This window comes from Chanos chanos, chromosome 6, assembly GCF_902362185.1.
Source record: "Chanos chanos chromosome 6, fChaCha1.1, whole genome shotgun sequence".
In the NCBI taxonomy this organism is placed as follows: domain Eukaryota; kingdom Metazoa; phylum Chordata; class Actinopteri; order Gonorynchiformes; family Chanidae; genus Chanos; species Chanos chanos.
The window spans coordinates 39,179,475-39,320,359 of record NC_044500.1 but is presented as its reverse complement, the minus strand read 5'-3'; the positions used below and the strand labels follow the sequence as shown (position 1 = coordinate 39,320,359).

Here is a 140,885-nt window from a genome sequence, read left to right as displayed (position 1 = left end):
GAGGAAATTGGTTACACATTTGTTTGACTTCAACTTAAAACATTCTCCTACTGAATGTCTGTGCTTCACCAGATGACTGAGATGACTGTTGTTCAGAATCCATCAAACAAAAGGGACCCAACTTTGAACCAGAAATGATTCAGAAACGATCATCATCACAAATTAGGGCTCTCACTTCCCTGTCAAATCACTTGAGAAGTATGTGACAAACAATGAATTGAGAGAAATGTTCATAGTTATGCTGCATTAGCCCATATATGTCCTCAGATTTGTATGACCTCAGCTACAATTAGTCTCTTAATATTTAGATTACATTAGTTCAATTACCATTATGTTCATATGTGCACTGCATATAGGATTGATCTGAAGGTATTTATAGATCGGTATCACTTGTAAAGGCATCATCATTAAACTCTAGAGCCATATTCTTCAGTTAAATCCGATTTAGGTCATATTCACATCGCTTCTGCGTTCTGTAGTCTCCGATTTTTCTTATGTAGCTATTTTTTCTTTCTGTTTTTGGGCAGCTACGGGGGGGTGGGTTGGGGGGTCGGCTGTGCTAGTGTAAATGCACCTTTACTCCTTGAAAGTGTGTGTCGGGACATAGCCACCAGAAGGCCAACATAAATTTAATGTTCGGTGCTCAAGGGGGTGTCTGCTCTAACACATATGGCCACGGTCAGGTCCTCCTTGACTCCCCCCTCAACTATGCACACGCTTCCCAAAGCGCTGCTTCCATCTCTTCTGATGAGAGATGACATCTCCCTCAAGCATCGTGTGTGACTGCCTCCCACGCCATTGCCTTTCCTGTGTTTCTTTATAACCGACTAAACCTTTTTGCTGAACGCTGTATGGAGATTCTAATAAGATTCTCCTTTGATTTCTGAAAATGATTAAGTTGTCACAGTCATCGCGACACAAATCGAAGCATGTTTTCCATTCTGATAAAAAACAAACCAAAAAAACCCCCCAAAAAACAAACAAACGTTATTTGGTTTGAGCCTCGTTTATGTATGCAGTTTAGTGGTCCGAATTTCAGCTGTGTGCAGCTGTGTCCATTCCGTTGTCCAAGTGGCCTACATTGTTGAGAAACGGAAGGCTAGAACGTTTGTTTACCAAGCGCGATTTTTTGCTTGGACCATCAGTGATTCAAATAGCCGCTTCAATCCATTTGCCGGTGATAGGGCGTTCAGTTTAACGCGATTTGACATCTAAAAGGCGACTAGAAGCAGGCAGCGAAAAAGCGAGACGTGCTCTCAAAGCAGTCATACCAACGAATTGGTATAGCATACGGGGCTTCAGGCAGAGCTTCGAGGAAAGTACAAATTCTTGATACTTAGAACTTTTTGAAAATAGCAACAATATGAGTAAACCAATCATAGTTTGGCCTTCTTCAAGAGCAACGCCTGAGTGTGGTCATCGAAATAGGGTAAGGTATGTTCACATGCATCAAGAATTCTTATAGGTAATAAACACTCTGGTTACGTTGGTACAGTTATTGTGACTGGTTGTATGTTGACTTAAATCAGCACGATTAACTTAAATCAGCTGATTTAAATCAACATGGTTTTACCAGCCTGTCCTTTTGAGACATGATCCGCCAATCAGCAGCGGTTTCAGTCACCAGAATGATTGCAGTCAATTCGATGAGGTGAAACTCATTTTCATGAGATTGCAGTAACGTTAAATCCACAAGTCTGGGTGAGGTGATATGCACATTCGCCCTTTGGGGGCAGTGACTGCTATTCTGTTCAAAGCCTGTCTCACACCTAACCAAGAGGAGTAGGCTGACACCACTTTGTCACATAAGCCCTCTTTTATCATCTTTCCTCAGCTCACTGATATTATCTAATCTCCTTTGTCCCATTCTCTCAACAATAGTTCACATGTAGATTCCAAACTCATATCTCTACACATGACTTGATGCAGGGAGGTACATGGCAATAGTAGAACATTATGTAATGGCACCACAACAGAGAAAATAAATGCCAAATTTAGGTTTTGTGGAGGTTGCGCAAATGAGTGGTTTGGCAGATTGTGCAATAGAGATCACTCATATGGTCAGATACCGCATTCTAATAGAGACCAGCAGTGAGTCTGACAACAGGTTTCAGTGTTAACTGTGAGAAAATAAGGAGAAATACAGGAATGCAGTGGTGTCTCAGTGCAGGAGGGACGGAGCTTGTGTCATGGTCTTGTCAAAGCACATTCAAGAACTCGGCTCCCTCTCGCTCTCGCTCTGGCTCTCTCTCTCTCTCTCTCTCTCTGTTTCTTTAGTGCTATGGCACTGTTATTCATAGTAACTGTATGTAAATTATGCATGTTGTGTATAGATGTGATCTGAGTAAATGTTGTGTTTTCTTGCGCTGTCATAGTATTTTTGGAATCTTGTAAAATGTTTATGGTGTGAGTATAACGGTAGCGGATGTATGTGAGAGAGGCAGAGCGTGTGTATGTGTATATATATGTGCCCTGCTTTATGTGCGTCTGTCAGTCGTCTAAGGCACGTGACTCTTTGTTTTTTTTTATGCTTTCTCTCCCTCTTTTTTTTTTCTTCTGCCCACCCCCACACATCCACACATTTTCCACTAGTGTGTAACACATGTACAAAGCTTTCTCAGCCAGCAGACTGGCACATCTCTCTCTCTCTCTCACTCTCCTTCTACACACACACACACACACACCTTCAGTGTCCACTTACAGTGAATTCATTAGAATATTTATTTAGATTCAAAATGCAAATGCATACAGATCAGCACTTCTGTCCATGCATATTATACACACGCATATACACTCTCCTGGACCGACACATCTTTTCTATATTGTTCATTACACAGTTAAACTTAGATTTGCGTGAGAGATGCGTCAGTTCTGTCAGTGTTTGTTACAGTCAGCCTCATTAAAATGGACTGTCACATAACCAGCGCAAATTGATTACAGTTTGTGAAATACCGTTAGAAAAGAGTAATATAATGCCTTTTTCCAGAAAACGAACAAACAGTAAATACAAGAAGAATAACATTGTTGAACACTGTTATACAGAGAAAAAGAGAGAGAGAGAGAGAGAGAGAGCACCATTCCGAATAGTGTCAGACAATTTTAGACCATGTCCTGATCTTACCCAGCTTTCCTTTGGGACAATGAACAAGGACTCAAGATTCAAACACTGTGCGGCAACTGACACATGCAATGTAATTGCGTTTCTGTTGCCTGTTATTGTGCACAGATTTGCGAGAAAGAATGTATTATACAGTATTATCTGATATTTTGAGAATTGTTGGAAATTTTTACAGTATTGTTGGGGGTCTGCGTCCGTGCATTTTGTGTCTGGTTGATTTTTTTAAATTCAGGTTTTTAGTGCCATTGTTTTGGAAGTACATACATTTATAAAAAGGCATCTATTTATATAATACCCACAGTATCTTTTATTCACAGTTTCAGAAAAGGTTCTGCAGTTATTGGACTGAATGTGCGCAGCTACACACAAAAATGCGTGAGTGCATTTCTGTGTAACGTCAAAAGGATTATGAATGTTTTTTGAATTCTGTTAATTAGATATAACACCATCAGTGACATTACACACAGTGTGATTACTCTAGGTAGCATTTAAGGAAATAAGTCAATATTTTCCTGTGAAGCATGAAATATTGGGGGAGAGAGGGAGGTTTCAAAAGAAATATAGAATATGAGAAAGATATTGAGAAAAGATGGATACCCAGCAGAGTTTTTTATGTTTTACAGAAGGAGAGAGGCAGAGGAGTATGTAAAAGCCTGTTCTAAGACAGATAGGGATCTCCTCTCCATATCTGGAAATCCCTACCGTGGTCGGTCTGAAGAGAGAGGCGGTCCTCTGCCTGCCATTATGCTCCACACCACAGGTTGACGGACAGCAGCAAATGACCAATCGGAACATGTGAGAGGGTTTCAGAGGACTGTGTAGGGGAGGGCATTTGTGCTCCAGCGGGCTTACTACATGCTTGAGCTGGGAGAGGGGCTGAAGTGAGGGGTGGAGCCGAAGTGTAAGATTGGCACAGAGGCTGAGAGAGAGATGCAGAAGGTGGAAAGAGAAGGAAGGAGAGAGGGAGGCTAAGCTCTCCAGCGTCCCTCTTGCTGACAGGGTTACCCGTCTTGCAGTGCATTGCCACAGCTAATGGACACTCTTTGTGGAACTGTCTCCATGTACGTCCACCGACTCAGATCAGCCCACCGCTCCCTATACTGCTCTTCCTCCTCCTCATCTTCTCTCCCCCTGGACTCATCGGTTTGAGCGAATTTGTGGTTACGCTAAAAAAAAAACAAAAAAAAACAACGCTGCTCATCTGTTGCCGTGGCAATGGGCTGTAGGCTCTCGGGGCCGTGGTTTGGGGATGGAATGGGGGTGAGTACATTATGTCTTTATGTGTGTGCATATGTGTGGGCGTGTTGGCATTTTGAGTGGCAATCCAACATGTGGGCACCATTTAAACTGAAGGTGCTAGAGCCGGCTCGCTATCTGTCAACACACTGATGTGGCACTCAATTAATCATAAGCCATAGTGAGCATATTACTCCCAAATGTCTTCCCTATGCATGTATGTGTGCGTGTGAGTGTGTGTGTGTGTGTGTGTGTACTTGTGCAAGGAAGAGGACACATATGTATGTGTGTGTGTTGGCACTCTTGTGTGACTGGAGTTGATGTTGACTGGGAGTGACAGCGCTGTCGATCCTACACAACCGAGCTTCTCTCAGGAGAGCCGTGGCTTCTCCTTTCCTTACAGAGGTTTTTATACATTCCTGGGGTTTCCGTCTCATTCCTATACAGTGGTCCCACGTCAAAGTGCATTTTCTATGGTCTTAAACAGGCACAGTGAAAAGTGAAAGCTGTCACGCTCGTGTCAGTCATTCATTCCGTGTGCTGCGTGCTGTGCTTGTGGTACGCAGCAGTGGAAAAATACTGTATTTGACAAAAGCTTGCAGTCTAACTGTAACGGAGGTGACTCATGCTGTTCACATGTTAACATGTATATGTGTGTTTGAGATAGCGCTTAATCAAAGAGCGAACGGTTGCAAAACAGCTGTAGCAGCAGGCTCCTGAGAGTGGGTTGTGTGTGCTTGGCTGAGCATTTCCTGCTTGTGGGGTTTACATGCCACAAAAATCAGATCAGAGAGTGAGGGCCAGGGCTTGTGCAGACACACACACACACACACACACAGACACGCACGCATGCACACACACACGCACACAAAACACACATTTCTGAGCAGCACAAAATGGTGATACGCTCCTCCAACTCAATTTAACGCACATACACAACTGCACAATCTCACACCCTCCTCTCCTCTGTTCTCTGAGTGAGTTTTTTGGTGTCTGTGGCATGAGTCATGACTATGATGTGCATTAGTTATGAAAATACTGTGTGCTTGTGTCATTATAAAAAGGCAGAGCAGCGGAAGAGCTCCTTCCATTAGCCTGAGGTTGCGTTCTGTTAAGGACACATTCTATTGGCCTTTCCCTTAGGAGGAGCATGAAGGGCAGTTGTGTGAACCGCCCCCTTTTGCTTTGGGAAATAGGTTGGTGACCGAAAGGTTTCTGGTTCAAGTCCCAGGTGGCATGTGCAGCTGCTATACCCCAGGGCAAAGAACATAAGTTACAGAGCTTTAGGATGTATCCATTTGTATATGAATTGTGTATGAAAGGATTTTGATTTAAAAAATATGTCCTCGAAAGATTGGCCACGACATGAAAAGATTGAGTAAGAAAAGAAAGAGTCGCCTGTTTGGTGGTAAATTGGGTCGTGGACCCAATCAAGATTTATTTAGTTTTAACTAAAGAAAGAGTACTATATACGTAGATCCCTAAAATGAACCAGTGTAATACTGTGTATCATCAAAAAGTTAAGTGTGAATTGGTTGGTAGTTAGCAAAAAGAAATGCAATAGATTCATAACGGATCAAGTTCATCAAAATGGTTACCCATCCAAGAAAGGACATATGGCTTAGGTTGCTGTCACTACTTCAAGTGTGAAATAATTAGCATTAATTTAATGTTCACTGTTCAATTAAAGGTCAATGGACGGGATCTGAGTCATATCCGAAAACGGGAAGCACTGCGCATCTTGGCAAGTTATGAGCAACCAATCACACTCCAAATTGAAGGGAGCAGGGGGCGGAGCTTTCACTTTCAGAGAACCACTGACTGCAGCACACAGACTGAACGTCCCTGGGACCCCCTCCGAAGTTTGGGCTGTTCAGTTGGGGCTGTACCTAGGATTCCTTATGGAGACAGGTAGACAAACACTATTTTAGGACCTTGTGCTGTTGTTTTTTTTCTGTAATGTGTACTTAAGGATGATTATATCTACAGTTTCCCTATCTGAAGCATTTAGGATTTATTTAATTAAAGTGTCATTTTCTCTGGAAACTAAAAGTATGTTCATGAGTCATACTATTTTCTTTGAGCATTACCATATCAAAACATGATTATAAACGTCAAGCTGAGACGCGATCTAAAAATAAATGGCAGGTATAAAGTGTAGTCAGGTAACCCTGATAAAATCTATGGAACAGCTATGACTCAACAGTTTCACAGTCATCAACTTTTCTCCTGCCAGACATTATTATAATCACATGACCATGCCTGGAGATCATCGAAATGGAGCAAGATACGAATATCTGCCCAATGCACCAAGAGACCTAGAGGGACTGGACAGGGTCCACTATCAGGTGAATACACATTTTGTTTTGTGTGGATATATCCTCTTATGCTTAAGCTGGCCTACTAACAGAATTGTTTAAGATTTTGAAGAAATTTGTACGAAATGTCACCTAATGTTTAAGTGTTGCTAATATTTCTTCTGGAAATAGCACGATAGGAAAGTTACTGTGTAATTGCAATGAATCCAGTCTCAGTTGAGGAAAATTTCAAGCTGCCTTAATGTATCTAATAAATTAGCTGTTGATAGTTTCATCTCATTCATTTGTGACGGACAAAGTTGAAATCCAAATGCCTATTGAATCTCATTAATTCGAGAAGTACCGGGTTACTAGAAACACCTGGAACCAACAAGGTCCATAATTACGCTTCAGCAGTCCCAATCAGCGTTTACTGTTGTTTTAGAGGGAAACAGTTCCCGCGTTTTTTTTGTTTTATTTTTCCAGACTTAAGTCATGTCTCCAAACAAATACACATTACAAAATGGAGCCAGTCTTTGCAGTCTGCAGAGTCTGGAATTATTCATGCTTGCTCCGAAGCACAGGGGAGAAGCGATGGAATTTCTCCATGCACACAGACGCACAGATGCATACACACATAAACACAGCTCACGTGTGCGGTGGGCGGAAGCGGAGCAGCTTCTAATAAAACCCCCGTTTGGAAAACACGAGAGTGCGCAACACAACGTGGAGAATGAAGAGAAACACATTTACAAATGCATCTTTTGGCTTTTGTTTACTGTTCATTAGCTGAAATAATTACTGTTTGACTAAACCTAATGAAAACTGTAATGGAATGGTAATCACCCTCTCCACTGCCAAGGTAACAATCATAAAAAAATGTAATACAGTTACATGAGGATGAGGACAACAATGTTAAGAGGAGGAGCAGCAGAGGGGAAAGAAGCACGACAGCTCCTAGTTTGTACCATATCATGCCCAATCTCAGGAGACAGTCATTCCTAAAAGTTGAGATATGCGAGGATACTTACAGTAAGACATGTTACATAGAGCACTCCATACTCTGAGTACTGCGCCGTCTAACTGTATAATTCTAGTAGATTATTGATGTTTCTCATTTAAAGTATATCTAAAGCCTCATACTTGGTTTATTTTTCAATGTTCTGCCTCAGGACCCCGAACTGTCTGGTGGTGCACCCCAAGGACAGAACTGTTTAATAGGCTGCTGCAATGCCAATCTGGAGGAACCTCCCAGTTTCCAAAGTCAGGTGAGGACCTGTATAAAATCAGTTTTAAGGCTTTACTGAGTGATAAGTATGGCGAAGGGAACAATAAACTTGGTATTGTATTTTGGAGGCTTGCATAGTAAACACTTGTCTTTGTGCCCTTGAGCAAGGTAAGCCCTTCTTTAGATGCTTCTGTGTGAGGGGGCTATTAAATGGAATATTATGTAAATAAGTTATGTGTTGCTTAGCAACGGCACTAAACTGATCATTTTGATACTGTACAAATCACCAAGCTATAAAATAGAGCATGGTTACAGAATCTAATCATTACCATCTAGATGTTGCATTTTCCTGAATAACATCTGAATTTTGACAACTTTAAAAGAAGATTTTTGGTTGTGATTTATGTTGGGTCTCTGTTGCAGTATTGGCAAACACTCCTAAATTTAAAAATGACCATGATTTAGATATACTAATCATGAATAGGAATCCTACATGGCTAGTTAAGCTCAAAGGGCATCAGTTCATGGACAATATAATTAATGTACTCATAAGTGCTAGGATAATTTCTTTGGGGAGTTATGGTGAACCCACAAAACATGTAATGATTGATGTTTGGATTAAATTTATGTATGTTTGTGATCCAGACAGAAGATGAGGAATTCATGTTGGAAAAGCCAGTGGGCTATCTACCCTTACATCATGAATTGGACAGTGGCTTAGGCTGGACTGATGGGAGCTTCCACCAGGGGGAGCTCTCAGGTCTTGAGACAGAAGAAGGGTTGGAAGAGTGTCACATTCAAGGTGGTGGAGGAGGCTCACCATCCTCAGAGTCTTTCATTTCATCAGAGCTCAGCGACTCGGGTTTTTACAGCGTCAGCACAGGCGAGTTCCTTCGCTTCCAACGTCTGCTGGAGAAACGTATGCGACTGTACAATGCCCGGATGCACCACCAAGGGGAACTGGGGCCACGAGATCGCAGGGACAGCCAGAAGGCCCATAGAGAGCTGGAGGCAATCCCTGAGGCTCTGACTGTCCAGCCTCAAAACCCCTGTGTCTCTGGACTCCCTGCATCTGCCATGGGTCCCAGGGGGCTGTTTAGGGTTTCCTCGGTCCAGTTCCGGAAGGCAGACAGGCCGTGTCTGAACAGGCACAGCTCCAGCAGTGGCTCCCTATTTAATCCTCACGCGGGCCATTCCACCTGCAGCACTCCCTCAGGCCAGAGACGGCCACTGCCACACCAAAATTCCTCCGCAGGGCTCCTGAGAAGAAGCAGGACCTTGCACCATCGTGCCCCGGCCATGGAGTACCGGAGGAGAGCCAGTCACCCTGCCTCTCCAAATTACTGTAGTGCCACTCTACACCACTGTGGCAGAAGGCACACCACTGACCTCCACGAGGAGCCTGAACTGGTCCGGCATCACCCTGCCACCTATGCCATCAACCAGCCCTGTCAAGTGACTCCCACTGAAGATCACCACTGTGCCCTGTCTAGGGAACACTGCTGCGACAACAATGGCAACAAATTACCCAGTGAACACAGACTGGACAGGAGCTACATCGCTGCGCTGCCAGAGGCGAGAGAGAGGGAAGTACACTTCCACACGCTCAGTCACACACCTTCACAGAGTCAGGACATCCATGAGACCTGGCCCAAGTCTGCTAATCGGGCAAGCATGGGAGGAGGCGGTGGCTTGTACAGCACTCTTGAGGGCCACATGCCTACTGCTGGGTCCAGAAAACCTACGTCAGGGAACCCACGAGCCATTCGGAATCAGTTGCTGAGGGACCGGGCGTCCCGGCTAGCGGACGAGCGCAGTGGGATGAGCACAGATGAGGAGACCCACAGCGAAGTGCGAACGGGCCGCTACTGGAGCCGCACAGAAAGGAAAGAGCACATGCTTCTGGCGCGGGAACAGCGGCAGCAGCAAAGCCGCGGAGGCGGGGTCATAGCAGCAAGAGGGGGCGGAGCCACCGGAGGGGCTAATGGAGACGGCAGCTATAACGCTGTTCTGGAGCTAAGCCAGAAGAAGCTGAGTCGTCTTCGTAACCGCAAGCTGCTTGATGACTGGACCACGGTGGAGGAGTTGCTAACTCACGGCACCAGGCTGGGGAGTGGGGAGGAGATCCTGGGTCCCAGCTCTCTTCTGACTGTCACCACTGTATAGCCTCTTAGACTTTGTGTGTGTGTGTGTGTGTGTGTGTGAATGAGTGTTTTTGCTTGCACCACAGATGGCTACCTCCTGTTCTTGGGGTTTACTGTAGATAGTTCTGATTCAAAACACAGTAGTTATGTTTTTTTAATGTTACCTTTGCTATATCTCGTCTCAGATATCAATGATGGCGTTGGAAAGAGCCACGGTTCGAATTTTGGTTTGTTACAAATGAGTAATACTGCAATTTGATTTGATAACTTAAAGCAATACTTAACCAAATGTAAGTTTGATCATACCCAATGTACACAGTATGTTATCCTACTAAAGTACAAACAAAAGTTAAGACTTTTTTTTTTTTGGTTGAATAAAACCTAGAACACCTTGTGCAATGACATGTTTATGGTGCTGCTAATGGGAGAAATATGATGTTCTTACATCACGTATTAATCAGAAAAACAGGCGTTTACACGTTAATATTTAAAATTTGCACAAAATCAAGATCATGTTCCTCTAACTCTGATTGTCTTCCAATCGCAAGATAGTTGTTGAGTGAATAATGGAGGGGCATGACATTTACAGCGTGTGACTTGTGCCCATCTCATCATTCCTCTGAATCATCATAAATGAATTCTCTGGGAAAAAAAAAAAATAACATCCAGCACCAGGATGACAGCTGGGTAGTTAGTGAACAAAACATATGCAGTAATTAGAGAATAACAGTAGTTGACTTTGATGATTATCCTTACAGTAGAGCTTTAAGCTATCATGCAGTGAAGTGGGCCAGTAAAAATGAGAGTGACGAAATGACGCGTGATTGATGTGGGGATTCTGGATTTGAACGATTTCTTGTAGTTGTGTAGAATAACGTTACTTCTACGACAGTTTGCTCGTGCTCTTCACAAGTGATGTCACAACGTAAACGACTTTTTTTTTTTTTTTTTAATAGAACAATTTCTGAAAATCTATTGTTAGTTATTTGTTGTATTAAATGGCAGAAGATCTGGATTCTGTTCACTTGAGTTTGTGGGCTCAGTGGAGCCATCTCACTACTGTATTCTCGTTTTAATATGTGCAGTTTTTTTTTTCCGGACATTTACAAGGTAATGAGACGTGCATGTCTTACTGGTGACAAAGTAACCACCGAGAGGTCAACTTTTTGAAACAACTACCATAAACTAGAGCACATCTTATGGTAAATTTTCAGATCATCAGACCTTTTTTTTGTCAGAAGATTATGTGCCAAATGTAAGACACTTGAAAAAACTTCCTTGACTTACGTGATACTACAACACTGTATGAATAGAAGTGAATTAAGTAAGCTAAGACGAGTCATAGGTGGAGACTCACAGGTGTGGATTCTTACACTTATCACGTGCACTACTATTTATGGTGCGTGAGCACAGAGAGCACTTGTAAGTGGGTAACAACTCTCTCACAGCTGGCACTTAGCGGGCTACTTGCCGGAATTTTCTCTCCTCCTTAGGTGTGCCACGTCATTTTCACCATGAGTCAAACACATTGAATAATGGATGAGAAAGTCAGGATTTAGCATCTTTCTCTCTCTTTCTCTCTCTCTGCACACTACATGTGGATTAACAGCACTGGAAATAGCCCCCCTTCCTCTTTCTCCTCAGCGAAAGCAAAGCTACAGTGGCTACAGGGCACTTTTTACTCCTTCAGGCCCTGCCCTAACCCCACGCAATTTACCTCCTACATAAGAAGTCTGTACTGAACAGTCTAAGTTGTTTTGCTTGTTTCCACTTTTCACGATATAAGTTTCTTTGAATATGATGTACATGTGGTTGTAATAAAGATGAGATTTTAATTAGCTATTGAACAGATGTGTTCCGATTTTTTTTTTGCTTGAACAAAGACAAATGTATTCTGGTGTGCCAATCAGGCTGTAAGGTCAAATCTGTTGATCTGGTCTGTTGAATTGGTAACTACAGTCTCTGATACTGGACTCTGAGAAATCAGTTGGTCTCAATCAATCCAACCTCATCTCTGTTAAGAAAGCAGATAAATACAACCCTCGGCACAAAGGAAACAGGGACATAAGCCATTGTATTTTAGAGGTGGCCAAGTTTATGCTGACCCTCTAACGCAAAAAGGCAGAAAACCAAGTCAGCTTTTTATGTGCCTGACTCTAGCAATACAAAAATAATTCTTTAGATGTAACTACTCTGTATATTGTCATGTCATATTGCATAACTGTTTTTTTTTTAACATCATGCTGATTGAAGTTCTAGCCACACATAGAGAAGTGTTAAAGAGAGTGGGTGGGTGGATGGCAAGTGTTGGCCAATGATGTGTCTTAATAACTCAATTTCATTTCACACACTGAGACCATCAGGGACTGTAGGCAAATACTGAAATTCTAAGTGATTACAGTGGTCCTTTGCAACAATGATTCACCATACACTATATAGCTCCTAACCTAGATTGGATTTTTTTTTTTTTTCCTCTTTGAGCCAAACCTACCGGCGAAACCAATTCTGTTGTGGATTTATGTTCATGAAGAGATTAGATTTCCTCATGGAATCTTAGTAGGGGGGGAAGGGGAAAAAAATAAATAAAAATACACACACAAAATGGAATCCAACAGTGAAGATGCTCAAAATGGAAACCGAATGATAAAAAAAGGCTCTTCATCGACACCATCCAGCTCTGCTGTAACTATGGCTATTGTCAGTCTGTTTCAACTTCCCAGTTGCTCTGATGCCATCTTGTGGCAAAACTGGATTCTAACAATACCTCCAGCACAAAATGGATGTCAAAGCCACTTCGGTCTTTCATTCAAGTCATACATGCCACACTCAAGCAATTTATGGACAGCACTAAAGATGGAAACAAAACAAAAACAGTAAACAAAACAAAACAGTATTTATCACAAGACCTATTAAAATGTCAGAAAAGTGAGTTTTCCACAATTATTTTATTCCAAAGTTTTCTTCATGGATCAAAAAGCTTAAACAGTCGGCCTGCTGAAATAGGACCAAAAATCATTACAGGTAGATGACTCAAAAGCAACTCAATACCCTTATCTGTGTAATACAAATGGGTTTAATATGTATAAAAAAACATAACACAACAATAGGACATATCCAGAGAGACTGTTATAACCCAAATCTGCTACTGAAGACATTGCTCACCATACAATTCATCCTTCAGTCAACAAATTAGTACTGAGGATAGACAGTCCCTACTCTACAGCGAGAGAGAAAGAGTGAGAGACAAGAGAGAGAGAAAAGAGAGACAGAGATATGGCTGCTCCACACACACTACAGGGAATGAACACATTTCAGCCTCTCCGTCAGATTCCAGGCCAGCAAGAAGCCGCTGTTTTTCCTGCTTTAAAATCCTTTGGAGGGCAGGAATCAGGCTACCCAAAGGCCCGGAGGAGAGGATTAGATGTGAGTCTTTCTGGGGGAAGGCGTGTTAAAACACATTTTTTTTTAAACATGCACCACAAGGAGGGCGCTGTTGACTGGACTTCAATCCAAACCCTGGCCTTCGTGTTGTTTGTAGGATGATGTAACAAGATTCCCTGAAAACAACACAAAACATTGTTAATGCAGAAACTCAGTTAAGTTCAGTCAGAACAACACACAGCATTTATAGCATTTATTAGAAGAAAACTAAAAGCAATACAAGCCACCAAACTTTGTACTTCATTCTTTGTACTATGCGGGTAAAGTCCCTTTCAATTCCCAGATCCAGATTACATCTAAGAATCAATCCAAGGTTGGTTAAGAATCACTATTAGTGGAGGTACTCAACTCAACCTTGTTTTGAGTCTAGCAGTAGGCTTAATCTTGGTGTGAGTAACCAATCTTTTAACAAATTATGTATTCAAACATGTTGTGAAAGAGTTTTGTAAAAAGTTCAGAGCAGAGTAAGACTGTTAGCTATTGAGGTAAAAACAGTGAAAACTCTAATATCCCAGATATTAAAATGCTTTGAAGTCAAACCTGAGATTATAACAATATTTCTAACTTCTGGCACATGTACTTCAGATAGAACCACAAGTGCATTTATTTTAATTAAAACAAACTAAAAAAAAAAATATCAACAATCTGGAGAAAACTGTGTGCATGCAAAAACGAAACAGACTAAAAGATTTGTAGTAATGGCAATTGTAAATACATAAAATACTAATAATGTACCAATCTCCAGGGACATTTACACCGCAAACACTTAACCTCAATGTCTCACACACACACACACAAACACAAACCATCTCCCCTGGTCTTCCAGCACTTGCAGGACACTCACACACAGACCTAGGGGAGAGAGAGGCAGGAGCGGAGCGGAGCAGGAAGGACAAGGAGCAAGCAGGAAGTAGACGAAATCAGCCACAGGAAATGACACGGAAGAAGGAGTTTCCCCTCCATACCTGAAGTGTCATCACCATGATGAAGGAGACCTGAAAGGCCTGGACAATTTTTTTTTTTCTCCCCACCCCCCACCGAACATTTAGCGTGAGAGAGGACAATTATCGTGTTTTCACATCACCCCGATTGCACGCCGTTAAAGCAGAGCCATTGAGTCTCAGCTGTTATTTAATGGGAGTTTAAGTCAGCGCTGTAGCAGCGGGCGCTTGGGTGAAGGCAGACAGAGGGGTCATTGGCTGTTTTGGGAGCGGCAGAGGGCAAGCGTCTAGTGGGCGGAGAGAGTCACTCCTGTGGTCCTTACCTGTCGCTGCCAGGCCCGCCTCCGCTCTGCCTTTCATTCCTGCACCCACTCCTGCTCCGTCATGAGAGTAACCTCTGTCCCCTTTGTAGAGTTTGGGCCTAAAGGGAGAATCTTTCTCTTTACCTTTCGATCCCTTTGGCCGACCTGCTGTCTTCTTCTTTGACTTGCTGTCACCCTTCACGCCCAGCAACGGATGAACCTCTGAGAGACGGACGAGAACACAACACGCGGACGAGACCTTTTTAAAGACATACGCGACTCTGCACATGAAAAATGTTGCTTGAACAAAAACGGCACAGAAATAACGGGGCTGGGAGTGGCCCTCTTGGCGTCTCACCATCGCTTGGGACCCCCTGCAGTTCAATGGTGGTGGTGCGAGCTTTCTTTTTAGCTGGGCCTCCGTCTGCTGACGGCTGACGCTTCTTGTCCCCGGCCCCTGCGTGGGTGGAGCTGTCTTCCGCTACAGCAGTCTGCCCTGCTGCGTCGGGCGGGGGTCCGAATGGGTTCTCCTCCGGGTCCTCCACTTCAGGAGCGATGGGGAGGTAGAGCAAGGCCTTACAGTCCTCCAGCTCCTCATCACTGATCACACAGCAAGCACAGGATTATCAGCTACTCTGTCCACATCATTCACTTATTATAAACGCACAACAAGAATGCCCGAATACCATTTAATAACAAGAACAAAAACGAGAACAGCAACAAAAAACAACAATAATAATGATAAAATAATACTAATCAAATATTGTTACTGTTGAAAAAATATTAGCTCAACATAAATGTCTCTTGAGCAGCTGATGAAAAAGAAAGACCCTGAGTTTGGCGTGTTTTAACTCACCTGCTGCAGAAGGCCATAATGGGGTCAACAGTGGTCACATCCACCTCCTCATCTTCTGCAGCATCCGCACCTGATTCACAGACGCAATCACAACAACAATCAGTAGAATGTATTTTATGAGCATCAAACACAATCACAGCCTGTAGACTGTATTTCACAAACCTCACAGAGAGCACAGCCCTTGAACACAAAATGACGACCGCACAATAACATCTTAAAAACGTACATCAATCACCTCTTATTCTGTGGCCTTTTTTGATATGACTGTCAATGGACTATTATGATCTGTGGATTACTGTACCCGTCTGCTCTGGTTCACTCTTGTCCTCATCCTCAATGTCAAACTCAGACTCTCTCTCCTCATACTCCACGTTCTCATCCAGCTCTTTGAAGTCTGGAGCAAAAGCACTCCAATTTTCCTAAGGTCAGGGAACAGATATGGTTTTGATTTGTCAGCCTGAGACTTTGGCCAACGCAGGGAAACAAAGCACCATGTGCAGTGCTCATTGTTGACTGATGTTTATGTGGAACTTCATGACTATAAAAGCTACATCTCTGAAGTTTTCAAGCAAAATAATTGATTATTATTCAAACGTGCAGACTATTGCTTCACATTACATTCTGTTGTTAACCCACCACTTGGTTCTGGGCCCAGATAGACACCACACCACTGGATATGGAGGCAATTATGGGTCGCACAGGGTGCCACTGCAGAGAAAATAATCAACAAAGTAAAATATACAATCTACAAAGTAGTAGTAAACATATCATAGAGCTCCTTCTAACAGCTTCCCAATTCCTCAAATATTGTTCTGTATGTATATCTGCATGCATGGGGCAAAGAAAAGCACTGGGTCTTACTGCAACGTCCAATAACAGCTCTCCACGCGTCCCATGGAGGATCTTCACCAGGTTGCCGATACTCTTCTCCCAGATGTACAGAGCATGCTGTCTGGCTGAACCTGCTACAATATACTCACCATCGCCAGAGAAACAGCATCGTTTCCATGGAGTCCTGAGAAGACGGGAGAGAGAGCATGTAACTCTGCACATATACGGCGTGTCATTAAACCATTATAAAAATGAAGAGGTCACAGAGGTACAAGGCAATCTTAAAAGCAATGTGTACCTGGTAATAACAGCGTTATAGCACAGTTCTTTTAACATGGGCATAAAGGACTGAAATGGGTACACACTCACCGGTGACTTCATTACAAAAATCGACCTTTTTGGCTTCACTTTGTTGGTGTACAGTGAGAGACTACAGCTCATCTGTTGTCATGCATGATTTGTGTTAACCATCCTCTAGCCCTTTACTCACGATCAATTTCTGACCAAAGGACCGCTGTAGGTTGAACAGGCGACACTGACGCATGTTAAAAAAAACAGCAGCGTTGCTATGCCTGATACACATCAGTGTCACTGCCATGATGAGAATGGCCTGTCAGCCAAACAATATCGGGTCAACGGTGGTCCTATGGTCAGAAACTGACCATTGATGAACGAGGTAGAGGGTGGCTGACAAATCGTGCATGGCAACAGAAGGGCCACAGCCTGTCATTACACAGCCATATAGTGTAGCTATATAGTGTAGGTTTATTTCATAGAGTGGTCAGTGAATGTAGGCCCCAATAAAGTGGACAGTGAGTATACGACAATCAGAACAAATGAAATAACCTCATAACTACAGCAATCAAACAATCAAACATTGCAGTCAATGTGAGGAATAACTAAGAGGTCATTTTTAATTTAAGTCTAAAGGCTGTTTCTATACCATCTGAGGAATAGAAACATTATACATAAAATATGACACACTTACCTGTTGACAAGGTCCTGAAGCTTCTGCATAGGCTCTGGCTCTCCATCTCTCCCACATGTCAGTATCTCTCTCCCATCATACACCCTGATGATTCGGTCCGCAGTGTTTATGAGGAAACAGCTGAGGAGAAGTGACACAGTTGTGATGACACCTTCATCATAATCTCTACTGTACTCAGGTCTTTGGATGAAAGTGTCCTTTAGCAAAAGCTCAAAAGTCAATGGACTAAGTTCTGCAATGTTACAGTTATTATATTGCAATGTGAATACTGAACATTTAATACCTGGTGCTAAATGGACCTGATGAGGAAAATAAAGATTCTTAATAACTTCTTACCTGCCCTTGCGGGCAAACTCTATGGATTTAATGGCAGTTGTGTTGCTGGTTCCAGTAGTTACTCTAAAGGATGCCACAAGATCTTGTGTATTTGTATTCAGCACTAGGATCTGTGGGGTAAAACACATTGAGAATGAATCTTTAGTAAGCTGTCAAAAATTGTTTAAGTGAAAGAAACTTTTAAGTGTTGTGATCATTAACTGATTCTGTACATCAACATTCACAAATACAACACATTTCAAGCTGGTCTACAAATGACCTCCAGAAAAGAACTCTGACCTTTCCCTTGGCATTCCCAGTGTATATGTACTCCCCTCGCCGATCAAAAGCTGCTACCACATTGAGATCTGAGTCATCGTCCACTGGTAGAACTACGTGCTTTGAGTCCGACAGCGTGAGCAAAACAGGTGCTGACTTCATAGGACACACAAGGACTTTGTCCCTAAAGATTATGAGGTAAGAAATCAAGTTCCAAATTTAAGGCCTCATTTCAAAAAGGGATTGTATTACAGTCTGGTCACACATAGCAGTTAACATCTCATTATCAGATATAAAGTATCATAGACAGCATGGTCAGATAAGGGAATGTTATCCAATCTTCAGTCAGGGAGGTAAATGATACTCACAGGTCTCTGGGATGGTACTGCAGTTTAAGGATGGGTGAAGGAAACCGGAACCTCTGGTCGCAGTCACCGGTGAGAACGTCCCATAGAGACACAATGTTATCTGTTGATGCACTAACTAGCTTGTGGCCATCTCTACTCCAGCTGTTAAAATATGGAAAATACAGGCATCAGATATTATGTTAAGGACCATGGAACGACAAATTCTCTGAACGACAAAAAGTCCTTACCTCAACGAGCAGACCGGATGGATGTGTGCGCTGATGATTTTGGCAATACCTCGTGTGAGAAAGTCCCAGATAACTATGCGACCATCGTTGCAACCCACCGCCAAGAGAGTACCCCATCGATTAAAGGTACAAGTAAGAGCCATGCTGATACAGTCCAGGGTGCCATCTGCCTCCTACCACAAGAAAATACACATACATACCCATCTGACTGAAGGCCTTCGGTGATACTATTGATGGCCATCAGCGCTAATGTTATTCCAGATGGCTTAGTGAGTAAGTACTAATTTGAATCAGTCTTAATTAACTTCATTATCAATAAGCATACTAGGTTCCCTACACATGGGCTATGCTCATATCAACTTACAAGGGGAATCAAGGTCTGGTAACTATGATTTACGTATGGTAACATGGCATAACACAAAATAATGCAAGACATTAAGTCACAGGGAAATTAAAGATACTGTGAGCACAGAGAGCTACGTTAAATTAGAGTTACAAAGCTACACAGCTCGCACTGAGAGACACCGTTGTAGTTGTATGTGTCAAAGATACATGCGAATGTTAGAGAAACTTAAATCCATGACGGATGAGGCGACAAAACAAAATAGCAAGTTCACTTACCTCCGGATAGTTCTGCCCGAAAGACTCTGTAATGACGTAAACAACGACATATTAACTAGCTATTTAATATAAGTGAAAGCAATAAGGAACAGATACGGCTAATAGTAATTTAGGGCCAGAGTACTAAACATCCACAGGGTAGGCTGAGATCGGTAACAGACTATCCTTTTTAGAACTTATGAAACTTCACGTTGTACAGTGAAATTTAAATAGAGAGAAGGTTCATTTAATTCAGGCATCGTATAGACCTGTCAGTTCTCCAGAGACAGTCTGTCAATACACACAACCATATAGACCTACAAATTAAGCTATAACAATGCTACAACCAATAAAAACGCATGCATTAATCATCACACACTTGCTACCTCCTTGTGTCTGCGAAGATACGGTAAGATAATGTATACAGTATAACTCGATAACTGTTTGGCTACATTGCCTGGATAGCTAGTTACAGAGCAAACACTGTTAGCTATGTCCAGTTTAGCTAATGTTAAAAAGATTGAATTGAATCAAAATTACCGAGCAGTTCTAGGTTCATTGCTTAATGAGTCAGGGTCGAAAAAATGCTGAATACTCCTGAGAAAAACGGCCTTTCTTTTATTATTTAAACTGGAAAGGAAATCTCGAAATCCAAAAACGCGACGCGCGCCTAGCTCCACATAGGACCTCAAAACAAAGCAAAGTTGTACGTTGCCCACATTAAAAACTTATTGTTTGTCTCGAATCTTGTCATTCAATCCCTGCAAGTTGTAAATGTAATACATATAATTTATAACTGTCATTGCCTTATTTTGATCCATTTAAACTGGCATAAAACTATCCAATTTATTTTATACGCAGGCGCTTATTGGCCACCTCTTTTTCATTAAGCAAAGGTGCTGGTAGCTACAGTTTGCCGAATCGTTTAGTATCATGTATTTTATTTAGTCAGACCTAAATTAACCTACTTTAACTTGAACGTACAGAGGAGAGCTGGACACAAACACCAATGCTACACTACTGCTCAACAAGAACAGTAAACAATTTTAATGGACGTTAAAGTATAAGATTTTACAGTTAGTTCTGGGGTCCCATATAAATGCTCTAATACATAACATACTCTCGTTGTTAATTTGTTGTCCGTAAACACATGCGCACTGCATTTGAACAACAACCGTGAAACGCCATGGTATTATAATTTTAGAAACTGTAAAATAACTAACTCTTGCCATAAGCATTACCGATTCGAATATCATATGAGTTTTTCTAATATTTTTTTTTATCAAGTTTTTCTTTTATTATTACTTAATTTTATTTTATTATTTCCATCATTTTTAGTAAAGGAGCTCAAGCAAAGTGCTGAGGTTCCGTTCTCATACTGGGGATTCGAACTTCGCATTCGTGCAGTTGCATAAAACTACTCTATATTCTCTGCAGATTGACTGCCCGGAGCCAAAATGGCGCCCTACACAGTAATAAAGGTAGCTACCCGTGATCATCCGGGGCTGTGCTGAAACGACCTATCAACGATAAGACATTAAAGAGGGGCGGTGCTTTTGTGTGTCTAAATGAGGCTATAACTTGCTTAACTTTGCCCCTAAATCAAAAGTAAGAGCATGAATATAGTCAGAAAGACAACGCAAACAATGTCTGATATCAAAACTCCACTTAAATACCCTTAAAACTTCTCTTCACCCACGCCGCATAAACGTGAGGGTATTTTCTAGACGTCACATCGATATTAACCAATAAGACGGCAGCTTTTCTAGGGCATGTGTTTCGTGAGTTAGAGCAGGAAAGCTTAAATGACATAGATTTATAATAGTAGACAGGTACTTTGTTGAAAGCAAGACCCGATTAACAATTAAAGATGCTTTCTTACTTAAATTGTCCTTGATAATTACTACGCTAAGGTATAGTATGATGTTTACATTTATTTAAGGGTAAACCCTATCTTTCAACAACAAGATATAACATCAGCATGTTAAGATTCCCTCTCTTTGGTATTTTATATCTATACCCACTGCTAGCCTCTTCATGACAGAGCATGCGCAGTCATTCAAACTGTTATGAAACCACTCCGTTTTGGCCCGGTTAAGTTGAGTGGTGTAAAAACTGTTAATAACATCAAACAGCGTGCTGTAACTGAAGAAGAATCGTCTGAGTTTGAGATGATCTTGTCACTAGGATTGACATAGGACATTTCCCCCATGTAAATATCACTGAGGTAAGGTATCCAGATTAATTGCCATATTTATACATGTTATCAGATACCAATCATTCCAGTTGCATAACGACTAAGCAACTGGGCTGTTTTTCTATAACGTAATAAATAACAGCATGTTTGCTGGTACCATAATGAGTTAATTTTGTTATTGTTTCACTTATTGTCATAGAGGATTAATTTAAATGGCTTTTCACATAACGTCATGTCATATGAGAACACACCTAACTTTGACTGACCTAATTTCAGGACTTGGAGATGCACTTGCATATGTATTTTACAAAGATGTCACCTAAATATTGCGACTTTGACAAGCATAATTACGTCAAAACCTTGACTTTGTATCTGCAATACTGTGTACTGTGTTTTTTTTAAACAAAGATTATTTTTTCCACCGTCTATAGTCCTTCTAATGAGTTAATTAATTATTTTGAAAGTATAGAGTTTGTGTAAGATTAAAATTAGTGGTAGGAGAAGTACATAGATTCAAAGTAATGATAATGTTTTCGTCAACGCTAGACAATGGTCACACTTTTAAACGATATTGTTTGACAGTAGTGTAAAGCAGTTTTTTTTTTTTTTACTTTTTGGCTTCCTAGTTGTTTTGTGTTTTGTTGTTGTTGCTGTTTTGTGTTTCTCGTTTTTTTGTTTTTGTTGTTTTTTGTTTGTTTGTTTGTTTTCTGTTTTTGTCTCACGTAAACTTGAGTGCACTTTGGCATGATAAGATCATGATTATTGTCACAGTTTGTCACAGATCCTACTTGCAAACATTTCCCATTACATATGTGGCCAAAGCAGAGTTTTCGTTTGTGTTTGATTGCACAAGTGCAGTAGTATTTCTCGGCTAACTACACACACACACACACACACACACACCAGTTACCTGAACATATTTGTAGATGTATTAGTAGATTAACTGTATGTTTAGTATATAGTAAGTATTAATTTACATCATTACATTTGATTTTGTAGTTACAATATTCAGATTAGTTTATAAGTGTAATGTCAGTGACTACATGCACTTGGGATTTATGCTGCTGATGCAAGTATGTCTTATTGACTCCAAAGATGACTCTAAAATAGCTTCATACTTTATAAATGAATTCTTTTAAAGGCTCCTTTCAGACCATGGCCATAAATTCCATCCACTGGTTCCGTAAAGGACTGCGTCTCCATGATAACCCTGCCCTGCTGGACGCTATTCGCGGGGCAGACACTCTGCGCTGCGTTTACTTTTTGGATCCATGGTTTGCTGGCTCTTCCAACCTTGGAGTCAACAGGTGGAGGTAAGTAAATAAAAATAAAGAAATTAGAAGTCACCAGTGGAACATGTACTTCAATTGTGTGTCCTTCGCAATTATTACGGCCACATCAGACATGGTCATTTTAAGGGCCCTTCAGATTTTTGGCGGCAGGTTTGGACAGACATGTATATGCCATGTATATGGACCTTTATACTCCTAAAGGGTGTATTTCTGGTTAATTTCATCCTTGCTCGTGGTGAGGATGAGTACATGCAGAAGAGCAGAGAATGCAGAATGTGAACCATTTCTCTTGTGTTGACTCATGCACTGCTGACTAAATGATTATGCAATTTTTTACACTCCAACGTTGCCTTACCCATAACTCAACCACGTCATATGTGGTGGTCTGTTCTGTGGGTGCCACTTTGTCACCCTGTCTACTCATGGATGCACCCAGCCGACACTCTCACCCTCCAAATGCATGTATCCCTACTGGCTGTTAATCTGACAACAAAATGAACAAGACCCTAACTGTAATAAACTGGATTTAAGTTTTATAGACTGGAAAAAATGCTGATTTTCGGGTCATTTTTGCAATATACTTTACTTTTACATTATGTCCTGTCATTGCGTCTTTCATTTATACATTACATTACATCCTGTCAAAGTCATGAGATCTGAATGACAGAGTATATTGAGCTTGTTTTATATACTCATTATGCTAAAACTGTGGAGGTCTCAGAACTATTCACAGGGTGAGGTTTTTCGCAGCTTGGAGAGGCTTATTGAAGGACATGGGCCAGACAGGTAGTACTAGTTAACAGCAGACTTGCCCCAGGAAGATTGTCTGCAAGGTGGGTTACAGTTGTCTGTGGATATCTCATTACAGATGGTTAAGAAGATAAAGGTGGGGAACTGGCTGTTTCGTTGACCCTCATAGATTAAACTCCAGAACTGTAAACATTTTCTCAGTTGATGTCAGAGAACACTCTCAAGAGGTCATTAACAATGATGATGCTCTCTTGAGTTTGTCCTTATCTAGATAAACTTCTGATTTGAGTGTAGTGCCAATAGTATTGGTATATAATTAGTTCTCTAATTAAAAATCATTCTGTTTGGGTATATCTGGATGTGTGGTGTATGACTCAGATCTGCATCTGTCTTTGGAAAAAAAACAAAACATTAACAGTGAGATAAGTAAAGTGGTACATTATATTTTATACCTCGTGGAAAAAAAATATATCCTGAAATGATTTCATGATATGCAACATCTTAAAAAAAAATACAAATCTTTAATATTTTTACTAAAAGTCTTAAAATTTTCTTGTGAGAGTGGAATGGTGGGTCAGTATGCCAACCAAGACTCATATTTCCCTGCGTCATTGGTTGCCATGGAAATGACCTACTTATTCACAGACTTGCTGGAGAGGCCATGACTACTCTGCAGCAGCTGCAGTTTCCCAGTCACTTCTTCTCTGTACCAGAGCTGTTTCTGACGAAAGAGGAAGGTCAAACTTAAAAGAATTACCTCTGTCTACCTCTGTCATTTGGTGTTTCATCAAACACGTTCTAACTGCAACACATTTCTAAACCATTGCTTTTTGTTGTTTTTTTTATGCAGGCGTGTTTTTCTTCTCTTTCTTTCTCTTCTTTTTAATTCATTTTCCTGTCAGAATCATGCTCGGTATAGTACTGGCACCTGTAATCTGATCAGTATCACGGGGAGCAGGTGCTGCCTGTAGCTTCAGCCCCCTTTCATTACGCCTACATTCAGTTTTCACTCCTGATTAGACACCACTTCCCTTTGGAACAAACCATTTATTTCAATTACTTGGATAAATACAGACATTTCGTGCGCTGAGGTTCATTGACTCTCCTTGGAATCGTGACAGTAGATCAACTTCACTATTTCTCTTGGGTCTTTATTTTTCATCCAATCAGGCTTATGGTTTCTGTGACATGTGTTTCCCCGATCAAGTAGATGATCCCTTTTAAAAACCCTCTGCTCAGAATGAAAAAAATAGTGCTTTAAATAGACAGTGAGTTTCTTGGGGTTTTTTTTACTTTCTTCACAGTTGCTCTTTTAGGGTTACACACCTACTGCATCTTTAAGGTTCTCTTGTTAATGATTCGTTGTTCAGTATCACTATAGTCTGTGACCTTCTAAAATATTGCAGTCTTTTGTACGCTGCTGGTTAACAAGTTATTGTATCTGATTGAATGATCACTCCTCAGGAAATGTCAATGTGGAGTGTAAATCACAGGAAAATCTCTTAGTAGGTCACTGGGGTAATTTCGCTGCGTGCAACTGCACTACCTCTATAAGCTTACACTCAGAACGAGACAGGGGAAAAAAAACCACACTGAACTAGGCCATGGCTGTGCTTTCGTAACACCTTGCATGTGACTGAGCAACATATATTTGCAGATGACCTGCACTGTGCTGCTTTGCTGACCTCATATCCACTGTATAATACATTAATAACAGTATTATGTCTCTGTGGTGAATTCATACTGTGAGTGGGCTGTATATAAGATTGAAAATGGCATCTCAGAACAATAGAGCAAGACCTCGCACCAGCCACTGTTCTGACTTACTAACCAGCACAGAAAAATCTCAGCTTTCTTTAATCAGCAAGAGCGATTTGCAGTCTCTAAATCAGTCCTAAGTGAAGTCACCAGATCTGGACAGGTTTAACTGAATCACACAGTAAGGTTTACAGCACTCAGTGGCACAGAACCGTAATGTCTGGGACTAGATCAGACCCAGAGTGCTGTCCCTCTGGCTGTGAATCAGAGCTCTCCTGGCAGGAGGATGAATTTGATGATGTCACAACCATTGAAAAGAATGTCATGCACACACAGATGGAGTTTGAGTGGTCCTCAAATCTGTGAATGGGGGATTATCCACACATGGCTGACTCAAAGCTCTCTAAAAGATTGTGCCAGGAGGGGGGGGGGTGGGGGGGGGGGGTCATTGTAGGCTAACAATATCAGAGATAGGTAGGAGTCCCAGATGGAGGAGTGTAGGATGGACATATTTATGTATAGGTTTCTGAACAATGAGAGTTTGACGCGTAGAGCTTCCTCAGAAATGTTCTTTGCCGGTATTTTAAGCCCTTCAAAGCAATAGCTGGCTAATGTCACGTAAACCTGGTCAAATATTTCCAAAATACAAAACCAGTAGCAAAGGAGAGACCAAAAATATTTCTTCACATTGCCTGTTACTCTTAATGCATCTTTCTCAAATTACACATCTTGATTTTGTTCTCAGGGAAGAAAAGTTTCTGGTGGGACTCTTGACTTTGTCTGCCCATGTTTTTGTTATACAGACATGACCTACATTATTTTTAAACATAGATGTCGTTTACAATTTACAGTTTTGTTGTCAGTGGTCAGAATGTGTTGGTGTCGGGGGGCGGGGGGGTTCATTTGTTTTAACCATTGCGTTTTTGTTCTAAAGCTAGTATGTCTTTGTGGATTTACTGCATCAGACCAGCTACAGTAGCTGAATTTCAGGATTCTTATGTCCTTTTGCCTATGAAGAATGAAAAAAAAAATGAGGCCAATATTTGAACCAGTCAAAATGTGCCCTCAGAAGCTCTCATGCTTTCCAGTACATGTTGTAAACTGTTAGACTGTCTACGTCATTTCCCCATCAGCAGAATGGATTTTAGGTGAGAATGCAGTGGCGAAGAAGTAAAAATAAAAAGTTAACTCTTTCTTTAGTGTCCAACTTGTATGCGTAAGAGTGCCCTCTACTGTCACAATTAGTGTTATGCACTCTGTACCCATGACGTGTTATTGTGTGTGATATAACCCACATCTATTTTTTGACCTTGTGTATAAAAGACTGCTGACCTGTTCCTCGGAAAGGAACTGCATGTGGGTCAACTGTTAGTATGTTATTTAAGTTAACAGTATGCTGGGAGGAGGATGTTTGTCTAATTTTGTGAGAAATTGATGAGATACAGTGCGGTTATCTTTAAATGTCAAATCAACCATGTATCTCCTGTTTAAACAGAGTTCCATTTTGTTTTTGTTACACAGTAGGGCCTCTGTGTGTTTGACAGTATTTGTATTTGAAAATATTTGTTTTCCAGTTGGTACAGTGACTGCTTGTGCAGGGTGTTTATATAAAAGATAATTCAGTGTCTTTCAGTTATAACTCGGAGTATTTCCCGGAATTGCCAAGTAATAATTCCATATGCATTTCTGTATATGAACTGCTTTTCCTGATGGTTTATTACTTTTACAACCCCCTGTTGTTTTAGGTTCCTTCTGCAGTGTTTAGAGGACTTGGACAACAGCCTTCGGAAACTCAATTCCCGCCTTTTTGTCATCCGGGGCCAACCTGCGAACATCTTCCCTCGGCTCTTCAAGGTAATACACATTAACGTCATTTCTCCGACCTCTCTTTTCTACCTTTGTCTTGCCCTTTAGCTCAGGCTAATGTAACCCTGTGCTCTTTGACACTTTTTTCAAACTTAGTCATTTCTCCATACCAGCAGTAATAGCCTGCCATAATTAACTTGCATATGTCACACTTTAGGAGTGGAAGATAACACGCTTAACCTTCGAGTGCGACTCAGAGCCGTTTGGGAAGGAGAGGGATGCGGCCATCAGAAAGCTAGCGTCAGAGGCTGGAGTGGACGTCAACGTTAAAATCTCACACACGCTCTATGACCTTGACAAGTGAGACAGTTCTTCATCGTCTGCCACACAGAATGATGTCATGACTTTTGTTAATGACACAGAAAAGAGAGCTATCATTTAAACTGTTATACATTGTTTAGGTTAAAAACAGTTTAATATGTTGTCATGACTCCCAACTTGTAAGCTGCAAAACTGTACTGACTTCATGTTTTTTCAGGAGATAGTACCATATTGAAATTATTACAGAGTGTAAGTCAGGCTTGTCTTATACTACGTTCCCACTTCCATAGGATCATTGAGTTAAATGGAGGTCAGCCCCCTCTAACTTACAAGCGCTTCCAGACCCTGGTCAGCAGTATGGACCCTCCTGAAGCTCCCCTGGATCCTCCATCTAAGGAGTTCATGGGCAAGTGCACCACACCAGTGTCTGATAACCACCAGGAAAAGTACGGGGTTCCCTTACTGGAAGAGTTAGGTGAGTGTCATGCACCCCAGTCCACCATGAAAGTCAAGATGTAACCTTGTAATAAAACCTTTGATGTATTATCCTGAAGATTTCTTTGTTCTTTCTGTAACCTGTCACTTTTTATATTGTAGGATTCAATTAAACAGGCTAAAACTGTCACTTGATCTGTATTCTTATTGTTTTTATGCAGTACTTAATGAGTATTATGTATTGTTATGTACAAACTTATTGTTATGTTATGTATTCTCTGTTTCTCTCTCTCTCTCTCTCTCTCTCTTTCTCTCTCTGTTTCTGGGCTCAGGATTTGACACTGAAGACCTGGCTCCTGTAGTCTGGCCTGGAGGGGAATCAGAGGCTCTGGGCAGAATTGAGAGGCACCTTGGGCCAGATTCTTCCACCGTATGTGCAAATCTCTATCTGACAATAGCGTCAGAAATGATCCCTGGATCCATAATGATATTGACCCACAAAATACCATGTTTCACAAGCATGTATAATTTATAAAGACTAGGAAAAAAATGGTTTTGTAGCTCTGTAAATGCACTTTTGTATTACTGACCCTCGCATAACTGACAAATAAAAAGTCAACATGAGACGCAATATTAACTGACTGTTAAGATGCTTGACAAGTTACTGTTACTTTCTGTAGGCCTGGCAAGAAAACTTTGAAAGGCCAAAGATGAATTCTAGTCCTTTACTGGCCAGCCCACTGGGCCTGAGTCCATACCTGCGCTTCGGCTGCCTCTCCTGTCGTCTGTTTTACTCCAAACTCACAGAACTCTACAAGAAGGTCAGTTTGAGACGCCGATGCACTCAGCCCTCACGTCTTACCCTCGCACGTCTGACAACCACTGCTCCTTAAAAAGAACCATTAAAACCATTAAAAAGACTCATTTTTTTTGTTTCACAGGTCAAGAAGAACGGTAATCCTTCCATCTCCCTCTATGACAAACTGCTGTGGAGGGAGTTCTTCTACACGGCTGCCACGAACAACCCACGCTTTGATAAAATGGAGGGCAACCCCATCTGCATACGGATTCCGTGGGACAAGAACGCGGAGGCCCTGGCCAAGTGGGCCGAAGCCAAGACGGGCTTCCCCTGGATAGACGCCATCATGACCCAGCTCAGGCAGGAGGGCTGGATCCACCACTTGGCCAGACACGCCGTGGCTTGTTTCCTCACCCGCGGGGACCTGTGGATCAGCTGGGAGGAGGGCATGAAGGTACTTAAGCTACGCCGCTCAGTGAAAGTATGGTTTTTTTTTTTTCTCAGAGATAGAAATCAGGATGTTGGGAAATGTTGTTGTTATGATGTTTTTTTTGTGGTCTGGTCCTGCAGGTGTTTGAGGAGCTTTTGCTGGATGCTGACTGGAGCGTGAACGCCGGCAGCTGGATGTGCCACTCCTGCAGCTCCTTCTTTCAGCAGTTCTTTCACTGCTACTGCCCGGTGGGCTTTGGCCGTCGCATCGACCCCAACGGGGACTTCATCAGGTGGGTGTCCCCTGTGCCACCGTTCATAAAGTCACAGGGACAGTGAACGCAGAGAATAAGACAAATCACTCAGCCGATATAATGATTATCTTAAAACCGATAAAGCAATTTTAACAATGTCACCATGACGAATGAATTGTGTCTGCCGTTTATTTCTGAATTGGCCTCTTGTTAAAATTAGGATCATAATGTTTGCACAAGGTCTGACTGTTTATAATTTGCAGACGCAAGACAAAGTAAGAGTTTACATGTTTCAGTTTAACGTCAGCCCGGAGTAAATGAATCAGCAGCGTCAGGCATTGCTAAAGCTTGTCTGTGCTTCTGAGTAAGCTCTTGGAACCGAGTACATGCAAGGCACTGATCATAAGCCAAAAAAAAAAAAAAGCTTGGTCTGCCACTAGGTGGCAGTGTTCACTCATGCTTATCAGAGAGTGTAGTCGGGCTGCTCAGAGTGGCCAGTGGTAGCTGAGGCAGGTGAAGCTGAGCAGACAGGTAGTCGGTTTGCACTGATGGGCAGGTGTGTCCAGCCTCTGGCTGTTGTGATGAGGCGCTGCGGTTTAATCTCTCCCTGTGCTTCCAGACGCTATTTACCTGTCCTCCAAGATTTCCCAGCCAAATATATCTATGACCCGTGGAACGCCCCAGAATCCGTGCAGGTTGCGGCCAAGTGCATCGTGGGAGTTGACTATCCCAAGCCCATGGTGAACCACGCCGAAGCCAGTCGCCTCAACATCGAGAGGATGAGACAAATCTATCAGCAGCTCTCTCGTTACCGAGGGCTGAGTGAGTGTGTCTCTCTTATCAGTCATCACCTCTGTCTAGCTCCATAAATGGGTATCCAGTGTACTAATTTACAGTTTAATTTGTTTTAGGTCTTCTTGCCACTGTACCGTCCAATCATGTTGAGGATCTGAATGTGAATGGAAATCAGGGTGCAATAGTTCCCTCTCCTGGCAGGAGAAACCGTGGGATCTCTGTACCCTATGGTAAGTATGCTAAAACCTTAATGCAAATATAGCAGCAAGCTTAACACAGTGGTGTTGACAGTATTGTCAACATTAAAAGTTATAGATGAGATGAATACATTACATGTTAAATCCTGTACCAGGAAAACTACATTTATACAGAGTTTTATCACATCCCTTAGTGTCACACCCCAACACTAATCTTGATTGTAAGTCGCTTTGGCTAAGAGCGTCTGCCAAATAACAAAATTGTAAATTGTTTGAGAATCTACATATACTTTGTTCTGCTGTTCCCTGCCATTTTCTCTGCCGTGTTCAATATCAAGAACTTAATATCAGTTGTTTTGTAGGTCTTGAGAAATGTCAAAATTGATACCTCAGCTGTGCTCTAATGGTCATTGAGTTGTTTGTTCGTGTTCTGTGGTAACAGGTAGCCGGAGGGAGGCCAGGGCCACTGCAGGGACAAGTGGAGAGCAGCCTGGACCAAGTCGAATGAAGCATCGCAGCACAGGGCAAGGTGACGCTCTGACTCAGACAAGTGGCTCAGCTAAAAAAGCAATTCATCTGCGTGTTCACATTTGTTTAATCGTTGCATGTATCAAAAGGGAAAAGACATCATCAGAGGTTTATATCAGTCCAAATGATACATAAATGGAGTCTGAGTAAAAAAAAAAAAAAGTGTCTGTTTTATTTAGACCCAAATTCCTCAGTAATGCTCTTGAGAGACCACAAACAAGCAGTTAATACTAGAAAACTCTCACATATTGCACAGTTAAGGTCATCACGAAGAACTGGGCTAAAAGACAGTCTTATAAAAGACTTATCATATCGTTACTGGATAACTTTCTTCATCTGAAGACTGATACAAACACTCAACTCTGGTGTTAGCTCTTCACTCAGATTCCCTTATGTATCACCAGGAACCACTTGAAATTTTGATAAAGTCCAGAGGTAAAAATAGGCTGTCAATCAGGGGATGGATTACTTTCTCACAGAACTGGATAAACATATTCTCTTAACTATGGATGCGTAGGCAGCTGTTGAACTCCTTCAAAGGATTGGACACCTGAACTACCTAAGACAGTGGTTAAGTGGCGAGTAGCATTATAGTCATTTTCAATACGCTTGTCATTATTCAATATGGTTGTCATTCTCTTGTTCTCTCTTAGGGAAACGAACGGCGTCACACCCTGCTCACGGATCTGCTAGTCAAAATCTCCATCCTAAAGACAGCTCTCATACATTTGCTGTGCCCCAGCATCCAGGTACACAACATTACTCTTCTAGTGCTACTTATACTCATTATTGTAGCACAGCTGGACATGTACAGAAATTGTAGGATTTTTTTTCTTCACAAAACATACTTTTTTTTAAACTGTTTCTTTTTTTTTTTTTCAATATTTACAAAATATCTTGTCCAAAATGACCTGATCATCTACGATCCACGTTCATATGTCCCATTTCATTTTGTTTAGACGTTTCATGATCTACAAAGGTAATGGGGGTGCAAACTTTGAAGCCATTTGGTTTTCTGAAGTCTTGCGTGTCACAATAGACCAAGTCAGTGTCAGACAGGGCTGACAGAAAGAGTCTGGTCAGACAAGAGCTCTTTAACCGTTGGGTTCATTCGCTGCCCCGGTGTTTGTCGTTTGTTTGTCCAGGTCAGCAGGGTTGTTTGGTAGCGGGCGGCGGCTCAGGGAAAAGAGAGCGGGAGGCGGAGCAGGACCCGGGCGGGGACGAGGCGTCCTCATCCTCAGCTCACAAGGTACAGCGACAAAGTAAAGAGGTCAGTTTATTATCAAGATGAGACAAACTGCCGAGTATTCTGCAATTTTCTCAAAATATATCTAAAAAAACAAAAAACGACACCACACATTTTCACCTGCCGGGGCATTCCATGCCTTATTTTGAAAGTTGACAATATTGTGTCTCACAATAGTAAATAATGTTTTCAACTGACGACTAGCAAACTGATAAGTGAGCACTAAGAATATGCCTGATTCAGTTTAGGCTGCAGTCAAAAATACAGAACTGCACAGAGACTTTCTTTGCTGTTTTACAGAAGAGCACTGACCAACCACAGGAGAACATGGCTTTCTCATCCTGAGCGGCACCTCACACAGAGCTCGGTGTACTGTATTATAACCATACATTCATCTATACCCCTAGGTTTTTTATTATTATTATTATTAAATACAAAGTACCAAACCTCTACAAAAAAACTGAAATGGAAACTTTTCTTATGAATTCATACCAGTTCCTATTGACGTTTTAGACAGAAATTTTCAATACAGCTCGATTTTGTATTCAATGAGCAAACTGAAGATTGGAGTCTAATCATATGATTATTACCTTTATGTGATATAAGACTAAACATTTAGTCTTTAAACTGTAAAATCTCACGCCAAAGGTAAAATCAGTATAGATTTACCACATGATAAAGAGCAAAAAAAATAAATAAATAAAAACCACACAAAGAAAAATTCAAACATTTTGTACTCACAAACTGAGAACTTTGAATAGACCTGCATTGCAAAATCTAATGTGGTGTCTTACAAAAACAGACAGCTAAACTTACAAAGAGATCAGGGCATTGAAACGTACCGTAAAAGACAAGCAGCTGTTAAAACCCACCAGTCTGTCTGATAATGCTGACCTGCAAAAATGTGATGGAAGTATAACTACAGTGTCTTCATTTTGTTAAAAAAAAAAAAAAAAAAAAATCCACGCCGGCCTTTAATTACAGTTCCGTCTGTCAGTGAGGTCAGAAAAATTTGAGCAGGTTTATTGTTGATCCCATGCCCTTGGCCTGTGGTATGAAGTTCAGTTTGGTTCGATGAAACATTTGAGATGGACTAGTCAATCTCTCGTTATCGTTTGAATGTTGTCTGGGTTACAGGGTTAATGACATCTTAATAAACATACCTGCAAGACAGTGTATATACAGCGAGGTTTTACTGCGTCTGTCTTACGGCGATTAGCAAACAAGGGTCTTTCAGTATTTACAGATGTCCGTCTTCACCCCTCGGAGCACTTACATCAGTGTTAACATTTATGATTGTCAAGTTGCCTGTTCTTTTGAAAGTTTGTGATCTGATAATTTGTTGTCCAGTGTATGATTTCATGTTAGTATTATATCATCTTAAGTCTGGGTACGCAGCCAAACAGAGAAGTCTTTTAGGACTTTGATCATCAACTTTAGCAGGTTTTATGAGTCATCTCATCCAGTCTTCCATCCTCTCATACAGAAAAGTATTTTTTTTTTTTTTTTCCATTGACAGTACCCTGCACTAAGCACAGGATCCACGTGAACCAAATTTTATGTTAATGCCTTTGTGTGTTTTTTTTTCCCCCTTCCATTTATGTCCTACTTTTTCTACATAATAGTTCATTTTCTTTAAGCTGTACATTAAAGCTATTGTTGGCTTTCATTTTTTTCTACAGAAACTTTGTAACTCTGTTATGGTTTTAAAGTTTATAATGAAAACAGAGGTCAGATGTGTATGCACATTTATCTCAGCCGTTGTCTGTGTATATTGTACCTTGTCGCCCAATAAATACAATGGTTCCAAAACAAACAAATGAGGTCCTTATCTCAAACTGCACAATAATGTTTCTTCTCCCTACATGTTCTAACAACTCTGCTGAGGAATTTCTGAAGTGACTGTAGTATACCAGGGTTAGTAGGCTTGCTCAGTCTCCCATTTCTAATTACAGCACATGTAGGTAGATATAATATTACTTTAGGGCTGTAACTTGGTGTTCTCTGATCCTTAGTAGTTAGGAAAGCGTTTATATTAATGAGCTACTTGGTTACATTTAAACAGAAGCATGGAAGTTCTGCTTAAATTGTTTGTGTCTATTTGGGGAAGAGTAAGTAATTACTGGGTATATAGCAACAAACACTGAGCAGCCAGTTTAAGGAAGAACATTTCCTGATGACTCGTAACATTTTTCTTGTGTCAAAGGCATAACAAAATATGATCAAGAAGATGTCATAAGCTGGGTAAGTTAGAAATGTTTTCACAACTTCTCAGTTCTAAAAATGACATGAATTCAGTCCTCTCAAGAGCTGGAATTCTTAGTGGAGCCCCTACTCTGTTTCTTGAATTGTTCACTTTAGAGGCCAAAAAAAACAAAAAAAAAACGAGGCAAATTCAATTTCCCATATGGCTTTATTAATCTGGAAGGAAGTCTTAAAGTTGGGATGCACGCTGCAAGATTTTCAGAACAGCTACATCTCTAATAAAGATTAAAAAGGTCAAAAAAGGTCAAAAACCTACATTTTTGCATTGAAGTGCAGTAATCCAATAGAGATGCTTATGTACAAAAGCTAAAAAGAGATCATCTGGGGCAGATCCAAGAAACTAGCCCTCAAAAATAAATATTTTTGGGTGCAGCAACAGTCACCTCCAAGTTCATGTGTATGTTAGCCAAGTAAATGACTGGAAACAAATATTGTGACAATAACTAACCTCAGTCAATACATTAACATTTTAATCTGACACAAGGGCCAAGTTATTGGAGTGGATGAAATGCTTTGACACACAATCGGCAAGTAAACAGTCTTTACCAAATGCTTTCTGCAGTTCTATATGATGGAGCAATGTAAAAGTTAAGGGGTTTAATTCAAGGCAATGATTTTGTCAGGGTTCACTCAAATTCTACCCACGAATTGTCTTCACATGCTGTGGTTTAAAAAACAAATAAACAAACAAAAAAACAGCACAAAACCACTCAGCTTATGAGAACACATCACACTGAATGACCCAGCTTGTGTGCCCTGACTCAGACTTCCCTCTTTCTCAAGCCCTGAAGGACAGGAAAATATAACCACACAAAACACACACACACACAGAGAAAGGGGTAACACCAAAAGGAGCCTCTAAGGAATCCAAAAAAACCCAAAACAACCCCCCCCCCCAAAAAAAACAAAAGACAAACGAAAAAAACTGCCAAGATGCAAGTAGAAGTACCATACTGTAACTTCATGTCAGTATAGTTAATGATCATCCTCACTAGTTTTATGGCTCAGGGGCAACTCATGTATGTGTGTCCTCTTCCATGGTTATTACTGTTACGGTCAACATCCTCCTCTTCGTCATCATCATCATCAAGATCGCTGCCATCCTCCTTCACTCTGCCTTGTCCTTTCTCTTTGCTGTAAACGGGACTTTGCTGGCGACTGTTGACCCCACTGTGGACACGCCACCAGCCACAGCGGACACGCCACCTTTCACGAGACCCACGCCAACCGAGGGCACGGAGCTCACGGCAGATTTGGTTACCTCCAGGCTTTTCCCTCCCAGCCAGGCTACACCTCCCACAGTGGCACCTACTACTCCCTTGGTGACATTAAAGAGGCCCCCAGTGACACGCCAGATGACACCTGGTTGGGCTACAGGGTGTTCTTTCCCATCATCTGAAAAACACATACACAGTGATTAACATACACTGGTGATTGACAACCACTTATTCCCCTTTGAATACCCCCACACGCAACACCTGCATTAATATTCAGACCTGTTCACAAGCCCAAATACACATACTTCATTCTCGGTGGACAGACATATAAACAGGCAAATCCCCCGACTCCTACAGTGCTTCTAAAATAGCGACTGGCAACATTTCACTTCGGATTGCACTATTCCTTCTGGGTTTAAGGTCTCAACAGACCAGCTTCTTATTCTTTCAAAATGTCTGCAATACCCCCAGAGTGCGTTATGAAAACGATATGTCGAAGTAGGTGCCTCGTTACCTCCAACAGGCTCGGTCTCTTCGTGCTCAGAGTCTTTGTGCTCAAAACTGCCGCCTCCTAGTTGCACTTCAGAGTTCACGTTCTAAACAAATAAATAAATAAGAACAATTTATTTGTATCGCAAATTTAAGGACGTTCGCAAATATAATCAAAACTGACGTGTAATCAGAAGGTAATGATTTTTTGCCATGTCCTGCTCTAAAAAGGTCTGAGCATTGAGTTCAGATAATTTGTTGCCACGTTGCCTAAGGGACTTTCAAGGATTTAAATGGTGCGAACACAAAAATAAAAACTATTGTCTCAGCGACACAAATACTGCGGGATGTGGTATCTTAAATGTTACCCCATGAAATTAAATTATATACTAGACCTTTCGTTTGGACCATCATCTGACTCCAAGCTTACAAGGCTATAGACACAGTGTGTTTTTCCAGATGTGCTCCAAAAACAATATGCCAAGCTATCGCGAAATTGTTTACTTAGGTATTCTTTAAGACACTTCTTAAGATCATCAATTCACAATTAAAGTTCGTTCAAAATCGCTCTGCTTCTAGCTTTCAAAAGCTTTAAGACATGTATAATCATTTCACAACCATTTCATTAAAAATCGTTCTTTGTCTGGCTTTCAATATGTTCAACAGTTGTGCTCATTGGGCTTCCAAGCAACTTTAGTGATGAAACTATTTTTAAAACTCTCACGACCCAAAAGGGACCCCAAAACATACTTTCTACTACCTTCGTAAGTCATTAAACGAAAACCCTGATTGTAAATAAAGTAATGTCGTTATTATCCGTCGTTATGATGCAGGAACATTCTCGTTTGTTCAACTGTATGCTTTTGAGTGAAAGGACGCACTTTGCACACGGTCACAAATTATCGTCATTGCATATACCGCATCAAAAACAGAGAGAGTCCGCAACTAATGCGTTAAAGTCGCAAATGTTTTACCTTAACCATTGTTTCCAGTATTTTCTGGTGCCCGAACGGTTTAGTAGCCTAGTCCTGCTCCGAACGCTTGTTTGGGGAAAAGCGCACCTGAAACAAATGATTGGTGCGCGTTTCACCTTGGGAAATCTCCTCCGTATCAGAGTTTGTTTCAGCACATTACAAAAAAGAAACTGACAGTTACCGAGTGAATGTAATCTTAACAACTTCTTAACAGCGTTGAGGTACCAACTCCTCACGAAAGTCTCCGAAACTTTTTTTTTTTTGGTTCTTTCAGTATATGCTTCGCGCTGCCTACGTGGCGTTGCCTTTGCAGCGTTTTCTCTCCCAACCCGGATCTTGCGTCACCTGCGAGAGGATCGGATCTATTCGTTATAAACCATCCTTAGTCGCCTGAAATAAACTACAAAACAAAATCACGTGTTAATCTTGTTTCTGTCTTCTGTACTGTCATCTGCACAAAACCTTTGGGATTATAGTTACAGTTTGTGTTAACTATGAGTTTTACAGTTAACAGTTTTACACGATAACTACAGGGTTTGATAACCTTCGACGGCAGTTTATCGTCTGTGGTTGAACTCGCGATAGGAATGCCCTTGCGCTATACCGTTATAAACGAGAGAAATTAATCAGTTCGAACAGAATACCAGAAATGAGGAATGTTTGTCTAGATCCACACTATTATGGAGGCAGAAAAGATAAAGGTGGAGTGAATTTTTGGATCTACTCAAGGACAACAAAATTCAATAAATAGTCTGACCACTATTAAGGTTACAGCATTTGCACGAATTTTATTCAGTAATACATCTTAAAATGACTAGCATTTACCACAGAAGTGTTGTTCATTTAGAACAATGTAACATGCTTGATGTTTCACTCAATGGGACATCCGAATTTCTACCCTCGTAGAGACATTAGCTTATCAGCCAGGTTCTCAGTTACCACAATAAGCTCTGGTGTGTCACGGGCACTTGACAGCTCACTGTCACTCTGATACCAAGATGAGAAACAGAGGGGATACAGAGGAGGTCTATTAAAGCCGACTCATGCAGACCCACTGGTTACAGAAGCCTTTTCATGGTAAGTGCTTACCTAATGCGTTTAAAATTGTTTACACAGTGTAATGGATACCCATAAATCATTGTCATAAGATAAATAGTCTAATTCGCACAACCATGCAGCTTTATTTCACACCATTATATAATTGGCTCATTAATGAAGTCCTGACAGCCAGGTGGGAAGAAGTGTTTTCTATCCCCTAAGATCTGAGAATGAATTTTTGTTATTTATTTTTCAAGCATTTTGTTTTGAACACATTCAGATTTCTGCCAGTGGATTCCTACTTTCCAACTGAAGACAGAAAAGTATATTTCTTAGATTTTGCTGTTTTACACTCCTTCTCCATGTGAGCTACTCACATAAAACTGTCATTTGATCCTTTATGGTATAATATTAACGTTACTTCATGAGTCAAACATATGTCTTGCTTTTACAAATGACAAGCAGAGGTAGACTGTTTTTGGGCTTTCAAGAAACAATAAAGCACCGTACTATTAAAAAAAAATAACTTTTTGTTTGGATTAACCTGGACAAACCCACTGATTGAAGCCTCATTGGATAGGAACTCTTACCTTATTAAACAGTACAACTGTTGTTTTGTTGTTCTTAGGTTTTCATCATTATCGAAACAAACACAAAACGAAACAACAATTGTAAGTCAGGTAAACTGGGAAAAAACAAAATGCAAAAAAGTCATACACTAACATATATGTACAATATCCAATTTTCACGGTGAAAACCCTGTGTAAATGGTAAGTTAGAATTAGGAAGCACTGTATTACTTGTAACATTGTGAGAACTGTCAGTGTGCTTTAAAAAAAACACTGTCACAGCAATATCTAGAGAGAAAGACTGTAAACATGGTTGAAAACTTCACTGAGGTTTAGAAATGCTTTGTCCTGCTACATGCTAAACACAATCCTGAAATTAGGGGCCACTAAAGTCAGTCCTGGTGTATACAGTGGCCTTTGTTGCAACTTGAAATCATTTATAATAATCCCCTGTTTTAGGGGTGCTTTCATCTGGTTTTCCAAATCTCAATCTGTAGATGACTGAAAGACGAACTCGACTACCTGCATACTGAGTAGGGTCCAGAATGACATTGGACAGCTTTCCTTGGGAAGACTCTTGAAGAAAAGTGACTTTGCAGAATGACACACTTGTCTAGAACTGGGAGTTGACTTATATAAATTTATCTTTTTATGAAAACTTCACATTTGTCAAATCCTGGTTCTAGACAAGTATGTCATTCTGCAAAGTCAATATTGACAATTCGAAAACAAAACTTGCGCTCTAAACATAAAGTTGCATCTACAATTTCAAGCTGTATTCCACTGTATGTCTTTAGTCCTTGTCTGTTTAACAGTAAAAAGGAATGGGGAAAAAAAAGAGAACCTGCGATGAGCTTATAAGGTTGTAGACCATGAACTGTTTCCTTAAATGAGGTTTGTTGAGCTGACTGCTTTCTGTTCTTTGGGTGATACCACTGGGTAAGCACCGGAGGTGGGTTTACATGACCTCCCCGCTGATTTCAGTCAGGCGAGGTGTTTCAGTGGTCCAGCTGCAGGGCTGGGCCTGGTGGTCCTTCTCAGAGCTGAAGCGTTTGGTTGTACCATTCACTCTGTGCTCACCAGTTCCATCTGCCAGGCCATCGTCCTGGAAATCTCGTTTTAGTCCAATTTCCATTGGATCATCTGCTACATCTGAGAAGAAGGTACATGGAACACCATATGTTTGAGTGTGTTTATAGGGACAAAGAGTGGTAGTGTCCCAGAAGAATAATCTTATGTATATTTCTTATGTCATGGAAAAACCTTACAAGGCTTTCCCCATGGCAGATCCTTCAACGTTTTCATTACATTTTAAAATAATTGTCCCTTTTCTTCTGACAGGCAGCTACATGTTATTGGCAAATACTTCTCTGCAAAACTTTGTGGAATGTTACTCTCTGCATAACTCTACATGGTCTGTATGAATGTTTGTGTCTGACCTCTAGTGAGCTCAGCTGTGCTTTCCTGCTCACAGCGCACTTGTTTCATCAGGGTAAGGTTCCTCTGGCTAACCTCCACGTGATCCACCATGGGCAAAGGATAGTCCTTACCTGGACCAAAACCACAGACATACACGCCGTGTCACAGACAAATAAAAATGTCGTATGGCAATACAGTTAAAACTGTTATCTAATCATCCATAATATCTATTTATTTTAAAACATTAAATAGTATATTTATTAATTAATCTGTCTAGCCCTTTGATTTACAAGGTATGAAATGAGTAGAAATTATTTGGGATTAGACTGAAGAGTTATGCCATACCAATTATGCAGCCTGCTTTAAGCTGGACTTCTTCTGGGGCTGTCCAGGGCTCATAAATGTATTTGGAAGGTAGGTTTTTCAGCACTGGCAAATATTTCCTGTCAAGACAACAAAGACTTCAGCTTTACCAGAAAACACACAGATTCATCGTCTAAATATGGAACTTCTACATCATAATGTTTAGAGCACATGCAAAAACCCACAAAAAACTTATCAGCAAAATGTCTTGCATTACTGTTACGAAATCACTACCTGATATACTGGCCATCGGGGTCTGTGCGACGGCCAAACCGCACAGGGCAGAATATTCTTGTGTACTGGTGGAAGAAAGCACTTGCAGAAAGCCACATCCAGTTTCCTGCGTTTACACTGTAATCGGCATCCAGCAGGTACTCCTCAAACACCTGCACACATAGCACCTGACACTCACCACACCGTCGTCCACTACACAGCAAGTACTGTAACCAGGCCATAGCACCTTCAGGCATATAAGCCAAGAAAATGTCAGGGTTTTTTGTTTGCTTTTTATGAAAAAAACAATTAATGATATATTATTTCCCTTGTACAGTTTACAGGCTACCGTGAACAGTTTAACAGGCAGAGGAGTATGACTGAGATCTCCATTTAATCTAATCACAATTACTGGCTCCATCCGTTTTCACATCCTGCTTATTCATTAAACAGAACCTCTTTTGAAGTACCTTCATGCCCTCCTCCCAGCTGATCCACAGGTCTCCACGGGTCAGGAAACAGGCCACAGCATGTCTGGCCAAGTGATGGATCCAGCCCTCTTTCCTCAGCTGGGTCATAATGGCGTCGATCCAGGGGAAGCCTGTTTGCGCCTAGGGGAACAACAGACATAGGGTGTTTTTAAAGAGGGTTTTTACCAGCACACCACATTCATGTTATTACATTGCGGCTGGGAATCTGGCCGGAGACTGAGATACTTACTGTTGGATATACCAGAGGCACTTACCATCCTCCACTTCTGAAGAGACTCCGGGTCCTCATACCAACCAATCTGCAGACAGATGGGATTCCCCTCCATCTTTGTGAAGTTTGGTGTGGCAGAAGCCACAGTGTAGAAAAATTCTCTCCATAGCACCTGGCCCTGCAAGGACACTGGAGGCAGGGAGTGGTTCTTTGACTTCTCGGGGAGAGAAGAAGAAGGAGAGGATTTCCCTTTGGTTAGTCGAACGAGCGAGTCGCTTCAAACCAGAGTGTAGAACAATGTCTGTTATAAGAGTCTCACTGACCTGTGCATAGATTTTGCTTAGTCGATGGTAGAACGTTCGGACAGACAGGCATCCAAGACTGAGATACGGACTGAGCCCGGTGGTGCTGGGCAACAGGGAGTTTGGAATGGTGCGCGGTTTGGAGAAGTTGGCCACCCAGCCCTCAATCACATTAAATGGAAATAATTATGCAGTATAACAAAACATCAGGGGAAAAAAAAATCAACATCAATACAGAGAAAATAGTCCATTCCTAAACAGGCCGATTTTAACATTGAATGCTAATACATCATATTCCTTGGAATCATCTGCATTCAACATTCATCGGCTATCACTCACACGGTAAGAAAACAGATGAAGGAATGAAAACATAACGCATGGATTACATTATTTTGCTCTGTACCTGACTCTCAAAATGTTTCTCCAGTCTCTTTAGAGCATGACTCTCTCCCCCAGGCCAAAGCACCTCATACTCCACTTCAATCCCCAACTCAGAGAGACTGGGCACTCTGTATTCTGCCTCATGTTCTTCATCTAAGGGAGTACGGCACTTCCTAGGGAACACATGGTTAATAACTGTCGTCAACAGTGTCCATATAAGATTGATGTGAAATGTTGTGTAAAACGCACTTTGGAAAAAAAGACGTGTGTTCACAATATGGCAAACAACAGTTAAGCCTCTGATCTGATAAAAAGCATGCGCAGTCGGAAAACAAGTCTTTCATTTTTGCTGAGCTAGAAACTGTGAGATCCTATCACTAGTCTATCTAACAGCTGTCCTGGCAAAAAGTACACCTGCACACAGTAAGCAGGCAAAGTAGTAATCACAAATATAAATTCAGACAAATAAACACACTCTCACAATCACACTCTCAGAGGGTAAAGGCACGCTCCTGACGCGGAGCTAACACAGCAGATGCAGTAATGTTTCAGATACGTACAGCAGAACTTAATCTGCTTGGTACGTTCAAGGTGAAGACTTGCTCCACACAAAGGAAAATATCCAAGCCTACTTCTGAGCTGGCAAATCAGTCACGCAAAATTTTAATTAGGAACAGTTTGATTTCTCGTGACAGAGGAACAACATGGCAAAGAATAAGAATGTGTCAAAGAAAAGTCTCTTAAGTATGTCAACTCTGTTTTATTTTGGGCCTCTTCTCAAAAGTGAAGAATTTTCATTTACAGTTTCCAATCTCAAAAAACAATGCAGAAATCCCATCACGATATCATAGTATTATTGTAGGTGTGGGTCTCTGTTCTTTTAAAAAGGACATGCTAACTCCTCCAAACAGACAGATTTATTTAGTAGCATGGCCCCTTTAAAACCATCAGACATGAAATAGAATGACTAGAACCAACCAACTCACCATCTTCCCATCTATGAAAAACATCACATACAATGTTTTCTTGTTTTCCTGTGTATTTAGCCTAGCTCCCACTAGCTGCCCTGCCCCCTGCTTGTCTCTGAGTCGCACAAACACACCATTTAGCCAACACAAGCAGCTTGCCAATTGAGAGGAGCATCCGCTCACTCACAGACACAAATACACGCAATGCAGCCATTTGAAAGCAACACTTTCTTCTGGCCAAATCCTGGGTGTTAATATGATGACATTTTAGCTGAACAGATACATGTGAAACGACAGAACTGAAAACGGCCTTAATTATTACTAATTTATCACAGCTCATGAAATCCAACGTAGGGGGAATCTAAAAATGTTCTTACTCAAAGTCCTGAGCAGTAATCTCTCTGGCAGGTTTGTCAGGCTCTCCCAGGAGTGAAAGGATGTGGAGAAATTTCTTGTAAGTGAGAGGTGGTTCACCGCCATTTGCTTTGACAACCCTGAAGGAGGAGATTTATTGACATAAGATGAAAGCGATGGCCTATGCTTGTACAACCCCAATAATACGGGTATGGCTTTACCATACAGACTCATAAACACATTTTTACATTGTCATAACATATAGTCTAAATAATGCGTCTAAATAATGGTAGAGCATGATTCACTAATCTAGGGTATCAACAGTAACATACCTTTTAATGTCATACAGTGTGTGGGCCACACAGGAGTGTATGGTGAGCCCCAGCTCCTGGGCCAAAATGTGTAACTCTCCATCCAGTTGGACGTAGTGTGGCTCGACCTCTGTATCAAAGCTTAGCTGGGTGATGGCCCAACGTTTCACCAGTTTCCTCAGCACGTCCTGGTAGGATCCCTGTAGCACGTGAAGACGGGAGCCTCTAGCCTTCAGACTTCTGTGCAGGTCCTCCAGACTCTGCAGCATAAATCGCCAGCGGAGAGACCCAGTAGCCATGGCTCCTTCCACGAAGGCTCGGTCCAACACAAACACAGGATACACGGCCACCGAGGACTCCAGCGCCGCCACTAGAGACGGGTTGTCATGGAGGCGCAGGCCCTTGCGGAACAGGTGGATGGTGCGGTGTGTCATGATGATACACCTCTCTCCTGCTCTCACCTCAGAGTTGACTAAGAGAACCAGAAAAAGGCGAAAAATAATTACAATATCAGTTTGAAAATACGCATGATCTTTTCTGGGTTAAACAATGAGGGACAAACTGAGTAGAGACCAAACAATGAATAAACAGACAGTGGTCTGTTGGAACACGACACGAGTAATTCTGTTTCAAATGACCACGACCTAAAACTCAAAAGACGTTATGCGACACTCTTTGATATAAGCCGCTAAGAACTTGAACTTGATGCGAGGCATTTGCAAATCTTGATTGAAATACAGGTGCATCTGACCTCATTTTCAGCCTCTAGGTTGAATAACCATAATAACATACACACAGACTATCAATTCGCCGGGGCACTTATACATGTGCTAACGAACGGCAAGGAACGACATCGAGGAGGTGGTTTCTGAATACGGAATGCTGTCTCCTAAAGGATTATACCGAGTTTAATCTAAAAAGCACGCGCTCGGTGCCACATAGCAATGGTCAGTTCTGCATTAGACAAGAACACCGCAACTAACTTTCCATTTGTTACGGTGTCGAATGGTCGTTTATCGTCAAATATCTTTTTAAAAACTATAATGTTGTCTGCTCACCTCCTGCGGGAACGAGGCCGCTCTTAACCTCCCGGGTAACGTCGATTCTGTTAGATATTCTTGGAGTGCAGCTATCGCCGCAATGGAGCCTAGTTGCTACACTTAAAACGCTATCCCACCATATAGTTTCATAAAAGGCCAAACATTATGCAGTCGCCATACCAAAATAATTCGAGTTCACGGCCGTTCCTAAATAACGCCCCTCGCGAGTGCCTCATTGGATACCTATAGCTAGACTACTAAAACACTATTGGACAGAATAATCAGAGAGCGCGTCAATTATACATAAAGTCGCTTTTTCATTGGAGTAAATAGAAACACAGGAATATAAACAATTTAGGGTCACGTCTACAGTCAGTAATTTTAGTATGTTCCTCATAATTATGAGTGACAAGAAATATAATGTTGAATAACTGATTTACCCGCCCTGTTTTGAAGTTCACCAAACCGTAAAATGTACACAACATACACATAGTGATTTAAACAAAAACGTTTTGTCTTGTGCTACTTTTCGCACGTACGAAATAGTGGTAAATAACATAAGAGCTGAGAGAAGTGTGGAAGAGAGGGCATTTTAATAAACGACAGAAGCCTCTGTTGGGAAACGTGACAGTGGAAGTAGGTCAGATGCAGAGCGGAGAATGTAGGTCAAATCGCGCCACCTAGAGTTGGAGTTGATCTTCACTGTATAGAATGCCATCTAATCCAGTCAACCTACGAATCACGTTGTTGGGTTGATTCCTGAGCCGCCTTTGTGTTCTGAGCTGCAGGCAAGAATGGTAAAGTTACAGAGATTACCTAGATTTGCAGTTGCAGGTCACATGGAAAAAAAATATCAGGTGTTCTCCAAACAGGAACAGCAGTACAAGAATCAACACACATCCTTCAATCCCGTTACATTACTATACAATTACATCTACCACCCCCCGCCTAAATAAATGAATAAATAGCCTAAATAAATGAAAAATAAAACGCGAAAAGGAAAACACACCTGGCATGCTCTCGTGAATTTTAAAAAAGTTGAATTTTTTTTACTATTTAATGAGGAGCTGAAACAAAAGGAAAAGAAAAGGCAAAGCTTTTTAAGAGCTAAGTAATATCAATTACTCTAATGCTAGTGTGCCTCTGCAACATGAAATGCATTACTCTTATTTGATGGACTAGTATGGCCAGCACCTCTGGTGCACAATTCTATTATTCGGTACACCTGTATATTTAATATCTAGTCAGAGGACACCCACCCACATAAATGTAATATATTAGATCATAGCTATAGTCGATCAGTATATAAACGTACAAAGTACCTCAGCCTTATGTTTTGATTTTGCTGTGGTCATATACTTTAATAACTTGAGATGGTTCCTTCCTCTGTGCCACAGAAGAAGAATCATACCGTATAATTTAAAAGGGAGGAGCTGTGTAAGATAACCTTTGTTTCTTTGTATTACTACTTCTGCTACTAATAATGATATAAGTTTGTTTCTTTATATTCTTCACAGAATCATGATTACTAAATGCCATTGTAATTTCAGAGCAGAAATGTCTATACAGTGTGTTTTGGGTAGGGCGCAGAGGCAAGAGAGTTTCCAGCGTGATGGGTAAATGTCAGTAGGGTAAAGTACGGGGTAACTGCCTATTGTGACTTCAGTGAACATTTTTTTTTGGTTCATTAGCTAACTTTCAGTTCTCGTCTCGTGAGTGATTGCTATCAATGATTGCACTACATCTACTTATATAGTTATACTATGAGCTCAGGCAACATATCCACGCCCCCCCCCCCCCCCAACTTTCTACCCAGAAAAGCGGGAAATTTTTATAATACACTGAGAATGACTTACAGACTGAAAACAGTCCAACTACAGTCCTGTTGTTAACTCTGTAGAACATGGCTCCTGTAGACAAACAACTTAGTTTTCAGTCCCCATCCCTCGAGAGTGACACACAAAAACTCTGTTCTCTGCTCTAACCCCTTTTCAGGACAAGTGCATCCAAAAAAAGAGGAGAGTGATGTGATGTACCTCACGGTCCAAGTGTTCACTGGATGGTGGTGTTTGTACAGTTTGTAAACTGTGTTTCCCAATCTCACAGCATTTATTGTGCAGCTACAAAAGTTCACACGTGGCCCTCAACATTGGATTTCCCGCTCAGCCCTTACTGAGGACCAGTTCAAGAGAACTGGGACAAGAAAATATACTCCTCTTTGGCCTCTAAAATCTGCTCCTACGCCTTTCCCTGGCACATCCAACAGTTTGGCTAAGCATGTATAGCTCTGAATGCAAAAAAATCCACTAATTAAGAGCCAGTCCTCTATAACACAGCTAGAGGGCGCCATTTCCCACTAGCGAGTGTGGATCACTAGAGCACTGATGTTGTTACAACAAAGATATGGAGAGCATGCTCAGTTCATATTTGAGTGTTGTCAACAGTCACAAAACTATATAGGCTTCAAAACCACGGTTCCACCTGGATATGGTTTCAGCTGCCGAAGGCGAGTCAGCTTGAATTTTGGAGGAGTAAATGCCCTTCTTATTGAATAAAGGAGCGTAAAGAATAGATGGAAGAAAGAGAAAGCCAGCAGGGCTTTTATTCCCATGACTTTTGTTGTCCTAAAGAAAGGGCAAAGATTCTATTCTATACTAGGCTTGTATGTCCTCAGCCGATACCTCAGACAAAACAATAAGGTCACAGACAAAATAATGTCTCACTCACCAGTGAAGTGAATGGTCCACTTTAGTCATTCTCCATTTTTCCTGAGCACAGAAGGTCTCTCAGGTCTGTGTATCAGTGTATAACCAATGAATATTTCACAGTCAGACAGTGCCTGACATGTTTTCATTTACAAACAGTTCTGACCCCATTAAGAAATATGGGGTTGAGATTTTTTTTTTTGCCTATTGTAGATGATCATCTCTGTTCTCTCTCCTGAGAGCAAGCAGTGCAAGACAAAGCAGTGGTAACAGCACACCTGGGTCTCAAAATAAATCTGGTAAAGAACTTCCTCGTACTCACTCAAGAAATAGATTTTCTGGGTCTCATGATAAATCCTGTTTCAATTTGTGCTACATTATCAGAAGGGCAAGTCAAGTCACCTTGCCAATGCTTTTCTTTGTTCTAAAGAGGACATTTGCTTTCTTTTAGAACTTCAACTGAACTGGCTTCAACTCTAGCAGTTAATCAGGACTGTAAGGTTTTTTAGTGTTCGGTCACAGCCCTGAAACGCTTTCTGTGTCTTCTCCACAGTTATCAGGGAATAGAGAGTCCTAACCTAGACTATCTGTCAGATTTGGGAGAGATACACGAAAGCTACTGTAGAGCTGTCCGTATTGCAAAAAAAAAAAATCCTCACTGCCCTCTGTTCTTCTCTCTGACACATGAGAATGCACTTTTCGGTGTCGATACGCTAACCCAATGACTTATCTCTGATCTTAAATCTGACACAAACCATATATATTTTATCCATTGATTCTATAACTGTCTGCTGCTGCTACTGGAGAACTTTGTTTCAAGTGCCACTTTAGATTCTCCCATAAGTCCTCAACTGCATTCAATTTCAATTTTTTTATATCTCCGTGATTGCACACACACACTATGAACAGTGAATTTGTCTCTGCATTTAACCCATCCAACACACCAGTAGTGAACACACAACAGACGCAGGAGCAGTGGGCAGCATTCCACTGCGCCCGGGGAGCATTAGGGTTAAGTGCCTTGCTCATGGGAATCGAACCAGCAACCCTCCAGTCACGAGCCCGGTTCTCTAACCTTTACACCCTGATTCACAACTCATAAACATTACTGTCAAGGAATATTTACTTTCCACTACTGTTGATCCCAGTTGATGATGACATCCATGCAAGCATCACACATGTCACTGTTCCTCATGAAAGAAAATTCATCAGCAAGATAAGCTATCTTTACACAAGCTCCTATCAAATATGTCAAAACAGGAACCCCTCTTTCAGTGTTACAAAGATCTCCTCTAATGGGTGACTGGGCTTGTCGAGTATTTTTATATATGACCTTAAACATGATGAGATCTAAATCAGGAACTACACCTGTCTGCAACCCCACGTGTTTGGAGGCACCTGCATTCACTTTATTTTGTGACAATTACTTAAATATTCCCGTTATCTGAGTTGTGTTGGCTTTGTGCCAAGTATTTTAAGTCTACAGTTCTTGTCAATATATGAGAGGACCGTGACAGCACAACTTGTTAGACGTAGGCCTATGATTAAAAGCAACCGTAACATTCATTCGAAGGTTCTTTACAGGGGAAAAGATATTAAGCAAATACAGTTGTTGTAAAAAGCTTTGAACAGACCTTAATAAATTGTTGTTACAAGTGTCATAAACACTTTCACTTTCTCTTCGACTGTAGTTTAGAAATGGCACGTTTTAAGGGTAGGCCATTAACACAGAAGTGGTGTGGTCAGCTATAAAGCAGAAGAAAAAATCCTATTTCGAACTTTCCCTTTGTTCCAGAAATTCCCAAATTACCCTATAATTAAGGCTATTTAGTGAACGGGAACCGTTTACACCGTATGAAGATCTGCGGTGAGTAGTAAGAGGGTTTCCCCCATCTCACTCCAAATGTTTTTTTTTTCTCTCTCTATCTTCACTGTGCCGAATCAGAGAGCACTTCGTCTAGCTGACGGCTGAGTGGTACACGCCTTCACTTGAAGTCTCGTGAAGTTTTGAATATGTTGTCAGAACTCGGTGTGTATGAAGAAGACAACAAGTAAGAAGGCAACAGTGGCCGCTGAGAGTGTCCACACGTGTCTGTTGTTAAAATATGAGTGGGGAAAAGGCGAAAAATATTGGCGAACGATTTACTTCTCGCTTGACTGACCTTGTGAAGAATTCAACGACCGGTGAGTATGAAGGCTCCGCAAACGCGAATGGACAAACTTAAGCTCATCTTAAATTGATTGGTCAATCAATTTAAATACCGCTAGTAAACACGTTTAGGCAGTAACTTATTTTTATTCGCACAGACGTAGTAAGTTGAAATTTTTTTAATACAGTTATGTTTCTGTTCCAATTTTAGTTTTGTCTGATGGTATATATGAGTTTGTATGTTTCATGTCCTGTTAGGGCAAACATAAATAATGTCTTTAAGTCAAACAGAGCGCTCTTGACTCACTGTGAGATGTCAAAGTAAAAATAAATTACTGATGAAATGGGAGAGGATTCTGATAATGAAGTTGGTGTGTTTTTTTAAAACAAATTTTGTGGGTATGTTATGTCACATGACACATGGATTAACCCATTAAGTCACAAAATTAGAGGCAACTCTTGTTGAAGCTGTAGTTTGATTTTCATTATTCAGTGATCAATGTATTTAACAAAGAATCAACAGATTTCTGGAAAAACAATGTTTAATAACTAAAATTTAGTATGATGGCATCAAGGCCACATGAAGTGGAGGTTTTTGGAAGATATCAGAAATTGCAACTTTATGTCTAGGCACAAGTTGTGGCTGTGGTCTGCAAATGCACTTTCTTTACACACAAACTCCTTGAATAAGCTGACATAAGAATAAAAAATACCCCCATGTTGTTAGTTTCTAGCTGTGACATAAGCCATGAGACAGCTGCTTTAAAAAAAGAAAGAAAAAAAAAACCAACCAATCCGGTGATACAGGCTTTGTCTCATAGAGCTGTGATCACGTGGAATAATGAGGGATCGAACTTAGTGTTGCCTGTGTGTAACCAAGTCCAAGACAGGATGGGAAACCTCACACCTATAATTATAAAAAAAAAAAACCTGGCATTATAAACAGTGGTGGGGAAACGCACACACTGTCTGTGCAATTTAAGGAGATTAACACTGCCATTTTTCTCTCTGGTCAATTGTTTGTCTTTCACTTCATGCATTCCATCTTAAAATGTTTGCTGTGTCAGAGAGAGAGAGACAGAGGCAGAGAGACAGACAGAGACACAGCGAGAGAGAGACAGAGAGAGAGAGAACAACCCATAGAGAGCCTTTCAGAATGTAAAAGTTAAACATATACATTACATTAACCTTGTTTGTACATACAGAATTGGTGAGCAGGCTTTCTGTGTCGAGTTTGCTACAGAACAAGGCTGGTCACAGCCTGAGCCGTGCATTTTCAGCCACTTAAAAATAAGTTTTCCCTTTATCATCATTCCCTCCTTAAAAATCAATTGCTCAATCCCCTGTTGCTTCGCTTTTTCATTTTTTTCCCTTTAGTATTCCCAGAGTAGAGTGGAATTAGGAATGATAGTGAAAGCATGTGTTGCCTTTCCTCTTTACCAGCACCATCAAGCTATGACTCAGCTCTAAAAAGCAGGATAACACACACACTTCACCTCTCATTTCCTTAGAAATACCAGACACACTAATAGTTTCTACAGAATGCTGATAGCATCACTCTTAAAGAAACATTTAACTTCAGGTCATATGACATTAACAATATATTGGTCATACTCTTCAAAATGTGTGACTCGCAGAGAATGACCGTAAGGACGTCTGCCCTGTAGATTTTTTTGTTTTGTTTTGTTTTGTTAATGGCCTTGTTATGATTTGAATAGGGGCCCATCTCTCACTGCCTTCCCCTCTTTTCTCCACAGGTGCTATCATGTCGGGCCAGACGGATGATGCCGACCCCAGCCCGATGAAAAAACTCAGCACCATGTTCTCCTCCCTGCAGGACAAAAGAATGCACAGAGACAGTGAGTGTCCTTCTCAACCTTTGTGCAGCTGTAATGTAAAAATAGTGAGCTCATGCATAACCAGCCACCTTGGATGAGGTATCTTCTCATACGTTCCATTTATTTATTCATTCATGTGTATATATGTGGATATCTATACATACACACACACATATATATGACACAGAAATACATTTGAATGTGTTTCCATTATTTTACTTGAATTGCGGGGAACTGAAATTTCCTTTGAAGAGATGATTGGTCTAAATTCTTCAGCACTTGATTCTAGTCCCATTTTAACATGCTCCAAACAGACCTAAAATGTTTTGCTGATCTGATTGTAGAAAGTTTCTTTCCCAAATGGGAGGATAAGAATGGCATTGTTAAGCTTTGTGGGATGGGATCTATGCAGTTGAACCACAAGAGTGGTTAACCTCAATCTTTGGAGCAAGTTATATTCTCTAAATCCAACCCTAGCTTATTCTTTCTGTCCTCTCAGGACAGTGAGACGCTTCACTGTATCTGTTTAAAATCTGGCTGTTTGCCAACCTCTTGACACAATGGAACATATCCATTATTATTGCCCAACCACTGACTGCATGACGTACTGTTTAGTAACATGATGCATCTGCACACACTGGGAGAGTCCTTCTGTTTGTGTTTTCTTAGGCGTCTCCGTCAAACTAAAAAAAAAAAAAAAATGCTTTCGTGATTACTTTTAGAGAAATAACCAGTGGATTTACATGCCCTTCATGTGAATGTGCAGTCGACATCCCTCCGTCGAATGGAACATTCAAAAGGCAGATTTAATCCAGGCAAATCACATGAATCGACTGATTGTTGATTGTCTCCACGCGTGTACCTGTACGAGCTTGGGGGCATGTTTCACTTCTGTGTTGAACTGACTTCCTGGCCCTTGGTGACCTTAAAGACAAGTTTTTATTGTATCCTTGTTGGCACTTCCTGTTGTGGTTTCCTACTGAATCCAACCCGTGTCAGTGGTTTTTACTGAGCCGAATAACCTTATCATTATCAGAAGATAAAGCAGACATTGTTTAATACCCATTACCACCTTTTTCCTTCTTTTTTTTTTTAACGTTACTGTTGTACTTGTGCCATGTTTGTTTATTCCATTGTTCACTTGTTCGTAGTCAATTAACTTAACCCGAATTTTGTTTTTAATGGTACACTTATTCTGTACTATCTTGAATCTATGCCAAAAGGTCACAACGTCATGTCACTTGTAACCTATCACTACTTAACTCCTGCAGAGAGTGAGAAGGAGCCAAGCGTACCCCAGCCAGTGGCCACGGCCCCAGAGCGCCCCTCTACCCAGGAAGGATGCAGTCAGTTCTTTTTTGAATACCTTGTGGTTGTCAGTCTCAAGAGGAAAAGGAATGAGGAGGGTTATGAGCCCCAAATTACCTACCAGTTTCCCAAGGTTAGTCACTGTCACAGCATCACTTTTAAATGGGTGTGTATGTACATATGTATTTGTTTGTGTGTGTGTGTGTGTGTGTGTGTGTGTACAGCTACAGGCAGAATCATAGTTAAATGGAAAAAACCCAGAGTGTACCATTATTCTTAGTGGAGTCAAATGATAGGAGAGTGTGTTAGCCTTCTGGATGATCATGTATCACACTGCACTATTGTACGTTTAGCGTGACACTATGGGAAAGTCACAGAAGGAGGACGAGGAGAAGTCTATGAAGGCCATAACCCTTTTCTGCTTCCCAGAGGGAGTTAACTGGGCCCCTCTGACAGAGTACCGCAGGTAATACATGTGTGTACACACACACACACACACACACACTCTCCTCTCTCTCCCTCTCCTTCGTGCTGACTACTAAGTATTGCAGTTTGATCTCTCCATCATGTTTGTCCTGTTTCTTATCCTCGCATTTCACTTTCATTTTTTTTTTTTTGTGAACTTTTTTTTTCTTTGCTCACACAAAGCGTTATTCTTTCTCTCCTTATGCAATCAGATATGTCTTTTCTCACTGATGCGTTTGTGATCATCTGCAAAGTGTACCTTTTCTGCATACTGCAAGGACATAACAGGATGTGGTTATGTACTTCACTCCATCCTCTGTGAAGTGTTCCAGTTGCAGGCTGAACAAATGTTTACTTCATGTCATATATTTCCTCATATGCCACATACCCTAAATTTTGTGAAGTTTCTTAGTTTTGACATTTCTGTTTATTTATGGATTTATTTTGTCACATTGCAATCCACTGATTTAGTCTGTTTTGGGATTAAAAGGCCAAGCCAGAGGGTAATAAATGCTACTGAACACTATGGAAAACTGAACACTATTTTTTTTTTTTTTTGCTGTCAGTATATTTTAGAGCCTCCTTTGTTTTCTCTCTCCTGACGTTTCATGTCTTTTTTTTTAAGATTTACATCTCATGATGACCGCTGCTGAGTTAACTATATACACCAAATTGTCTTATATGTGCTGTGTGTTATCTTGTACTGCGGTGGATTATGATCCATTTCATTTAGTGATAAACTGGTTCTCTTTGTTTGTTCTTACTTTACATGGTCTATGTTGTTCACATTGGTAAAGTCTATATCTCTTTGAATCAGGTTTAAGAGTGAAGAGTTGTTTTTTTTTTTTTTTTTTTGCAGTGAAACATTCTCCTTTGTTTTGACTGAGATTGACGGGAGCAGAAGGAATGGCTACTGTAGGAGGTTACTGGTAAATGCAGCAATTAAACTGATTTTGCGTTCGTGGTAACCGCGTTTATTTATTTTGGTAATACTTTTCTATTTATTAATTAGTTATAACTTTGAAATGTGACCAAATAATATGACAGATGTTATATACATAATGGTTTCACAAAACTTGTTCATGCTGAGGTGAAGATTTGTTCGATCTTTTCTGTTAGCCCCATGGTAAAGGAGCTCGCCCACCGGAGGCCTACTGCATCATCAGCCGCGTGGCCTGTTTCGGATTGTTTTCTAAGGTAATGAATGTCCATGTCAGGTTCCTTCCATGTTTGACATCCCTTTTTTCATAGTATTGGTACCTCCTTTTTAAGTACGCTATTGTTTTCTGGTGTTTGTATCTTTTTTTGGTGCTGCTATCTCTGGGAAAATCTTTTTGTGTGATTTAGATCAGAGAAGGTTTGGGTTAGACCAATATGCCGCAAGTTCTCGGGTCATACATCTCGTCTTTGCTGCTGCAGATGTTTACATGCACTGTCTAGATCATAATTCTCTGGGGGGTGTTGACTTGCTGAGTGTACACACACACTGTGGAGAATCAGTGTCACAACCTGCATTGTTTTGTCGGTATGCTGAGTCATGCAAAATGGAGCCGTAAGTGAAGCAATAAACAAATTCCTCCCATCACAAGAGAATTATGGAGGGGATTCCTTTTGGCTTTGCATTGTTTATGAGAAGGGGAGTTCAGTTCACGTCCATAATGGCTACATTAAATGAAATCCAAGCTTCAGTAATAGCTTGCTCTGTCAGTAGTTTTGTTTCAGTGGCTAGTCCTTCCTCTCTATTTGATGTTTACGATGTGCTCCAGTTTTTGCTGTGGTGACTTAGGGCTAACAAGCTCCAATTTGTTGTCTTAATCGAATAAAGATTACCCAGTTTTGACTCTTAAAATGTTTGACTTCAAAAGCAGCGCTTGAAGTCTGTGCACAGTTTGAAAAGCTTATCCCAGTAACTCTGCATGCTTACCTAGCAATAGGCTGCATGTAGGTCTCATTTTAAATATTTGTGTTCTAGATCTTTGATGAGGTGGAGAAGAGGAGACAAATCTCCATGGCAATGATCTACCCTTTCATGCTGAGCCTGAGAGAGTCACCATTTCCTGCCCCAGGGAACACTGTGACGATCAAGAGCTTTATCCCAGAGTCTGGTACTGAGGTAACCCACAGCACCACGGGCACCTAAACAAACAAAACCTCAACAGTATTAAAAAAAAAAAAATAAATAAATAAATAAATCTCTGGTATTGATTAGACTATTGTTGTTGTCTCTGGTTCAGATCATCACTCTGACTCGACCCCTTGACTCATGGCTAGAGCATGTGGACTTCCGCACGCTGTTCCGCTGCATGACCGATGGGGAGGTCCTGCAGGTTTTCGCTGCCACTGTTTTAGAACGACGGATCATTTTCATTGCTGACGAGCTCAGGTACGAGTGCTGGTCTTATTGAGTGCGTTCCATCTGTCTCATCTACGTTTTTCTTCATGCCGTGACCTGGTTTTACACAGCTGACTGGAAACTTGGGTTTCTTGTCAGGAAGTGGTGGGTTAGTCTGTGGTTACTGCTTGTGTTAACTGTGTGCAAGATTAAACGTACATGGAAACAGAAGTACCCGGCCTGCTTCAAACTGGTGCCACCTGAAACCCTGTTGTCTGGGGATGGCCGTGGAATATGGTTTACATTGTTTTTGTGCATATTGACTCACTCAGTGACACTTTGAACCTTCTGTGATGGGGATTTTTTCAAGAAGTAAGAAATCACTTCCGACAGAAAGTGAAAATGATGAAGGCGGTGAGGTTTGAGATTTACATAACTGCATGAGTTTACACCAGACACTATAGTTACAGTTGCTAGAACCTCTCTCTGAAGGAAACAAACACGTTTCACATATGTACTCATCCATTCATGGAGACAGCAAAAGATGACTTATGTCACCATATGACATATCGACTGTTCAGTAGACCACTTCCTGTGTTCTCTGCACCAGTATTCTGAGTTGGAGCTTGACAATAGTATGATTCTCTGTAAAGTTCCTGATGAATCTCCCTGCTTATGCTTTCGATAATTACAGGTAATGGATACACAGTTGCTCATCTCTTTGCTGTGTGTTTCAAATCAGTGACCTTTGTTGACCCTAGTTAATGAAGTTTTTCAATCAGACTTCCATGCCATGACATTCCTGCGAAACGTCACTGAACAATTATCCCTTTTTCAATGTCCATTTTCAACGACCCTGGTTTTGAGTGTAGTGTTGAACCTTTGTATGTTCTCCTATTTGGGCAGTTACCAGTCTGTTAACTTCATGAACTGTTTTTCCAGACTGCAAAGACACAGTTATTTAATTCTAGTCTTAAATTTGTTTAGACCCAAATTGCTCTTCTGTGTTTTGATGATGACTCTAAATATTGCCCTAGCACCCTGTCCCAGGTGGTCCATGCTGTGGCAGCTTTGCTCTATCCATTCACCTGGCAACACACCTTCATCTCCATAGTGCCCAAGGTGCTCATTGATGTTGTCATGGCACCCACCCCCTACCTACTTGGAGTTCAGAGAAATATGTTAGAATTTGTCACTGACCAGAGTGATGTGAGTATCAAAGCTACAACACTAGCCCAAGGGCTAACAAACTACTGTATCTCTTTTATGGCTCAGCCCAGAGTTATACAAGTTATACAATTTGTTTATTCTTTGTCAGTGTTTTCCTTTCCTTTTTGGTTTTCCTTTACTTTTTGATGTAATCATTTACTGATATTGATATGGGTAGAAAGGTGTTCTTTTTGTGAGGATTGGTAACAGTAACCGGGTATTTACATTGTGTTCTTACCAAGGGTTAAATTAGGCATTCTTTTTTTGAACAGAAACACTCAGGTATATCGTTAATCTCAGGCTAACAGACTTTCAGTGTTTCAGTTGTCCAGTGATGCCCATTAAGCAAATAAAATCATGAGAATGATGTACTAATTTAATACTTACTTGTATCCCAGCTGCTTATAGTGGATCTGTCAGACGGAGCTGAGAAGAAATTCATTACCCAAGTGAGTGTCATGAATCATGTACCCAAGCCTTCAACACAAATACACACACACACACACACACACAAACACACACACACACACACACACACACACACAAAAGCACTGAAAGAATCCTAACCCCAGCATTCTTACAGCAGTCTTTTTTTCCGTCCTTTGAAACACACCAGTCAATGCTCAGTCAATTAGATTAGCTACCTCACGTCACATTTCACATGATTCTAATTCAGAGGCAACTGTGGAATCCACACTTAAGTTAGTCGTTTGGGCCCTTTCATTTTCTCCTCTTTATTTTAGGTTACTTTTTAAATCCAATTCCGTTAAAGCATGCCTTATCCATTTTTTTTTTTTCTTTGTCATAAATACTTCTTTACCAGATTGGAGATGAGGACAGCATTCTTCCCCCAAAACTGAAAGAAGAACTCTTGCAAGCACTGCGTGTCAGAAAAGAGAACTCAAGTGAGTTTACTCAGCCTGCTGCTTTGCTTCATTTTCAAACACACAGTGTTGTAATCACAACTGAGGACAAACCGTAACATGATTAATGCAAAGAGTTAATCAGAGATTTTACATCAGAGATTTTAATCTGGTCTCATCAAGCCAAGTGAACCTATCTTTAAAAAAAAAAACAAAAGAAAACCAAACACCCTAGCTGTCTTAGATACACGTTTTCATTCTGCTCCTTCCTTTGTTCACGTGTCCATGCGTCAGTGTGGTTGACACCATTAACTTTCTTTTTTTTTTTTTTTTTTCAGCCACAGAGGAATTGAATGCTGTAATTTCTGAAGCGTTCATATCTTTCTTTGTGAAGACTGTGGGCCATTTTGCTGACCATATCAAACGCAGCAGTAACAAACAACAACAGGGCACTTTTCAGAAGAAGAACTTTTGTAAGGCAGTGGAAACGAAAGCAAACCGAAATTTTGTCAAGCACTTTGTCCAAACACAGATGTTTGATCTCTTTATCCAGGAGGTGGAGAAGCAGCCCAATCAGGAAGGTCTGTTTTTTGACATTTAATTCCCAGAAATTGCTGAAATAACTGGAATGTTCACAAGCATTTGTTTCTCTAGAAATGGCAAATTGAAAACGCTTCTTCCCAGTTAAATAGTAATACCTGAAACAGTTTAGAATGAGCTTTGCATCATTCAAATGTGTACTCATTCAATGCCTTTCGTTTTCAGGATTCTTTCATAAAAAGGTAGCAGAATACCGCATCAGCAAGAACAAAGAGGGCACCAAATTTGGATGGTTGAAGAGTGCAGTTGTTTGAAATCATCTTATCCTGACAGAGAGGACCAGATAATGTAACAATGTGACCAGAGGAGTGTTAGCAGAACTGTTCTTTTAGAAACCAAATGTCGTGTGAATCTTGTTCAGAGAGATGTGTTTTTTTTGAACAGTGTTTTTATGGTTCTTTTTTTATGTTTCTCTTTACACTGGACATTTTTGCAACAAAGAAAAAAAAATGGAGTCGTTAAGAAAAATATACTTTTAATTTATACTGCTTGTAAAATGTCCTGCGGGTTAGTGCATTTATTTACAGTAATGACGTGGAAATTGGCAAACAGTTCATTTGGTGTACATTACTGAAAATAGTACAAAATCTATATCAATAGTTACAAAATGTTTTCACAATACCTCTGTAGATATTTCAATTAGTCTGTTACTTTGTTGGTTTTGTCTATATTTGTGTCAATGTGGGTTTTTTTTTAGAAAAAACTTTGTAGTCACTGGTTCAAGAAGGATACCTGAATGCACTTTAGTTCTGTTAATAACTATGAATAAAGGCTGATGACAAACTGATACTTTTTCATTTGTCCTTACCCTCCAATACAGTACAACAGGAGTCTGTCATATACATACTGATGGGCGTGAGAGAAGAGAAAGCTATACTGTCATTAAAGCAAAAGCTGGGATTTAGAGACAAACTCTGTAGATACATAAATACAGCAAATGCAAACACATCTGGCATTTGATACATTCGAATGCGACCCATGCCTACCTGACCTAAAGACTGGAATACTTATAAGAGATAACATAGTGGTTATTGAATAGAATGGGATGTTTCAAGAACAAGCTTGCTATGAAAAAAAATACACTCAATACAGCATTTTCAACTAAACAGCATTTCATAAAAATAAGCTATACTATAATGCCAACCACAAGTTTATCCAGCTGTATTAAGAATACATTTTTCCCCCCACAACTTCAACATAACATTCAGTGGAAACAAGAAATACTAGAAGGTTAGTGCACAGTTTATGTTTAAGCAATAAATGATATCTTCATGAAAATAAACACAAAAGGTATGTTAAATAACCAATAACAAGTCCACTTGTGACAGTCAAGTAATATATCTGAAACAGCACTCTTAGCAGATGAAGAATTTATGTCATGGATGTATAATTTTGCTATTTTAAGATCTACTCATGATTCCTGCTGAACGTTTTATACAAAGTTTTTAAACTCTTCATTTATCTGCCTTTCAAATATCATTCTACCCGACAGTGCAATTCACAAATCTCATTTTTAGTGCAACGTTTGTTAACAACAATAGAGTACCATCGAGTGCTCTTTTCCATAATTCACTCTCTATTCCATAATTCACTCTCTTTTCCATAATTCACTCTCTTTTCCATAATTCACTCGTTCTATTCCATAAACCTGACAGGAAAAAAGCACCACAATGCTGAGCCAACAGACAGAGTCAACCATCATGAGAGCATTAAACATTAGGCAGCACTGTGTACCCCTTAGTCATTAGCGCCATCTAATGGCCAATATGAGGTGAGAGCACCAGAGTCTGTGTGTTATCCTGTCGGTCTAACTTAGGAACGGAAAACAGAACGCGAAACGTTTCTTTTTTTTGGTGACAGTCACTAACATTCCCCAACACCCCTTGCCAAAAACCGGTCCAATACATAATATATTTCTAGACGTTTCCTCTAAGCAAGTCTGAACACGTAACACAGGTATCAGCAATACTGTATATCCATTACTGACAAGCCCTGGCTGTCCACTATATTACCCTGTCTGCAGTTTGTCCGAAGGCCCTAGAAGCAATGTTGTAGTGGGCACTTTTAATCAAGTTTTCAAACTGATCTGATCTGATCTGTTGAAACCAAACGATGTTACTGATTGGCTGATGAGTAAACAAACCTGTTCACCAAGAAGTAATCAGAGGAGAGGTAAATAGTTAAGAGTTAGATTTTACACATTTTCTGAAGCCTTTTTAGACCTTAAAGAACTCCAAGGACAGACTATTATGGGATTAACGGACATTCAATTTACAGTGATGAGTTTACAATTTTACCAAGTATCGTTTCATTATTAAATAAATTTGCTACAAAAAAAAATCTAAGTTTTTTAACATCATCTTTCAGTAAAGCGGATAACCCCAGGCAGATTATTATGTTTACTTAATTAATCAGAAATGCTTCTCAGCTTCTATTCATTGCTCACTTATTTTTCATAGCATAGTTAAAGCACTAAGTTCCACTGGTGAGATAATATCTAAACATCTAATCATCTGAAAACACAATCTCGTCTTATCTCTCGCATATAGTATAACAATGCTGAAGGTATCGGCGCTCCAGCTTTCGTCTGGGGAAACATCTGTGCCACCATATGGTGGCATACTTAAATACTGCCAGCCAACAGTGGAGAGGCCTCCCCTGGGTTCAGACCAGCAAAGGTATTGTAGTAAGGCGAATCATGCAGGTGGCTGCTTTGCAAGTCCACCTCCGCTCTCAGGTTGATTTTCTGTGGATAAACAGAAACGGGCAGAGCTTCAGTTGTGGAATGAATAACAAACAATCTGCACGACGCTCATTCTGTCCACACATGAAAACACAGTGGAGAGAGAGGCGTATGTACAGATAAGACTACATAAGTACACCGGGTCGTTGGGTCACAGTCAAAAGGAACAGGGGGGAGTAATCGGCGGCTGAATCTTACTTTGAAGTCTCTGACGTAGGTGAGGAAGAAACTGATGAAGGAAAGGGCGAGGGACCATTCGGAGATCGTGCTCACGATGTGCGCGGTGTAGCCCTGCAACAGGCCTCGAAATGAGTCTCGTAATACAGACGGGTGCTGTATGTGTGTGTGTGTGTACGCACGCTCTCGTGATACTCACTGTTTCTCCGGGGTTCCAATGCAGCTTCTTAGACACATCTATACCGGGCAAACTGCTGTACATGATCACAGAGGATACAAACACTGAGAGAGAGGGAGCTAATTAAGGCAAAAAGCTGTAATTGTGTTTACAAAAAAAAAAAAAAAACCTTTCACATTTAGGTCAGAGAGACAGCGTTAGAGTTCAATCAGCGTTGCAGTCTTGGGTAAGCTGCTGGATTTCTGCCTTGAGGAAAGGATACTGCTGATAATGCTTGCTGAGGTCCATAGGCCAATCGATAGCCGTGCCCAGAAGATGCTTTTCCCATGGATCAGAGGCTGCATACGGTACGACAGCACTGTCTGAACCAGAATATAAAGTGCTCCCACACCAAAAGTCAGCACTGCTCCTACCAGGTGCATGGAGAATAGTGTCGTTTTCTGCAACGTAGACAGATTATGAGTTAGAGGTATAAAAAAAAAAACCTGGTTAAAAACAGCTGATTCTGTGAAGTTCCTTTTTTTTATGAGCATTAAAGATAATGTTATAATATGCGAATCCCTCTGATATTATTACATTTCTGCTCTACCTGAAAATTTGCCACAATGCACATGCCAAAGGAGCTGGTCCAGCCCAAAATCAAGCCAGCAGTGTTGAGTCGATGAAGCACAGTATCGCCCTGGTCAGTCAGAGCTTGGACCTGTTTGTAGCGCACATACATTGTGGCAACGCCTGCCAGAACATGGAACAGGAAATCAGAACAGAGATCATCGTCACATGTCATGTCACTACATGCAAACCTCTTACGTAGTGAAAAGGATGTGGATGAATTGGACTTTCCCTATTCCTGGACAATACTGGCTTGCTGTAAACACTCTGTGCTAGCATTCCCCTTGTTCTAGTAAATCATTACATGAGAAACAAGCTTCAGACATAATTAGGCAGCCTTGCAAGGTGATTTGATATAAGGAAGAAAGGAAAGATGTAAAAAAAAAAAGAAAAAAACAAACAAACAAAAAAAAAAACAGTTCTACTATACCAAGGAATGCGGACACATCAAGCATGATCCCAAAGACGCATCGCTCTGGAGGAACAGTTCCAGTATCACTGTGAGCACAACACACATCAGTAAGACATCACATTAATGAGCCACTATCTGTTTTAACTCAAAGTCAATAGCTATGTGTGGAGATTGTGGTTTCGAAAATAAGCAGAATTTCACAGGGTTTTTCTCCTTCCTTTGAATCAGCTGAGAAGGATCACACTGCATTTTAAAACGTGTTGTGTAACAGAGGAAACCAGACTAAAAGCACTGTTTGTAAATGCCTTTCCCTAATCGAACACAAACACACACACACACACACACACACACACACACACAGACAGTACCTGATGTAGGGGACCAGAGGATCCACATGTCTCAGGACCACAGCTGTAATGTATGCAAAAATAAAAGTAGCAGCTGTCCACACCACAAGTGCCACGGGCAGGGCACACATACCCTCCTGGAACCACCACATATCGTTCTGACCGTGGATATGGCTGTTATCCTACAAACAAACAAACAAACAAAAATGCATTTCTGACTCACTGTTTACTAAATGCATACACTGTTCATTCATCTGAAACCCTGAAAAAACTTGTCTTCAGTTCCCCTTTCTTGGTGAACCGAAAGGGCAAAGATGCTATTATGAATACTCCCTTACGTCTCTCAGTTCCTCTCTATACTTTTACAGTTCTCAAAAGAAACTTAAATTTTCTTTACATATCGCACAGATATAAGACTATCGTTATTCGCTGAGACGCAACACATCTTATATGGGTAGACAGCCTAATCGTCTCTCAAATAGCTAAAACCTTAAAAGAATGAAATGCCCTTCGTTGACACAGCCTAGAAACGCTAACATCAAAGGCCGAAAACTTCACAATATTCATCTTAAATGGCTAATCACTTCTCTGCCAATACGTTGTTACTCTGAAATGGTGTTTCAAACCCGCGAGACAAGAACGAAATTTACAAACACCAGTGTCGGCTCATCTACACAATCAACTTGTAGCTACTAAGCTAGCGAAGTTAGGTTAAAAAAAGATAACGTTACCTATCACCTCATAGTACAATCGTCCAAGTCTTTTCGTTGGAAACTAGCTTAATGGCTAGTTAAAACAATTAAAAACCAAAAACCTAGCCAAAACAATAAACCAGTATATCGATGTTTTCTTACACGTACGTAAAACTATCCCCCTGATCACACAAATTCAAATCACCCCTGTCTTTACACCACTCTCTACTGTATCATCCTCTTCACCACAAAGTAGGCGGGCTTTTCGCGGAAAATTTCCCGGATTGGGCCTTGGTTGCCAGATATTCGGAAAGTGGTTTGTAACTCTTTGGTAAATTACATTTGTATAGTGGACCCAGGAAACCTGGAGGTCGTTGATAATCCATTCTAGTGCATGGACGGAGACGACTCAAGTTATTTGTATTGAGTTTGCATGTTGACAGTTCGAAGCATACTGGATATAGAGCCATGTAGAGGCATAAAAAGCGATGCACTGTAATTTGTTGAACGTTTCACGTTTCTGTGGGTTTACGCTTTCCCTCTAGTCAACAGAGCGCACGAAAACATTGAGGTGTTTAGACCCCGTGGACTTTAAAATGTTTGTTTCCATATACACATTTTAAAAATTCAACACACAACTTGTTCAGCACTGGTCCAAGTTTTCAAAAACCCCGAAAGCGGGACACGGCAAAACTCACTCATTCACTCATCTAAGCTGCTTATCGTAATCAGGGTAGCGGGGGTGCTGGAGCCTATCCCAGCGCTCATAGGGCGAAAAGGAAGGGAAACACCCTGGACAGGTCGCCAGTCCATGGCAGGACACACCGCAAAACATCACCAGAAAAATGTGTCTCGAGGCCATGTCCATTTCTCGACCCGTAAGGCCCCAACCGTGGTGTAACTGATTTCTGTGCACGTAGCATGATATTACTACATTGCGTCATTGTAAAAACTGTTTATGAGGATTAGAAACAGGGCTGTATTTTACGGTGCTAACTTTATTTCAGGACTTTACCTTCAGCCGAAATGAACACAATATAAGCTTCCTTAGAAATGTCCGCATGTAAACCATTCTAGCGCAAAAATTTAAAAAATTTTATTCTGAATACGTTTAAGCTCATGACCAACAAATGGAGACCTGTGGAAAACGATCGATAAAGTTATAAAGGTGAGTTTAACATAACGCCCGCGACAACTTTCGCGGGGAAAGTAGCCGGCGGTAAACTGTAAATAGTCACCTGATTCTGACAATTTCCTGGTAACGTTTGCTCTCTGACAAAGCACACAGAGCGGCACTCAAGCGTTGGTTGGAAAACCATATATATTACTTACCCATCTGAAATTGCCCGATTCTCAAATCGAAATACAGATAGTCTTTTTTATAAAAAAAAAAAGTAACCTAGGACGTTGGAACTAGTAGAAAGATTCCTTTGTAATGTCTCCGTGATTCTAGCGTCACCCTCAGATAGGCTATTTTGACAGCAATGGCATTTATATTATTTGATGCTATCAGTGTTAGAGAAAGTAAACACAGACAAGTAGTCAGTTTAGCGTTAATTATTCATGAATTAAACATTTAAAACAGGAATCTTGACGTCTTTCGTGCTAATGTGAGAGAATTCGCAGCAGACTGTAGGCGCTTACGTGGGTATAGGCCTATTAAAATGGCAGAATTTTGAATTTCTCCGACCAACAGTGTTATTCTGAAGTGTAGCCTACCTTACCATGGGCTTTGTTGTCCTCTGAGTCCTGGATTCTAGGCGCTAACTAGACCACTGCCTGGGGATGCTATGTACAGTTTGAAACCCGTTTCCCAATCCATTGCTACAGGCATCCACACTAAACATTTTCAGGTTAGTTCAGCTCTGCCTCACCTGTTTGAACCCTGGGCTTGATGCCGAGTTGTTGAAATGATGACCCATGAGTTGACTTTAGTACAGAGCATGTGCCCAAGCCAGGAAAACCTAAAGAAATTATTGGAGGAACACTGATCTCCACATTAACACAAACTATGTTTACCATATGGTGGAAAGATTATCTAGACAGCTGATTATCTTTTTAGCCATTTGAGCAAAGCAATAATACTTTTTTCCCCCTAAATGTTTAAACACAAGTTATAAATAAAGAAAATAAATTGAAGGGAATAAGAGAAGGACTTTTCTGTTTAAGTATACTGCTTACAATTTGATCCCACTATTCATGCATGCGGTATGACTAAGCCTCTATTGTGTGGTTAGTTTTAAAGGCTAAGGAATAAATGATATTACATATTTATGAAATCTGTGATTTGGTGTCCTTAGAAGATCAATTTTGGTTAACACTTTTCTCTGACCTTTATCCTTTTTAGGTACTCCTGTCTTAAGTAGAAGTAGAAAACATTAACTAACATCAACTAGAAGCAGAAAACATGAATTTCACCAGTAGGAGAACAGGAGTTCTGACTTCCTTTATTTGTGTTTTGGAAAAGTTTAGTTCATTAAAGAATCAGTGCTGTGTTTTACATGTTTTTCTCTTTTGACCGATCTGGAGTGAGGATGTCATGAACATGCTGGACAGTTTTGGAGGTATTATGTGTTCTATCAAGATGTACAGACTTTGTTGGTTGTCTGTTATGTTTCTGTCCTGTTAATGAAATATGTGAATGACTTTTCAGCTAGATGATCTACTCTAGTAATGACACTTTCTTGACACTGGAGAAAATCTGGTTGGTGTATGAGTCATTGTGTTATTCACTGGCTTTTAATATGTTGTGTTGCACCATCATTCATCATTCATTCTCTTCCCGGCAGCTGATATAAATAAAACATTTTGTACTGAGAGGAAATGCTTTGAGTCATTTATAAGCTCATCTGTCAAAACCAGTCAAGAGGGTTACATCTTTATGGAATTATCAACATATGGACAGTTAACTAATCTTTAACCATGTCAGGAAGTCTTGCTATTCCTCGTTTCATCCACAAAAAAATGACATCATAGCTGACCTTGACAAATGTAACGAGTGTGCGTCTGGGCAAATGTTTCGGTGTATTATTTTTTTTTAAATGTCATTTGTAATTGAATGAAAATTTAGGAGAGGAATAACAGAAGATTATTGTGCCTAGTTTGATGCAGGGTTTCACCAGTGATAGTTAGATTTGCAGAGATCCAAAGTTCAAGACAAGAAAATAATGAGACAGCTATACATGACTGAATGTCATAGGCTTCTTAGGTATTGTCTACATGTACCAATGCAAAATCATATTAAAATGCTTAAAATGCTGTTCCTCTACATGGTCTAGAAAACACTGGCCACATGTTTCTGTTAGAAACAACATAAAATACTTCAGCAAATGAAGGCGTCTCAAGGTCAGAGACTAAGGGCGGTCAGACAACAGTTTTTGCTTCACTTAAAATGTAGCTCCACTATTACATTCTTAGAAAATAACATTGTGTATAATATCAGTCCCTCACTACTGGCCTCACAATCAGTTCCTCATATGATTCAGCAGAAGCTGAACCATGTGCATGAGAAGAAACAAGTATCAGTTCTGAATGAGTTACATCAGAAGATGAGACTGTTAAAGAAAAAAAATCCTAATGAATACATTATGCGTTGTCTGCTGTTGTGCTCATAATGAACAGCTCTGAATGTGAATATTCTAAGCCTGCGATTTAGTAGGAAAAGAGGATTTGAAAGTAAATTGTCTTACAATGTTCAAATACTATGCTAGGTACATTGCAGCAACAGCAAGAAGTAGCTTAATTTCATGACTCCCTGCTGCCAAAACGAGGCGGTGTGGAGAGCTGGTACAGCAGGACCATTATTCACTCTCGACAGTTTCTTACCTGTGGCGGCACTGCTGACCCCGAGGTTTGAAGGAAATGTGTTGTTTTTAAACATGAGGTTTACCATGGATTCCCATGCCAGACCACTGAGGTTCATGTATTGGTCACTTTTAAGATTTTGCCAAGCTGCTGAGCTTTACAAAAGCTGTTTTCAGATGTCCGAGTGTCCGCATTTTTTATACCATTTATTTCCAAGTTGTCAGGAACAGGATATATTTTGTATTAATAGACTGAAAATAAAACAACCTATTATCATAAATATAACAATCTTTATTTTACAGGTGCTTTTATTCAAAAACAAGATAAGAGCAATGTTACAATCAAACCAACAGAGACCAATGTCAATGTCATACTATCAGTCAGAAAGAGTTAGCTTACAATAATATAAATAACTGTTGAAAACATTAAAGTACAATTATGTTTTTTTTTTTTGTTTTCTTTTGTCAGAACAAAAATGACTTTTAGCAGTGTCAGGTTATACAAGGATGATGCTTTGACATTCTCTTTTTTTGTCTGAACAGTGGGAGTGCGGCTTTTTACCACTTTCTCTTTGAGATGGTAGAATGATTGAATAGTAAGTTTATGAATGGTCAGTTCGTTGTGTACTTGGCAATCACTGTTTAATAAATATTTTCTCTCTCCCCTGAAAAATACTGATACCGCACTTCAGATATCACACTTAAACAACATCTTTCCAAACTCACTGCTTAAAATCAAAAATGAGATGCGTTAGTACAAAATTTCAAATTAGTTGTAGTACAGTTTTAAATACATAAACCAGTGAAACTTTAGACCAAGGCTTGGATTCAAAAGCCTGTTTCCTGCAGGGACATTGAAATTTTAAAAAATTCTGTGGTCCATTTGCTAGAGAAAGTATGTAAATCCGTGGATAATCTTGTCTCAAAGTGCCTTTGAGGCAAATTAAACATCATCAAAACGAAAATGTCTCTGTGAATCTCTTTCAACCAATGCAAAAAAAAAAAAATTAAAAATTAAATTAAATGCTGCATGCAGACAGATACTTTCTTTCCTGTTTTTTTTTTTTTTTTTACATAAATAAATGAAGTTTTGTTCCTATGAGTGCACACAAATACATGCTGTTTTGTCTCTTAACTTGGTTAAACTAAAATATGAACTTCAGGAGCATTGTTAAAATAAAACCCTTTTGTCTTAAGACATTCCAGCAGAATACTATCACTCATTAACACAGGTGTCACATACATGTTGAAAAAAAGAGAGAAAAAAGAAAGAACAAACACTGGTGTCTCATTTCACAATGATTCTGATGTCAAAATATGCTGCGTTTTGTAAAGAAATATTTGTTTAGCAATATTAAGAAACTAAAGCCTATCAGTCTATTCTAAATCTGTGCCACCTGGATATAATTAAACTCTTATTAATTAATAGGTAACTAATATGATACAGTTTGCTGGCTTTGAGACCAATTTAAGCCATGATCACACTGACGTAAAGCACTGGAAAACAATCAGGAGCTCAATTTTTTTTTTTATCATGTTACATACACAAAACATAGCAGCATCAGTGCATGAAAACAATATTTGCATTGATAGATGAGGGACAGATTGTCAAATTTGTTTCAAACAAATGATGTATTGTTATGCATACAATAATATACCTGAGCTTGACAGTGTAACCAAATGGAGCTCGTGCCAGTCCAAACAAATGGTCAGTATGAGTTGTTTGAGAGATTTCAACTTAACAACATAAATCAAGAATATTTAATTCTATATTTAAGGCAGTTGTTGACTTAACCATGACTTCTGTAAAAGAGAAAACAAGAGGTCAGTAACCCACCTTATGTAAACAATAATTAGTTCTAGATAAATGACTACACTGGCATTAATCTTGTACATTTAATGTGAAACAAGTCTATTTTAAACGGAACTGAAAAATATTGCCATTTAAGGGCATTTGGGGCCTATGTAAGAGAACATAGTGGACAAAATGGGTTGAAAGGATGAAAACCAAAGCAATGAAATGATCTCCAAACACAGTAATTAGTTTTGTTATGTTACTGTCAAGAGTGACAGATTTTATACACGTATAATCAGAGATTTGGCTGAAAGGCTATGTGGCGATTGTTTGTAGAGGGTTTACAAAATAACCCTAAGGAAAATGATGTAACACATGAAATCCAAAATGAAAATTATTGATGCACCGACTCCTTTCTTACTCCTAAAATGACTTTCATCCATACACATTTTGCAGTATTCATAAGAAACCACTGAATGATGAATACATTCTCTGTGAAGACAATAATGAGGTCACTGGAGATATAGCTGAGATCTATGGCAGTAAAGTAGAGTATTACAACAGAACCTTTAGTTTTTCTATGGGTACAGAGGAGCACTCCAAGTTCACAGTATTACCAAACAGTTTCCACAAAGCAGAGAAATGAAATTTGAAGCACTGAGTAAACGTAACGACATAAATTAATTTTCAAAATAATAAAAATCCTCTCAGTACGCATTGATTCTTGGCATTTTAATTTTATATTTCAATTAGAATATTAGGCAGAATGCAATACTGCAACATAAATAAAGAGTCAGGCACAGAATGCAAAGCAGATAAGGGACAAAACAGAAACAAAACAAAACAAAACAAAACAAACAAAAAAACATAAAACATTTTTTTTTTTTTACATAGTTTGTGCTTAAAAAGCATAGCTGCTAACATCTGAGCAGAGAATGCAGTCGTACTATGAAAAATTGCATCATACAGAAAACTACACCACGGACAATCTGATCAATCCTGCATATAATCGGCTGCACAATAACAAAAAAAAAAAAATACCCTGTGTGCTATCCGTTGTCTTATATGTATGCATTAGGCTGTATTTTGAGAGATGCATGTTGAATATTGTAGCATTGGTGTAATTCTTCAGAAGGCCTCCTGAATCAGGAGGGAGTTCTGCAAAATGGGTACATCACGTAAAAGCGTTTTATTACGGTGATTACGTCAAGTGCATACTTCAACTGTAGGAGACAATGTGAATAATATTTTTTTTTGCCAATAACAGGAAAATGAAACATGTCAACAGTCGCTTGCTTATAAGGAACAGCTTGAAACTGAATTATCTTACATAGTTATTTTTATATTTTGGTAGAAATATAAACCAGCTTCCCCATATTACAGTTAGCGCTGAAATTCTCTAATACATACCAGAGTGGCTAGAAGCTATTGTTACAGACCAAAAGAACAAACTATTCCTTCATGTAACATAAATGAACATAAGGGTAGCAGCAACCATTGCCCATGCTTACTTGGAATTTCAGCATTAGCTGATTATTTTTTTTTTTGAATAAACAAAATTGAAAAGACAAGCCGTTAAGCAAAAGGTGAATGCCGCAAAATAAAAACAGTAACATGAAATTGATAAGCAAGACATCAGGAAATGCAAATATTGCAAATCATTCATAGTAATATTCCCCAGAAAAAAAAAAAAAAAGCAGATTACCAGCTCTACCGCATTTCCTTTTTTTATTTTTTTTGTTTTTTGTGAGTTGATGTTTATGAGGGAAATATGGATGGTCTTGATCATTAACTAATGATAAAGGCTAGAAATTAGCACCTATTTTTATTCATCAACTCATGAGTCGCACTCATACTTTATTACTTAGAGCCTTCAGTCTTTTGGGATTCTGACCGATTTCATGAACTTCCCCCGAATAGCTACCACAACAGGATGACATTGCACACAAATAGTGACAGAAAAAAAATGTGATCATATCAATCCTTTTTCATTTGATTAACTTTATCCTTGTGGTACTGATGAAGCATCAGTGGTGCATCTCTTCTAAACCGTCTTAGAGAAAATAAGGAACATAGAAAACAACACTGTAACAATCCATAAGAAAGGTATTAACGGTGATAGCCCTCACTGAATTGGTGCTGTGGTGAGTGGCTTGATTTTGAAGACGAAGATGTGAAGGTGAGAGGCGATTTGATTGCAAACACTGACACAGTAGCGCACCAAATCAACGAAGGACAGGATCTGTCAACGAGTGCAAAAATGATTTGTGTTTTAGCTCATCCCAGTAATGATGCTGTGTGCTAAGAGCTAGACGCTATATTCTGGCTATTAGTGCAGGGTCATAAAACACTACAAAAAAAATATTTGCTTCTGTCAGTTTCAGCCATATAGACCAAAAAAGCAGAGGTCTGTAAATGGTCGTTTTTTTTGCATCATAAAATTATCTTGTCGCAAAATCGTTCTAATAACTCATTTTTAAATGTAATATAAATGTAAGTTAAAGTTCACTGATCAGTAAAGTTCATTACTGATCAGCGTCTGTGAGTTTTGTAGTTATCTTACCAGTGCAATCCAGAGCACCAGGTATTCATCAATAAAACTGTTGAAATACTGGTCGAGAAACAAAAGGCCGGGACCAAGAAAAGCTACGTCATGAAGATGCATTTCACTTTTTGTCATATGTGCAACCTGTTGAAACACAAATAACATGACTTTATTTGTACAACAAATACCTACGTATTACGTGACTCTTCTTCCCCTCCCCAACCAATCAGTTACTAGCGAGGCTTCACAGTTAGTTCTCATGACATCACGTTACAAACCGACACCGACTAGCTTTAGTTACAGTGTGCTGGAAGACAAGAGGAGAACAGAATCAATGAAGTACACTTACAACTAATTTGTTGGTTATTTTGGCTGAAACAAAGCCAAATGCCAAAATATAAAGACAGGGGTGTTTTTCGAAGAGTTGGACAGCTGATTTCTTATAGATCATCATGGCAAGAATAATGACAGAGCCTATATGCAAGACGGGAGATAGGACACTTGTTCCCTGAAACAGAGGAAAACAGAGAAACCGGTCTTGGTGGAATTCTTCAGTAGTATTTTTACTGCTGTGCAGATTACAGTGTAGGGGTAATTGTATGTTACACCAAAGTCCAAATTTACTGACACTTTCTTTCTTTTTTTTTTTTTTTTTACCAGAAAACACCTAAAATGAACTTACTGCTATTGTGGATCCATTTTTACCCACACCTCCAGTAAAAATAACCCGGAAGTAATTTGTACATGAGAAAATGGCCCCTATGAAAGTGCAAATTGCAGGAACTATTTTCATTTGGATGTTTATTACTGGAATCTGTTGAAGAAAAAAAAGGGCAAAGAAAGTATATAGAGAGTTAAAAAAAGCTATTTAAACAGTCATTTTAACATTAACAGTAGCAACAGAACACTCCAAAGCAAAATTACATCTGATTAAAAACACAGTTGCATTGCGTTAAAAAAACATTATATCTGTGAGCTGCTCTACAAAAGCACATTATTTTAAGCTGTGTTTAAGTTTTCATTCCTTAATTATTTACTACTTATTAGCAAAGAAAGCACTGGAAAATCTAGGAATTACCGGAGACTGCCAAAAAGCGGATCCTCCAATTGCAGCCAGCAAATACATGATAATAATGAAGATTTGCACTTCAGTCACATCAATGCTGAGCAGGTAGAAAGAGCGACAGGGATTAAAGAGGCAGAGTTAGATGAGAACAGTAATTAAGTCTGTCCATAAGCACATCTGCCCACTGGGCTTGTCCAGCAGCACAGACTGAAGGTCTGAGGGTTTTTTTTTTTTTTTTTTTAGGGTGGTCAGAAGCACTGTGTGAGTTCTTCTAGGATCTTCAATTATCAGTTTTTAATTTCTGTACCATGCAACGATTAGCATTTTATTTCGGTACTATTCAATGACCTGTTAAGTGAGCATAACACATTAACAGTAATCATTTTTTTTAATGTCACCTTTGGATTCAAATCAGATTGCATGGTTCACAGGGTGTTAAAAGGCCATTCCAGTTTGATGCTGATTTGACACGAGATGATTGAAAGGGATCAAATGTTTATGTTTGTTCTAAATACATGTTTGGGGTTCAGTCTGTACGGGGAAAGCAGAGGCTGATTGCTTCACTGGTCAGGTTAGGCAGCCTGGGCAGACACAGTGGAGCAAAAGCACAGGATTTACCATTACGTTCCAAAACTTGGGACCAACAGTGGCCGTGAACATCTGCAACAAGGCTAGACAGATCTGTAACTCTGTAATATCAAATCTTCACAGCATGGAGAGACACATACAAACACACATATATGTACAAACACACACACACACACACACACACATACAGAGTCAATGCAGCATCCCTAACAGACTATAATCATTAGGTGGGAGTGGATCCACTCTGTATTAATACAATAACTGTAAGCTTGAGTACACAAGACCTATGTGGAACAGTTATCAAACTTACGGAAACAAATGTAAAGACATTTCTAATTAGCCATCTGTAAGATGAAGAAGGTAAAGGTTGAAATTTTTTGAAGCCGTGGACTGCCAAAATGAATAGTAAGCTGTTGGTGTATTAATAAGCACACCCGAATTCTCACACACGTCTGTTATTAAGTAGCACAGCATAGTGGTTGTGAGGAGAAATCAACCAGGTCTTCATCCCAAAACCAAATTACGACTTCACAGTCACGACTTCAGAGAGGGCAAAGTAACCTGGACCGACATTTACAAAATGACATAAAATTGAATAGCCAAAACTGGGCACTGATAAACACTCACATGCCAAAGCGCAGGGTACCAGACACATAGGTCTGCCAGTGGGCGCAGTAAAACATGAACATGCCTGCAAAGCAGCAGAAGAACATCCAGTCTGGATTGGTGCCTAGCTGTACAGCAATACTGGTGCCCAGGACTACAAACACTAAGGAGAAAAAGAAAGAAAAAAAAAACAAAAAAACAAAAAACAGGCAGTCATCATGAAGAACAACATGAATATGTAATATGAACTTATAGATGAAATGGTGACTGTCTATAAGAAGGTGAGAGGGGTCTGAGGGTGTACCTGTGGAAAGAGAGTCACAGCCATGGTCGAAAAGTTCCCCCAGCGGAGAGCTGCTGTTGGTACGTCTGGCCTGTTTCCCGTCTATGGCATCCAAGGACTGGTAAATAAACAGGCCCACTGCGCACAAAAGATACGCCCACAGAGGTGCCTGGAGAAAGGGGGGGGGGGGGGGGGGGGGGAGAGAGAGAGAGAGAGAGAGAGAGAGAGAGAGAGAGGCATTGCACATCCTCAAAACGAAAACACAAGTTTACATAAAAGCAATATGCTTCTGGAGGTGCTTGGCCAGTGAAAAGCGAGCGCAGGCTAATACGACGAAAACAGATTTGAGATGTTTCTGGAATAAAGACGTGATGAGGGGGGGTCATCGTCAATTTACCATCCCCAGAGAAATGAGAGCAGTGTTTACCCTGAAACACTGCCTTCCCCATTTCGCTCCATTCTACTCATTAAACTCGATGATACATTTCAATTACAGTGAGTGAGTTAAGTTTTGAATAATATCATTCTGTGTAAACATGTAAGCTTGACAGCTTTCTAAAAGCCTGGTGTGAGAGAATCACAAAAACGGTTAGGGAAGGCAGCTGCCCGTTAGCCAAATTCTAGAGCCAAAAAGAAGGATTTAGGATGTCACAAACACCCTGTTGTATTTTGTAGCTCGTAGGAGGGACCGCTCCGCTGAGAGATGGAACAACTGGCCCTTCTACTCATTTCAATTGTTGGAACAACTGGCATCTTGTCTCGCCCTTTTTTCAAACTAATCTCAGAGTGAATACAGCGTGAAAAGAGCCATCCTAAGATGCTCCGGCTAACAAGTTCACTTTCAAATAACCGTAAAATTAAATCCTAAAAGAACACAAAAAAAATAAAACAGGTGGCCAAGATTTCAACAAAAGGAAGAACAACAGTGACTCCTAGACTAAGCATAAAGTGATTAAGTCATTACTAACCCTCTGGAGAGCCACATCACTTTCAGGAGCATTGTAATTATTATCTGCACAACCTGTTGTCGTGGCACATGAATACGTAACATGACAAACAAACACTGAAAGTTTGCCCCCCCACACACTTTCACTTCTCATATTTGTTAACTTTTCAAACCTGCCCTTGCAAACAGTATATGACAAGTTTGTGTTATTGTGCGTGGTCTATACCGAGATATAAATGAAACCTCCGCATATCCCACATAAAACTGAAGGTACCGCGTCCTCACTTACATCATAAGTGGCATTAAAAGGAAACCTGAAGAGGGGGAGACATCCCGTAGACTAATGCCAACTAACCCAATACACTCTAGCCCATCTACTCAGAATGAAGACTCTCCCTGACAAAAGGTCAGCACAAGGGTCACACACAGAGAGAGTTTTTTCTTCCCACGCTCTCCTCTCTCCACACCCGTTTTTTTTTGTTTTTTTGTTTTTTTTGGGGGCTGCCTCAGGTTCTCCGTTCTTTTATTTTATTGTGAACTTTGCACTGTGTACACTGCATGCGGCGACGTGACTAATAAGCGTGATTAAGCTAAACGAAGCCCATCCCTTTTAACATCCGTCTCAGTATATTTCAACGAGAAGGCCAAGCATTAGATTCCAGTGATCAAAAGAACGGTGGATAATAACCATCTAATGTATGAACAGAGAGAATCACAGAGGATCTGAGTAAGACAGGCCTATGCTGAGTTGTATGGGAACTCTCCGTGCTTACGGCGGCTTACGTGAGCAGACATGCTTTGGCTGGTATAAGATTTCAGACGTAGGCTGTGTGTGTGTGTGTAACTTGATAGGTACAAGCCCGGGATACGCTTCCAGAAAAAAAAAAAGCGAGGTATTCAATGTTCTGCTTCAGCTAGAGTAAACACGGCAACGGATATTATCCACGCTCCACAAACACTTTCACTTTGATTGCCTGAAAATGACTGCCTTAAAAAACGAACGTCTTTCAAACAGTTCAGCTTTTTAAAGGTTAGGGGGAAAAAAATCACAACTAATAACATGAAAACTCTCAAGGTATTTGTTTTGGTCCAGAAAGTTTGACCCCATGGACTGAATCTCTTGGTGACCATTCCTGTCATTTCTAGTATGTGTTTAAGATTGTTTGGCATTTATTTTATGATCGTGAGAAGCAAAATCGTATTTACTGTAGAACATGTCATGTACAGCAGACCAATTATTCAAGCCAAGAATGCATCATTTAAATGAGCTGGTTTAAAACCAGCTTTGGTATTTGACGACAGAGGACGCAAGATGCAGGGGAGGTGTGAATTAACGCAGTCTTTTTTTTTATGCGAGCATAAGGGGGAGAGATGGAGACAACAGCCATGCTATAAAAAAACAACTTGTGATGAGATGCAATGTGATCCTTTCTCGCAGTTATTCATGAGAATTACACAAGCTAAAGCTGCTACATGGTCAGTTTTGATCTCTAAAACAAATGAGAATTTGATCACTGAAACAACACTAAGGCACTAGTGCAAAAAAATCCACGTCTATGATAAAGATTCAACGAATAATACAATTCTTCCTTAAAAACATACAGAGTTGTTTTTTTTTACCAACTGCAAATGTTCCCTACCTGTTCAGTGGCAGTTGGACAATAATAAACCAGCACCAAAGTGGTGAAGACATTGGTGGCCAGGCCCACGATGGTGATGAGGTTGGGAGCGATCCAGGCGGGCATGCGGCACACCAGCCATTCCCAGTAGCGCTGCATGATGGGCTCCAGCAGGGAGCGGCCCGCGCTGCTGTAGCGGTGCTCCTCCAGCCGCTTCAGCTGGTGACGGGAGAGCGGCGGGGCCGGCAGCTCGATCAGCCTCCGCAGGGCTCCGGGGGACAGCCAGCACGTGGCGTCCATACCCTGTTCCCGCTCGCGGCTCCGCCGGGACCGCGCCCCCGCCTGACCACTCATGGCCTCCTACGCTCTGCCTGAGCCTGCCACCACTGGCCTGCTGAGTTGGGGATCCACAACGGGGGCCGCGCGCAACCCTTAAAAGGGAATGGCGAACAGTTAAACAGAATGGAAGAAGGCTACAGACCAGGAAAGTGTCTGTGTACTTTAACTAGGATCGAGGGAGACAATGGTGATGGTGACTGGCACCAGTGAAAGAAGTTATAAGAGAGCTGGGACAGCCTCACTTGTATGGAGAGTTAACCCCTGTACAGGCTTACCTGTTCTCCCAGCTCTGAGTTGCACAACTCTGTGCCACACCCCAGTTGACACACCAAAGAGCAGGACAGGACGAGTCTTGTAAAATGTCACCTCAACAGTTGACCTGCTGTATGTGAGAGAGACACTGTACATAAGTGAAAACTGAACATCTGAAAGACAACATTAATTTTTGAAAAGAACTGCATCAGAATTAGCCAATGATCACTATGTAATCATACTTGGCAATGCTCTATGCTGCATCACTGTCTGATAAACATACTTCAGAGCTGTTAAGCTTGCCTTATTAACAAGATGCATAAATATGTAATGTGATTTAACAGAATCAAATGCCTGTGGACAAGTCCACGAAAAAGAAACCGTAATGCAGAACGTTGCATACACCTTCAAGCAAGAGGCGGGGTAGGGAAATTTTGAGGGAAAATTCCGCGACACATATGGTTTACACATAAAGTATACGATCATGAATATCGAAAGAATTACACCGACCACCCATTACAGCATGCTGATGCCTTTTCCTTGAAAAATAAATACAATGTGAAAGGAGCACTAGTTCCGATAATGTACAATTTTATTGAAAAACAAGAATCAGGTTAAATTCAGGCAAACCAATGAATATATGACGTTATAAATTACGTCGAGGATACCGTACGAACTGCTGTAACTGTGCAACACTGTGCGGGAATCGGAATGACAGCACAACTGGAACTTACCCAGACCATTTGGTAACAGACAGTTTGATTCGACGGGGTTTCTAAATCACATGTCTAGCATGGTTGTCAATCAAAGCGAATAACATATGCAGCCATCACGCCACTAACATTACAGGAGCTAAACATAAATACATCCCACTGTGAAGCAAACTGAACAATCGAATACGGGAAGTTATAGGTTACATAGAATGACAGCAAGGTCAAAATAAAAACAATTGCAAGAGAGATTGCACTTGTAAAGCTAACTATGATGCATACTAAACAGTCTGTACCTAGCCGCTGCCAAATAGTTTCAAAATGACAAGTGAATACGTTAACCGGTAAGCTAATTTAAACTGGCTGCTGAAGGTGTCTTACGTTGCCAAGTAGCCTGCTAGCTGACTAAACTCACTAAACCGAGACTGTCAGGAATGGCTAGCTCTCAGAGACATGTCAACGTTAAACTTCGCATTTAATGAGCCATACAAGCCAAGTGACGTCCCCGTGCATCTACTGGTTTCAAAATAATATGTTGCGAGTCAGCTTTAGCATGCACTGTATATGTTGCGTGGGCTGACTAAATTAGCTTAGATTCCACCGTGGCCACATCGTATAACATAAGCTATCTAACATAGCTACCGTAAGACGACGCAGGTTCAGGCTAACTAGAATCACTGACCTGGTGATCAAGGCAATAATTTTCAAGAACAAATCGACTCTCGATTTGTGTGTGTGCAGAAACCCGAATATCCCGTCCACTGGATACAAGCTGCAGTCTTGTCTCGGCGATTTGGGCAGATGGAAAAGCCCAAAACAGACTAACGTTGGTCAACAACACAACATCGCAATATTATTAGCTAGCTAGGCTCCCTAGGAGAACGCCGGCCACTTCCGTCGCAACTGAGGACCCGAGGGCGAGGTTTGCAGATTTCATTCAAGAGCACCATGCTTGCGCTCATACGCACATATTACGAATTTCAATCTGACAGCTACAGACAGCACATTGCCGTTACAGTGATTTCCTTTATGTTCGTTCATTCACATGTAGTGTAATGGTAAAATGTGCTGTGAAACTATTTTACAAACCTTGAAAATTAATGGTGAAGATAACTGCAAAACTTGCGTTTTCTTAGAGTATAAGCGCCTGTATTGACTGACTTCCTTGAATTAATTTCAATAACTGAACAAAATAACTCCACATATGTATATGTTTGTTCCATGGTACAGATGAATGATACGCAAGGTACAAGATTATATGAATAACATTACATGTGAACTCAATCCATTTTTAAAAATATATTGTTAAGAACGCAGCAGACCCATGTCTGCTGAAACACAACTGCAGTTGAAATTTTCAATTATAAGAGCTCGGACATACAACATACCATCACCTGTAGCCTCTGTATAAATAAATATACATGATATTTCGTATTTTGGAAACAAATCTGCGAACATTGTGAGTCATCTTTTATTTCAGGTATTATTTTTGAGTATCAATTTCTTGATTTCCAGTGCTACACACACCACCACTTTTTGATTATTATGAGGGAAATGTCAGCAGGAAGTGGAGTAAAGCAGTGCAAAAAGTTAGTATATTATAATATACTGATGATCATACATTTGTGGATATAATTCAGGAACTCAGTAGGATTTATACCTCTGGAACTTAACTTCTCCCAAACTCCCAAGAGCAATCAAAGACGCTTTTCTGACGTACCAAAAACATATTCTAGGTGTTATACATGCTGAGCGTCCCAACCTGTCGAAACAGGAGAACGGGGCCTATTGGTTGTCTGGGCCAGCTCAAATTTATATCACTAGATGTGAATCTGAGTGATCTAGACACATCTGGAACATTTCAAATGTGTGGCAAAAATGATTATAATAACGCATCATTACTACGAACTAATTAATGGACACTTTGATAAACCAAAAAGCTCAGTGGCTCAGCATGAAATCCACCTCCCTTTGTTATTCCTTGAGGTAGGTAAGTCGTTTTTTCAACACCTAGGTGAAACCAATTAAGCGACTGAATTAAACAAGAGCAATACGCCCATCACTAATACGGCCACAGTAATTTATCAGCACTGTTCGAAATTAAATTACGTTTTATGTTTTATGTTTTTTGCGACATAAACCGCTTGTCGGATAGGCCTGAAAATATTTTGCAATTACTTCAAGGCCTTCAGTTCCGCTACTTCGCACTGTTCGCTCCATCATACTGTGCAACGGGGAGGGGCATTTTCCGTATTTCGGATACTAGTCGTCATCACGTAAGAAAAACGGGGAAGCTGGTAGAAGTTAGGTGGAACATTTCTGGATATTACGTGCAACGTTAATGGTTAGTTGAAATGAAAGAGTGTTTTTAACATTTAGGATATTTTAAATAGTGCAAAGGAAGTGTACCTAAGCTCACATAAAACCTGTCAACTTCGGCGGTGAAACCAGGGAAGTTTGCAGCGAACTGTTTTTCGGACTACATGTCATCTTGACGAGAACAAAGCAACATACAAAGCCGTCAACCACGCAGCTAAGAAAAAACTCGGATACCTACATACAATCAGGTATTCTTTTTTTTTTTTATATAATTTGTCACTGCTAACCCTTCATATTTAAACTGTTTCCCTTATACTGCTCAAGAGTTTCTCTCCTTCAGCAATCCAGTGTATCTTTAAGTAACGTGTTCAGCTCCCTCTCGAGACTCAACATTTCCCATTAAGGATGGAAGCAGTGACCCAACCACTGTGGAAAAAGTGTTGCCTACTCATAGGGTGGTGTTTATTTTTAAGGTGTTACTCTGAAGTGTGTACATAGGATGTTACTTGGGCCTGTAATTTGCCGGGGGAAACACACACTAATTTCACATAACTGGTAAAATATGCTGTAGAGGAACAAGTCTGCAATTTTTAAATTGCCTAAAAGCGCGGTCGGTTACAGTAACCGGCAGCTGAAAGAGTATTCTGATAATCTGTACAGTATAATGGCAGTAATATGGAAAATCAAGTCTGACTATACACTAAGGAATACAGGTATACATACTATCTCATAGGTCCTCGATTCTTATGCTTCTCTACCTATTTCTTGTTGCATTCCCGTTTGGCTGTCTTTTTCGTTAGTTCAGTTTTTATCCTGATTTACTTGATGTATAGGAGAGCAGACTACAGGTTTCCACGCATCCGCTCTCCCACTGAAGTTCAGCACTGTGGTGAATTCCTTCTCTTGTGCTGTTTCTAAACATAGACGTAATTGAATGTCCTAGGCCTAGCCTTTCAAACCACAAATCATGAGTTCAGTTTCTGGAAAAAGTTGTGTGTTTTTCATAGTCTGTCTCAGTTAACCATGGACTCTGTATATGCTAGCGGACAAGACATGCTCGATGGAACAGAAATAAGTGCAGTGATGTGGAGAGTGTGGGCCGAGTAACTGCAATATTTGAACTCCCTCTAATAGTTAACGTGAGGCTTGTCGGGCGTGTAGTGACTTGCAGTACAATGCCTGTATTTTTGCATTCTGCTCAGTTTAATCACAGAAAATGATGCATCTTTCTGTGTAAACAGTGTACACTCATGATCCATGCTAATCATGATCTGTATCTAAACCTGAAGCTATTTGTTATTCATATTTACTCTACGCTGACCATGCACCTGCCCGATCCTCATTGTTTTGACTCATGCTTCAACATCTAGTGAATGTTTATTTATTTTACTTAAACTGTGTGTTTGTAGATAACCATGGCAACGCGAGGTAATGCCTCCAGTTCGTTGATGAGTAACCACACAAAAGAACGTGTGACCATGGCCAAGGTAACACTGGAGAACTTCTACAGCAACCTGATTGCCCAGCATGAAGAGCGTGAAATGAGGTATGCATGGACCTTCACTTTTTATACATGACAAGACATTATGACACACTTTTTCTCAGACAGAGATGCAATCTTTTGCCTCAAGCAATATCACTAAATTTTACCTATCATTGAAAGTGTACAGCTATGCAGTATTTCCAGTTTGCAGTATCTCTGCAAACACCCTGATCGTCATGGTAAAATGCTATTTATTAGATGGGTCTGTACACAAGGAAAGGGACAATTGAAAAGAGGCCATGCGCTGTTAACAGAGCATGACCTCTCTCTGGCTGTTCAACACACCCCTCCCTCCCTTGCTGAGTAATTCATTATGTGGCCTGCAGTGGAATTGCTGCCCAGAACAACATTGCTTCAGTGTTGTTTCCACCGAAATACAATTCTTTGACTTAATAGTGTATTTATTTTACGACAGTTGTCTCCCCCAGAAAATTCTTTTTATTTTTCTCAATATCACCTGTCTTTTTCTGTATTGGCACAAAAAGCTGCACAGTAACCTACAATAGAACAGAGGAAACTGGCGCTCGTAGTTATTTCCCTTTTAAAACATCAGCAGTTTTATATTACCTTTTTGGTTCTGATATTGTTTACCAGAAGTGCATAAGTCATAGATTCCCAGGAATGCTCTGGTTTTCCTGGCAGCTCGGCAGCAGCTGTAGATAAGGCAGAAACAATATCGTACTCAACAGTTTTGTGAAGCTGTCTTTTGGAAAACAGTCTTTCGGAAGTTTACCATTGTCGTAGACTAACACCGTTACTGGAGTGGGAGTTATAGAGGCTTCTGAAAAGGGAAGCTATGTCTAAAATAAACATCAGTGTGCATTGAATTCAACCATGCCAAAACGGGAAGTACAGACAGTCTATGCTGTCACAACTTCTTAGCAGAATTGGGTAAATTCCTTGAGTGATATAATTACGTCACTGTTTCATTTATGATGTTTGTTCCTCCAAAATTACTTTTGGATATTGATTAGCTGCCTGATAGTCTTGTGTACTGCAGGACCAGTGCTCTTGATGAGAATTAACAGTAGAGTATGATAGTAAGGTTTTTCCTGTATCTATTTTGAAAGTCTTTTGTCTTATGTCTTGTTTTTAATCTGAAGTGACTGTAAAAAGAATATAAAACACTAACTGAATGAATCCCAAACCTTAGACTTACAACTAGATATGCTGAGTTTGAGAACTTCTCACAGTTCCTTCAAAATCTCCCTGAGGCACTGGAAATACTTCAGTGTACTCCATCATATTCAAAATGTTCATTTTTTTCTCTTGGTTACATATGTTGATGTCCCATAGGATCTTATTTATGTTCACAGGCAGCAAAAGCTTGAAAAGGTTATGGATGAAGAGGGACTCCCAGATGAAGAGGTGAATAGACTTAAAAATTCAGTTGTTGCCTCCAGATACACACATACACAAACAAATGTTCTATATTATTTAAAACCTCGTTATTTCAGAAACGTTTGAGGCGCTCGCAGCATGCCCGCAAAGAGACTGAATTTTTGAGACTGAAGAGGACCAGACTGGGTCTGGACGACTTTGAGTCCCTCAAGGTCATAGGACGAGGCGCTTTTGGCGAGGTAATCAGAGCAGTAAGCTAAGCTCGCTTTACTGCGGCCACTGTGTGTGCTTAGGCTCAGGAAATCATCTTTCTGTTGGTTTGATCTGAGATGCTACTGCTGCACATGCTGATTCTTTCACTTTCCAAGGTGCGGCTGGTTCAGAAGAAAGACACAGGCCATGTGTACGCCATGAAAATCCTTCGCAAGGCTGATATGTTGGAGAAGGAACAGGTGAGTCATTGTGTGTTTAAGAAATATCTGTCAGCTTTGTTGACTCAGTCAAGCCTTGAAGTCACATTCATTTACCCCTGCTGTCAGGTGGGACATATTCGAGCGGAGAGGGACATTTTGGTGCAGGCAGATAGCCAGTGGGTCGTCAAAATGTTCTACAGCTTTCAGGATAAGATGAACCTTTATCTCCTTATGGAGTTCCTTCCAGGAGGTGAGTAGTTAATGAAAGGTCGGTTCTGTTGGGCTGGGTTGGTTTGAAGTGTCTTAACGTGTCCGGTCAGTTGTCTTGGGGGATATATTTTTTATGCTTTTTGCGTGTACAGGGATTCTAATCAGTAGTGTGGTGCCTCCTACAGGTGACATGATGACACTGTTGATGAAGAAGGACACGCTAACTGAGGAAGAGACACAGTTCTACGTGGCTGAGACGGTGCTTGCCATTGACTCTATCCATCAGTTGGGGTTCATTCACAGAGACATAAAGCCAGACAACCTGCTGCTGGATTCAAAGGTAATAGAGGCATGATTTTCATTCACTCCTGTCTGCTTCTGTTAATCACATTTAACTGTCCCTACATCCTGGTGAATATGTAAAAATACCTCAGTGAGGCGCTAGATCATATACACAGCTACATGGGTATGGAAGTAATAGTGGAACATCACATTAAAAAAGGTACACAGATGTTTACAAAATACTTTCTTGAAGAGCAGAGTAATGTCCCGGTTCAGAACAAATACAACATCATTCCAAGAAAGACTGAAAGAGTTATGATGACAAGGGGCAGCTAATCTCTCCTGCTTAATTACTAGATATTCATGTATTATCTGTTGTTTCCCACCACCACATGCATGTGATGCTAAAGTCAGAGTAATTAAGTAATAAACAGCTGTTGAATGCAGGATAAAGAAAACCAGACACTGGAGGTTCTTCAGTCCAGGATGCAATTAAAGGATCCCATTTTTCTTTCTCTCCTTTTTCTCTCTAGCATCGGTACACCAACTTCTCCTCTATAGTCTTCTGTTTTTTTTCCTTTTTTTTCTTTTTGCAGTGTATTGCATCATTGTGTGGTTTATTTTTGTTTAATCAGAGGTGGTGTGTGTGTGTGTGTGTGTGTGTGTGTGTGTGTTTCAGGGCCATGTCAAGCTGTCAGATTTTGGCCTGTGCACAGGCTTGAAGAAGGCTCACAGAACGGAGTTTTACAGGAACCTGAACCACAGCCTGTCCAACGATTTCAGTGAGTGAAGCATCAGGCAGCGTCAGCCTTTGTTCTGAGATGCTGCGCAGTAGCCCCTGAGCTAGGGGTGACACTGTTCTTGTGACTCAACATTACCGGAGGAGTGTGGACCTTGCCAGAATGTTTGTTTATGAATAGAGGGACAGCAGTTTCAGTAATTTAACTTAAAACACTTAATCAGACGAGGTTCGTGACATTACTTTTCAATGAAAGGCTGATGTGCGTTAGATAAACAAAACAAGTTCATAAGTAATCTTAAGTTCTTTTCACTTTCTCTGGGTTCTAAGCTATTTTGCTCTGTTGGGAAGGGAGTAATGACAATCACAGACTGCAAGATATAACTAAGCTTTTGGGGCTGTAATCTAAATACTGTAAATTGCCATACTAGTTCCTGATTAAGAAGAACAAATTGGGCCTTTGCTAAGACTACTAACTGGATTATAGGAAGGAAATGTTTCATAAGGAAATGTTTCATGGGACCTACCTAGACAGTCAGACAGTTCTAATCTGGTTAGTGTGATCGAGGACTTCCAACCTATGTTTAAATAAGAGGATGAAACACACTGGCTGTAAGCTGTTGACATAAGGCTTATACTAATGCCTAAACACTGGGGATTTGAAATGTCTGTCTCTCTTGCTCAGCCTCCCAGAACATGAACTCGAAAAGGAAGGCAGAGACATGGAAAAGGAACAGAAGGCAGCTGGTGAGTGGGGGTTAGTTAAGAGCGTGTCTGGTCTCATTTTTGGAATGTGGTCATGGTTTGTGTCTTGGCTAATTTGTGGCTGTGCTTTTCTGAGTAGGCTCAATTAACAGATCAGGGTTTTTGCAGATGCTGAATGGTATAAAATAAACGGTATATCATTCTGTTGAAATTCTCAGGCATTCTCAACAGTTGGCACACCAGACTACATTGCTCCAGAGGTCTTCATGCAGACTGGGTACAATAAGCTGTGTGATTGGTGGAGCCTAGGGGTCATCATGTATGAGATGCTGATCGGTAGGTCTGACACCAACTGACACCGACTGACTAAACAAATTTAATCAACAACTCTGTTCACAAATTCTTTCACAGTCAAACAGATTTCCTTTAATGTTGTTTCAGTTTGTTATTTTCGTCAATTTTTAAGACAGTATTTTGTATCATCTATAAAAACAGTATCATTTTTATGATATTTGTCTTTTTTTTCTGTATAGGCTATCCCCCATTTTGCTCAGAGACACCCCAAGAGACGTACAAGAAGGTGATGAACTGGAAAGAGACGCTTGTGTTTCCACCTGAAGTGCCTATTTCGGAGAGAGCCAAAGACCTAATTCTCAGGTTTGACTGGGCCCAGATTTTAGCAGGGGTGAATGCATTGCCTCCTCACAAGGCTTGTGGGCTGGTTTTCTTTCTCAGTGGAATTTTACCCGGCGGAATGTGAAAACATGTCAGTGTTCTAGATTTAACGTTCCTTAGAACAGTTTGCTCTTTCTCATAGATTTTGCTGTGAAGCAGATCATCGAATTGGAGCCTCAGGCGTAGAAGAGATCAAGAGGAACCCTTTCTTTGAAGGCGTGGATTATGACCATATAAGGTACTGACTAGTGATACTAACACAGAGAAGGCACTGCTTAAAAGCCACTCATCTTCCCACAGCTTGCCTCACCCTGTGGTTTTATCTTGTAACACCACCAACACTAATAGCAGAGAACACCAGGACTGTTAAACAATAGAGCATAACTTGTTTCCTGAAAATAGTCATGAGAGTTTACCATATGTCTTGTTCATTATGTGTTGCTGTGATCTACATGTGCTCCATTAATCAGTGATATTGAATGTTTGACTTTTCCTGTGTAGGGAGAGGCCAGCAGCAATTCCAATTGAGATAAAAAGCATTGATGACACATCCAATTTTGATGAATTCCCAGATTCCGACATCCTGCAGCCTACAGGTGAGAGAGTGGTTTAAGAGCTGCTGCAAGTCTCACATGACTTTCAGTGTATATTACATAGTGCAGAGGATGTTTTGTTTAGAAAGCAACAATCTAAAACTACTCTAAACATGGATATTCAAAGTCAGGGGGCTTCATGTACTTTTAGAAGGACCATACAGCAATATAATTCATAAAATCATAATGTTCTTTTTTTTTATTATAATATAAGTCCTAAGAGCATAATGATCTTTTTTTAATTACAGCTTCTGCAGTGGTGACCAATCATTCAGAGGCAGATTACAAGAACAAAGATTGGGTCTTCATTAACTACACCTACAAGCGCTTTGAGGGCCTTACAGCTAGAGGGGCTATTCCTTCCTACATGAGAGGAGGAAAGAGATAAGTAAAGCCCTCTCTGGTCTCAACCATTTGTTCAGCCAGCCCTGGCTTCAATTGTCCATTCCTCCACGATTATCTCCACATCTTCAGTGTCATGTTTAAAAAAAAAACAAAACAAAAAGACTTGAGGCAGTGCTATTCCAAAGCGAAGTAGTTCAGTGAGAACTGAAATTTTGAAAATGACTTTTGAAAATGAAATTTCAGTTGGAAATGAGAAGTTAGCACACCTGTTTGCCTTAAAAGAACAGTTGAAGTGCTTTGAAGAGATCCACCAGTCAAGATGTTGTTTCGCTACACGTTGTTTCAGACCATCAGACTGGATGTTCATGCCTTTAATTTATTGTACATATTTTACTGTTACCTGAATTTTAGCTGTTTGAAGCAGAAATGTAATCTCTCTCTACTTTGTGCATTTCATTTTATGTAATAAGAACTTCAGTTTTATTTCGCTGAACAGATGTGTAAAAAGAGAGAGGTTGCCTCACTCATTAGATGTCTCATTTCCAGGGATGGGTTGCCTTAATTCACAATATTACTTTTACTTTGCACTTCCTTAGATGGTTCATTCTTGAGTTCCTCTGTCTAGTCTACATTTGCATTCTTCTTGTCACTGGTCCAATGCTTGTTTTGTATCACCATGGTTGATATTTGGTAGAACATGCACTAAACGGCCTCTTAGGTTCGCACCCATTTTCTCTGTATGAGCTACAGTCATTCCACTTCCTGGTGTATTTTAAGTACAGAACTTCACCTCATCGATCAAATGCTTCTTTCACTTACGGCTGCTACCTTGGAAACAATGAACATGTATATAATCTGGCAGCTGCATTCATGTACAGGGCACAGTTTTCCTAATGAGTGACAAAGCCACTACCTTTCATGAACAAGAATCACGTTTCATTCCTGGAAAGGGACATTGTATTTTTCCTGATGTGCTTGTGGTGTCAATCATGTTGCTTTTTACATGCATTTTTCTCATATGAAATATATTCATGCATTTTCAGGGAGTTCCTGTCACTCTAGTGTGTAATTAACCTATTCACTCTTTTCAATGTAAAGAATGTATTATATCTCTCTGAATTTTTCTCAGACCTGTGATAGCTTTGTTTTTTTTTTATGCTTTTCTAGCTAAGTACTTTTTCCAGTTTTATACTTGGCTTGTAAGCTTGTCTGATTTGTCCTTCAAAAATTGTTATATATATATTTTTGTATCTATATTTTCTCAACTTGAAATTTTGCTGCAATTTACAAACACAGTGTGCCCATTCAATCTTTGGATGTTAGATTACATTATATTTGTAATTATTTTACTGAGGAGGTTAAAGATTTTCACATCGTAAAATGTAACTTCCTTTGAAGTAATTAATGGGTTGGAAAAAAAAAAAGGAATTGAAAGGAACATAGAAGATTGTTCTCTTATGTTCTTAGAAGCCGTCTGTGTTCTGGATGTGGGTGTGTTGATACACCCCACAGATTAGTTTGGAAAAATATGCCTGATATGAACAGTAATTTGTGGGAAATAATTCATAAAAATGCAAAGTGGTGTTTGAGTTCTTGGGTTTCTCATGTTCTGATGTCATACATTTTAGTTTCCTTTAGATGTCACTCAGCACTTTTTGGTATCTTATGTCTTGTTCATGTTATGTTTGGTCATATTATTAAGTATTGACGACTGAATTGTATTGGACTGTACAACCCATGTGGATTACCTATTGTCCTCTCATTCTGATTTATATATATATATATATATATGTTTTATGGCTGAGCTGTTGGGATATTCACTTGCATTGTTTGTTGATAATTTGCATGATATTATCCCACTATATTGTATGTGTGTGTTAGAATATTTGGAAGGTACATTTGTTACACAAAGTGGTACAATTAATATCATGTGCTTCTGCTTTAATATTATTCTCCTCTTCATTAAGAGTTGCGTCTAAATATATGTTTGTTTGTTTTTTTCTCCCCGCAATGTAAAATTTTCTATAACAATGAGTGAACTGGAACACATCATACTGTATATTGTACTGTAATTTATAGGTGAGTGTTGTAAAACAGCTTTGAGTATATTTAGGCTGATCAAGAGCAACTGTTGACATATTCAAGCCCGGTGTTGGATTTTTAAAAAATGTTTTCTCTTCACTCTGACTCTGAAGCGGTTAGTAACGGTTTTTCTGTATCTCCAGAATTAAGATCCCTGAAATTATCTCACGAACATTGTCTGGAATTTTTAATTCAGGTGTTCCCCTTCATTGTAAGTGACAGTTATTGTCATATGATTCTTATTTAGCACATAGTGGAGTCTTTGAGTTTTTGGGATCATGTAACATGGATATTCCAACCCAAATTGCCTGTTTGTATATGTTGGTTTGTTTATTGTCATCATTGCTCTTAATAGTCAAAAACAAAGCAAAGTTCTCTGTTTTGGCTGGAATACTGTGTGTTCAAGTATGTATGATGACTTTTCAAATGTTTTCGGCTGGTGGACCTGTGGAGCTGTCTTTCAGATCTGTAGAGGTCTCTCAGAAAGCTGTAGCTCTTGGCTAATTAAGGAGCAGTAAATGCTGGTTGGCTGTATAGCTCACAATAAAACTTCTTCACTCTCTTTATTTGCACATTTCAAGTTTTCATTCTTCCCGTCCCTTTCACAATTGGAAAGACAGAAACATATTGGAAAAAAATGCATCTTATGCAATTAATACGGTGTCAAAGTTGATTGAAGAGTCTCTTGGAAAAATGGCTGGTCAATTTAAAATATTCTTTGATTTTAAACAATAATTTAGTTTTTTTTTAAATGAATGTTTCTACTCTTTTGCACATAACTGATCTTTTTATTGTATAGAACCCTCACATATATAAAACCTGCTGTTTTTAAGTGGAAATCACATTTTCTCTTTGGTAAATTACATATATGAGAAACATTAGAACAATTAAGGAGATTTTGTCCATGTATAAATATTTCCAAACATTACACAGAACAAGAGGTGTGAACACTAAAGCAGACTAGGTCCTTTCAGGGAATCTCTGCACCGGTTCTCACACCTTTTCCCACTGTTATACATCTCAGTGGAAATTCACCAGTTGTCATTACTGAGGAGGGTCACTACCTGTGGGTGGGGGAGCAGGTCCATTGAGACGATCCAACTCGTCCACCTGTGGTGTGGGTGTAGCCCCAGGTCGAGAAAACCCGTCTCCCAGAGAAGCGATGAGGTTTGGCACGCTCTTGCTCCGCACACACTGGAAATCCACGTGTCGGCTCTTCCCCTCCTCCTTCTCCCAGGAGAGCTGAATGAAGGGCCGCTGAACATAGTTATATATGACCTCTGACCTTCCACCCGGACGACGCTTCACTTTCTCCTTGCAAGTAGGGTACCCTGCGACAAAGAATGACCAGATAAGCATTACTGTTAGTGTGATATTAACAGTGCACTGGTGTGAGGAAATAAAATTAGGCTCTGAAATCAATTTAACCAACTGTTCACCAACAGTTGTTTATGAATATGAAGATGTAATTACAAATTGAAACATAAAATGAATCATTTGGAATGGAAACGCTAAGTGGGTTGTAGATATGGTTAAATTTACATCAAGTACACATTAATAAGTGTCTGAGAATGTCATATAGTGAACATTACCTTCAATGCCAATGCGTATGTTCTTTAGACCTCTCTCCTTCAGCAGGGCTTTGGCAACATCCCTGTTCTCAATGTACTTGAAGAAGCGATACAGCTTTGTGCTGTAAATAACTGCGGATCCGTACAAGAGAGGAGAAATCTTTAAATGTTACAGTTGTAAATATGAAAAGTCAGACTTTTAGTGGGAATGGAGAAACGTCTTTACTTTGAGAGTACTCCTCTCCCATGGGAGGGGGGTGGTCCTGGTCCCAGTCCACTATGTCATCATCTGTTAGCACCACGATATGACACTCCCTCTCCCCCTCCTGTGCACTGGAAACCATGGCAGGAACAACCAGCTCCTCCAGGAAAATCTCAAACTGCCGCCGAGCCCCATCATTAGACAGCTCATGAAGAAGAGCACCTGAGTACATACACGAACATAGTCCCATAACCTTTATCCATCACACAGCACTATCTCATCAATTTTGACTCACTGAAGGTGACATAATAGATAGATAGATAGATCGATAGATTGATCGATAGATAGACAGAACTTTATTCATCCAGGCTTGGTGGGCAGTATAAACAGTATATAAATAGTTCATAGTACAGTGTAGAAAAAAGAGAGTAAATAAGCAATCACATAATAATGTAACCATGTGCACAAATACATAAATAAGTTAACATAATGCCACATTGTCCAAATCTGGGCCTTTGTCTGAACACTCTTCTAGTATGTTTTAGTCACTTTGGTGTTTCTCCACTGTGCCCCTGGGTTGTTGCTGTATATTCATGTAATACATAATATATGTATGTGTATATATATATATATATATATATATATATATATAGATAGATAGATAGATAGATAGATAGATAGATATATACTGTATATGTACACACACACACACATATTATGAATACTCACTGAGATCATGACACCTGACAGTGTTGTAGTCAAAATTAATGCAGAAGTAATCACAGGCCTCCCTGAGCTCAGCTACTGAAACACCCTCTGGGCACTGCAGCATTCCCCCTTTGTAAAAGTCCTGGCAGAAGGAAGCCGTGAAAAAACATCAGAGACAGAGAGAGAGAGAGAAAATGAAAATGAAAAGTGAAAATGGAAAAAATGTCCCACTCACCAGGATGACATTAAATATGCTTGCTCCAATACCCTCTGCTATCTCATATTCCCCTTTAGAGTTTGGCCGAGTGAAGTTGTGTTGACGTGCTGGACCAAACATCCTGAAAGTAACATAACATGAGTAAATGCAGTCACTAGGGCATTGAAATATAAACATATTGTAATTTTTTTGTTTTGTTTTGTTTTACAGGCAGTCCTTTCTTCATTATAATATATTACATTATAATAATGCATATATGTTAATACAAGTCCAAAATAAACTGAATAAAAATAAAACTTTTTGATTAGTGACTTCACGAACATAAATCTAATCCTTTTGGGTCTAACTGAAAATTATTCCCAAAGAATCAGAGACACTTGTTTCAGGTTTAATGAATAAAACATCCATCCTGGGTTTACTTCTTCCTCACCTCCCTAACATGCTGTCCGGGTGTGCGGTGAAAAGTGCAGGATCCACAACAAAATGAGTGCCATCCACTACCAAAGTCACCCTCTCATGGGAGGAAGGTGAGGGTCGTGAGGGGTCAGCGTCCTTCCTGACCTCAGACTGTGAACCTGCCCTTGAGTCTCCAGACATTCTGTAGGCTGTCAACAAGAGTGGTCAACACCCTCACCTTTATATTCTATGCTTTAAAAATGACCCAAAAAAACAAAAAAAAAAGTTTTTTGCCAACATAAAAAATGAACACTTTGAAAATGAACACTCTTGATATGACACACATATATACAGAAGAACATGAACTTACCTGACGGGCAGTGCTCTGTCATACTCTTTAAAAAAGCTCCCTTGAGCAGACACTGCAGGCTAGGGGTTAAAGATCACTGTGTATAAAGGAAAATGAACATCAGGCCACGCTACACCTAACATTTTACAGTTCCTCTGTCATCCTTCTTGTATTTACATTATCTTGTGTTAATTCACATCCCCTCAGCTGGACCCTCTACAGCCAAATAATGCACAGAATTTCTGACCCTGCAGTGAGTGAGCTAATTAGAACGCTAACATCTGCTGTGTTTCTGAAGGCAGGATTACTATGTAATAGACAGACACTCCTCTCACAGCAGAATAAACGAGCTTGTCTAATTACCAGTTTGCCAGTAATCCATGTGACAAAGTGTATGATCTATATAGCACATTTGATTAGTTTTTTGTGTTTACTTTCAAAAAAGTGACATCCAAACTGAACAACTACTGTAACTATTATATACAAGTAATAATAATAATGATTTAAAAATGTTAATTCAGTACGACTACACAACTTATTCAAATCATTTTAAACCAAAAAGGAAACTGAATCTTAAAATAATACTAGGTTAACCGTTATGCATGACTTTCATTGGAAATCAACCCTCTTTAAACAGATGAAGTAAAAGACTCCGTCTTTGCTTTTACCCGTGAATTAAGTTAAATACGAACCGCGGTGCCTCTAACAGTAGGCTACATACAGTTTACCACCGGTAAAAAATAAATTACCTGTCATGCAGAATTGACGATACCAGACAAGAAATGAGGAAAACTTCGTGCTGTTGTCCGCGTGTCCAGCATAAGTATGGCTGAGAGCAAGTACACAAACCATACGATGTCATCGGATCAACCGGTTGATAATCTAATTAAGCTTCGACACTGTTGCTCACGTGAAGAGCCTCCGTCTGACATGCAGGACTGAGGGCAAAAGCGTAAATCTGTCGCAGTCCGTGGCCTAGTGGACTTATTCACAAACGCTAAACATTCTTGAGAATGTTAAGCTCTCAAGGTCAGCAGTTTACATTCTGATTACTTTCTGAGAGCACACTGTGAAACTGGATTACAAATCTGTTATTGTCTACAGCACTGAGCAGGTGGGTGTGACTGAACAATTTGTTAAGTGCTTGTAGATTCCGTGTGATCTTACAAAACTCAGGAAAGAACATAATTCTGAGTTTAGATTCGTTGGCAGAAGTGTTCGTTACAATGAGGGTTTGTAATTGTATGGAATTTACAAAAAAGCTAATAGCATCATTGGTCTTATCATTAATTGTAACCTGTGTGCTACACATTGTATAAGGACATGATGTATGCTCAGTGTCATAAACTGATATTTTTTCGTGTTAAAACTTTGATTACGTGATCATGAAAGGAACCATGTTGTGATTAAAAAGAGAAAATCAACCTCAAAATGTCAGACAGTAACACTCACATGGTTCACATGCTTTATTCTGTTTATTCAGAGTTTATTCTCTTAAATTTAACGAAACATTTAAATTATCTGTGAGCTTTATTTCAAGAAAATAAGATACCTTTAAATATTTTGTAATCACCCACATTTGACATTGTGTCTAGTAACTATTTAATTATTATCACAGTATGAATAAATAATGTGGACAAAAAAGGACATACCGTCATTTAGTTTCAAAGAAAGTCAGTAACAAGAACATCTGAATCAAGGAAAGAAAATAACCCACAGAGTTTTGTTTTAAAAAAGTTGTTCAGTACATCCAGCTCATCCAGAGGACATTTTTCTCTCTGCCTTGATTTACATCCTAATCCCCCAGCTTTAGGCCATAGCATCACTTAAAAATTAACTGTCAACTCAATCCTCGAAGGGTGACAGTAGTGATAGGCCTATCTGGATTTGAATAAAATCACTTCTGAAACAGTGTCTGAAGAGAACAGCTCTATAAATGTGCCAGAACCCTCGTCGCCGTTCCAATGCATAATGGAACACAGCTATTATGTTTCAGTTCTTGATCTCATCAAGGAGATACATTATCACGGTCAGCCAACCATAACCTTTCTCATTTTAAATGTGACCTGTCTTAAGTGTGGCATGTCATGCCTCAGTCATTAAGCCACATTCACATTGTATAAAGGTGACCATCACATGGACATACTATGCACAGTACCACACACTCTACACATGGCTGTCCATAGTTGCTGACATCATAGACTCTGATTGGCCGGTGGTAACACTCCATCCTTTACGTCTTTTTAAAATGGTCTGTGCTGCATTCTCCATGTCTGTCAGGTCCATGTGCAGAGCTTCAGCCATCTCCCGCTTTGTCACAGAAACAAAGCTAGGGTCATTTGCCAAGGTCTCCAAACCTCCTGCAATTAGGACCTGATGTTTTTGGGCAGAAAGTAAAGCAAAGGAGAAGAAGTAGAAGAAGAAGAAGAAGAAGAAGGCAGGAAGGCAGGATCAAAATGGTGCCCTGTTTAACTGATTTTGTTCAGTTGTCCTTGCATGCCATATGGTTACATATTAATATTATTTTCTGAGATTTCTGTTTACCTCCCGGATAAGCAGATCAGCTGCAGACACAAGGGCCTGTAGTCCAGCTGCCTCCCTGATACAGCGGCTGATCTGAAAATGCAACAAAATAATGTTATGATAAAATCATTTGTGCTCTGCACTTTATAAATTTGGAGATATTAATAATATTTGCAAGAATGATATAATCAAAGATCGTAAAACGAACTCATGAGCACACGAGTCACATTTGTGAGCATTATTATACCTGAGTGCCATCAGCTGATTCAAGGCTGTTTTCAACCGGGAAAAGAGTGGGATATCCTAATGGAAAAGAGAACACAGAGGAAGAAACTAAATATATATGGAAAGTTCAGGAATATTTTGCATTCTGTTAATTTAAAAGGAAATCTGTGAGGGGGATTTCAGATATCATTGTGTTTTTAAGTTGGTTTTCAAATGATCAAATGGATAAACACATTTTTAGATCAGACCTGATGAGTAATGTTGATGTGTCTTGCTGAAAGGATTGATTGTTGAGCTCAAGGGACTGGTCTGAACATATCTCTCGTCTTCATGGGTAAACCTAGATTATTAGTTAGTGATAGTAAAGGCACTCATGTCATGTTCCCTATTAACACAAATCCTTCTAGGCACACAAATACACAAGAGTGCTTTAAAATAGAGCTCACACTTACCATTGACTACCGTTATTGTTTACATTGTTGTTGTTGGTGTTTGTGTGGTAATGCTGGTAGGAGGGTGAGCTAGGGGATGCCTCAGCCTCCTCTGGCTTGCTGTCTGCAATTTGCAGAGGGCGTTGGCTGGTCGCTTGGTTTGACAGTGGCGACCCATGCTCCATACTAAACGGGTCCACATGGTTCCCAAAAAGACCTCCTGCTCGCTGTTTACAAGGCAAATATCCAGTGGGACAGAAACATTCATGAATTAAGTGGTACAACTTAAACCAACATAAACACTTTCGCTTCCTATTCTTTGTCATTCAGGGTTAACAGTCCTTGTCTACTCACTCTGAAGACGTTTTCCTCGGCTGCCTCTTCCATGGCGCGGTCCATCTCTTCTTCTGCCATGAGGTCTCCTGAGATCGCCCTCTGTAGTTCTGGAGCAGCCTCCTCCTCAATGGTTCGGAGGCCAGCCTGAGAAATGAGTGGAGGAGGACAGGTGAGGACTGTGCAGGAAAAAAAAAATTCAATGCGAAAAGAGACATGCTGGACAGTTGTTTTTGATCAAGTGGAGATGCAAGAGGTTACCTGTATCTCCGTCGTGTTTTTCTTTTTGGTGGGGCGATAACCGTAATACTCCTCCTGACGCTTCATAAACTTTCGGAAGTGATCTTGGATCAAGAAGGTGGCATAGAATTTCCCCACAGTCACCTCATCATCTGAAATGAAGGATTTATTAAATGCAGACAATTCAAAGACACGCATCAAAACAGACAGCTGCATTATAATAGAACACAAACATGAACACTCAGACTATTCTTTGACTGAGAAAAATAGATGTTTGACAGGATGGACAGTTGATGCACGAATTCCAATTTATGTAGTTAAAATTTAACTCCTATGAGGTATCGCTCACCTCCAATGGGTGGAATGACCTGGTCCAGTAGCTTCATACTTGTTCGTTTCCAGATCTTCTTAATAATTGCCCTTAGCTCTTCATTTGCTTGTTCAAAGTTACCTAAACCATTTGACAATAATCCACATCCAGCATTACAGTATGGACCATGGATACAGATGGTACATACACGAACACTTGGATGCTCATCATGTCCATGACTGTGTGTGTTAATAAAGAGGGAGTAGATTTACCTTCAGTTTTAATCTTTAGGGCTGTTCTGACCAAGGCAAACAAAGTAGCATTAAAGGTGACTGTACCATCGCTGTTTAGAGGCATGTTCATGGATACCAGCCTCTGGGAAAATACAAAGCAAAAGTTACAGAATTAGAGAATTCTGAATGGAAATTAGACAACCTTCTGCCCTCTTTCAGTGATAGAGCTTTTATGAGTATCTCACCTTACAAGCTACACGGTGTGGGCAGAACTTTCCAAAACCTAGAGGTGGTTGTATTCTCCTCAGCAGTGTCACCACGTCAAGATGTTTGATTCTCCCACTTTATCAAGATTGACATGAAATTAAACAATGGAAAATTAAATGTCAAAAGTAAGTGAAATGAAGAAATTTTTAAATGTTCAAATACCTGACTTTAAGTAGAACCAACAACTGATTTTCTAAGATAATATCCTCTACAGGGAGGAAATTAATTGCAGATGAATTCACAATTTAGTTGCCTTTAAGAAGCCTGGAACTTCATAAACTCTTTTACTCACGTGGCTTCTGGATCATATTCTGCCCAAATTTTTTTAAACTCATCCAAGTGGTGTGGTCCCAGTATGGACCAGTCTCGAGTTAGGTAGTCAAAGTTGTCCATGATTACTGCCACAAATAGATTGATGATCTGCAGTGAAAGATATTTAGTATAAACACTCGCGTGTGTGAACATTGGCTTTAAATGTAATAAATGTTGTATGTTTGTCTTACCAAGAAAGCACAGAGCATGTAGAAGCTCATGAAGTAGAGGATGGCAAAGTTGGCACCACAGGTGTACTCCTCTCCTGGAAGGTAGTCTGATTTAGGGTCACAGCGTTGCCCATACATACAGCCCAGCATGACTTCCTGCCAGGCTTCACCTGTGGCACACCTGCACAAGTTCAGGTAGGCTTCAGTAAAACCGGGTGAATATATTCTGATGTGTGCAAAGCTTACAAACCAATGAAGCAGTGAGTTGCACATGGTCTAGGTGGTGTTCTCACCTGAAAAGCACTAGGACTGCCTGCGGAAATGTCTGGAAATTGCTGTTCCGGTTTATCTGTGTGCCGTCTATTAGCGCAATTTTACCAAACACCTGTAAAAACATGGACTTGTGGTCAGTTTACACATGCCTGCAGGCTTATCTCCAGGTGATGGCAAAGATTAATTTGGTCTTTACCTGCATCCCAATGACAGCATAGATGAAGAAAAGCATCACAATGAGTAGGGCCACATAGGGAAGGGCCTACAGTGGATGCAAAAATAGGTCAGAAATCAGACATGTGAATAGCAAGCTATGCATTGATTTCTGTATTGCAGTTTGTTTCAAGGCTGATTCATCATTTATCTGTTGTGCTAGATTAATTGTCCTCATTGAACAACGTACCTGGAAAGACTTAATAAATGTCCACAGTAGATTTCTGATTCCCTCAAAGCGATTCAGAAGTTTCACAAGACGCATAACTCGGAAGAGACGGAAGAATGTGATCGACACACGAGCATTTTCTGACTCCTGTGGAGATCAAAATCAAAAACAGTATTTAGAATTTAGAATTTACCTCAACATAATATAGTTAATGAACTTATTCAGAACAACAGAAACACACGGTAGGAAATTAAGATGGAAAATACTTACAGCTATAGCTTGCATTGGATTCACCTCCTGACAAAGTAAAATACAGTTGTAGTTGAAATATTTCCTTGTGGACACAAATCAATAGTTTCATTTTCAAATATGATAGGTGTTAAATCGTTGACAAAGTAGTGGAGTTCTTTGACTATTAAATGCACAAGGGAAAATGTTTTCCTTTTTTTTTTTTTTTGAAAGTGTTTTTCTTTAACATTTAATATATATGTATTTATATATCAATATTTAATATGCATGCAAAATTTCTGTTATGCAATGGATGAAGTTTGAATTTGCTAATACCACTTTGTAATTCCTCCAGTTAACAACTCTGACTGGGAGAATGCATGAAGTGCTGATAGACACTTACTGCACATCCATGGAGACAGTAGAGTCCTCCTTGTGAGGCCAAGGCAGCCTGTAAGAGGAAAATGAGAAAATGGGAGGTGGATGAACTTTTACGAGAGAAAATATCGGGGCTCTGTGGGACACAGTGGTGGTGCCAAGCCAAGTATCAGACATGGGTGTTTGTGCTGAGTGCTCAGGAGAGATGGACACAGAGACAACATGAGGGGGGAGGGAGAGAGTTCCTCTCAAGACAAAAATCCCGACGGCATCTCAGAGAGAATAAGAAAAGCTTTCCACTCCATTATGGAGCTGGATACAGTCGCTGGCACAAATTGGCTTATGAATGCCTTTGATATGACCGTCTGCTTTTGGGACAGAAATGAAAGCATCATGAGCACACGGCAGGAGGTGGAGGAGAATGTGTGGATGAAGGAGGCAATGCATGGGAGTATGGAGCACTGTAATGGGATGTGTGTTGGAATGACTCTGTAGATTGTGTGACCAATACAACAGAGCAGTGGATCAGACTGAGGCATAGCTGGGGGAGATACACTTAAAGGTACTGACCATCTCGTCTGTGCTAGAGTTGGAATGAAGAGCTGACAGGGGTGCCTGGTTTGTGTGTCTCTGGACCGGAGTATTGGAAAAACACATTCCAAACTCAATCATCCAACTCAAAATAAAACTCTCAGCATTTTCTCAGTAACCATGTCAGTGTGATTTTACCGGTTAGAAAAAAATGGAAAATGTTAGTCACCGCATTGATACTTACATCAATCTCACTCAGTATGACGTCAACAACGCTGCCAACAACAATGACAAAGTCAAAGACATTCCACGGGTCTCCAAAATAGCCCTGTCAAGGTGAAGGGACATTCAGTGAGGAGGGTTTCAGACCGTAAAACACTTTCCATTGCTCAGTCTGGAAAAAGGTTCCTTTGGTGTCTCACCTTAGCTTTGAAGGCCATGAGTTTGAGAATCATCTCCACAGTGAAGAGTACAGTGAAGATAACATTCAACATATCTGAGAGGTGAGTCACGTGATCAGACTGGTTACAGTGCTGGAGAGAAACAGAGTTTGGAAATGACAGACACTGACTGCCATTATCAACTATCTCTCTGTGTTATGATATTGTCATAAACAATGCCATAAATGCTGTCTGTATGTCATACTCAGATTTTCCATTGCTGACAAGAGATCATGTTTGTATGAGTGGTGGAGATGGTCACTGTGATCTTACCTGCATGCCCAGACACATGGTGTTCAGCATGATGAGGAGGAACATAAGATATTCAAAATAACAGGACGTCACTATGTACCACACCTGGTACTGGTACGGGTTCTTAGGAATGTAACATCGAAGAGGCCGGGCTTTGAGAGCGTACTGCACACACTGACGCTGAAATTCAAAGAGAGCAAGTAATGTTAATATGGGATCATTCAAAGCTAATTTTAGAGCGTGAAACAAGTTTTAAGTAAGTTTGGAATGTGTAACCAAGGAGTGAGTTCACTTGACCTGGTTTTAATTATTGTTGCGTTATGCAGTGTACCTGGTTCTTGTCCAGCTCACAGTTCTTGTATTCCTGCTCTCCTTGTTCCTGGAAGGTGACAATGACAAAGCCTACAAAGATGTTCATCATGAAGAAGGCGATGAGGATGAGGTAGACAATGAAGAAGATTGAGATCTCGATTCGATTGTTGTAGACAGGCCCTACATCCTCCATGTTTGAATCTATGGCCTTGTACAGCAGCCTAAAGACAGGGAGACAAGAGTTAGGTCTGTATGGTGTGACAGTATTTAGAGACTTGCCGTGTCCTGTATAGTCCTAGGTCAATGGCTTTCCACTGTCCTAGGGGCTCTCTTTGTTTCAGCTTAGCACCAGTGCACCTGATTCCACTGATCAACTAATCATCAAACTCTTGATTAAGTGAATTAGTTGTGATAATGGAGGGTTAAAACAAAGATGTGCGGGACAGGGGTCCCCAGGACTGGAGTTTAAAACCACTGTCCTAGGTGTATCTTATACAGAGATGTGTACAAAATGAACAATTATTTCCTGATTAAATGACATACTTCGGCCAACCCTCAAATGTTGATACGGTGAAGAGAGCCAGCATCCCATTCAGGACGTTGTCAAAGTTTAGGTCACTGTTAATCCACTCCCGCTTGCGGATGACCATGTCGTGGAGAGCATTCTCTTGGTACTTTATAAATGTTCCCCTTACAAAATAAATGTGAAGATTTTAAGTGGGACAAGATGTAGAGAAAGTCAAACTAAGACGTCTGATAAAGGCATTAAAATGAAAAAGAAGAAGAAAGAATGAAAACTTACTTGCACTCTTCTTCAGTCATCTTGAGTGGATCTGTGCAAGCGTAGAATTTCCCCTTCAGAAAAGAAAAATAAATTTACCCATAGCTCACTCTAATGTCTCAGCTCGATCCTCTGCATGAGACTTCTCATTCACTTCATGTCAAATACTCACTTTAAACAGCTGGACTCCTATGCAGGCAAACATGAAGTCAAGGAGCATGGTGACCAACACTATATTTCCAATAGTCTTGATGGCCACAAACACGCACTGAACCACATGCTACAAAAAGAGAGGAGAATATCAGCTTTCGCTTTAAACCCACATCAAAGCCTCAGGAGAACTGGAGATGAACTGGTGATCTGAATGGGATCACCTTAAGGCCTTTGGCTCTGTTTATAGCCCTCAGAGGTCTCAGGACTCTTAACACCCTCAGAATCTTCACCACGGAGATGGCACTTGACCTGCAGTGACAGGGAAAGTATGGGGACAAGCACACAAAACAAGTCTAATCTTGTGTGATTACAACAACACTATGGTTCCCCTAATCACCTCTGAGAAAACACCAAGATAATACCACTGAGTTAAATTGAAATTCTGTTGCATTGCAACTGGACAACAGCATTAGCAAACTGGAATTGGAAGACAATGTTCTAGTGATTAATTGCTGTGAAATGATTAAATGACACACAGTGGTGACAAGTACAAGTTTTTCCTCACTCACTCCATTCCCATCGACAGCAGAGAGACACCAACGACTATCAAGTCCAGGATGTTAAATGAATTGCGACAGAAAGAGCCCTTGTGTAGGATGGCACCATAAGTGGTCATCTGTGAAAGAAGGGAATGACAGAGGAATATTAAGTCAGTACGTTTCCACCAAAAGCTGTGCTCAAATATGGGCATGACTATGAATATTATTACCTTGAGCACAATCTCAGCTGTAAATACTGAGGTGAACACAATGTCCGCATAAGCCAGAACCTGTAGCAGAAATGAATACATTAAATTATCGTGATGCAGTGATGGATCTGTGTAGCAATGTGTCTGCAATGTGTACCGAGCTTACAAATATTACTAGCCAGCTATGGCCAACAAGAGCTGTACATTTCAAATTTCTTTCACTAAAGGCGGGGAATAATGGAGAAACCAGAGAAAGAAATAAAAAATTAGAAAGATTGAAGAGAAGTTGTCTCCGGGGCACCTGGTTTCTGAAGGACATAGGGTCAATAGGGTCCTCAGCAGCCAGAGAGATGCTGCTGAGCAGGATGAAGAGGAGGATGATGTTGGTAAATGTGGTGGCATTGATGATGCGATGACACAGCTTTCGAAACCTGAGAGTGGGAGAAGAAGAGATTCACTGTCAGCATAGACATTCTCTTACTTACAGAAGAAAAAAAAAAACAAGTAAATTGCCAAAAAAATTACTAAAGTCTGACACAGACTTATTTTGTGGTCCAAATATGAAGAAGGAGCTGGCTTCTGGCATTGGAACCACTGTCTCTTTTAGCTGCAGGTCTGCCATTGGTCGAGGTCTTGGACTCTGAGGAATCTCTGGCTCCTCCTCCTCATCATCACCTTTGAAATAAACCCAGAGAAGGAATGTCATGTAACATATCTCAGAATACCCTGGTAAATTTGAATCTTGTCCTGAACAAACTACAACTTTACCTGGAAAATCGGCAGGAGGAAAGGGGTCCTTGATTTCATTCACATTTGACTCAAATTCATCCACCTTGAGCTGTCAAAAGTACACATTAAAGTAAGTTAAACTAAAACCTCTGAATCAAACGTACGCTCATCACATATACCATAGTCTCATGTTGTAAAAAAGGTTATAGTGGTGTAACAATGTGTTATGACACCTGTAATAATGATACAAATCGATGTTAGCGTTATAATGTAGTCTTAAGTAGCAGTTGTCAGATTAAATGTACAGACCTTGGCTGTCGTAGGTATTCCCTCTGTTTTGGCTCTCTGGTCTGCCAGTTTCTTAGCCATCAGTGCTTTCTCCTCCTCGGCCTTATCTGGGAGGTTAGCTCTGAATGTAACAGGAGGAGTTGAGGAAGACAGATAAACTGTTAATTGGGTTTTCACATCAGGGTCTGCCAGAACTGATCTTCTGAACCTGTCAATTACCTTAGCAATTTTTTCCGCTTCTTCTCCTCTGCTTTCTCTTTCTGAGCTGAGGTCAGGCTCTCCGCCTCTGCTAGATTATCAACAGCAATGGCCAGGAATACATTCAGAAGAATGTCTGTATGATGAGGCTCAAGGCAAAAACTCAAATAATGTGAATATCTTTTATAAAGCCATACAAATACATTTCCAGTCTAACAAGCAGAAACACACACACACACACACACACACACACACAGAGTTACAGTATAATGACAGCAGTCGGATGAAAGATACAGTTTCCACAAACGAAGAGGATGATGAAGTAAATGCTGACAAGAATCCCTGGTATTGCTGGGCCACCGTGGGCCATAATGCCATCATACATCACGTTGTTCCAGTCCTCTCCAGTCAGGATCTACAGATGAGGAGAAGCAGAAATCTCAGTGTTCAGATTGAGTCGTACTGAATAATCAGAAAGCAGTGAGGCTCTGGTGATGCAAATGCACCATTTTAATAGAGCCTTAGTGGATATTTAATTGCATTCCATCATTTCACACACACCTGGAAGACAGTGATCAGAGCCTGGGGAAAGTTGTCAAAGTTGCTTCGCCGAATTTTCTGGTCAGGGAAGTTGAACTTTCCTCCAAACACTTGCATTCCCAGGAGAGCAAAAATGACAATGAAGAGGAAGAGGAGCAGGAGAAGGGAGGCAATGGAGCGGACTGAATTCAGGAGGGATGCCACCAAATTACTAAGTGATGTCCAGTACCTGAGACAAAGCCACAGAATTGTACAGATTATGGTGACTAAAACTGGGCATCTGAATGTCACAATATGACACAAAAGTATACCAAAGAACTCCTGACGCTAGTCAAATGACAATCAATCATGACTGAGAAGTTAAAGACTATTTAGGATCATTTTTAATGGGACTATTTATGTGTTGCACATACTTGGTGACTTTGATAAGGCGCAGCAGTCGAATGCAACGTAACACAGATATGCCCATGACGGACATGACATCCATGTGCACTAGGATGAGTTCCAGGATGCCCACAGAGACAACGAAACAGTCAAAACGGTTAAACAAAGACATGAAGTAAGATGGCAGGCCCAAGGCATACATCTTCAGGAACATCTCCACCGCAAACAGGGACAACAGCACCTTATTTGCGTTGTCTGTGGAAAAGATAAAAATATATCGTCATTCACTGAACGTCTTACAAAAATATGTAATGTAACATGACACAAATACAATTAGGTCATACTTGACCTTGTAGGTTAGTCAGGGACTCGGACTGCTGGTGATGCTCAGTGGCAATAGCCAGGGTGTTGAGGAAGACCAGCAAGATGACAAGCCAGTAAAAAAACTTGGATTTCACGAAGGTGCGACACTTTCTCCTGAAAAAACGGTTCCAGCGACGAGCACGACGTCTGAATGGAAACAAGATGTAAGTGCCTTATACAAATTTCACTGCACCTGTAGGAGAGTCATTTGCTGACCCATAACTGTTTTTAATGGGTTTCATGCTAATGAAACGTTAGCTGTTAAAGAGAACAGCTGGATGCTCAGCCTGTTAGAATGTTTGTTTTACTCACACATAGAACATCAGATGGTTGAGTCCTTCAATCTCAAACAAGCTCTCTTCTGAGCCCCCCTCAGTGAGAGGCAAAAGTCCTATTGAAGAAGCATTACATATGAATATACTGACTGTATTGTGCGTAGAGCCATATGTATGCTGCACAAATGATACCGCTCATTTTGATTTCAGACTGATTTTATAGCGTGTCTCTGAGCTCAAATTGAGTGAGAGGGCTGAGAAAAAAAACTATGATAATGAAATAGAGAACATAATGAATATTAAATAGTAAGAGGCACCTTGACCCTCCTGGTCATTGTCCATAACCTCGGCTTGGGTGATCCATTCCATATAGCCCTTCAGGTCCTCATCAAGCTGCTGCCGTTCTCTAAGCTTCTGGAACTCTCCGCTTCTTGAGCTCTTCTCTCGTTCTTTTGTGAACTCGCTGACACAGTGAGAGAGAGAGAACCAGAGGACATGAGAACATGTCTTTGATGATTTAAGCTTTAATACGTCATACAACACACCTCTTAAATGTAGCGATGAAATTATTCATTCATGCATGTCACAGATGACATACTTTAAAATATTGATCAAAGGAGCCTAACAGGGAAAGTTCAAATAGCACACAACTCCAGATCGATGAGTAATGTCGCACAGATTTTTCAGTCAGCATCAGCTTACCCACTCAGGACACCCAGGACTAGATTGAGCACAAAGAAAGAGCCCAGCAAAATGAGTGTCACAAAGTACATCCAGGGCCACTCCATCCCTATAGCATCGTTCACCTACACAGACAGAGGGAGACAATGGGAAGCGGAGAGGGGGAAGTAAAGAGGGATGGGGTGGGTGAAACAAACCCGCTTGTATTTTAACAGGTTATAAAGACTTCATTACTGAAGAATGCACGTGTTATAGCAGTTAGAACTATCTTGGTGCCAAGACTGACCCAGTAGAGGACGTCTGTCCAGCCCTGAGTGGTGATGCACTGGTACACAGTGAGCATGGAGAAACCCAGGTTGTCAAAGTGAGTGATTCCGTTGTTGGGCCCAGGCCAGCCTGCCCTGCACTCGGTGCCGTTCATTGTGCAGCGACGGCCGTTTCCTGCCTGGGCACAGGGGGACGCCTTTTCGTTCTCCACAGTGGCAATGATATCTTCATGAAAGAAGGTTCACAGTATTTCAATGACTTGGAATCAATACCGCATAAACACAGGTAGAGGAACTTTACGATAGCCTGATGCAGAAGAATGGTCTGGTTTTTTTTGTATGGATTATGTTTGTATGGATTTGGAGACTGCAGTATCCAGTGTTGGTATAGATTAGGTGTCCATTTCTGCTTACAGTAATTTCTTACCAGTGCCAGTGTAGTAACAGGTTTTGTGCATCTTGCACTTGAAGAGCTCTAAGCCTGCTATGGCATAGATGGTGACCATGAAGAACACCAGCAGGGAGATATGGAAGAGGGGCAGCATGGACTTTAAAATGGAGCTCATAACCACCTGAAGGCCTAGGGTAAAGACACAAACAGATTTTCACAAAGTTGATGAAAGATATGTAGATTCAGTAGATTTCTAAAGTTTTTTTCATTGTTGTTATTCCCATCAATGCAGGCTTAAAGACGTAGACTATTTTACATAGAATGAAAATTTAAAGGGCAGGGTTAAGGTAAGAAATTGTCTACGACCTAGGTTCGGTTTAGTACCATACTTTGTCAACGACACAAACAGTGTGCAGCGTAGACTCTCCTGTTTCCGCTAAACTTACTGGGGACCCCTGAGACGAGTCTGAGTGGCCGCAGGACCCTGAAAGCTCTCAGGGCCTTCATGTCAAAGCCCCCTCCTTTCTGCTCCACTGGAGCCTCAACTCCACTGATGTTATTGATGAAATCCACAACTATGGTGAAGAGCCTGAGGAGGAGAGACCACAGACCCGGTGAGTTTCATCAGAAGTATGTGAAATGCACCATTATGTATGGTGTTTAACTCTAATTTGATTATGCGTGCTTACCCCATGGTCACAATAACAAAGTCTAATATGTTCCAGCAGTTCCGTAAGTAGGCGTCTGCGTGGAAGAGTAATCCGTACGCCACTATCTTCAGGAAGCATTCCAGTGTGAAAATGATCAAGAAAATATATTCCAGGCTTTCCTAAAAAAAAGTCCACCACAAAACAATATTAGTCATCATTTATTTGACAAAACTTAATTTAACTTAACAGATTCACGCCATAGCTTCACCATTACATGAACGCTGACTATTAACACAACGTCAGCGAAATGTTAAGTCTTGGTTATATTCGTCTGTATCTTTATGAAGTGTCATGACCCTGTATATGTATGTCTTAGAAGGGAGACCTGTAGGGACATAGTCTGTCATGTCACCCGTCTCCTGTTACAGGACTGGTATCCATTGAATAACATACATGTGCTACGCCGCAGATTCCCAGGCATTGGTGTCTTTCTTACTATAGTCCCCTCTCTTGTATTCCTCATGGCACATCAAGATCAACCAGACATGGTGTTAATAAGAAAATAGATCTCTCAGCAACATTGTGATCTATTTCAGGTTTGATACTTTATTTGGAAAACGAAGCTCCACTTGTTTAAAATGGGCATATGTGTTGGAGTGATTAGATATTTATCTGGGGCACCACTAACAAATACATACACTCATTCGCGTGCACACTCATAGACAATGGTAGGCACCATACATACGAACACATCACAGCCTTGCCATTAACCAGCAGAATCACATAGTCACACGTATTGATTACTCAAAGGGCCGTCGTGGCATTATCACACGCCATCCGTGTGTGTTGTGTGGATTCAGAGATGGTCTAAATATAAAGCCTTTAGACACACAGGCAAAAAAAAACGAGAGAGTGTTGGCAGGAGCACCTGCTCGTCTCAATCACCTGGGTCAAGGACATTCTGCAGGGCCACTCACACCCACACTGTGCACGCTACAGGGGGGCGTTTATAAAGCTCCAGTCATTCCTGTGGTGTGAACAAAGCTCCCTTCTGTTGCTTTACTGGAGAAGCCGGCCAGGAGCTAAATTCACACTCACAATGATATCAGCTTTACTATGCTCCACTTTACTAATGTCCTCGCAAACTCACATTCCATTGGTGACCTGCAACGTCAAACCAGACTGAAAATGGAAACAAAGATTTCCATCAAAAATATGTTTTGTTTTGGGGTTTTTTTTTGGTGGGGGGTTTGGGATTGGAGTAATTCCAATGTACCAGATCTCCTCATATTTTAATTACAGTTTAGCTTGGCATATTTCACTCAGTAGTCAACCAAAAAGTAAACAGACATATTGTGAAATATTTTGGCATACTGTGACATAGTAAACATAGTCTATTTCTGTCTACATTCTTTGTTATACTGTGTCAGTGAACAAATTGTATTTTCCTGTCTGATAGAAACTACAAACCTTTTTTATTACAAAAAAATCATCTCATTTGAGCAACACAGTTTACGTTTTGAATGTTGTATGCACAGTATATCAAATTTCTGCCCCAAAACAGGTTGGTACATACCTGCTGGTATTATGTAACAATTAGTGCTATGTCAGTCATTAAAGAGTCATATTACTTATTTGGCCCCTGGGTGAATCTTGCCTTATACAAGGAATGATGATGTATGAAAGTCAATATTGACTTTCTCATTTAACACAGAGTAAGAGCAGCACATTGTGTGGACCAGTCAATATCACTGAATTGAAGATGAACTCAAACTTCTGTACAGTAAATAGGTGTTAAGACATAGGTGTCATAGTTAACAGAAACACAATCTTACTGAAGAATGCTCTGTGTGTGTGTGTGTGTGTGTGTGTGTGTGTGTGTGTGTGTGTGTGTATGTGTGTGTGTGTGTGTGTGTGTGTGTGTGTGTGTGTGTGTGCGTGTGTGTGTGTGTGTGTTTAAGAGAGAGAGAAAGAGCTGGGAGGTGACAAGGATTTTAGTAAGTCAGAGCAAACAACAGATATCCCTTGTTAAAGTTTGTGAAGGCACAAACTGGATAGTGATGGTTAGTTGCATTAGCCTTGCCAAATAGCTCTGGCCAGAGTAACTGTTGGTAGATGCCTCCGTGTTCTTTAGCCCATGCTAACTGAGTCTTGTGTACATTCCACCCAGAGTTCCTCTGGTCCCCTGGTTTATTCACAGTCCCTCCAACCCAATTCCACGGCACAGCCTGAAAGGCTCTGTATCTACTGCCCTCTCTGTCACAGCTACTACAGCTGCTTTATAACTAGCTATCTTAGTGTGAGCAGTCTGCCTAACTGGTGGAGCTCTGGCTTCCATGCCACCCAGTTTGATCAAGGTGTTGGGGACACTTACCAGGTTACTGTTGGTATTGTTGGTGTCTTCCTCTGGCATGGGCATAAAAACAGCCAGTGCCACGCAGTTGGCAAAGATGGTCAATAGGATGATGATTTCAAAGGGTCTGAGATCAGAAGTCATGGAAAATTAACTGAGGGGGTTTTGAGGTTTTGTTACGTGTTATAAATATACAAAGGATGTAATGTTCTTAATGCTGATATTGGTATAACTGCTATTTAAATAATATTTACATCTCATGTTTAGATTTAGATGTTTGTATTTATGGAATTCAATCAAATGTCATCCAAATGGATAACCGTCACTGAAGCAGAAAAGGACAATGAGAAAAGCTGTGCTGAGACCATATTTGGCCAGAAAGATCAACTTTTGCTCACTCTACAATACTGTGGTGGTAGACCATTGAGAATAGAAAAGATGAACTCATCTGTACATGTCATTTGATATATATGAATTATACTCTATATTTTAACACAGATGTCTAACTACCAACTGCACTTCTAAACAGTTATACTCATATTTAATGAGTCGTGTTTAAAGGAAACTGTCTTTAAAACTTTGGAGATAAATAATTATCAGGAAAACCTGAACAAGCATTTTCAAATCCAAAAGTAAAAATTTCTCTGAATCTAAAAAGACAAATGTTCAGATACGTTCAGGTGACGACATGGCTTTTACTATAGAATTTGACCTTGTTGTGTTGTCGCCTTTGATCAGGAACTTTATCACTGAAAAGCCAGTCATTAGTATTTGCTCCCTGTGTATGTTCAAAGAGACTCACTGATAGATCACGCTTGGTTACTGTCCAAGTCTGTTATTGGGGTCTGTGTGACAGACAGAATTCTATCAGCTTAGTGTGTCTGTTTTTAGGCTCTGACCAGAGAGGACAGCTGCTCCCCTCAGAATACCATGATGGAGTTCGTCTTTTACGGGTCCACATGTCCACATTTCAATCTACAGCTGAAAGTCCATAGTCACACTCAAAAGTAAACATCCAAATTAAAGATCTCTCGTCAAACAAGGAGCATCACACTCTCCTGATACCAGTCTGTAAAATGTTTACATTACGACATAGGTTTATTCTCCTCCTACATAATAACAATATCTCTCAGTGGGTCGTTCGCATGGTCCCTGTACTGCCTCGTGGAAGACATAAGTACCATCTCTACAAAGTCTCTGAAGAAGTTTCCATTTCTTAAAGTCAGGTTAGATTTTTATCTGAAGAAAGCTTGGAAATATTAATAGCAGATAAACTGTCCAGGTCCATCACACGTATTTAAATCAACTCCACCTGACCCATCCAACATGGACCAAAATACATCAAATGACCATATAACACGATGTGGATCGACCAAAGTACCGAGGAACATCAGAAAGGATACTTCCACTCCACAACGCTTATGCAGGCCTTTCGGAAGGGGTTCTTCAGCGTGAGGAAGAAGAGGGAACGGGCAGGCCGAGGGTTTCCGCCTGTCGCCTGCAACTTCTTCAACTTCTCCCTCTGCTTCCTCTTCAGCGTCTCCTCGTCCATGATAAAGGAGCTCATGGGGGCCTCTTTGCCTGCCTCCATCTTGTTTGAGCTGCAGTGTTAAACTCCCTGTCCTGATGGTCCTCACTGGAGTGTGCAGCAATAGAGTGCCTGTGCTCTGGTGTATGAGCACTGGTATGAGGTGCTGTATGTCCCCAGAGGCCCCTACTTTTCTGTCTCTTCTACCCTTCTCCCGCTCTCTCTCCCTCTATCCGCCCTCTTTCTTTCTCTCTCTCTCTCTCCCAGTCACTTTCTCTCTGTCTTTTTCTTTCCCTAACTGTTATACTCTCCACTATGGGAGCAGGAGAGGACTCCTCCTCTGGGAAGGGATTTGGTCAGCAGAGCAGCTGGTTTGCTTAGAGAATAAATATAGACAATGATTGTCACTCAGTGTTGGGGGAGGAGGTGGTGGTGGTGGTAGAGGAGGTGTTACATGGACTTGGCCACAGATATGAAAGGACCTGCTTGTGAAACATGAAATTTCATTGTCAAAACAATGTTATCTGTACAAAGCCTTTTAATTACTGTAAACCATTTGTTTATAAGCTGTGATGGCCGCCAGTTTTTCGCAACTCCTTTCAACTTCTCTGTTGATTAGAGCATTGATGGAGAGTTCATGCAGTTACTGTTATCATGCTGGTTAGGAATTCATGGTCATCTCGCAATTAACCAAACAGCCGCCTCCAGTTTGAGGTCCAGCCCTAATCTGAACAACATCACATACATATATTTGCATACATGTATACCACATTTCCATACATATATGGAAATAGCACATGCTGTCCTGAGTTTTTAGTGTTTAAATGAGCTAAATACTTGCGAGTGTTCTTGTTCAAACACGGTTTGTTTGATATTTACAGTTCTTATTAAAGTTCTTGAGTCTGTGTCTGTTTCATTTCTCTAAATCTCAATTTGAGAGTGAAGATTGAAGGTATGGGTGCAACAAAATGAAAGTGGCAAAATCACAACAGTGGATATTATAGACACCAATATTTGTGTACAGTTTCACTTGAGTATATGTAACATGCCAAAAAGGGGATCCAGAACACTTGTGTACACCAAAGCTCTAGAAAACAAAAACATCTATTTGAAATTGCTGGTCAGAGACATTTGATATTGTTGTAATACACTAGCAAGTCAACTATACATAAGACGGAGCTACTGTACATACTTCAGAGCACAAACAAATTCAAAGTACATATTTCACAAACATTGGTAAAATACAGTTAAAAAAAAAAAAAAAAACATGGTGCAGTGGAATTTCAGACGTTTGAGATTTTTTGAGAATTTTTTTCTTTATGTCCTTCCATTTTCTGCCCATACTGATGAGCTTGTGTCTGTAGACCTTAGCTCCCAGAGCTCTCAGACTCCTCACTGTAGAGATCAGGAGAGGAGGAAACAGACAGTGAATGAGGAGATCCTCCATCGCTGAAGCCTAAGCTGTCTAGCCTGGAGGCTTTACTCTCTGGGCTTTCACGCTCCTGTTTCCCTTTGGATGGATGCCCTGCTACCAAGTCTTGCAGATACTTTATATAACGAATGGCAGCTCGCAGAGTTTCCACTTTGCTCAAGCGTTTCTCACCGGAAGCCCCCGGCAGGTGATCTCTTAGCTTAGCGTAGCCCTGGTTAACACACTTGACTCGCTGGCGTTCCCTCTCGTTGCGTTTCTGGATGAACGCAGGTTCGTAGGGGCACTCATACGCCCCGAATCGACTGTGGAAAGGTGGCAGGTAAGAAAGAAACGTGGGACCTCCTCGGTATGAACCATCAAAAAAACTTGGCTCTACCCTGGCAGGGTAGAAAAGGAACGGCACACAGTGGCTGATAGCATCACTACCCGAGTGTCGCTGCGAGCAGCTGTGATTTCCTCTGTGTGCACTAGAGGGAGCCATTTGACATTGGATACTGCCCCCGCTCAGGAAGCCATGCTGCTGTTCCACAAATGAAGGTGAGAAAGATGAGTTCATGATGGGGAGAGGTATCTTGCCCTTTCCAGATGAAAGCAGTCTGAATTTGTCTCTTGAGTAACGCCGATAATGATTAAAAAGAGTAAGTCACCTTTAAAAAATATGGTTTGGCGGTCTTACCTTGATAGACTTGTCCTGGCTGAACAAGACATTAATGTAAAAGAAGTAATTCACTCACAGGTAAGAAAAATCACCAGCACAATGCTATTTGGAAACCTTTAAAAGGTTGCACTAGTGGACTATCATCAGGACACATCTTCTCCACATCTTCTTTCAATTAAGGGAAAGAATTATGAGATTAACTTAAAGCCAACTTTAAATTCTGTTTAATGACGCCCCTTGAACATTGTTAAGGTTTCTCATCTGAGGACTTTTTTTTTCAGATGGATGTAGGGTCAGGTTTGAAATTCATCCCGATTTGTTGACTGGAATATACTCCTGCCTCGTCTTCTTGCTTCTTTCAGTTGCTGTTTAGATGATCAGAATAAAAAGCTTACTTAGACAAACACTTCCAGGCACCAAACAGAGATTTTAACATAAAGAGTTTGCACCAAAATTTTCAACAAGATGTACAATAAAAGTTGAGATTGAAAAAAGTAAGCTGAGATTACAAAGCATTGTAACACTTACAACACTTACTACTTATTCAGTAAATTATTATGTGATTACATTGTAACACTTAATGTTTTGGCTGTGCTTTGATTAGCCAATAGAAATGTGAAAAATGAAACATACATCGATATTATATGTACCCTGGGACATCGATCAACTCTCACTTAAAAACCAGCAATATTTGTCTTAGGTGTGAACCAGAATGATTATATTGTGGGCTTATCTCAGTCATCCTGAGGAAACAGACAAAGTGATCATTGCTTTCAGTGGCCAAGGGATTTATGAATTAAAAAATATACATGTGCCATTAATGCTATAAAGCTGTGGGAGCCATGAACATTTTAAATCTGAAGGCAGAACTGTAATTTCCCCCAATAATCTTTAAATGACTTTTAATCCCTCTTCAGTCTCTCTGTGTAAGGAGACAAGACTGGCTCTTTGACAGAGAGATGAGACAAGTGGAATTCCCCTCTCTTTAAAGATGGTGTTTGGTTTCCTAAAGAGATCGCGATGGCTGCCAAAAACATTTAATTCTTAAAACCGTCAAGTCGATCATTGGCTTTGACAGAGGTGTGTCTGGGATGATGTACCGATAACGCTGACAGCTAAAACAAAGTTCTGTAAACAGTTAAATTCAGCAAAATTAGATCAAATGTCTGTCACTGGTAAATTTGTGGATCAATCATTCTAAACATGAGAATTTTCCACATCCTCAACTTATCTGCGTAGAGACAGACAATCCCCCCACTACACATGTGAACATATTGTATTGAAGACTGATCAGATTTTTTTTTCTCTTTCGATAGATTTTCTTTGCTGTACAATTAGCCTGAACTGTGTTTTTAGAGCTACAGGTTACAGGTGTCTATTTTTTATAAATATACATCGCACAAATGTATGAACATGGACATCTGATACATTGCGTATGTCAATCCACTGAACTGACTCAAAATGAACATCTTTTGGTTTTCACTTGAGATTTCTCACGTGATAATCTGACTCCATCAAATTTACAAATGCGTCTAACAAATGAACAGATGTCAGTTAACTGACCAGAGCTCAGTGACTCACCTAATACGTGAGTGAGAACAGAAAAGCAGGAGGAAATGTTCTTTTATCTCCTAGTTTAGGTTTAAACTGATATCATTGCCAGTCATCACCATCAACAACAACAACGGGCCTTTGAAATAAGATACCTTAGCAGTTAAGCTTCGCGGCTGTGCATGCACGGTTGATACTTACTTTTTAGATTCGACAAAAGAGAAACAGAAACGGCTCTGTGTATGGTGGGAGTCTGTGGAGAGAGAGTGTTGAGAGTGTAAGGGCCGGCTGAGAGACTGTCTGTCTGTATTCCAGATCTGTGAGAATGCCTGTGCTCATGCTCCTCTTATTCACTCCTCAGTCCCACCGTACTCCATCAGCTCAGAGTGGAGCAGGAGAGCTGCATGCTCACTCCTTACCTCTTATTACCTCAAAGGGCCCCACCCAAATGGAAGAGGGGGGTGGCAGTATAGACGGAGAGGTGTGTGTGTGTGTGCGTGTGTGTGTGTGTGTGTGTGTGTGTGTGTGTGTATGAATATTTCAAAGGAAAGATGAGTCGCAGATACTTTTTATGTTGTGTATTTAAGTCCAAATTACAACACAGTGTGACATGGAAGAACTTGAGCCAGAGATGGGCAGCTGTAGCCTGTATTTACTGATTTCCAGTAACTGCTCCTCCTGACAGTTAAAACAGACACATCGTTGATTGCTGGTGCCAAAGGCAATGTCAGATCAGAAAAATCAAAAATCTTATTCAAGACAGCAGAGCAGTTTGTTCAGATTACCGTAGCAGGACTCATACTCCATGTACTTAAATGGAGATTGCATAAACAGACAGGTAAAGCCAGGTATCCAAAATGTAAACCGATAGCAAAACATATGGTATTATTAAATTAGAGAAAATACACAGTTGTAAGCAGGCGATTGTTAATGGTTTATGTTTAAATCATAAGATGGGCTGTTTATTGATTCATTCAGACCATCCACGAAGCAAGAAACTTTCACGGTCCAGTGTGGGCTATTAATACACCTCTTTAAGACTACTGAACAAAATGAAAGGCATGGAATATGTAATGAGCCCTGTCTGCATAAAACATAATTTGAGTGTTTGAAATCCTTCCCACATCCTGTTCTAATGCGAGACAGATAATATGTGGTGAGATAACATGTTGATTTTTTGGATAAAAAGTGATGACAGGCTGGTATGATAATGATGAATCGTGTGTAAAACGAGTGTATCTGAAAATGATAAACTGTTCCCTGGAGCTAACGTGTGTCAATCTCCAGAGTCTGTTTATCTGACAGATTTGAGCAGAACACTGACAAAACTTCAATCCTATTTATTTTTGTCCAGACCACTTCAACCGTTTGTTGACAACTTAGACAGAAATCTAACAGAATGCAGAGACTGTCAGAATTTTACCCTTTTAAACTCTTGCATGAGGTAACCTAACATCTCGAGAGGTTTCTAGCCAATTATAATCTCCATTTGTTCAACTGTTTATTTCCGTTATCATCGGTGTGATATAAACTGATATGGGATTTCCGTAGAAACACAAGACAGGTTTGGGCACATATTCCCTCTGCTTAGAATTTACTATGCCTGGTAACTGTTACTCTGCACAAGAGGCAGGTACTAATGCCATTAACAGTACTGACAGTGCCGAACACTATTTAGTTACATCCATGGCCTCCTTATTACACACTGAGCACACGCAAAAACTGAAAAGACTGCTAACCTCAATCATCGGCCTGTGTCAGCATGTGTGGACCGTCAGCATCAGTGGCACTGGATTCAGCTTTAGTTTCTGCACAGTCCTGTCTCGTGTTTAATCTGAAATTCAATTCCCTCTCTTCCATCAGCGGAATATGTCTCATAATTAGTATTTGAGCCTTTTTCTCTTCTTTTCTAATGTGTCTTGAGTGGAATATTGTATTCAGCTCGAATTTCAAAGCACAACTTTCCAGTAATGCGTTGTCATACTCTTCCTCTGAAACGTTTATATCTAAAGACAAAAGAGAGGCTGAGGCCAATCAGAATCGGTGCACTGTAAATATGCATGCCGCCCGGACTTTCGCTGGTTTTATAGACCTTATATATGTGCATATAAATGTGCTAAATGTTTTAGCAAAGCTTAACATCTGGTCTAAACTTCCAATAGAAGGAAACTACCTTTTTTTTTTTTTACTTTGGACACCTTGTACATTCAAAAGAACAGGAAAAAAAAACACGAAGTGTTTCCTTCTAACTGTCATTATCAACGGCAACAAATGTCACACAACCTTACTGTATCTACCTGTCAAAACACGAAGACCTCATTTGTTTTGGATAAAGGTTTTTTGGAGGAACCGTTGGAACTTAAGGGCCGTCTCTCATCGGCGGCGGATATGAACCAGAGAAAACAAGACACAACTGAACAGACGAGACAGCGTCACGGTACGGCCTGGAGCGTATATCACATACCAATAACACATCTATCAGACTCACGCTTCTCCATGTTTCCGTTTCTCATGGGCACTGGCCTGGCCTACTGATGCTGGAGAGAGGAGCAATCCGGGGAGGAAGCATTAGTGAAGCTGGAACCAGCCTTTGGGCATGTGTTGAGGTCACTAACAGTGATGTGTTTATGTGAGAATGAACTGACAAGTATTTCAGTGAGTCACAGCCTACACAAACCAAAAGGCTGAATGAAAGCATCCTACTGTGATCTTATTGTATTATGTACCGTACAGAGTACATCTGTGCTTATTCTCCCACATTCTATAGCTCTGTAACACTGGAGTTCCTTAAAGTGTAGAACAGGAGTAGCAAAATGCAACATTATGACTTATTCAAAAATTACTACCTGGTAAATGAATTATTATTAGTGTGTAACATAATGTATTATATCATAACATTCCTTCACAAACACACACCTGGCTCCACACACCTGCATAAGTGCACACCAAAAACATTATAATGTATTTTAGACATTATACATTTTATAACATTATAATGTTTTGATGTGTGCCTATGCAGGTGTGTGGAGCCAGGTGGGTGTTTCTGATGAAGCGATGACTTAAACACGCATACACATATGCACACACAAACACGCGTGTAGACCCGTCGGCCCGGACATGTCTCCTCGCTCTTTCAGCCATGTCATCCGACGTTGTAGCCGGAGCGCTGATGGAAATCTCAGCGTGTCAAGTGTGCGGTTTGGTTTTGGGGGCAAGCAGGATGAATCCATTGTAACCGAGCGGAGCGGTATGTGTGTGTGTGGTGACAGTGCCGGAGGTTAGATCATAGTCTTGTCACTCTGACAGGGTGTGGACAAGTAGATGGTTCTCTCTCAACTCCCAAACCACACAGAGCTGTCTGTCTACAGCACTCAAAAATCAGACGAGCAGAGGTAAGACGATCTCAAAAGAGCGAAGAGCACCGCTGCAGCACTTTGACACAGAATGTAAGATGAGGAAAGAAAACGCTTTGTGCATTTTTGGGGGTCAGGGAAACAAAATAATTTAGAAAAAAAAAAAACAAAAAACCATTTTAATCCCTCAGCAGACACGTTTTTGGTAACAAAAAAAAAGTGTTACAACAAGAACAACACCAACATAAAAACTGTGTAAAACTGTTATGTGATATGTGAGTGTTATCTGATATGTGAAACGTCTTGTCCTTTTTTTTTTTTTTTTTTTTTTTTTTTTTGGCTGACCCTTTGGGATAAATTTAGTGGGAGGAGGCGGTGGTGGAGTTTTGGAGGGGTAGTGGAGTGTATGTCTGTTCTCCTCTACCTCACACCAGATTCAGGCGTACCCTGTCAGGATGAGACCTGTGCTATAATTAAGACGCATCTTCCCTGGTTGTACTGTACTGATGTGCCTTTGATGTAGAGTCCCCGTGTCCGTTTGGAGAGGATTAACCTGGTAAAAGTGTTCGTATGTGCGTATTGGTGAATATCTGTGTGAATTCTGTGTCTGTATACATCCCAGAGACTGAGTTCACACGAGGTTATTTGATTGGGTACAGAAACGAGAGAATGGGAACACGGTTGCTGGACTTCACCAGCTTGCCACAGACAAAAATAGATCTGCAGCATCACAATGATAACTGTTTTACAAGAAAGTGTTTTAAGTAACCACAAAAAAAAATCATTCAGACCAAGTAAAGGCAGTAATTTCACAAAAATATCTACTGCAGACAGACACATGGCTTTGGCTGTCAGGTTTGTTAGAATTTAGAATCCTCTTGAGAGCAAAAAAAAAAAAAAAGCCTCAACAAAATGTAAACAGCTGCCTGTGGTCATAATTTTCCTTGCCTGCCTTTGCTTTGCCGGCCTAAGTGGCTGTACTAATAGTCCTCTACAAAAACATATGCACATGATAAGAACATACATCAAATCCGTATAAATCTGAGAGAGACTTATAATCAGAATTGTATGCAGACATTAAAAGCTTCATTTAAAAAAAGAAAAAAAAGAAGAGGCCTCATTACTTCTCTGAGTCACCTGAGGTAGAGTCCTGACATAAATTAAATGAGAAACAGCAAGACGAGAGAGGCTGTCTCTGAAGAGATGTGTTGTGGGTTTGTTTTTTAGTGGTTGATCAGACACAGATAAGATGATGAATAGAATTCAGGCTTGAACAAGTTGAGGGTCTGATATGTCCTTAGGCCTCAGCAGCACTTTGAATGTAGCAAAACATGCCAACTTACACTTCAGGCCTCGTCTGATGATAGCGTTGGCAGTGATAACGTGTGAGTATGAGTCCTGAACCTGTTTGTGTACAGTCTCTAAAAAAATTTACATAATGGTTTGCAGCACTAAACTATACTGGAAATATTTTTATGAGCCAAAACAACATTAGGGTACTTGCCCTATGTAAAGCCTGGAAGGACATGCCACTCACAGTAATTATTTACCTGTACTGCCTCCTGGTGTTCACTTAACTCATTTAACATGCGTAAGTGAGCAGTTATGAAGGACTGTGATTGTTTGAACTATGAAATTAGGCATTTGATGGAAGAAATTTGAAGCACAGCCCATTAGGAGTATGACTATGACGATCCATTTTTTAGTTTACTGAATTTAGCGCTTTGTTTTACACAGTTTTTCCTCATACTTTTCACATAAAGTTCTAATTTTTTCCCCCTTAATGGACCCCTCCCATTTTGTGTGGGACTATGCCGATCGTATTGTGATCATAAGCATAAGGATTATCCATCGATCCTAAGACGTCTGCTTTACTGACGCTAAATATTGAAATCTGAAACTACAGGTGAAAACTGTGATTTACATAGCAGCTGCGCAAAGAACGAGAAGAACTTGTTAAGCACGTGACCGCACCGTTTGTAAACCATTCAAGCAACAAATCTCCACGGCAACAAATACTGTACCCAGCTCTCTAGGGCAAACTATACGATGAGATCACCCTAAAACGACTTGTTTTGTCATAACAGATTCTATGGTTGTTTCAGGAGGTGTTAGAAACTGTTTTTGTTATAGACAGGGGGTGCTCTTGTACCTCAGGTGCTGACAGGATGTGGGGAGGTGTATTGAAACAGTCGAGTCCCCGTGCTGATGAGAATTAGAGAAGAAAAAAACGAACTGTGCAAAACAAAATGAACAGAGCGTTACCTCAGCAGACATGGAGCTAAAAGCTGAGCTACTTAAGTGTATTTGGTATGCGTTCACCTCCTTGGACACGGAGAAGAGTGGAAAGGTATCCAAGTCCCAGCTAAAGGTGAGAGGTCATGTTTAGGGATAACTGTGGGATGAGCAATAAAAAAAAATAGTTTGTCTGTCTTTGTGTTTTGGCACCTAAACTTCGGGTTTGGGAATACTGTAACCATGTTACGCTAGAGCTTTTTCAAATTACGGACATTTTTTTTTGTAGATTATTGTTCATTAAATTGCCACTTAATTGAAATAATTCTCATTATTAGTTTTTCATAGTGCGTTGTTCCCATAATTGTATTTGTTTATATTGCTTTTCTTAAACTTACTGTTGTAAATACTCAACACTTGGTTATACTAGGCCATCAAAATCATAGGTAAAACAGATGTAAATATGTCTGTAAATGCTAAAGACGGCTGTGGGAGTGGTTTACCGCTTCTGTCCTGTAGATTTGAAAGTTGAGGCTACATATTTGGACGCCTCTGGGCTGACATTCTGTGGTCTTACCTAGCAGAGCCTCAGCAACTGAGGCACATTCCATTTTCCATATGTTTGGATGTAACTATATGCAGCAGAATGTTTGGAAGGAAGTATACATTTGCTCCAAAACACAGAACTCCATTAGAATTTGTTGGTGTGTGTGTGTGTGTGTGTGTGTGTGTGTGTTTATGTATGTATGGACATTCATGATTTTGTGCACGTCTATGTTGTGACCAGATTTTTGAGTGTGTAACTACATTCCTTACCCAGGCTCAGAAAGATTGGACTCTAATCCATCTCACACTATGAAGCTTTGCAGTGGATTTGGGCCTCATGAGGCAAGCTACAGTCAAAGGGGCCTTGTTTTAGGTCTCACCCCTTCGTTGCAGTCAAACTGTAGCTCCAGCTCTCTCTTAACTAAAGCCAAATCTATACAATACAGTGACACACCACCAGCTGTTTCAGTTTCTGTGTCAGCATCTTTAACAGTGTGCACTCAGAAACTGAATATAGACATACTGGAAGTGTTCATCTTCAGACATCATCCTTTATATCTTTGGCAACTTCTAAGTTTGTGGGAAACATGCATTTTGTACAGCGTAGCGTTTTCATTGTGCAACTCACCATTTAACCCAGTCAGAGCTCTGTGAAACTTTGTGACTCTGAGAAAGTAGAAATTGTTGTTTCTCACTCTTTGTACTTTTTTTCTCAGCCTTTGTTTAGTATATGAGTTGGAATTAGTTTCCCACGGTTTTGTCCCCAGGTCCTGTCACACAATCTGTACAGTGTACTGAAGATCCCTCATGACCAGGCTGCGTTGGATAAAGATTTCAGTGATGACGATGATGGTCCAGTGTCCAGCCAAGGCTATATGCCGTACCTCAACAAGTTCATCCTGGACAAGGTACTGGTCTGTCCTCCAAAAGTCACAAAGCGCGCACGCCCACACACACACACACACACACACACACACACACACACATACACAAACAAACATGACAGAAAGAGAGAGAGGGAGGAGAGAGATATTTTTAAAAACCCTCTGATTGATCTCAGGTTGTGAAGGGGACATTCGTTAAGGAGGAAGTTGATGAACTCTGCTGGACTCTTTCATCAAAAAAAAACTACCAGCTCGACAGCAGCGGCACAAATATTTTATCTGATAAGGATGCTTTCCGTCTCTGGTGTCTCTTCAATTTCCTGACAGAGGACAAATACCCTTTAGTTTTGGTTCCTGAGGAGGTATGGCTGGCCCATTCATGTAAAACCTGATTAATTATCTGTACTGAACTGAACTTATCTAGTCCTTAAAGGTCATATGCGTAAAATGGAACAGGGCTATGACTGGTTTCTGATGCCTGTTGCTTTACTTGCCTTAGCTGAAAACTTAAGTTAAAACACTTTTTTGTGTTACATTTAGCTTAAATTTATCATTTTAGCAGACGCTTTCATCCGAAGCAACTTTCAAGACAGACAGAATTAACACAATCAAAAAACCCTCAATTCCCTTTTAACATTTATGGAATTTTTGTAAATGTTGGTTATACAAATGCAACAATTTTTTCCAGCATGTTAAATAAAAACTTGCATGGTCTACAGCTCCATTGTTGAATCTGCCTAAATGTCAGCGTTTGAATGTCAGAAATCCCTGATTTGGTATCTGTTCTACAGGTGGAGTACCTACTGAAGAAGATTTGCTCATCAATGAATGTGGAACTGAACTGCGTGGATTTAGAGGAGTTCCTCTCTCAGGACAGTGTTAAAAAGGATGGGATCTCTGTTTGGACATTTCTACAACTGATGAACTCTGGAAGTTTCACCAGGGGTATTGAGCGGGACTCCATCAGCATGGCAATAGAAGAAGTTTATCAAGAAATTGTGGGAAACACTCTTAAAGAGGTATTTTTTTTAATCTGTTCTTTTATTGGCACTTACTGAATTTTTGCTGCACCGTTTGTAATTCAACAGAGAACACTGGAGTTTTCACCTGTGTGCTTAGTTCTACTGGTTACCATGTCCACTGTGTGACAGGGGTATTTGTGGAAGAAGGGTCATCTTCGCAGGAACTGGAATGAGCGCTGGTTCTCACTCAAGCCCAACACACTGACCTACTACGTCAGTGAAGACCGCAAAGAGTGCAAAGGCATCATTGAACTGGACCAGAACTGCTGCGTGGAGGTACACTGCTCTCACGGCTTTCACAGGGACTGCATTACATTAGCACCTATACAAAAAGATTTTCCCCGTGTTTGTATCTTTCTGTTCCCCATGCTTGCTGTTACCTGATTGGCAGGTACTCCCAGAGAAGGAAGGGAAGAGGTGCATGTTTTGCCTGAAGACCCTGACTAAGACTTATGAGATGAGTGCTTCTGATACCAAACAGAGACAGGAGTGGACAGCAGGTAAGGGAGACCAGCCCACTTCATCCTAACAGCTTTACAAACCTTAAGAGGTCGCCTCCCTCCTCAAACGCACGCGCTTTTATGTCTAACTTCTCACCTCTGTGACGCAGCTATTCAGACAGCTATCCGCTTGTGTGCCGAGGGGAAGGAATCCTTACACAAAGAGCTGAAGCAGCGGCGTCGGGAGTTGCGAGAAGAGCGGGACAGGAGACGCAAGGCCAAAGAGGAGGAGCTGCAGCGACTGCGTGCCCTTCAAGGGGAGAGAGAGCAGCAGCTGGCTGAGTTGGAGCTCCTGAAGGAGGCGCAACGACAAGCCCAGGCTACTCTGGAGCAGGAGGAGCAGAAGAGACGCAGGCAGCACGAGGAGCTCCAGAGGGCCTTGGAGGAACAGCTGCATGATGCGGAGGAGGTAAGGGAAGAATGGGGAGGATTAAAGGAGGAGAAAGATGAGGGGGGAAACACAGAAAGGATAGAATGTGGAGATGCAGAGAATGAGAGAAAACTTTGTCTATGCTGTAAGGCCCGGGCCAGCATGCAGGCAGAGATGGTGCTGAAGGAGGCGGAGGCAGAGCGACAGAGGAGGAGGATCAGAGAGCTGGAGGAGATGCAGCTACACCTGGAGGAGGCCTTGCACCAGGAGATCAAAGCTAGACAGGACGAGGAGGCCTGCCGCTATGCTCAGGCTAGGTATACACCTACACATGCTCATAGAGTCATACGACCAGGTGTCCCAAAACACTTGAGAATGAGTTAAAGTTCATAGCTTGTGCAAAACTGATAGCACAGTTTAGTAGTGCATAACAAAGTCTTATGAGACCTAAACAGGTTAGCTAGGAAGGTTTACTTACCTTTACCACAGATCAGGAAAAACACAAGCCTTAGAATGCTAAAAAAAAATTGTGTTAGGTACATCCAAAGTCATATATTGCTACTGGTGTGATTACTACAGTACAAACAGTTAATGCACAAATGGTCATACCCGGCGTGTTTATTAACTATTACAACAGTGCACAACAACAAGAATCTCTGTCCCTGATTCTGTGATCAGAGCTTACTAAAGGAGGAAGGTGGTTAGCACAGATTGTTGATTGTATGTGTAACTGAAAATAGCCCTGTGTAACAGTTCCAAAAATACACATTGTACTTGTGATGTGATTTTTTCCTTCTCACTTTCGCTGCACCAAACTAATTAGTCCAGACTCTAAACAAGACAACTGAAGAGAGATAAAACCAAAAGAAAATATATGAGTACATCTGTTGTGTAATGTATAGCTGTATGGTTTTTTTTTTCCTTCATGTCAGACTCTTACTGTTCCTTCCTGTCATGCCATGGTTGCGGTTTAGGTCGGCAAGACATGCAAATGATATAACTTCCATTGTATGTTTGTCTAGCCATTAGCTCCTGGTTATGACAAAATTTCAAAATGTTTCTCAGGTTGTTTATTTTAGCAATTGTCTCTTACCTACTGGGAAATCAAGGTTGAGTTGAATGACACTTGTGTTGTAACAGTTGTGGAATGAAACTGAACTTGGAGCCATGGTTAGTCCTGGAGCACTAACACAAAATTCTTCTCCAAGGCTACTGGCAGAGGAAGAGCAGAAAATGAAGGCTTTGTTGACCCTTCATGAGGAGCAGGAGGAGTTTATCCGAAAGACCCAGAGAGAGAAGCAGGAGTTAAGGCAAGAGATGGAGGGCAAGTCCCAGGCTTTAGAGGAGGCGCAGCAACAGCTAGACAAAGTCAGAGCCAGTAGACACCGAGTAGACCAAGACATTGCGGTGAGCTGGACTGTGTGTGTATGTAACTGTGTGTGTATGTAACTGTGTCTGTGTGTATGTGTGTGTGTGTGTGTGTGTGTGTGTATGTATGTGTGTGTATGTCCCATAAAGAGTTTCATGTCTATTGATGAACAATTCTGAGAAATCATCACACCATCATTACACACCACCATTTACAAAACTTATATTGTTCCTTGCCTGTCCCCTTTATTTTATCATTATGTCTTTTTAATTTCAGGCTGCCCAGAGGAAGCTGCGACAAGCTAGCACCAGTGTTAAACACTGGAACGTCCAGATGAATAGGCTGATGCACCCAATAGGGCCTGGAGGTATGACTGAAACTTTTAACCACAGAGAGATTTCCTGTATCACTCTTGAGAAAAAAGAGAGAGGTATACCAACTTCTTCTGTTGTTGTTTTGCAGAGAGAAGGTCTTCATCCGGGAGCTGTCCTTTCCCTGCCGTTCGGGTTCCATCACTTAGAGATTCAGGACTGAATTCCGCTCGGCTCGGAGATCGACAGAACAGTAACGACAGCGAGTAAAGAGCGGAGACAAAGGAGGATGCAGGAGCCAACGACAACAGCACAGACAACAACAGCATAAACACTCCCTCTTAGACTACTCCTCCAAAGGCCAAATCTAATCACACATAATCTAATACAGCTAGAACAAATGAGCAGAAACGATTAAAACTGTCCCACTTTTATTCCATGTTTACAAAGTCCTAAAATCAATTTTTCAACCTTTTTTTTTGCTTGCTTGTTTAGTAGAGACAATGATGGATAGCTTTATGGAATAGCTTTATAAAATTATTAAGAAAATAATTGTGTTACATAGTAACCATGCACTCTGCTGTAAATTAGAAAGATTAATCTTTCTCAGAGTGCTCTTATAAGCTGTGGTGTAAATTTCTTACATTTATGACTAAAATGTCTTAAATATGAAATAAATTTGAAGTAAGACTGTGAATTTCAAATAAAAACAAACCAACGGTTTTGAAAAGACCAGAGAAGCCTGAGGATAGTGAAATGCAGTTTGAAGACAAGGTTTTGTGGTCTTCATTTCCTGTTTCCTGTGTCATGAGGTGAAAATGCTACGCTCTGGATAAGCAACAACAGCTGCTGTGTTCAAAGGACTAAAAACAATAATACAAAATGTAAATATAATGCTGTAATGTGTTGGTTGTTAATATGTAATACTCAGTACAATGACCAAACTTTTTTTTTTTTTTTACTCAAATACAGGGTAGTGTTTCATATTTCTGAATTGCAGTGATGTTTTAGTTTTTAGGTCAGATTTAAAAATCATCTGACCAAATCAAGTAGAGGTTCTTTATAAACGCCTGATGTGGCACCAAATTTAAATTGATTCTTGAGTTAAATTTGACACAAATTCACAATGAAACACCTTACGTATTATGGCTTGAGGAATTTTGGAATAAAACAAAACATACATAGTCACACATCCATGACTAGGGCAAACAACACTGGAGGCATATCTGCCATCTTTTGGTTGATTTTGGACATAGCCTCTTGTTTCCTACAATAAGAAATAATTAATCCATCCTGATTCACTTTTCAAAATGTTCTGCATGTTGATTACAAAGGCTTCCCAGTGTGTGCCTTTCACTTTTAACACAGTATTAGTGAGAGTTAGTGTTGATGGATGATTTTGATGATTAGAATGATAAAATACTTTATTAAATAGGTAGCACTGGCCCACCAAGGCTACATTTAATAGTTCAGAGACGGATAATAATTAATTTCATGTACTTCTTTTTTTAAAATCATTGTATTAGATGTTACATGATGAGTAGGTCGTCTGATCTATAAGGAAACGTGGTGGACAGAGACACCTAGTGGTACAACAACTTCGCTAAAGGATTTTATCAAAGAAAACGGAACAAAATAGAAGAAATAGTATTCTTTTATCCTAAAATACTATTTTTTATTTTCGATAACATCCACAAAAATCACTTGCATATATCTAACATATGACATATCACTTACTACTTAACGATTTAATATATTATACAATTATATGATGCTATAAAATACCATTGTATAGGCCTTCAAATATACTTAAAAGAGATTCGGACATCCGTTGAAAATTACTGAGTAAAATGAAAGTTGATATCTCTTTCTGCTAGACCATTTGACAGACAATTCCACTTTTCATTATAAAATTTTAGTCCAGTCGAACAGTCCAGAGAATAGTACGCTCTCAATCGTAACTGGTGGATGAACAGTAATTAGAACGTGAAGCATCAAGTCGATCAATGGCCCGTACCGACATCATCGCCAAATACACTGCCATGGTACCTCATCAGTTTGCACCGGTAATTTTTACATTTCTTTTTTTCTGATCTACGTTTCAATGTAAACGTCTTCGGTTTTCTCGATAACTGATATCATAAGCCAGATCCTTGCTCACTTGCAGAACTCGGGGGAGCGGAGTGTAAAGCAAGCCAGAATTGTTGGAAGTGAAGCTACCTTTACCCTACAACTTGCCCCTTTACCTCATTTCTGGACCTGCAGGAATTTCTTATAAACGTGTTGTCCCATTGTTATAGATCGGACTCCAGGAACACACTCGCCGTGACGTCGTCAAGCTCCACATAAATGGGACTTCATCTAACTTGGTCTTCTATGTTGATCTAACATCAGTTTTGCCACTTCTCCTACACTCGTACACTCGAATGCGGATACATGGAGCTGGTCCTAGATCAGCGTAATAAAGGGGCAACTTCTGTTAGGAGCACGTACATGACGTTGTACGGTGCGTGCGCATCGGATGACAAACAGCGACAAACAGCGATTTGACAGTAGTAGCTCATCTGGCACAGTTTGTATAGTGTCCCCCCGCGCTGGAATAGACAACCAAACAAAACTGTGCTTTTTCATATAATTGGAAAAGCTTCTCTAGAAAGCTAACTGCACTGATACATATTTTAAAGGATATGCTTAAATCTACAAGAGGACCGAAACAGGAGTATTGTTAGAAGTCACGCTATATTTCAAGAAGGGAATTCAAGACCCGAGGACCTATGGAAAGGAATGCGTTGCACGGTATAATGAAATAATGAATAGTAAAGCATTTTAGTCCCCATGAAGTTGGCTTAAAGTTCTGGAAATCGGTCGACAATCAGGGGAGAATTCAAGTCGCCAGCGATTCTCAAGGAAAAGTAAGTTCAAGCTCTAAGACTATGCCTCATGCCTCAAACGGGCTGATATGTTCTATGGAGTCTCACTAGTTCGGGTTTGATTGTGTGTGTGTGAATGTGTTTCCTCTAACAAAGGGCCCCCCCAAAATCAGACACAGGAATTTCGGGTTAATGTTAATGCTCTGACCACCACAGGCGACCCTATCTCCTCCCGCAAGTGAACTCAAGTGGAAGAGCAGAGAGGAAGAATTTCGTTCCAAAGGCTTTCTTAAATGTTTCGTTTATGATTTGATAAATGGTGTTCTAAAATGTCATTTCTTTGAGACAAAGGCAATTTTGTTGTCGCTCTTGCTGATAACTGGGGCTGACATCACGTGAGGGATTAGCAAACCAGCACGCTATCCATACGGTGCATAATACCAACGCCAACAGTAGTCAAACACATAGCTTGGTCAGTTAGCAAAAGCTAAAAACATCTAACTACGGTAAAGCAGGAATGCTTAACATGTTCAAATCCGTTTCAAAATAACTGTTCCGTGTGGTCAGTGAACATCCTGCACTGCTTTTACTTGGCGCTAGTCTAGAACTGACCCCTGTAGGCTATGTCAAAACAGTTTTGAGTCCATCCACAAAAGCGCAAACTTTGGCAAATATTTGCCATTGTTGTAAACGGAATGGCCATTCGTATCATCAGTATCAGCGATTCGGCGCGATTACTGAATTTATGTAGGGTTATTCCCCGTTGACTTCATCCAACATGTAGCGATAAGGAGAATGGAAAAGTAACAAGTGTTTCGCAATCTATATTTTTACGTGTGGTTCACCGTGGTCCATCCATCATAACAAACATCAATACAGTTCACATTTGTTTATCCAAACTTTTTGATTATTTAAGCTTTTTGATTTTCTCGCCAATGAGCTGTTTTCCCCCGGCACCCATGATTTCAGTCACTCTCAGTAGGTGATTGAGCTTTTCTGATGTGGCCTCAACCGCTTAACACCAACTACATATGAATTTCTTTCCACGGAGTCTTTGAAAAATCTCTTCAGCCAGATGAAACAGTTACCTCACCATATGGTCATAGGGAAGACGTAGAGAGAGTTAGACAGAGAGAGAAACTTTGATTTAAATTAATCCTGGTCAGAAATGCTGAGTTGATAAACAGCTACTGAGGATTGTTTGGTTATTGTAGTGTAATTCAATTTTACCATCTTGGCATCCTGTACAACTGTGTCTCTCCATTGCCTTAAATATGATAATATGCTGACTATCGAGGTCTAGTGTTTATAAAATGCCCTTGTTGCTTTGCCAACACTAGTTTCTCCTGACGACTGCATGATTCATTTCTCATCATGGGATGAAGGCTGAAGCACAGTTTAAAGCCTGCCTACAGGGCTAAATGCCTCTGTCCCCATTGCTCTCTCATCAGTAGATGCTTTTTATGGCATAGGGTAAGACTGTCTGGGGAAGAGTTTCCTTCCCCTCAAGAGCATAGTGCATAGTTGTGTGGTAATTGACACGTTTTGCTCTTTATTCTCGGTTCTGTCTGACACATTTGTGGCTGTGGTTACACTTGTCTGGTTTGAGGAGCCGGTTAAGCAAAGTTGTTTGTCTGGCCAAATTAGCTAACTGGTTAATGCAAATGTTGCATTTATATCATAGTGTGCGCTGCACATACTATTTTGTGTCCAAAATATGTAGCTTAATTTTTTTTGTGATTGTTTTTCTGCTAAATTAGTACATGTGAAATACAGAACCACCTGCCTGTGCCAGGGCCTTCTATATAGCCTACATATAAAGGCTGCTGATGTATGCTGGAAAAACGGCTAATGTATCCAATTACATGCTTAATTATCTCAGCTAATTGGCTAAGTAGACAAGAACACTTGTGTCAGTATTGTGATAAGGTTGAGAATGTTGTTTTTTTTTTTTACTTTACTGGTAGTTAGCACAGGCTGCCAAAGAAGGTTGACTGGTGGACATGTCGGTCCATTTTGACCCACTGATAATGGTTATGTTCTTATGTTTTTTGATGCTCCCTCTGGGCTCAGTCTCAATGTCTCAGTAGGATATTGGGATGATGTGGAGTTTTGTTAAAACAGATTGAATGAACATGTTTGTCATAATGATCAGTCCTCTATACTGCGCTGACACATCTTTTGCTTCTGAAGGCATTTTTAATTCAGGCTAATCTGTCAGACCATGAATTAAATGAAATACACGCTGAACAGATGTGTGGTAAGGCTGCGTGTCAGTGAACAGATGAATCCGTCCACAGACCAATCTGGTGATCTGATGATGAATCATTTCACAAGAAGGATCTGTTTTTTTTGTTGGGTTTTTTTTTACCTCTTCATAAGCCATTCGCGTCATTATGGTTTTACTGTGGTCATATCATATGTGTACTGTTGAAAAAAAAAAAAAAGAACTGTCGGAGAAGGTGCTGAATGAAGTTTCACTTCTTAAGAATAATTCTCATTGAGAGCTTTTAATGGATTTAATGGTTCGGTTGCTTACTGTTAGCAAACACTTAACGTTGTGCTAAAACACTTAGGCTGGAGGGTTAATGACTAGATAAGGTCAGTCCGGTTCTAACTATGGTTCGGTCACAACATATATTCAAAAAGAGATATTTTGGAAATTTTCTCTAAAGTCTCAAACTATCTTTTGCTACATGTCCGCTTCCTTGTTGATCATAGTCTATATATTGTACTATAACCTGCCATCTTATATCATTAGCTCACTGCACTAAACTATGACTAGGCCTCTACAAGCATAGGAATGGTAGCTAACCAAACTTTTATTAATAGGCTCCACATCATCAAAGCCTGTGAGGACATGACCTTAAGGCTGCTGTTGCTATGGTAATGTCTTAACTCCCCTCTACCCTAAACCTGTCTGAAACCAATTATCAGCTTAACAGAGCCATTGAAATTATCTTATGGTTTCTTTTTTACTAAGAGTCCCAACAGAGAACTATACATGGTTTACACACGGTAACAAAAACCTGTTGTTAAGTGTCCTAACGTAATGCTCTGGTGTTTCTGCAGTTTCGTGTTTGAGCAGTGTTTTTTTTTTCTGCACGCTGCTCTGCGTCACTGATCAGAGGTGAAAGGTTTTCAGTGGCACAGATAAGAGAAAAAGTGCACTGTGTAATTCATGGGGTGGATGAAGCTTGTTTCTGCTTGTGTAGTCAGAACCAACACAGTGCCAAGATGAAAGTTCACCTACTCCTAAGGCTTAAAAAAAACAAACAACAAACCCCCCCTCCCCCTAAACTTCTAAATGTGAAAATCTTTTCTCTTTTATATTTCTTGTCATACTTCCCTTCCAACTTCATTGAATGGTCCTGGAATTCTTTTCCTTCAGGTAGATTAACTGTCACTGGCTGGCCTGTTCTCATTTCTCCTTAAGCTGCTCGTGTTTAATGGGGAAAATGATTGCATTCTTTGGTTCCCACTGATCGTGGCAAAGCTAGCGATTACAGAAGCTTTAGACATTTTCTGTAGGGGTCATGCACATTTGTTCACGGGGTATTTTACATAATTGATTGTCATGGATTGATTTAGTGCACACAGTGGTGTATGGTCAATGTGCAGATAATATCCATGCCATCTTTACCAGGCTAGGCCTAAGTCACGACACAACCAATCCATTACAAAAAAAAAAAGAGACACAAAAGTATATAAGTGATAAGTCAGCCTTATTATAAATAGAAGGAATGTGTTGGAAAAGACTTTCAGAGCAGCCCGCTTGGTGGAGAATCTAAGCCTTATTCACTTGAAAGACTGAAACGAATTGCAGTAGTTCCTGAAAAGCAAACAGAAGCCATCTCAAATTTCATTCAGCAACATCACGTGTTTGTGTGTGAGTCCAAGATGTGATATTACTTGTGAATGGTCCTTTATGACTTTTGGACAACTATATACAGTGGTCCTGAGGGAATGTGTTTTGCTTCTGTGTGAACGTTGATCTTTTTTTTGCGTGCGGAGGCTGTGCCTCCGTCTCTGTTTGTGTATTCTGAAGTCAGCCGCACTGGAACTTTAACAGTGTCTACAGGAATGCCCACATGGGCATTGCTGTAATTAGCATGTCAGATGCCAGTGTGGTAGCGAATGCAGAGCGAGACAATTATACTTCCCAGGCCCAAACAGTTATCGTGCGCACATGAAAAATGGAAAGTTTTATAGATTGACGCGTTTGTTTGTAAGCGTTCTTATAATGTAAATTATTATGGATAAAGTGGATTAAACACTCTTTTCTCAAACACTCTTTGAACACTTTTTCCTCACTCTTTTCTCTCTCAAAGAAACAGACGCTGATTTTGGTACTTGCGTATTTGTTATACATCCATTTTCTTTGCCTTTTCTTTTTTTCCTTATAATAAGATCACTCGTATCCTCCCTGTTGACTTGTCAGCGTTTTTTTGGTCGGAGTGTGTTGTCTGTTGGCTTGTGAACCTACTGAACTTCTTAAGCTTCTAGCTAAAGCCCAGATCCTTGAACTCTGCACTCTTTTTTTTTTTCTTTTTTAAAAATCTCCTCCCCCACACACACACACACAGTCCCAGCACAGTGTCAGTGGGGGAAAGAGCAGCTCGGCAGCACGGCAACCATTTGGGGAAAGGTCACATCTGATAGCTGATACTCAGGATGTCTTCAGACAAGACTAGGCACCCACTCACTGTGCAGCTGGGCAGGTGCCTCCATCAAAACACTAACTCATATGTGCACGTGCAGTGGCCCGCCGGCTAGTTACCACCCTGTCGAGCGCACCCCCCCCAACACTCACACACACACACACACACACACACACACACACACACACATATGCACGCACGCACTCACGCACGCACTCACGCACACACACGCGCACACACACACACACACCACCACCTCTGCTCCCTTTAATTCCCATAGAGCCCTATGACGGAGCACATTTGGGCTGAGGTGGGGGTGGGGGGCTGGTCGTTCCTAGAGGTTAAGTGTTATAGGTGCTCTGTTGCCAATTTTCTCAGCCATTGGCGGTGATTTATAGCTGACACGTTCGAACCTCAGGCCTGAAAGACGCTTAAACGGCACCATGTGCTGCCTGCGGGGGACGGCGGTCCTTCCTCTACCGACGTGCTGATGGTGAACTTCAACACAGCTGTGGAATGCCTCCTCAGGCCCTGGAGATCATGTATCTGTTATTTCAACTGCTTTCTCATAGAAATGATGTCAAACTGTCCACATGTGCTCCCATTCAGTTTTACTTTGATAAATGGGTGTATAACTCTTCATATGCTAACGCAGTTCTGTCTCTTCTGTCTCCGCAGAGCGAGGCATGGCAGTGCCATGATGTGGGTGGCAGAGGGTTAAGGAGTACTGGATGCAGTGCCATGGAAGAGACTCAGTCTGCCGCTTTGGCGATGAAAAGTAAAGAACCCGTTGAACTGCACGCGGTGGGGGACATGGTCGGCGCCCGACTGGAAAATGGCGACGTTTCGCCCTCCAGCGGTCGGGCCTCCCCTCGGGAAGCGGAGGAAGAAAAGGTTGGTCGCGGGGAGAGCCTGAGGGCTCTGGACCTGCTCGCGGAACCTGACCCCACGGAGGAGAAACCTCTGGAGGCCTCTCCCGACGGCCTGAGCTGGGACATGAGCTCTCAGGACTGGGACACGGCCGAGGAGGAGCAGCAGGAGAAGGGCAGCACGAGCCGTAGCACGACAGAGACAGACAGCCCCGCTCCGTCCAGCAGCTGCACAGGTCTCCCCGCTTCTTCTCTTTCTGTTTGCTCTGCTGCTGATGTTTCTCGTGGAATTAGCACTTCCCCAGTTCGCGGCGTTTCAATTTCGGTTTGATGTGTTTCGACGTTTGCCCTCTGTTGGCCTGTCGGTAACAGAGCTCTCTTGTTGTCAGAATCAGTAATACGTGAAAGGCTTGGACAAAAACGTTTGTCGTTGTGCTCTAATCATCCGTTCGGTCCAAATGTGATGAAAACGGACCACAGGGAAGTGTTGTGGTTTGCAAATGCTGAGGTTCTTTTTCACTGCTGTTTGGTAGAATTTCATTGGGCGGAAATAACTTCCTGTCCATTTCCTAAGGTTGCATTGTAAAATACCGTGTAAAAAAGACACATTCATGCCTAATTTGGAACAGACACTCGATAAGGAGCCGCATTGACAGAGACGTGAGAATGAACAGTGAAATTGCACAACTGTATCAAACAGTCCAGCCGCTCGCGCACACGCTCCCTGGTCTCCCCAGTCTGTGAGGGAAACAAGTCAGCTATTCTTTCATGGCGTGTTCATGACTAGCCTCTGCTGTGTCATTTTGAAACTCCTCAGAGGTCCAGTTGAATTAGACCTATTTTGCAATATCAGTTACTCTAAATGGGCTTCCGTTTGTGGGCGGCAGTGTACACCATTGGAAAAAGGCCTCCTTTGCCCCGTGAGCTTATTAGCCTTTGAACCAGAAACAGAGCCCCCTTTAGTAGGACATTGTTTGTGTTTGTTTAACATCGTAGTGATTTTATCGACGGGCCCGCACATTACCCAAAACAACTAGGAAAACAAGAGCCGGTCATGGTCTCTCAGTTTCCTCTTCTTTTAACGTCATAGAGAGAAGGGATGGGATAAACTTTTAAATATACACCAAAGCTATGGTCGCATTTATTAACGTAAAACATTCACGTTCTCTTTTAGCACTACTCTTTTAAGGTACAAGCTGTATTTGTTGAAATAACACATTAATATAGTCAGTCAAGTCGAGTGTGTGGTCACACAGTCTATGCTGTGAGATGGCCAACTAAATAAATCAAATTTTTAAATGACACAAAAATCAGTTATGGTGATAAACTCAATTTTTTTTAATGTACATTATTCTATACGAATCATCATGTATGAAAAATTACATTACCATTCCAGCACTAAGAGATTGTCCACAGTTGTGGAATTCTTGTTAATATGAGCCTATTATCTGCTTAGCCCTCGTAAATCCTCCTGTCCTTGGTCACTGCTCATGTTTGTTTTGGCATAGTGAAGAAGATCTTGGCAATTTTTTCAGTAGAGCAATGGTAGACATTTGCTGTGGTTACACTTAAGGTCATGAGAGGAAAGCCCTTTGTTCTATTTCTCATGCTCATACACACTGAGCAAAACACCCGAAGTGCATGCACGCTCGCACGCACGCACACACACGCACACACACGTACACACACGCACACACCATACCACACACACACACCACACCACACCACACACTGACACACACATACACACACACACACCACACACACATGCACACACGCACACACATAAACAGACACATCCACATACATAAACAGACACATACATACACATAAACACACATAGTTTGAAAGATTGACTTTTCATGTGCAGTAGACATGGGCCTCTTGCCTCAGCTTTAGAGCTGTAAGAGAGATGAAAACAGAGCTCAGATTCCCAGCAAATCTGTCCCCTCACCCAGTGTGATGTTCAAGCATTTGTCCCACTGTATTCAGAAGCGGGGACAGAGAGATGGTTATCTCGGGGTGTGGGTTTTAGGATCTTGGGGCGGGTTAGTGCATTACAAAAGCTTCAGGTCGTTTATACATAGTCATGTTACATAGGTTGGTCGGGAAGGGACCACGCCCAGCCCGTGACCTTCACGCAGACAGGGTGGCTCTTCAGATGACGTGCACAGCGTCTCACAGATCCTTTACTGGGTGTCTTGACAGGCCCCTATTTTGAGGCCTGGATAATATGGGTTTCCCACGCTTTAGGTCAGGGGGTGTAGGAGCTCTGACATGGAAGGTGTGAGGCGCCACACACACACATTCTTGGCATGCCTTCTTGGGGTCCGCCGGGAGGATTACTTTGGCAGTTCTCTACTCCTTAGACGAGCAGTAACCACCATGACTTAGTCCACGAAGGTGGAGGATGTGAGGAACTCTGTATCACACATTCCCCCTCAGCCTGTCTCTCAGTACTCCTCCACCTTACAATGCACACTCCACTGTTCTCCACAATACTACCCCCGCAATGTTTCGTTATGAGACCGGGATTCTTTTGTTAGGATTTTGCCATGTAGCCTACTGTCTTTTCTATAGAACATGAGCTTTGGTGTTATGCCGGGGCTGCCTGGATCTAGGTCGCGGACCTGTAGTGCAGTGGGGATCCTGTGCAGTGTGTGAAATAGATATGGGGTGAGTGAGAACTCTGAGTGCAGGACTGTTTCATTTTCTCAGAGTACTTTCTAGAGTTTTTCACAATCAAGACTTGTTTCCCTTGAAAGTGAGTAGATGTAGTAACAAGTCATTCCTGAATCTTTCCAGAGACATCCAGACACCCTAAGGACATTTACTGGAAACCTCCCTGGTGGAAACTTGTGTCTGTCTGTCTGTCTGTGTGTGTGTGTGTGTGTGTGTCGGGGTGTGTGTGTATGAGGGGTGCTCTAAGGCCTGAAAGATCACTATGAAGCTGAAATACTTAATTGGCAGCCAAGTAGTTTTGAACTAACAACTATAGAGAAGTCACGTCATCATCCATCCAAATTGGACAATTTAGATTCAGTGGGACCAGGTAGTTAATTTGAGACAGCCCCGAGTCTTTTTTTTTTTGTAAACTGTATTATAGATGACATCTTTTCTTTTCTTATTTACTTTTTAATGGTTGTACGCATTGATGTCTTTGAAGTCTTTGGCTGAAATAAGCTTGAAGTGTTAAATGCCTGTCTGTGTGCCTGCAGACCTGTCCCAGACGTCGTCCCCATCGCTGTCTGACCAGTTGCTCCTGGGCCGAGATGACGGTTTAGGGATAAACGTAGAGTGCAGAATCTGTGGTGATAAAGCCTCAGGGTTTCACTACGGCGTTCATGCCTGTGAAGGCTGCAAGGTAAGAACTGGAGTCGCCAACTCTTTAATCAACAATTTATGCGTTTATTCTTTTAATAAAGTACTCAGTAGGTATGGTAGGTGAAACACGGTGTTGTCACAGCAACGTAGATAAACCAGAAATGATCTGCTTGGTTGAAAGAGAGAGATTTGGTGCAGGAGACGGAGAATGTTTTTTCAGGGCTAAATGCCTGTGTCTTCCTGGTCAGGGTTTCTTTCGGAGGACGATCAGGATGAAGCTGGAGTATGAGCGATGTGAGAGGAACTGTAAGATTCAGAAGAAGAGCCGAAACAAGTGTCAGTACTGTCGCTTCCAGAAGTGTCTGATACTCGGCATGTCCCACGATGGTGAGTCAAGAAACGCTGCAGTGGATGAACATGGTGCCGGAGTATAGAATTATTGAGCGTTGTTTTAACGAGTTAGAATTTTGATCCAGAAATCATTAAAATATTCATAAGAGCTACTTTTAGAGTATGTAAATTGTACAGAGGCGCTGAGGAGTGTTAACGGCAGGCGTTCTGTTGTTTTTGTGAAGCGATCCGATACGGTCGCATGCCCGAGGCGGAGAAAAGGAAGCTGGTGGCAGGGCTTCTGGCCGGAGAGACGGGCGTCCAGAACCCCGCAGGCGCGGACCTGAAATGCCTAGCCAAACGAGTCAACAACGCCTACCTTAAGAACCTTAACATGACCAAGAAGAAAGCTCGCAGCATCCTCACCGGCAAGACCAGCTGCAGCCCGGTATGTACCGACACAAATAACACGCGCAGATATGCAGTCCCGCTTCCAATTCTAGTACCTTAACCAGTTCATGTATTGTCGAGATTTCAAACGATCCTAGCGCATGGCTGCTGAGTCCTGAGTTTGGTTCAGATCCACATACAACACAGTGACTCTGACCTTGACTTCTCCTTGACGTCTCTTCCTTGCAGCCTTTTGTGATTCATGACATGGATTCACTCTGGCAGGCCGAGAATGGCCTGGTGTGGAACCAGTTGATCAACGGGGCTCCGCCCAACAAGGAGATTGGCGTGCATGTTTTTTACCGATGCCAATGCACTACGGTGGAGACCGTCAGGGAACTCACTGAGTTTGCCAAGAGTATCCCAGGCTTTGTTGACCTTTTCCTCAACGATCAGGTGAGACGTTTGACTTTTATTTAATGGCTTTATTTTGGACTAGGCTGAAGATCAGTCATTTAAAGGGTTGCCTTTGTCATGGTAGAAATACAGTTATGGTATCATAACCTAGTTAAACATATTAGTGTACAAAATGTAATAGTTACTGCATGTAATAGCAACATTTTCAGGTTGGTGTTACTATCACACTAAATGGCTTGTTGTTGTCCTGCTGTTCTCTCTGGGTCCTGAAGGTAACGCTACTAAAATACGGGGTTCACGAGGCCATCTTTGCCATGCTGCCTTCACTCATGAACAAGGACGGCCTGTTGGTTGCAAACGGGCGGGGCTTCGTTACCCGGGAATTCCTACGGAGCCTGCGTCGACCTTTCAACGAGATCATGGAACCAAAATTTGAATTTGCCATCAAGTTCAACGCTCTGGAGCTGGACGACAGCGACCTCGCCCTCTTCGTAGCGGCCATCATCCTCTGTGGAGGTAAAGAGCCACATAAGTTCAGAGCATCACAGCTCTTCTTCTTTAACGCTTTTTAAAAGTATTGAGTTAAGAAAATTACCCTCACTGACAAAAAAAGTCAGTTTTTCAGGAAGGGAGGTTTTGTGTTTGTGGTCACTGAATACAAAAATTATCAGAAAAAAAACCCCAGACCAGCAGTACGTGCGTTTCGGCATGCTCATAGGGGTCAAATTACTCTTAAATTATTGAGTGCATATTTTCTGTGCTTACGCGTGGTTTTCAGAGCAGCTGAAGCATAGACTTTCCTCACATGTGTGGTTTTTACCAGAAAAAAAAAATTCACTCGCAAATGTGTGTGTGTGTGTGTGTGTGTGTGTGTGTGTTTGTGTGTGTGTGCGCGCGTGTGTATTTAGACCGGCCGGGCCTGATGAACATCAAACAGGTGGAGGAGATTCAGGACAACATACTCCAGGCCCTGAACCAGCATTTACAGGCTAACCACCCTGAGTCCAACTACATCTTCCCCAAACTGCTGCAGAAAATGGCAGACCTCCGACAACTCGTCACCGAAAACGCTCAACTGGTCCAGAAAATCAAGAAGACGGAGTCTGAGACTTCACTTCATCCACTTCTACAGGAGATTTACAAAGACATGTACTGAAAACAGAGAGACCGAGTGAAATCGAATCACGAATCCATTACAGCCCTAATAAACCTTACCACCCGTTTCTATTATCAAAATGATGGGGGAAAAAAAACCCTGTACGAATGTCATTGGAGAAAAGTTCTGTCATCAAGCAAGATTCCCGTTTTACCTCTTTCTTTATTTTTGACAGATGTTGCTATTTTTATATGGCTGATTTTTTTTTTTTTTTAATTCTCTCAGATTTGGATTATTAGAGTTTAAAGAAGAGTCTGTACAGGGCTGTGAATACTTTGTTGCAGGTATTTCTTACAAGATCATTAATCTCTGTGCAAAAATTCTTCTTAAAAAGGCTGTCTTTTTTTGTTGTTGTTGTTGTTTTTTTTGACTGGAATAATAGACACATGACATTGTTTCAAAGTTTTGACATACTGGGCCCAGATGCACATTTCCATGCAGTATAATAATGAACCACACTGATGCTCCTCCCTCTGTAGGACGTTAGGAAGCCTGATTCAACCGGGTCACGGCACCTTATTTCACCTGTTGTTTACAGACGCATTTCCAGATACAACAAACAAGATAGGACAACACATCTCTACTTTACTGTTACAGCACTTAGAATTAAAGATCAAGTCTCTCAACTCAGCTGACCTATAACGTCATCTAACCACAGTAGAAAAAACGTTTGGTTTTCATTATCAGTTAAAGGCTGGCCTGTTTTATTCCCTCTGAAATATCAGGGGTTTACAAGTGTGGCAAGACCTCAATGACAGTATGGCAATACATCACTGATAACAGAAAAGTTTGTACAACTGCCTAACCTCAGATGTTTTTTTCATGTTTTTCGTTTTTCGTTTTTTTTTTTTTTTTTTGGATGTACAGCTGAAGGGTCTATGTATGGAATTTGAAATTCTGACACTGTGAAAAACAGCGTGATCATAGCTTTCTTTGTGGGATTACCTGATAACCAAACCGTTTACTTTAGGTAAAGTAAGGCTTTTTTTTTTTAAACAAATTTAACGGTTAACAGTATTCTTAGTTTATTTGTAACGAGGCAACTTCCTCAAGCACTTGAACCCTCTGGCAACTTGCCAAACTTTTCCAAATCCTCTTACAAGCCAATAGTTACACGTCACTCAAACATTTCCTCTTCTCCCCAAATTTCAACATCTCCTTCCTCCTGTCAGTATTCTGCAATGTTGACCAATACGTTTCTTCCGTGAGCGTCACTCTTGTTGCAGTAAGCCCAGTCATCAGATTCGATGACGGGTGCCTAGCCCAGCCGCAGCCCTGTCCTTTATATGTACGTATTCGTTAATGCCTAACTCTTCTTACCAGAGTTATGTATCTTGTTGGAGTTCTTTGGTGTTGATCTGTTATTTGCCATCACCTGAGATGAGATGATCACATTGCAACAGAAAAAAAAAAAAGCAATGGTAGCCTCCTCTTGAGTTCCTGATCTTTGATTCTGTTTTTTTTTCCCAGTCACTGAAAAGAAAAAAAACAAAAACAAATTAGGCCCAACGAGGTCATGTCTGTGACTCTTCTGTTGCTTCTCGTTGTTTAAATTTCTTTAACTGGACCCCCCCCCTTTTTTTTTTGTTTGGCCCTTCACTTTCTGTCTTGTTTCACTTCCTAGTGTAGTACATTTACAGTGTTGAAAGTTCAATCATCGTCCTAAGCATTACATTTTAGCACGCCTCCCCTGTACTAGAACTCTGTCACCGAGGGCCTTTTTCCTCTTCAGATGACACAGCGAAACCATATTTTTCCTATAATAATAATAATGTTGTACCCCATCCTTATTTACTGTGCACTGTTATCTAATGAGAGGCTGTGAATGAACAGTGGGGGGGCACTGTGCATGTACTTTACTTTCTGTTACTGAATAGAACAAAGTTACTCTGAAATATTAGATCAGTTTAATAAGTATCCATGTAATGGAACATGAATTATGATTTTGCAATCTGAAAAATGGATGGTATATTTTCCAATGTATAATTACAGGTATGCACATCAGCATGAAAATAGA

The 140,885-nt window shown here is 40.7% G+C and overlaps 12 protein-coding genes across 15 annotated transcripts; 5 read left to right on the top strand and 7 right to left on the bottom strand.

Moving 5' to 3' along the window:
* Window positions 1–13,093: 13,093 nt before the first annotated feature.
* Window positions 13,094–19,787, bottom strand: rbbp5 (retinoblastoma binding protein 5). 3 transcript variants are annotated; one of them, XM_030776947.1, is made up of 14 exons: window positions 19,712–19,787; window positions 19,193–19,218; window positions 18,572–18,744; window positions 18,345–18,485; window positions 17,998–18,160; window positions 17,719–17,828; window positions 17,383–17,502; window positions 16,425–16,578; window positions 16,200–16,271; window positions 15,865–15,982; window positions 15,564–15,633; window positions 15,066–15,307; window positions 14,729–14,929; window positions 13,094–13,580 (listed from the first exon to the last, which is right to left on the bottom strand). In XM_030776947.1, the coding sequence occupies exons 1-14, from the start codon at window positions 19,728–19,730 to the stop codon at window positions 13,528–13,530; spliced, it is 1,662 nt and encodes a 553-aa protein (XP_030632807.1). In that variant the 5' UTR covers window positions 19,731–19,787; the 3' UTR covers window positions 13,094–13,527. The 3 variants fall into 3 exon arrangements, with proteins under 3 accessions (XP_030632807.1, XP_030632808.1, XP_030632809.1); XM_030776948.1 differs by having other exon boundaries at window positions 14,774–14,929; XM_030776949.1 differs by having other exon boundaries at window positions 14,852–14,929.
* A 1,465-nt stretch (window positions 19,788–21,252) lies between these two features.
* cry3b (cryptochrome circadian regulator 3b) lies at window positions 21,253–33,756 on the top strand. Of its 2 annotated transcripts, none has more exons than XM_030778545.1 (15): window positions 21,253–21,398; window positions 22,510–22,681; window positions 26,914–27,022; window positions 27,192–27,334; window positions 27,586–27,770; window positions 28,063–28,160; window positions 28,411–28,551; window positions 28,672–28,983; window positions 29,100–29,251; window positions 29,832–30,034; window positions 30,124–30,237; window positions 30,647–30,733; window positions 31,386–31,481; window positions 31,878–31,981; window positions 32,279–33,756. In XM_030778545.1, the coding sequence occupies exons 2-15, from the start codon at window positions 22,524–22,526 to the stop codon at window positions 32,321–32,323; spliced, it is 1,947 nt and encodes a 648-aa protein (XP_030634405.1). In that variant the 5' UTR covers window positions 21,253–21,398; window positions 22,510–22,523; the 3' UTR covers window positions 32,324–33,756. The 2 variants fall into 2 exon arrangements, with proteins under 2 accessions (XP_030634405.1, XP_030634404.1); XM_030778544.1 differs by having other exon boundaries at window positions 31,878–32,002.
* Window positions 33,757–34,760: 1,004 nt separating this feature from the next.
* Window positions 34,761–37,164, bottom strand: LOC115815583 (transmembrane protein 263). Its single transcript, XM_030778547.1, has 3 exons — window positions 36,924–37,164; window positions 35,975–36,056; window positions 34,761–35,638 (listed from the first exon to the last, which is right to left on the bottom strand). The coding sequence occupies exons 1-3, from the start codon at window positions 36,930–36,932 to the stop codon at window positions 35,352–35,354; spliced, it is 378 nt and encodes a 125-aa protein (XP_030634407.1). The 5' UTR covers window positions 36,933–37,164; the 3' UTR covers window positions 34,761–35,351.
* A 2,205-nt stretch (window positions 37,165–39,369) lies between these two features.
* cry4 (cryptochrome circadian regulator 4) lies at window positions 39,370–47,909 on the bottom strand. Its single transcript, XM_030778546.1, has 11 exons — window positions 47,898–47,909; window positions 43,565–43,989; window positions 43,256–43,372; window positions 41,933–42,083; window positions 41,551–41,691; window positions 41,271–41,441; window positions 40,996–41,136; window positions 40,547–40,698; window positions 40,295–40,392; window positions 39,970–40,080; window positions 39,370–39,682 (listed from the first exon to the last, which is right to left on the bottom strand). The coding sequence occupies exons 2-11, from the start codon at window positions 43,975–43,977 to the stop codon at window positions 39,489–39,491; spliced, it is 1,689 nt and encodes a 562-aa protein (XP_030634406.1). The 5' UTR covers window positions 43,978–43,989; window positions 47,898–47,909; the 3' UTR covers window positions 39,370–39,488.
* Window positions 47,910–51,202: 3,293 nt separating this feature from the next.
* Window positions 51,203–58,306, top strand: dennd2db (DENN/MADD domain containing 2Db). The gene is made up of 12 exons (XM_030778345.1): window positions 51,203–51,296; window positions 52,547–52,716; window positions 52,937–53,049; window positions 53,908–53,977; window positions 54,168–54,245; window positions 55,021–55,161; window positions 55,283–55,431; window positions 56,418–56,589; window positions 56,988–57,038; window positions 57,413–57,494; window positions 57,791–58,033; window positions 58,218–58,306. The coding sequence occupies exons 1-12, from the start codon at window positions 51,203–51,205 to the stop codon at window positions 58,304–58,306; spliced, it is 1,452 nt and encodes a 483-aa protein (XP_030634205.1).
* Window positions 58,307–60,559: 2,253 nt separating this feature from the next.
* Window positions 60,560–63,418, bottom strand: dram2b (DNA-damage regulated autophagy modulator 2b). Its single transcript, XM_030776981.1, has 8 exons — window positions 63,250–63,418; window positions 62,540–62,700; window positions 62,190–62,257; window positions 61,740–61,882; window positions 61,413–61,590; window positions 61,172–61,254; window positions 60,994–61,086; window positions 60,560–60,798 (listed from the first exon to the last, which is right to left on the bottom strand). The coding sequence occupies exons 2-8, from the start codon at window positions 62,668–62,670 to the stop codon at window positions 60,676–60,678; spliced, it is 819 nt and encodes a 272-aa protein (XP_030632841.1). The 5' UTR covers window positions 62,671–62,700; window positions 63,250–63,418; the 3' UTR covers window positions 60,560–60,675.
* Window positions 63,419–70,839: 7,421 nt separating this feature from the next.
* On the bottom strand, window positions 70,840–78,590 carry cept1b (choline/ethanolamine phosphotransferase 1b). The gene is made up of 10 exons (XM_030776502.1): window positions 78,445–78,590; window positions 77,076–77,182; window positions 76,483–76,892; window positions 73,918–74,065; window positions 73,635–73,776; window positions 72,432–72,516; window positions 72,036–72,167; window positions 71,703–71,861; window positions 71,372–71,497; window positions 70,840–71,050 (listed from the first exon to the last, which is right to left on the bottom strand). Exons 3-10 carry the CDS (start codon window positions 76,813–76,815, stop codon window positions 70,934–70,936), a joined length of 1,242 nt encoding a protein of 413 aa, XP_030632362.1. The 5' UTR covers window positions 76,816–76,892; window positions 77,076–77,182; window positions 78,445–78,590; the 3' UTR covers window positions 70,840–70,933.
* A 2,906-nt stretch (window positions 78,591–81,496) lies between these two features.
* Window positions 81,497–87,055, top strand: stk38b (serine/threonine kinase 38b). Its single transcript, XM_030776501.1, has 13 exons — window positions 81,497–81,627; window positions 82,941–82,992; window positions 83,082–83,204; window positions 83,334–83,417; window positions 83,505–83,628; window positions 83,774–83,928; window positions 84,550–84,652; window positions 85,295–85,356; window positions 85,533–85,650; window positions 85,848–85,971; window positions 86,132–86,227; window positions 86,491–86,585; window positions 86,840–87,055. Exons 1-13 carry the CDS (start codon window positions 81,497–81,499, stop codon window positions 86,968–86,970), a joined length of 1,398 nt encoding a protein of 465 aa, XP_030632361.1. The 3' UTR covers window positions 86,971–87,055.
* A 2,998-nt stretch (window positions 87,056–90,053) lies between these two features.
* kctd20 (potassium channel tetramerization domain containing 20) lies at window positions 90,054–92,244 on the bottom strand. Its single transcript, XM_030778344.1, has 6 exons — window positions 92,138–92,244; window positions 91,726–91,828; window positions 91,512–91,632; window positions 90,807–91,004; window positions 90,602–90,712; window positions 90,054–90,340 (listed from the first exon to the last, which is right to left on the bottom strand). The coding sequence occupies exons 1-6, from the start codon at window positions 92,146–92,148 to the stop codon at window positions 90,054–90,056; spliced, it is 831 nt and encodes a 276-aa protein (XP_030634204.1). The 5' UTR covers window positions 92,149–92,244.
* Window positions 92,245–94,618: 2,374 nt separating this feature from the next.
* Window positions 94,619–110,683, bottom strand: cacna1sa (calcium channel, voltage-dependent, L type, alpha 1S subunit, a). Its single transcript, XM_030778343.1, is given in 44 exon segments — window positions 94,619–94,825; window positions 94,997–95,051; window positions 95,622–95,656; window positions 95,658–95,858; window positions 95,986–96,111; window positions 96,226–96,356; window positions 96,554–96,655; window positions 96,787–96,889; window positions 96,993–97,089; window positions 97,307–97,434; window positions 97,518–97,677; window positions 97,790–97,881; window positions 97,966–98,031; window positions 98,173–98,298; window positions 98,422–98,448; window positions 98,783–98,830; window positions 99,533–99,616; window positions 99,711–99,821; window positions 100,002–100,160; window positions 100,312–100,513; window positions 100,836–100,982; window positions 101,095–101,147; window positions 101,246–101,353; window positions 101,448–101,535; window positions 101,796–101,902; window positions 101,996–102,055; window positions 102,276–102,405; window positions 102,517–102,649; window positions 102,743–102,812; window positions 103,013–103,112; window positions 103,211–103,325; window positions 103,484–103,604; window positions 103,751–103,958; window positions 104,143–104,368; window positions 104,463–104,623; window positions 104,789–104,867; window positions 105,069–105,214; window positions 105,454–105,557; window positions 105,719–105,924; window positions 106,126–106,278; window positions 106,536–106,678; window positions 106,779–106,918; window positions 109,114–109,219; window positions 110,496–110,683. Coding segments are annotated over 44 exon segments (5,352 nt in total).
* A 9,206-nt stretch (window positions 110,684–119,889) lies between these two features.
* Window positions 119,890–132,415, top strand: def6b (DEF6 guanine nucleotide exchange factor b). Its single transcript, XM_030778342.1, has 12 exons — window positions 119,890–119,985; window positions 121,163–121,303; window positions 121,456–121,641; window positions 122,071–122,298; window positions 122,431–122,577; window positions 122,693–122,801; window positions 122,912–123,210; window positions 123,322–123,488; window positions 124,380–124,578; window positions 124,817–124,907; window positions 125,003–125,068; window positions 132,279–132,415. The coding sequence occupies exons 1-12, from the start codon at window positions 119,890–119,892 to the stop codon at window positions 132,413–132,415; spliced, it is 1,866 nt and encodes a 621-aa protein (XP_030634202.1).
* pparda (peroxisome proliferator-activated receptor delta a) lies at window positions 127,430–140,304 on the top strand. The gene is made up of 8 exons (XM_030778163.1): window positions 127,430–127,763; window positions 133,061–133,487; window positions 136,470–136,615; window positions 136,824–136,962; window positions 137,151–137,353; window positions 137,545–137,751; window positions 137,985–138,228; window positions 138,621–140,304. Exons 2-8 carry the CDS (start codon window positions 133,124–133,126, stop codon window positions 138,866–138,868), a joined length of 1,551 nt encoding a protein of 516 aa, XP_030634023.1. The 5' UTR covers window positions 127,430–127,763; window positions 133,061–133,123; the 3' UTR covers window positions 138,869–140,304.
* The last annotated feature ends 581 nt before the right edge of the window (window positions 140,305–140,885 follow it).

Bases quoted from the DNA above. Each gene is read 5' to 3' on its own strand.
- rbbp5 (XM_030776947.1), bottom strand. The intron at 16,272-16,424 runs GTAAGACCCAGT...TTTTCTCTGCAG, and splicing joins AGCTGTTATTGGACGTTGCA to TGGCACCCTGTGCGACCCAT. The intron at 15,634-15,864 runs GTACAGTAATCC...TCTGTGAATCAG, and splicing joins GAGTGAACCAGAGCAGACGG to GTGCGGATGCTGCAGAAGAT.
- cry3b (XM_030778544.1), top strand. From the start codon at position 22,524: ATGGCCATAAATTCCATCCACTGGTTCCGTAAAGGACTGCGTCTCCAT. The intron at 28,161-28,410 runs GTATGTGCAAAT...TACTTTCTGTAG, and splicing joins TTGGGCCAGATTCTTCCACC to GCCTGGCAAGAAAACTTTGA. The intron at 30,238-30,646 runs GTAAGTATGCTA...CTGTGGTAACAG, and splicing joins TGGGATCTCTGTACCCTATG to GTAGCCGGAGGGAGGCCAGG.
- LOC115815583 (XM_030778547.1), bottom strand. The intron at 35,639-35,974 runs GTAACGAGGCAC...TGTGTTTTTCAG, and splicing joins AGAGACCGAGCCTGTTGGAG to ATGATGGGAAAGAACACCCT.
- cry4 (XM_030778546.1), bottom strand. From the start codon at position 43,977: ATGACACACCGCACCATCCACCTGTTCCGCAAGGGCCTGCGCCTCCAT. The intron at 42,084-43,255 runs GTAAGAACATTT...TGTGTTCCCTAG, and splicing joins ATTACTGCTCAGGACTTTGA to GAAGTGCCGTACTCCCTTAG. The intron at 40,393-40,546 runs GTAGTGATTTCG...TTGTCTTGACAG, and splicing joins CCCGATGGCCAGTATATCAG to GAAATATTTGCCAGTGCTGA.
- dennd2db (XM_030778345.1), top strand. From the start codon at position 51,203: ATGTCGGGCCAGACGGATGATGCCGACCCCAGCCCGATGAAAAAACTC. The intron at 54,246-55,020 runs GTAATGAATGTC...TTTGTGTTCTAG, and splicing joins GTTTCGGATTGTTTTCTAAG to ATCTTTGATGAGGTGGAGAA. The intron at 57,495-57,790 runs GTGAGTTTACTC...TTTTTTTTTCAG, and splicing joins TGTCAGAAAAGAGAACTCAA to CCACAGAGGAATTGAATGCT.
- dram2b (XM_030776981.1), bottom strand. From the start codon at position 62,670: ATGTGGTGGTTCCAGGAGGGTATGTGTGCCCTGCCCGTGGCACTTGTG. The intron at 62,258-62,539 runs GTACTGTCTGTG...TTGTGCTCACAG, and splicing joins CCTCTGGTCCCCTACATCAG to TGATACTGGAACTGTTCCTC. The intron at 61,591-61,739 runs GTAGAGCAGAAA...TCTACGTTGCAG, and splicing joins GCATTGTGGCAAATTTTCAG to AAAACGACACTATTCTCCAT.
- cept1b (XM_030776502.1), bottom strand. From the start codon at position 76,815: ATGAGTGGTCAGGCGGGGGCGCGGTCCCGGCGGAGCCGCGAGCGGGAA. The intron at 71,862-72,035 runs GTAAGTTCATTT...CCTCTGTTTCAG, and splicing joins AAAATGGATCCACAATAGCA to GGAACAAGTGTCCTATCTCC. The intron at 71,051-71,371 runs GTAAGATAACTA...ACTCGTTGACAG, and splicing joins TGGTGCTCTGGATTGCACTG to ATCCTGTCCTTCGTTGATTT.
- stk38b (XM_030776501.1), top strand. From the start codon at position 81,497: ATGGCAACGCGAGGTAATGCCTCCAGTTCGTTGATGAGTAACCACACA. The intron at 83,629-83,773 runs GTGAGTAGTTAA...TGCCTCCTACAG, and splicing joins TATGGAGTTCCTTCCAGGAG to GTGACATGATGACACTGTTG. The intron at 85,972-86,131 runs GTTTGACTGGGC...TCTTTCTCATAG, and splicing joins GCCAAAGACCTAATTCTCAG to ATTTTGCTGTGAAGCAGATC.
- kctd20 (XM_030778344.1), bottom strand. The intron at 91,005-91,511 runs GTGAGTATTCAT...GTATGTACTCAG, and splicing joins TGTCAGGTGTCATGATCTCA to GTGCTCTTCTTCATGAGCTG. The intron at 90,713-90,806 runs GTAAAGACGTTT...ACGGATCCGCAG, and splicing joins GGGAGAGGAGTACTCTCAAA to TTATTTACAGCACAAAGCTG.
- def6b (XM_030778342.1), top strand. From the start codon at position 119,890: ATGGAGCTAAAAGCTGAGCTACTTAAGTGTATTTGGTATGCGTTCACC. The intron at 121,642-122,070 runs GTATGGCTGGCC...TCTGTTCTACAG, and splicing joins TAGTTTTGGTTCCTGAGGAG to GTGGAGTACCTACTGAAGAA. The intron at 123,211-123,321 runs GTAAGGGAAGAA...CTATGCTGTAAG, and splicing joins AGCTGCATGATGCGGAGGAG to GCCCGGGCCAGCATGCAGGC.
- pparda (XM_030778163.1), top strand. From the start codon at position 133,124: ATGGAAGAGACTCAGTCTGCCGCTTTGGCGATGAAAAGTAAAGAACCC. The intron at 136,616-136,823 runs GTAAGAACTGGA...CTTCCTGGTCAG, and splicing joins ATGCCTGTGAAGGCTGCAAG to GGTTTCTTTCGGAGGACGAT. The intron at 137,354-137,544 runs GTATGTACCGAC...TCTTCCTTGCAG, and splicing joins GCAAGACCAGCTGCAGCCCG to CCTTTTGTGATTCATGACAT.